The 144,179-nt window shown below is 43.6% G+C and overlaps 1 protein-coding gene across 1 annotated transcript; it reads left to right on the top strand.

The window, feature by feature from the left end:
- Positions 1-40,458: 40,458 nt before the first annotated feature.
- On the top strand, positions 40,459-134,837 carry LOC126273421 (basic helix-loop-helix transcription factor scleraxis-like). Its single transcript, XM_049976973.1, has 3 exons — positions 40,459-40,647; positions 115,757-116,080; positions 134,381-134,837. The coding sequence occupies exons 2-3, from the start codon at positions 115,800-115,802 to the stop codon at positions 134,835-134,837; spliced, it is 738 nt and encodes a 245-aa protein (XP_049832930.1). The 5' UTR covers positions 40,459-40,647; positions 115,757-115,799.
- Positions 134,838-144,179: the final 9,342 nt, after the last annotated feature.

Here is a 144,179-nt window from a genome sequence, read left to right as displayed (position 1 = left end):
GTTGTTGCACTTCACCGAATCTTACGCTGTACGTAATCCGGAATGGCTACAACGCGAAGATGTAGACAGCACTGAGAGGCCCTCTGTACTACTCCAGACGCGAAAGCTACGAGTACATAGATTTTTAACTCAACAACTAGGTTTCGCTTTTCAGAGTAAATCTTGTTGTTGTTGTGGTCTTCAGTCCTGAGACTGGTTTGATGCAGCTGTCCATGCTACTCTATCCTGTGGAAGCTTCTTCATCTCCCATTACGTACTGCAGCCTACATCCTTCTGAATCTGCTTAGTGTATTCATCTCTTGGTCTCCCTCTACGATTTTTACCCTCCACGCTGCCCTCCAATACTAAATTGGTGATCCCTCGATGTCTCAGAACATGTCCTACCAACCGATCCCTTCTTCTAGTCAAGTTGTGCCACTAATTCCTCTTCTCCCCAATTCTATTCGAAACCTCCTCATTAGTTATGTGATCTACCCATCTAACCTGCAGCATTCTTCTGTAGCACCACATTTCGAAAGTTTCTATTCTCTTCTTGTCGAAACTATTTATCGCCCACGTTTCACTTCCATACATGCCTGCACTCCACACAAATACTTTCAGAAACGACTTCCTGACACTTAGATCTATACTCGATGTTAACAAATTTTTCTTCTTCAGAAACGCTTTTCTTGCCATAGCCAGTGTATATTTTATATTCTCTCTACTTCGACGATCGTCAGTTATTTTGCACCCCAAATAGCAAAACTCCTTTACTACTTTAAGCGTCTCATTTCCTAATATAATTTCCTCAGCATCGCCCGACTTAATTCGACTACATTCCATTATCCCCGTTTTGCTTTTGTTGATGTTCATCTTATATCCTCCTTCCAAGACACTGTCCATTCCGTTCAACTACTCTTCCAGGTCCTTTGCTATCTCTGACAGAATTACAATGTCATCGGCGAACATCAAAGTTTTATTTTTTCTCCATGGATTTTAATACCTACTCCAAATTTTTCTTTTGTTTCCTTTATTGCTTTCTCAATATACAGACTGAATAACACCAGGGAGAGGCTACAACCCTGTCTCACCCCCTTCCCAACCACTGCTTCCCTTTCATGCCCCTCCACTATTATAACTGCCATCTGGTTTCAGTACAAGTTAATATGGGGTGTACCAACCTTTCGTCTTTATGTCGGCTTGCACTCTATTGGTGACAGTTTCAATGAATTTTTGAATGTCCGTAGAGTGGAAGCACATTATTTCTCAGGAGCCTAAAGTAGTGTCTTTGGGCAGTGGGAGTCTGGAGTATTGTCGACATTCTAACGTACCCCACTTAAGTTTCATTAACTTCAGACTGGGACTCTGGGCAGGCCAGTCCATTTCAGGAATGTTATTATCTGTTCTGGCGTAACCACAAGAGCAGGAACGAAGACGAAGAACGCAAGGCTGAGAAATGACTTCGGCCAGTGGTGCGTGGAACAGGACCATACTACAACAGGAGCGCCCTCAAGCCGAAGTGAATATAAGCGCCTCTCCTGCCAGTCTCGGCCCACAGATCAGCTCAGTATCAGGACATTAGTGGAGTATTAGCAAAGCCTAGCAGAGAGTGCTACGAGAACTGTTAACAGCGATCCGTATCAAGTGCTTGGACCATGTCCACAGGGTGGTTCGATGACAATGACCGGGCCAAATATGTCACGAAATAAGTATCAAACGAAAAAACCACAAAGAACAAAACTCGCCTAGCTTGAAGGGGAAACCAGATGGCACTATGGTTGACACGCTAGATGGCGCTGCCATGGGTCAAACAGATATCAAATGCGTTTTTTAAAGTAGGAATCCCCATTTTTATTATATATTCGTGTAGTACGTAAAGAAATATGAATGTTTTAGTTGGACCACTTTTTTTCGCTTTGTGATAGATTGCGCTGTAATAGTCACAAACGTACAAGTACGTGGTATCACGTAACATATCTCCAGTGCGGGCGGTATTTGCTTCATGATACATTATCCGTGTTAAAATGGACCGTTTACCAATTGCAGAAAAGGTCGATATCGTGTTGATGCATGGCTATTGTGATCGAAGTGCCCAACGGGCGTGTGCTATGTATGCTGCTCGGTATCCTGGAAGACATCATCCAAGTGTCCGGACCGTTCGCCGGATAGTTACGTTATTTAAGGAAACAGGAAGTGTTCAGCCACATGTGAAACCACGACCTGCAACAAATGATGATATCCAAGTAGGTGTTTTAGCTGCTGTCGCGGCTAATCCATACATCAGTAGGAGACAAATTGCGTGAGAATCAGGAATCACAAAAACGTCGGTGTTGAGAATGTTACATCAACATCGATTGCACACGCACCATATTTCTATGCACCAGGAATTGCATGGCGACGACTTTGAACGTCGTGTACAGTTCTGCCACAGGGCACAAGAGAATTTACGGGACGATGACAGATTTTTTGCACACGTTCTATTTAGCGACGAATGGTCATTCACCATCAGCGGTAACGTAAACCGGCATAATATGTACTATTGGGCAACGGAAAAGCCACGATGGTTGCTACAAGTGGAACATCGGCGACCTTGGCGGGTCAATGTATGGTGCGGCATTATGGGAGGAAGGGTAATTGGCCCCCCATTTTATCTATGGCAATGTAAATGATGCAATGTATGCTGATTTCCTACGTAATGTTCTACCAATGTTACTACAAGATGTTTCACTGCATGACAGAATGGTGGTGTACTTCCAACATGATGGATGTCCGACACCTCGCGTGCGGTTGAAGCGGTATCGAATAGCATATTTCATGACAGGTACCGTACCATGGCCCGCACGTTCACTGGATCTGACGTCCCCGGATTTCTTTCTGTGGGGAAAGTTGAAGGATATTTGCTATCGTGATCCACCGACAACGCCTGACAACATGCGTCAGCGCATTGTCAATGCATGTCCGAACATTACGGAAGGCGAACTCCCCGTTGTTGAGAGGAACGTCGTTATACGTGTTGCCAAATGCATTGAGGTTGACGGACGTCATTTTGAGCATTAATTGCATTAATGTGGTAGTTGCAGGTAATCACGCTGTAACAGCATGCGTTCTAAGGAATGATAAGTTCACGAAAGTGCATGTATAAAAATGGAACAACCGAAATAAAATATTCAAACGTACCTACGTTCTGTTTTTTAACCTACCTGTTACCAACTATTCGCCTAAAAATTGTGAGCCCTATGTTTGTAACTATTACATCGCCATCTATCACAAAGCGAAAAAAGTGGTCCACATAAGTAATTCATATTTCTTTACGTACTACACGAATATGTAGTAAAAATGGGGTTTCCTATTTAAATAAACGCAGTTGATATCCGTTTGATCTATGGCAGCGCCATCTAGCGGGCGAACCATAGCGCCATCTGGTTTCTCCCTTCAAGCTAGACAAGTTTCGTGCTTTGTAGTTTTTTCATTTGACGCTTATTTCGTGAGATTTTTGGTCCGGCCACTATGAATGAACCACCGTGTATAACGAAGATCATTTACTGTTTGCATGTCACCCATCACTTGTGACACCTTTGTAAATAAAAGATAAGTATTGTCAATCTGATTTATTGATATAAAACTACTAATGCTATCTGCTTGAATTGTTGTTAGCATTCCGAGAACGCAGCATCCCTTAGGCACACTATATGAGACGAGTGGGCAATACCCAACAACGGGCCACAGATTTTTTGTGTTTTTTTGCTGGAGGTCACTCTTGTCTTTACTTTGCAAGGGCGCTTCATTGCTTTCACAGTTTCTTATAGCTTTTGCTAATCAGTGTTTTCTGGTGGCAGTTGCAGAATTTTTCTTTGACTTTGTTGTTATTTAGATTGCCTGCCTTGTTTTTTCATTCGTGTCTTCCAACATGCCCACTCCACTTGTCCCGTCCCCTGTTCAGGAGCCGCAGCGTTAGATGCCGCTCAGCTAATGCAGTTTCAGACGCAGCAAATATCAGCACTACTCAACACGGTGCAGCAGCTATTCGCCAACACTGCGCGCCCGACGGAGCAAGCACCACCCACTACAGCTGCTATACCACCTTTTCTACAGTTTAGTGAACAAGAAGAAGAATGCCTTGAATGGTTGTCCCAGTTTGAGGCGCACATCATTGTTCATAATGTCGCAGGTACCGTGAAAGTTCCATATCTATTATCGACGGAAGGAAGTGCAGTGTTCAGACTTATCCGGAAGTTATATCCTAACGCCACTCCGAGTGAACCTGATTATGACCAAGTAATAACACCACAAACAAACTATTATGACCAGGAAGTATATGTGGTAGCGGCTAGATATCAATTCGTCGATTGCAAAAAACGGTCAAAACAAACTTATGGCAAGTGGGTTACAGATTCGCAGCGCACGATAAGGAAATGCAAATTCAAATGTGCTTACAGTGCTTCATATTCAGCTGTGAGAATCGCTCTTCCGCTACGGTCGCAGGTTCGAATCCTGCCTCGGACATTGTTGTGTGTGATGTCCTTGGGTTAGTTAGGTTTAAGTAGTTCTAAGTTCTAGGGGATTGATGACCTCAGAAGTTAAGTCCCATAATGCTCAGAGCCATTCAGCTGTTATGTTGCGTGATGCGATTGTGTACAATGTGCCTGATGTCAAATTCGGACAACAGATTTTGAAACAGCCCGATCCATGGTCTCAGCAGGTAGTGCAAATACTAGATCAGTAAAATTCCGGTGCCTTGTCGGCTCATACATTTGAGCACCCAACTACTTACCAGGTTGAGTCCCTTGCTTGCAGTCACCCTATTCCGCACTGGCAGCTCATGCTAGCGACGCCGAGTAAACAAACTTCCACCCTGCGTAAGCAGTTCGCTAAACAGGCGGCTACACAGGCGAACAGAATTAAGTCTTTCTCTCGCTGTTATTCACGGCACAAACGGCCAGACTGCCCCTCCCAACAAGCTCAGTGTTACGCTTGTGTTACGAAAGGACATGTGCAAACCATATGTTTGCAACGGAACAAACATAAGAATTCGGCCCACACACAAAAATCTAGTCACAAGTCCCATGTCATTAATGCAGTATATTCCAAGTCTGCAACTAACAAGGGTATAGTTTCGTCAGTGATACGCCAGTCAAATGGTTCAAATGGCTCTAAGCACTATGGGACTTAACATCTGAGGTCATCAGTCCCCAAGAACTTAGAACTGCTTAAACCTAACTAGCCTAAGGATATGACACACAACCATGCCCAAGGCAGGATTCGAACCTGCGTCTGTAGCATACGCGTGATTGTGGACTGAAACACTTAGAACCATTCGACCACAGCCGCGCGGCCGGCGATACGTCAGTCAAACAAACATTTTGCTCAATTACTTATTTGTGGGAAACGTGTGAAATTTCAGTTGGACACAGGTGCCTCTGTCACATCGCTAAATCGTCATACATATGAGCTGATAGGCTCCCCGCACCTGTCTGAAACTAGCATCCAACTGACGGCTTATAATAGAGAAGACATTCCCGCTCTCAGAACATGCTCCTTGCCTGCCATGTATCACTAGCATGTGCGAACAGTGACTTTTAGACGCGATTGTGAGAACAGATTTGGTCTTGATTCTTTTGATTTGTTTGGTTTCAATATTCAGGACAATGTGCTGTCAGGGTCTGCATTCAATGTGTAGCTATCTTGCTAAAACAATTCGTGGAACTCTTATCTGAAGGTTTAGGCACTATTGCGCCCATATCAGCTAGTCAATGAGCAAGTCGACTGGTTTTGCTCCCCAAACCTTGAGGTCGCATTCGCTTTGTGTTGACTTTGTCTACAGTCAACCCACAAACTGTCACTGATATTTATCCATTGACACACGCAGCGGATCTCATGGACAGATTAGGCGTGGGGCGCTATTTTTCAAAAACTGATTTGCCCGACGCGTAACTTCAAAAGCCGCTCGATGAAGAATTTAAAAAAGTGTGTGTAGTAAATACTCATTTGGGCTTGTTTAAATATATGCGTTTGCCTTTTGGCAGTGCCTCCACAGCTGTCATTTTCGAACGGTATTTGGAACAGCTGACTGCACAAGTGCCAGACTGTTCAAACTATTTGGACGACATTGTAGTAAAAGGTCGTACACCTGAAGAACATATTGCGAATTTATGTGCTTTGTATCGTGTGTTGTCTGAGGCAGGACTAAAGTGTAGACTGGACAAGTGTGATTTTTTAAAACCTGAGTTGCGGTATCTTGGTCATGTCATAAACGGTCAAGGTGTACATCCTCTTCAGTCATATTTGTTAGTTATACGAGACTTGCCAGTTCCCCGAAACATCACAGAATTGCAGTCGGTTTGAGGGAAAATGAACAATTATATTCGGTTCCGACCGAATGCTGCACAAATCGCACTTCCACTGCATCGCCTGCGTCGCTGGAATGTCCTCTATCTGTGGTCAGGTGAGTGCCAAGTAGCTTTTCAAAAACTATAAGATGCATTGCTGAGTGACAGATGCTTGATTCACTTTGATCCTGACAAACCAGTTGCATTGCAAGTTGGAAATTCCCCTTACGGCATCGGTGCAGTGCTTTCGCACAGAATTCGTGACAAAGACAGACCTATTGCTTTCGCATCAAAAGTGTTGTCCAAAGCTAAGCGTAACTATTCACAAATTGAAAAAGAGGCATTGGTTATTGTGTACGGTGTCACCAAATCCCACCACTATTTGGACGTCAGAAAATTCTACTTAAAACGGATCACAAGCCTCTATAGTCCTTGTTTCATCCGACAAATCCAGTTCCTGTACGAACTGCCCAAAAATTGCAAGGATTCGCTTTGTTGTTGTCTCAATACCAGTCGAGACTGTGTATTGTCCGACGGCTCAACATGGTAATGCAGACGCACTTTCACGTCTTCCTATTGGCCCGAATACTGCCTTTGACCCTTTTGCATTATCTTGTTGCCACATGGATGCTCAGGATTCGCAACTCTTGGCCTCGTTTATTGTATAGCATAAAGAACTCTGTAGCGCGCCTATACTTTGCACGTCGGCATAGCCTCGCTGTACAGAAAGGTGTGATTGTTGTTCAAAATGAAGTGGCCAGTCACGTGTGTTGATCCCGAAAGCTTTGCAAAAAGAAGTGTTGCAGTTACTTCATCAAGGACACTTGCGATTGTTCATGGGAAACGGTTAGCGCGTTGACACTGTATTTGGCAGGGTATGGACGCTCAAATAGAAGAGATGATGTCGCTGTGTCACACATGTGCGGAAAATCAGTGCCCGTGACAAAAATTCTTTGCTTGGGCTAAATCGCAAACGCCATGGCAATGTTGGCAGAGGGCATGGGTCACAATTCAGTGGTGCGGGTTGGGTCTATCAGTAGATGGGGTTTCACTAGGCATGGTGTGCCTCTCAATAGGTATGGTAAGGGGAGGCTGGCAAAGCTTATAGGTGACAGTGTAGTGGGTGGTGATGGGATTCCTGTAGTAGTTGGCTGCACTGTTTTTAGACTGAAGTCAGGTAATAGGTATACCTGGTGAAAGGAAGTTCCTCTAACTAAGGGCTCATCTTCCGAGGAAGTAATGTTTCCAAGTAGAGAAAGAATTAGCATATTTCATCAAAATATAAGAGGTATTAGAGATAAAGTTAGTGAACTGCTTATAGATGTTGACTCTGAAATTATTGGTATGTCGGAGCGCCACTTAAATAATCTGACAATTCAGAGGCTTCCTTTACCAGGATACAGATTATCTGGCTGTTTTTCAAGGAGTTCCTTGCGGTATGAGGGAATGGCTATGTACGTAAAAAACAGTAATCCATTCGCTTCCATAGACGTATCACGACACTGCACTGAACAGATACCTGAATGTGGCGCACGGGTAGTTGAATTTGGTGAAAATAAACTTTTAATTGTTGTTGTTTATAGATCTCCTAACTCCGACTTCAGAGCATTTCAGGTGAAGCTGGAGAGCGCTCTTGGTTCTCTTTGTAGGAAATACCAGAAATTAGTTTCATGTGGTGACTTCAATATAAATATGTATATGATGGTGCAAGAGAAACGATGTTGGTATATATTCTAAATTCATATGATCTGATGCAAACTGTTTTCTCCAACTAGGGCGCAGGGGAACGGTATCACAGCCATTGACAATATTTTTATTCATTCTTCATTACTAGATGTGCATTCTGTTAGAAAAGGAGTGAATGGCCTTTCAGACCATGATGCACAAATTTTAACAATAAAAGGCTTTTGTACTCAAACAAACGTCACATGTAATTACAAACTATGTAGGAAAGTTAATCCAACAGCAATAGAGAGTTTTTTTAAACCTTGTCAAGGAACAAGATTGGCAGGATGTTTGTAGTGCCAATAACATAGATGATAAATATAATGATTTCAGTAACACATTTCTCATGCTCTTTGAGAGTTACTTTCCACTATAAGCTCTAAATGGGGTGCTAGCAGTAATAGGCAGCTGGGCGGCTGACTAGTGGGATAATGATATCATGTAGAACAAAGCGGGAATTATATCACAATGTTAGAAGTAGTAGCCCATTACAAACAGTATTGTAAGGTGCTTAAAATGTAATTAGGAAGGCAAAGAGTATGTGGTATGCAAATAGAATAGCTAATTCACAGGATGAAATTAAAACCATATGGTCAGTTGTGAAGGAAGTGTCTGGTCAACAGCACAATGTCGACGATATAGTCAGTTCGTAGTAAAAATATTTCTGTTACTGATAAATCAGATATATGTACAGTATTTAAGAATCATTTTCTGAAATTGCTAGTGAATTAAATAAAAATTTGATTTCTACAGGGAAGCATATAACTTCGTTGGCAAATGCTTTCCCAGATTGATGTCTGAAATACTCCTCTGTGATACTACAAGGGGGAGATTGAGTCAGTAATTAAATCATTGAAGACTAAGAACTCTCATGGATACGACGGAGTGCCTAGCAGAATATTAAACTACTCTGCCCCACATGTTAGCCCTGTATTTAGTTGTATTTGTAATTTTCCTTTAGGAATGGTGAGTTTCCTGAACGATTAAAGTAGCCAGTAGTAAAGCTTCTTTATAAAAAGGAAGAAAGTGATAATGTAGACAATTTGAGACCTATTTCTATGCCAACAGTGTTTGCTAAAGAAATTGAAAAGGCTGTGTACATTAGGATAATTGATCAGTTTTTATCACACGATTTGCTATCAAATGTACTTTTAACAAATGAAAATGCTATATTCTACTTTCTCTGTAAGGCACTGGATGGATTAAATAAAAGGTGTCGAACGCTAGGCATGGTTCAAATGGCTCTGCGCACTATGTGACTTAACATCTATGGTCATCAGTCCCCTAGAACTTAGAACTACTTAAACCTAATGAACCTAAGGACATCACACAACACCTAGTCATCACGAGGCAGGGAAAATGCCTGACCCCACCGGTAATCGTACCCGGGAAGCCGAGCGCGCGAAGCGAGAACGAACGCTAGGCATATTTTTTGATTTAACTAAGGCGTTTGATTGTGTTGATAACAAAATATTGCTCCAGAAGTTGAACCATTACGGGATATGGGCATCAGCTCACTACATTAGCAGCAGGCAGCAAAAGTTCATTATCACAATGTTGAGAATGGCTGTGATGTGGGGTGTGAGTGGGTACAGTCAAGTGGGGGGTTCCTCAGGCATCATTATTGGGGCCGCTCCTGTTCCTTATTTCTACACACATCAAAAAAAGTTTTGCATCACCTCGGTTCCCAGAGTTCCGGAACCTGTACGAAAAACTGGAATAGAGATCAACATAACCATCATTTCCACCCTTTTTATTGTTCATGAAAACCACACGTTGCATGTTCTACCACCATACAGCGAGACCTTCAGAGATAGTGGTCCAGACTGCTGTATACACCGGTACCTGTAATACCCAGTAGCACGTCCTCTTGCATTGATCCATGCCTGTATTCGTTGTGGCGTAATATCCACAAGTTCATCAAAGCACTGATGATCCAGATTTTCCCACTCCTCGACGGCGATTCGACGTAGATCCCTCAGAGTGGTTGGTGGCTCACACCGTCTATAAACAGCCCTTTTAAATCTATCCCAGGCATCTTCTATAGGGTTCGTGTTTGGAGAAAATGTGGGTCATTCTAGTGCAGCAATGTCGTTACCCTGAAGGAAGTCATTCACAAGATGTACACGATGAAGGTGCGAATAGCCGTTCATGAAGACGAATACCTCGCCAATATGCTGCCGATATCGTTGCACAATCGGTCGGAGGATGGCATTCACATATCGTACAGCCGTTACGGCGCCTTCCATAACCACCAGCGGCGTACGTCGGACCCACATAATGCCACCCCAAAACAGCAGGGAACCTCCACCTTGCTTCACTCGCTGGATAGTGTATCTAAGGCGTTCGACCTGACCTGGTTGCCTCCAATCACGTCTCTGACGATTGTCTGGTTGAAGGAATATGCAACACTCATCAGTGAAGAGAACGCGATGCTAATCCTGAACAGTCCATTCGGCATGTTGTTGGGCCCCTCTGTACCGCGCTGCATGATGTCTTGGTTGCAAAGATGGACTACGCCATGGACGTCGAGAGTGAAGTTGGGCGTCATGCAGCCTATTGCGCATATTTTGAGTGGTAATACGACGTCCTGTGCCTGCACGAAAAACATTATTCAACATGGTTGTATTGCTGTTAGGGTTCCTCCGAGTCATAATCCATATGTAGCGGTCATCGACTACAGTAGTAGCTCTTGGGCGGCCTGAGCGAGGCATGTCATTGACAGTTCCTGTCTCTCTGTATCTCATCCATGTCCGAACAACATCGCTTTGATCATTGCGAGACTTCCCTTGTTGAGAGCCATTCCTAGCACAAAGTAACTATGCGGGCGCAATCGAACCGCGGTATTGACCGTCTAGGCATGGTTGAACTACAGACAACACGAGCCGTGTATCTCCTTCCTGATGGAATGACTGGAACTGCCGGCTGTCGGACCCCCTCCGTCTAATAGGCGCTACTGATGCATGGTTGTTTACATCTTCGGGCGGGTTTAGTGACATCTCTGAACAGTCAAGGGGTCTTTGTCTGTGATACAGAGTTCACAGTCACCGTCTGTTTTCAGGAGTTTCTGGTATCCGGGGTGTTGCAAAACTTTTTTTGATGTGTGTATGAATTATGTACCCTCTAGTATTAAGGGTAACTCTAAAATATTTCAGATGACACTAGCTTGGTAGTAAAGGATGTTGCATGCAACAATGGCTCGGTTTCAAATAATGCAGTTCATGACCGAAGTTCATGGCTTGTAGAAAATAAACTAATGCTAAATCACAGTAAGACTCAGTTTTTACAGTTTCTAACACACAATTCAACAAAACCCGACGTATTAATTTTACAGAATTGGCATATGATGAGTGAAACGGAACAGTTCAGATTTCTAGGTGTTCAGATAGATGGTAAACTGTTGCGGAAAGCCCACGTTCACGATCTTGTTCAAAGACTTAATGCTGCCATTTTTGTTATTCGAACGGTATCAGAAGTGAGTGATCGTTCGATATGAAAATTAGTCTACTTTGCTTCTTTTCATTCGCTTATGTCCTATGCTATTATATTTTGGGGTAACTCTTCCCACTCTAAAAGGATATTTTTGGCTCAGAAACGGGTGGTTCAGGCAATAAGTTCACGAACCTCTAGTCGACCCCCGTTTACGAATCTGGGTATTTTGACAATGGCCTCTCAATATATATATATTCCTTACTGTGATTTATTGTTAACAATATTGGCTTATTCCCAAGAATAAGCAGCTTACGCCCAGTTAATACTTGGTAGAAATCAAACCTGCACTTGGATCGGTCTTCCTTAACTCTTGTGCAGAAAAATGTGCAGTATACTGCTTCATCCGTTTTCAATAAGCTACCACCCGAATTCAAAAATCTTGGCAGTAATCCACGCGCTTTCAAATAGAAACTTTCTTCTGAAAGCGCCTCCCCAACGCAGCAATATAACCGCTCAAGAAAGGGCTGCACTACGGAACCTTCGAGAAGATCCGGAAGTAGTGGTGTTGAAGGCTGATAAAGGTAATTCTACCGTTTTGTTACCTCGTGGGTTGTATTTAGAGAAGATGTATAGTCTACTGAGTGATACCATGTACAGGGAGATTGATCACGATCCAACAGCACGTGTGCAACGGAAGACGTGTGCACTTTTAAACTCTTCGTCGTTAGCTCCAGAGACCATCAAGCGGTTAAGACCACATGGCAGCGTACCACCGAGACTGTATGGTCTTCCTAAAGTGCATAAAGAAGGTCTGCCTTTACAACCTATAGTGAGTAATATTGATGCACCCACGTATGATTTAGCCAAACATCTAGCTTCCTTGCTGAGACCATTTGTGGGCAACTGTTCACATCATATACGGAACTCTGCTGATTTTATCGATACACTGGGGTCTCTCCACTTAAGTAGTTCGGATCTTCTAGTGAGTTTTGATGTAGTTTCCCTTTTCACAAAAGTACCTCTTGGGGATTCCTTGTTTCTAATTGGTCAACAGTTTGAATCGGACATCACTGCTTTGTTTCGACATGCTCTTTCCTCAACTTATTTTATATTTGACCAGGAATTTTTTGAACAGTCTGACGGCGGTGTCGCCATGGGCAGCCCTCTGTCCCCTCTGGTGGCTAACCTTTTCATGGAGGATTTTGAAGAGAGAGCACTTGAATCAGCGGTTTGTAAACCTACTATTTTCTGGAGGTACGTCGATGATACTTGCATAGTCTGGCCTCACGGAGAAGAAAAGTTAATGGAGTTTTTTCATCATCTTAACTCCACCCATCAGAATATTCGATTTACCATGGAACTAGAGAAAGATGGTGTCCTTCCATTCCTGGATGTTCTGGTTAAACGGAAGAGTGACGGCTCGTTGGGACACTCTGTTTACCGAAAGCCGAGTCACACTGATTTGTACCTGCATTCTTCCAGTTGCCATCACCCATCCCAAACCATGAGTGTACTTAAAACCCTTGTGCACTGGGCACACACGGTGTCGGATGCAGAAAATTTGCCTAAGGAACTTGCACATTTAAGGACGGTGTTCAGAGACAATGGTTACTCGACCCGGCAAATTAACAGGGCCTTCGCAACTAGAGCGAGGAACCGGGAAGTGGATAAAGAAGAGAGTGCGCCAGCCAAGTCCCTAACTTTTCTTCCCTTCGTTGGTAATATCTCTTTTAAAATAGCATGGATTCTAATTAATTTTCATGTGAAAGTTGTTTTTCGTCCGCCTTCTAAGATTTCAGATTTGCTGGGTTCGATGAAGGATGATCTGTTGCTGCGGAAGGCGGGAATTTACAAAATACCGTGTCAGTGCGGTATGGCCTATATAGGACAGACAACACGTACTGTGGAAGAGCGTTGTACAGAACATCAACGTTGCACCCGTCTACTGCAACCCAGTAAATCTGCAGTTGCGGAACATTGTATTTCTAACGGACATTCAATGGAGTACGACAAAACTTCGATTTTGGCCACAGCAACAACTTTTTGGGACTCCATTATTAAAGAATCCGTTGAAATACGCAGTGCTGGAAGTTTAATGAACCGGGACAGTGGTTACCAATTGAATAATGCATGGAATCACGTCATCACAAAAATTTTCTCGAGACGAAGACGCCAGAAGACATCGATACCTGCGGCTAGCGACAATACCGACGGCACCTGAGTTTCGCAGTTCCACCAGCGAGGGCGCTGTTGCTGGGCGGTGTGGTTCTTCTGTCTCCGCGACTGCAACGCATGCGCGGCAGTACTATCAGCGCACTATATAAGATGGAACGGAGAACATCTTCGTCAGTCCTCGTTCGGCTCACCTGAAGATGGCTGGCAGTTGTCCAGCTGAAATATCGTGCGAAGAAGTTTACGACGACCGGCTGCAAGCCCGAAATCTATTTGAACAGAAACTGAAGAGTTTTCTCGTGGGTCACTCCTTCTATTCTGACGAGGAGTTCCTTGAGAAGTAAGCTGATTCTTGCTGTACTGTTGACTACGTTTACTTAAACTTATGGTTTGACTTTTTCGAGTTCATGAACATTTTATTTTTATCTGTTATTCCTTTTGTATCGTAATTTCTGGTACTGACACGTTCCATGACCTGGGAGATACGGTTCTCAATTTGTTCCTACGGAACTTGACGTGTAAATGAACAAAAAGAAGAAATAAAAAAACGTGTGCACATAGACTTTGCTGGATCTTTTTGTAACACTCGCTCGTTTATTGTGGTTGACTTGTATAACAGATTTACTTTTGCTGTGCCAATGAACTCGACAGCGTCACGTAACACAGTTCAGGTGTTGTCATCGATTTTTTGCCTCGTAGGTTTGCCTGACGTAATAGTGTCAGACAACAGCCCTCAGTTCATGTCACATGAATCTTAAGCATTCTGTGAACGCAATAGCATACAGCATCTAACTAGTACACAGTCCAGCGTCGGAGCGGAACGTTTTGTCAGAACCTTCAAGCAGCAGAACTTCGCTCCGCGCACAGCAGGGATCCCTGGTTTCTCGCCTCGTATCGTTCGCACCCACGAGATGGACCATCGCCGGCGGAATTGCTTCACGGCCGCCGCCATCGCACACTGCCCCACCTGCTCCACCCTCCTCAGCACCCGGCGCCGACGGAAGGCCGCAAGTATCGCTTCGCGCTGCACGGTATTGTCTTTTACAGGGCTTTTAGCGGCAGCAGACGGTGGGAGCGAGGCGAGACCGTCCGTCGACTTGGCGCTCTCATGTATCTTGTTTCAAGTCGAGATGGTTTACAGCGCCACCGTCAAAATTAACTTCACCTCTGTCACGCACGCGATGATCTTTCAGTCTCTCTTCGCACACATTCACGTGTCCGGAGGACAGCGCGGCCGCAGCAGCCGCCAGAGGGTGTCTTCACGACACTGCGGGCCGACATCATGGAGACGGAGCCTTCGCCTCTTCGGCCTTCTCTCGCTCTACCGATGGAGCTGGACCCGCCCACACCACAGCAGTCACCGCCTTCTTCATCTAGTTCATAGCAGCAGGACGTGAATGCGTACCCTCGCGGTCCTTTGCCGGGGAACATTTCCGACCGAGCGCAAACCGGATAGCGGGCTACGGCCTGAAGCCTGACGTCCCCTGCAGTCACAGCTTCCGGCTCGACGTTGCGCCCACACTCCTGCATCCCCTGGCGTAACCTCAAGCGCCGGAACGAAGACGAAGAACGCAAGACCAGAGAAGATGGTAAGGGGACGTCGGCCAATGGTGGGCGGAATAGCACCGCACTACGATAGGAGCGCCCTCAGGCCGAGGTGAATGTAAGCGCCGCTCCTGCCAGCCTTGGCCTCAGTATACTGACATTAGCGGAGTATTAGCGGGGAGGGGGGTCATCAGTCTTCTGACTGGTTTGATGCGGCCTGCCACGAATTCCTCCCCTGTGCCAACCTCTCCATCTCAGAGTAGCACTTGCAGCCTTCGTCCTCTACTATTTGCTGTATGTATTCTAATCTCTGTCTTCCTCTACAGTTTTAGCCCTCTACAGTTCCCTCTAATATCATGGAGGTCGTTCCATCATGTCTTAACTGATAGCCTATCACATTGTCCTTCTCCCTATCAGCGTTTCCCACATGTTACTATCCTCTGCGATTCCGTGCAGAGCCTCCTCATTCCTTACCTTATCAGGCCACCGTATTTTCAACATTAGTCTGTAGCGCCACATCTCAAATTCTTTGGTTCTCTTCTGTTCCGGTTTTCCTACAGTCCATGTTTCACTACCATACAATGCTGTACTCCAGACGTACGTTCTCAGAAATTTCTTCCTCAAACGACGCCTATGTTTGCCACTTGTAGATTTATTTTGGCCAGGAATACCTTTTTTATCCATTGCTAGTCTGCTTCTGATGTCCTCCTTCCTCTGTCCGTCATTGGTTATTTTTCTGCCTAGGTAGCTGAATTTTTTAAATTCATCTACTTAATGACCATCAATTCCGATGTCACGTTTCTCGCTGTTGTCATTTCTGCTACTTCCCATTACTTCTGTCTTTCTTCGATTTACTCTCAGTTCACATTCTTTACTCATTAGATTGCTCATTCCATTCAGTAGGTCATGTAATTCTTCTTCACTTTCACTCAGGATAGCTATGTCATCAGCGAATCGTATCATTGATGTACTGTATCATTGATGTACTTTCATCTTGAATTTTAATCCATCTCCTGAGCCTTTTTTTTTATTTCCATCATTCTTCTTCGATGTCCAGATTGAACAGTAGGGGTGAGAGTCCACGTACCTGTCTTACAACCTTTGTAATCCGAGCGCTTCGTTCTTGGTCGTCCACTCTTATTATTCCCTCTTGGCTCTTGTACATATTGTATATTACCCGCCTCTCCCTGTAGCTTACCCCTATTTTTCTCAGAATCTCTAACGTCTTGCACCGTTGTACATTGTCGAAGCCTTTTTCCAGGTCGACAGATCCTATGAAGGTGTCTTGTTTTTTCTTTAGTCTTGCTTCCATTATCAACCGCAAGGTCAGAATTGCCTCTCTTGTGCCTTTACCTTTTCTAAAGCCAAACTGATCGTCATTTAGCACATCGTCAATTTTCTTTTCCAATCTTCTGTATATTATTCTTGTCAGCAACTTGGATGCATGAGTTGTTAAGCTAACTGTGCGGTAATTCTCGCACATGTCAGCCCTTACAGTCTTCAGAATTGTGTAGATGACATTTTTTCGAGAGTCAGATTGTATGTAGCCAGACTCATGCATTCTACGTGTGGTATCACCGCCAGACACCACACTTGCTAGGTGGTAGCCTTTAAATCGGCCGCGGTCCGTTAGTATCTGTCGGACCCGCGTGTCGCCACTATCAGTGATTGCAGACCGAGCGCCGCCACACGGCAGGTCTAGTCTAGAGAGACTCCCTAGCACTCGCCCCAGTTGTACAGCCGACTTTGCTAGCGTTGGTTCACTGTCTACATACGCTCTCATTTGCAGAGACGACAGTTTAGCGTAGCCTTCAGTTACGTCATTTGCTACGACCTAGCAAGGCGCCCTATTCAGTACTATCTTACAGAATATATTCTGAACAGATAATATTGCGAATCATGTACCGTCAAGAGCGACGTTCATCATTAATGGATTAAAGTTAAGTAACAAAATAATTACGTCCGTTTTCTGAATTCTCATTCCTTGTCATGTTCCAGACCTTACGTCAGTATAGTTCTTCCCTCCTCACGCCAGCCTGCGTGACCTAAAACACGTGCATTTCGGCCTCCTTTCGTAACTTGGTGTTGGCTCTTCTGCCAATACAACATTGGCGACGAGTTGTAAAAACGGTGTTCGTAACTATACTGCCATGTGTTGTTGAGACTGCCCTGATTTAGTTGTGTAATGGCTTCGCCACAATCTCCAGATGTACTGTCCGAATTTTATCACTTACACAATCAGCAGACGCAGGCATTACTGGATGCCATTGGACAGCTCGTCCAGGGTCAACGTGCAATGCAAAACGATGCGGCAGCCGCCGCTCCACCACCAACGCAGCCACAACACGCAGTTGCACCGACTTTCAGACCTTTTGATGCTGCACTGGAAAGCTGGATGGAGTGGTCACGCCAATTTGGATTCCATCTCGCCGCCTACAGAATTCAAGGTAACGAGCGTTAGCCTTTTCTTGTGTCGTCCGTCGGTGTGCAAACCTACCGTGTGATAGTCAAATTATTTCCCCGACGCGACGTAGCAACCCTGTCCTACGAAGAAATTTTGTCTGCATTAGATGCATATTTCAAACAATCAGTCAATGTAGTTGCGAAACGATATACCTTCTTTCGTAAAAAACGTTCGGCAGGTCAGAGTAATGGGGAATGGGTTGCAACCTTGCAAGACCTTACTAGGGATTGTGCTGTTGAGTGCCAATGTGGACTCCCATATTCAGATACTATGGTACGTGAAGCAATTGCGTTTCCGACGTTCGTATAAGGGAACAGGTTTTGAAACTACTCAATTCCTCCCTTCAACAAGTGATGGACATATTGGATCGGGAAGACACACTTGACTTTCCTCAGGAATCATTTGAAACTTTGCCAGGCGTGTGTCAGGCTAACCGGCCCGCCGGGCGAGCTGCACGGAGCAGTAAACAGCCCTCGCGCCCGGCCGCGCCGCTACCGCCAGGCTCTCAGCCACACGTGCTATTTCTTTTCTGCATATAAAAGAATGACGTACCTAGACATGCGAGATCTGTCTTTGTCCACATTTACGAGATTATGCCGAAAGCTTCATTTTTCAACAGGAAGAGCTCGACAGTGATCACATCTACGTGTAAGAACATTTGTTGACAATCAGCTGCTTCTCGCATTGCACCACTGGCCTGTAAGGTTGCCTGGTTTCACGATGTTTGACTTTTATTGTGGGTGTTTGTTGTACATGTAGTGGGACATCATTGACCACTGTCGAAAGGCAAGTGAAAACTTTAGTTCTAAGTGTAATTGTTATAAGTACCATAAGACTGTATATGCATGCTTGTAAACGATATATCCTTTTAAAATAGGATGGCTGTATTGAAAATAAAACGCTTTTAGCTCCATGCATAAATTAGAATTCACGCCACGTTTCTATCTTGATTCATGTAAAAGATATAGCCTTGTGAAATCTAATGAATTTTTGTGATGTAGCTTGTAAGTGACGGACATAAATCTGTTGGCGGTTTTAAGTAGCCAGGAGATTTCGTGCAAGATAATTGTGCAGGCTGTACTCGGATATTGCTCATATGTGTCGACTTTCTATCAGGTCGTACTTTTTTGCAGGGTGGAGTGACCGAAAGTCCGAAAAATCTTAATTGCTTGTTATTAGAAGAGAGAAGATTAATAGCTCAAGCTATCCTACATCAAAAATTCCTTTAAATAGGTCTTAAGGTGGAGCAAGCGAATATCCATATTTGTAATGTTACTTAAAAACCGTCTTGATTGCAATCAAGACGGTTTTTAAGTAACATTATAAAATCACTGATTGCTGTTGTCCCATAAGACATTATGTCTGTTTTTGCAAAATCCATATTTGTATCGCAGAGATTGGGAAGCTAACATTATGCACGTGACTGTTCGCACAAGGGCATATAAGCAACCATTCTATCCACTTTCAAACCTGTCAGCAGAGTGTGATGAAACAGTAACATATGTGTCCATGAAACCTTGTCATAGTGGTTTACGTAGCATGAATTACGAAATTATTCACGCCCGTTATATCATATTTCTAAAAACGAATTTAGTTTCTTGACAGGTTTACATTTTTACATTGCTGGTTTCACTCATACCAAACAGCTACATTCAGAACAGCGTGCTGCCTGGCAGTTGGAAGGCTGGCGCTTTGTAGCTGACTCCCTTCATACATCGCGTAACTGTGCTCGGCAAGTCACTTGTTTATTCACAGGTATTCACTCACTAGTGGTCCCTGTTCCCGAGAGCGACTGATCCTTGCCAAAACAAGGAAGCGCAGACATCTCTTACTGCAAAGTTAAAGCTTTGAACGGCGCTGCCCGACCAGAGCGTCTTGGCGCCCAGTGTTTCCATGGGTACCTCATTCTGTTCAAAACGTAATATCTTTCCCGTCTCGTCTTTCCATCTGGTTGTCATGCCAGAGCAAAAGTATTAGATATGGGCGCATCTGATCAATAACCTTCAACGTTAAAATGAGGTTACAGCAAGCAGCGAGGACTCCAGCTGAATTCGCGTCATTATAAACCGTGATAACATTGAAGTTAGGTAAAAGAGAGTTATCTTTTGCATGTGGACTTACAGTGCGTAATACTGGGTCTTTGTTCTCGTTTTCATTTGCTTAAGAACACGAGGCGATTTTTAACCAATTGAAAATTCAAGTGACTTATAGCGAGATTCTCTCACCCGCAAGCGTATGTCTAAGCAGAGTGTGAAGCTATTTTACACAGTTTTGTATTTAACTGATCTGATCGAATTACATTTTCCTGGAGACATATTCAGCCTCAACATTTTCTTCGATAATTTTCAGGAAGAATGTTAAATATTCTCTCTTGATGTTTGTTTGTAGTCACGACGGTTCATTTGCATGTTACGTCTGTTCATGATTATATGAGGTTTATCATACATTCGGGTTCGGGCATTAATTATGTCACATCTTTATCTCTGTTCACAAGTTGTATCACGTGTTTATGGCTTCCATGTCTGAGTAATGTCTGTTTTGTACAAAATGTGCTCTTTTGACGTAAATTGCATTTTGGCCAGGCGCTAAGTTACACATGGTCACACAGACTGCATTTATTTTCGGCAATAAATTTCAGCAATGCAGTACTGTTAACGCAGAGCTTCAAGTTATACAGCATCATTATAAATTGTTCCTTACACCATACACACGTATGTTTTCAGGTTATTGGATAGTGTAGGCCACAGACGAAAAAACATTTCCGTGCACAAATCGAGTCTATAAGGCACGATTTTAAAACACTTGAAGTCATGTGATTTGAGGTTTGTAGTTAATGTTCTAGTTCAGTGTTCAGTTGTGTTACTGACGAATGACCCTTTCCTCTCATATCTTGCGCAAGGAACGGGAGGTAAGCGTTACTCGTCGGTAATGCAAATGCACATTGAACTGGAACATTAACTACGGCCTTAACGGAAACATCTCGTAGACGTAAATGTTGCCGCTGATAAATTAAATCATGAACTGTCACATTTTGGACATGTGTGGGTAATTTGTTTTAGTGTCGTCAATAGGCACTGTTGCTACACATGTGGGCAAAAACAGGCAGTGTTTAGCGATCCTTGCTATTCACGATAGAATGAAAGCTTTCATGATCGGATGACATTGCTGCAGGTAAACCTTGCGCGGCATGTGGTCATGGTCCACCAAACTCTTCTGTTCTTAGCGTTTCGTCCACAGCTGCCTTGGACATCTTTGAAAGCCAGATTGAAATTTCCACTCTGCAGCGGTGTGTGCGCTGATATGAAGCTTTCTGGCAGAGTAAAACTGCGTGCCGGACGAAGACTCGAACTCGGGACCTATGCCTTTCGCGGGCAAGTGCTCTTCCATCTGAGATACCCAAGCACGACTCACGACTCGTCCTCAAGTTTCAATGTGTCCTTGTGTCGCTAAGTTTCGGGCTCTCTTCTTTCCTATTAAAATTATCCCTATGTTTATATATTTCAATGGCTTCTCTGCATCGCATTGAATAATAGTTTGTCGTCGTTGATAAAATTTTTGTTTCAGAAAACTTCACTTCGTGACTGCTTATTGGAGAATTTGCTCTGCTACTGTCCATTTGTCTATTTTCCCTGCTCGGCAAAGACTTTAGTGTACATTTAGCAGTTTATATAAGCTTCTCTTGGGTGTTCCATTATAAACATTGCAACACGTACACGGAATTTTATATACGCCACATGCTCACAGAGGAGAGCGTTTACACTTCACAGATCGGAGTGCTTGATCGATTTTCTTTGTTGGTCTAAAAACGGTCTTATGTCATGTTTCTGTAAAATCTTTCCGATCTGATCTGTTACCTTTTTAATAAAAGGGAGAGACACTGTATTCTCCCGTTGTTGTTTTTCATTCTTGTCCTTCGGTGTTCCGTTATTTGGTCATAGAATACTGTTTGCTTCTTTCTCCGGGTAGTCTTTTTCCTCGAAAACCTGCTTTACATGTTTTCATTCGGCGTCCAAGTATTTCGGCGTACAAATCCTTTTGGGTCCACCGGCAAGACTTTAGAGATGCCTGTCTTTTGTTATGGGTGATGATTACACTTCTTATGTAAATATCCATCATCGTGCGATACTTTCCGAAAAACCTTATGTTCTATACTTGGCCGGCCAGAGTGGCCGAGTGGCTCTAGGCGCTACAGACCGGAACCGTGCGACTGCTACGGTCGCAGGTTCGAATTCTGCCTCGGGCATGGATGTGTGTGATGTCCTTAGGTTAGTTAGGTTTAAGTAGTTCTAAGTTCTAGGGGACTGATGGTCTCAGATGTTAAGTCCCATAGTGCTCAGAGCCATTTGAACCATTTGTTCTATACTTCCTTCGGTCTTCCTCATAACTAAAACATCCAAGAAAGCTATTTATTTCCATTCTGAACTGGATTTTTGGATTTTTACTATTCAGAAAACCAAAGAAATCTTTCAAAGCTTTTTTACCATGCTACTAGACCGCAAATGTGTCACCCACAAACCGATAACAACGAGATGGTTTCTTATTTGCTGTTTCTAATGCTGAGTGTTCGAATTTCTCCATACAGATATTAGCTATAACAGAACCTAATGGGTTACCCATTGCTACACCATGAAATTATTCGTAAACTTCATCAACCCATTGGAACTGATAAAAAGTAAGGCGATGTCTGAAAACAGTAGACAAACTTCCAAGGAAAATATTCGTTATAAATGTCAAAATATTGTTGACTGCGACCATAGTGAATAAAGACAGTATGTCGAATCTGACAAGGACATCTCCAGAAGCGAGAATTAGTCCTTCAATTTTCTCTGTAAAATGACACGAGTTTTCTATATGTAAGTCAGTTTTTCTAGTATATGGCAGTAAATGAATTGCCAGGTATCTTCCTACTTCATATTTTCCAGAACTCAGAGAAAGACAAGCTTTACGAATTTTGCGTTTGCCATAAAGTCTAGGACACAAGGCTTCAGATTTTATGAATTTATCCACTGACTTTGCAGCGGTCCTCTTAGTCGACTGCTGCAAAATCGGTTCGAAACGTTGGCGTTTTAGTTGCTTTAATGTTTCATTATGACACACCCTAATACACACAATAGTTTTATTCAAATTACCCCTACAGCATCACATTTATTGAACTATATGACATGAAATCATCGTAACTTCCGAAGGGTTTGCGTTAGGACGTTCAGACTGCACGGTTGGCCGCGGGTGATTATGGGAATTAGTACGAGCATGCATAGTTTGGTTTAGCGACGAAGCCCACTTTCAGTTGGATGGTTTTGTCAAGAAGCAAAATTGGAGCATTTGGGGGGACTGAGAATCAGCATTTCGAGATCGAGAAGTCTCTTCACCCCCATCGGGTGACTGTGTGGTGTGCAATGACCAGTCACGGAATAGTCGGTGCGATATTCACCGATGACACGGTGATTACCGAATGCTATGTGAAGGTTTTGGAAAATGATTTCATCCTCATTATCCAAAGCGACCCTGATTTCGACAGAATGTAGTTCATGCGAGACGGAGCTGGACACCATCGAAGCTGGAGAGTGTTTGATGTCCTGGAGGAGCACCTTGGGGACCACAACGTGGCTCTGTGGTACAAAGAGGCCACTAACTTGGGCATCGACTGGACGCCATATTCTCCGGATCTGAACACATGCGACTCCTTCTTGTGGGACAAGTTGTACAGCAATAACCCCAAAACCACTGCTGAGCTGAAAACAGCCATTCAGGAGATCATCGACAGCATCGATTTTCCAACACTTCAGCGTGTCATGTACAATTCCGCTCTTCGTCTGCTCCACTTCATCGCCAGTGATGGCAGGTATATCGAACATGTCATAACCTAAATTCGTATATCTGTAATTTTCATGAAACTTCCTGCCAGATTAAAACTGTGTGCCCGACCGAGACTCGAACTCGGGACCTTTGCCTTTCGCGGGCAAGTGCTCTACCAGTTGAGCTACCGAAGCACGACTCACGCCCGGTTTAATCTGCCAGGAAGTTTCATATCAGCGCACACTCCGCTGCAGAGTGAAAATCTCATTCTGGAAACATCCCCCAGGCTGTGGCTAAGCCATGTCTCCGCAATATCCTTACTTTCAGGAGTGCCAGTTCTGCATGTCTCGCAGGAGAGCTTCTGTAAAGTTTGGAAGGTAGGAGACGAGGTACTGGCAGAAGTAAAGCTGTGAGTACCGGGCGTGAGTCGTGCTTCGGTAGCTCAATTGGTAGAGCACTTGCCCGCGATAGGCAAAGGTCCCGAGTTCGAGTCTCGGTCGGGCACACAGTTTTAATCTGCCAGGAAGTTTCATATCAGCGCACACTCCGCTGCAGAGTGAAAATTTCATTCTGTAATTTTCGTGTTGAATAAAGTTTGTGCACGCCGTAGGTTGTAACTAATTTCCCTTTTTTCCACCACATAGTTCAATAATTGTCATCCTGTATATGTTTAAAACTCACTAGTCACTAGCGTCCCGTCACTCACATCCTATACGACCACACAGAAATTTATTATCGTGTCTCTGTTTAAAACAGTGTATGGGCGTGGGTATAGCTTCATGTCCATCCTCGATGTGAGTCATTCTTCGTATCGATTGTAGATGCTTCATTCTCTTCTATTATGTGAGATCTAGTGTGTGCTGCTGAATTGTTAGTTCCTAGACTGATCCAGATGACACTCGTTGTCCATCAAAATATTACTTTCGATCTTATCCGACATTTTCGTCTCGGATTTCCTTCAATTCAACCTCGTTTCACTTTCGGAGCAAGCGGTCTGTCCCTGAAGATGGGATGCAACGTCAGAGGCGCGAAACAAGAAACATATTAATGCGTAGTTTTTTAAGAAAAATCTCAGTTACGCAATCCCTAGGGCTGTATAGCATTTTCTAATGCAGTCACGTCATGAGATAGGTATCATTCCCCGAAAGAAGCAGCGATTGATGCACGGCTTCGAGGAAATCAGGGGCCACAATGCGTGTTTTCTGCAGCTGCATACAAAGCAGTGTGTGGCCGCGGGTGCCTTATTAGAGACGGAGAACCATCATCGCCTGGACGAGAGGAGCATTCGTTCCGGTCGGTGGAGGCGAACCCACCTGCTGGAGGGAGCGAGGCGATACGGCATCTGGCTGGTGCCTTCACGCGGAGGATTCCAGCTACGCTGCCTGTGCCACAAATATTCCGAGATCTTTTCTTTCACTTCTGTACTGCATTTCGAAACGATTTCCACGTACGTGTCCGGCAAAAAACAGTAGGGTTGTGATAACTTACATGGTGCGGAGTACATTCAAATTTCTTAAGATAAGTTATTCTGTTGGACGAACATCTTTGAGACGCAGTATATTCCTGCAGGCCGTTCTTGAAAGATATGACGCTTATTTTTATTCCCACACACGAAACAGTTGTACGGATATGCAGCAATTTAGAATCTGTTTTTCAACACAATTAGTAAGTTTCTTAAGAAAAGGAAAAAAAAGAAAAAGCCCTTCCGTACTCTGGCAGTGAGTGTCTCAGATCACACCATTTTCGTAGCGGAGGTAATTTCTAACCGCTTTCTCCACGATATAACGAATTAAATGCGTACATCTAGTGTGAATGATTGTGAAGTATCCCTGAACATTGCGGTGTTGTTGTGAATGAGTGCGGAAATTAAAGAAAGGGTGACGGTGGAACCTGGTACCGGATGGCGACTACCCAGGAGGGTGTCGTCATCAGCAAAAACAAAACTGGCATTCTATGGGACGGAAGATAATTTAAAAATGGAAAGGGATAGGTTAGAGCGAGGTGTATTGGGAATTAGTGACGATTACATTACATTTCATTAGATTGCATAAGGTGTACTTTTCGTTCCAATAGCCAAGTTATCCTCCAGGATGCAGAACTTGTCAGAAAAGCAAAAACACACAATAACTGTCTACAAAGGAAAATAAATGTGTTAATGTAGCTTCCACAGATCCCAAGTGAAATGGTCCTTATACACTAGACAGCCAAAGAATGTGGGAATTAGTGACGATTACATTACATTTCATTAGATTGCTTTAGGTGTACTTTTCGTTCCAATAGTCAAGTGATCCTCCAGGATGCAGAACTTGTCAGAAAAGCAAAAACACACAATAACTGTCTACAAAGGAAAATGAATGTGTTAATGTAGCTTCCACAGATCCCAAGTGAAATGGTCCTTATACACTAGACAGCCAAAGAATGTGGTACACCTGTCAACATACTGTAGGGCCCCCGCGAGCACACAGAAGTGCCGCAACACGACGTAGCATGGACTTAACTAACGTCTGAAGTAGTGCTGGAGGGAAATGGTACCATGAACCCAGCAGGTCTGTCCATATATCCGTAAGAGTACGAGGGGGTGGAGATCTCTTCTGAACAACACGTTGCAAGGCATCCCAGATATGCTCAATAACGTTCATGTCTGGGGAGTGTGGTGGCCAGCGGCAGTGTTTAAACTCAGAAGAGTGCTCCTGGAGCCACTCTGAAGCAATTCTGGACCTGTGGTGTGTCGCATTGTCCTGCTGGAATTGTCCAAGACCGTCGGAATCCACAACGGACATGAATGGATGCAGGTGACCAGGCAGACTGCTACGTACGTGGCACCTGTCGTATCTAGACATATCAGGGGTCCCATATCACTCCAACTCCATGCGCCCCACACCATTACAAAGCCTCCACCAGATTGAACAGTCCCCTGCTGTCATGCAGGGTCCATGGATTCATGAGGTTGTCTCCATACCCGTACACGGTCATAGGCTCGATACAATTTGATACGAGACTCGTCCGACCAGGCAACATGTTTCCAATCATCAACAGTCGCTATTGACGGGCCCAGGCGAGGTGTAAAGCTATGTGTCGTGCAGCTATCAAGGGTGCACGAATGGGTTTTCGGCTGCGAAAGCGAATGTCTATGTTTCGTTGAATGGTTCGCTTGCTAACACTTGTTGACCGCCCAGGGTTGAAATCTGCATCAATTTGAGGAAGGGTTGCATTTCTGTCACGCTGAACGATTCTCTTCAGTCGTCGTTGGTCCCGTTCTTGTAGGATCTTTTTCCGGTCGCAGTGATGTCAGAGATTTGATGTTTTACCGGAACACTCGTGGAATGGTCGTACGGCAAAATCCCCACTTCATCGCTGCCTCGGAGATGCTGTGTCCCATCGCTCGTGTGCCGACTATATCACCAAGTTCAAGCTCGCTTAAATCTTGAAAACCTGACATTGTAGCAGCAGTAACCTATCTAACAACTGCGCCAGACACTTGTTGTCTTTCCGTATACAGGCGTTGCGACTGCAGTGCCGTATTTTGCCTTGTCACGTATCTCCGTGCTTGAATTCGCATGCTTCTGCCAGTTTCTTTGACGTTTCAGTGTATATGTGGAATAATTCGAAAGAATCTCAAACATATTATCATTTAAAAACTAATCAAAAACATGCCAGTTTTCGTGACTGTAGGTATTCTCGGCGTATTCCCGTCATTAAAGCGAAGATGATGGGTACGAAAGTCATCGAGACGTTGCGACATGGCAACGCTACCACTCGGCTGACCACCCGGAAATATTTCGCCATGTCAGTTTTCGTTACACTGTGTAAGGTGTCAGGCAAATCCAACACCTTCCATGAAAACCCTGACATTATAGGCAAATCCAGTAGTATGTCACATAGCTCCGAATAAATCGTGACATTAAATTAACCAAAGTAATACGAGTAACGAGTGAGCAAATGGAATACCACAGACTAACACAAAAATGCCTAAATGCATGTCATACCTTCCCACCGTGAGACAGACGCAGGTCCGAGGGGAGAAACGAGAACAGAAGCCAAGAGCAGAACCGTGTTAAGCTGGAAGGCCCTACGATAAGGGACGGACACCCACGTAGCCAGCTAACCGCTACATCTACATCTACATCTACATCCATACTCCGCAAGCCACCTGACAGTGTGTGGCGGAGGACCAACACCCCAGCCGCAAGTTTTAGCGTAAGACTTTTTTGCGTCTCTGTTACGTCAGGACTACCCCCCAGCCCATGTCAAAAGATAGAGCCCTCCAGAAGAACAGTGTAGATCTTACGATAACACAAAAAGGGCCACCCCCCAGCCACAAGTTTTAAGGTGGACTTTTTCGCGTCTCTGTTACATCAGGACCACCCCCCAGCCTCTGTTAAAAGATAGAGCCCTCCAGAAGAACAGTATAGATCTTACTATAACACAAAAAGGGCCACCCCCAGCTGCAAGTCTTAGCGTGTGACTTTTTCGCGTCCCTGTTACGTTGCAAACTTTAAAAACATTGCCCCACCACGAAAAGTATAACGTTTCTCATTGGATAGACAGAATTTTTGTAGGCGGAGCTTAAGGTTAACATTGAGACCGTGATTGGTCAGATGAAAACGCAGTCTGATCGTTTTTTAAACCAACTTCGGTAAATTGTAGTAAGGAGAAGTTAGGTGGAAGTTGCTTCCGAGACGGCGAAGTGAACCCTAGCTGTGCTGCCCGCTGCCCCCTGACGAACACCGACAAGGTAATGAACGCAAGCGATGCCGCATAACAGCGCATAAAGCTTCACTGAGAAGTGCAGAAGTCTCATCTGTTACACCCCCTTTTTGCGTAATACTAGTGTCGATCGTCAATTAAAGCACATGGTGTTCACATTTGCCACTTGAAGTAAAAATCTGAAACGCGACGATTTTTCTGTTATTTAGTTATTGAGAAGCCACATCAGCCACTGTAATTTACGACAAGTTAGATAAGTAATTAAAGATAATTGAGGGTCACTGTAGACCATTTTGATAGTTTTCTCTGTTGTGAAACTTAATTTAAACCTACATTATAGATGTAATATGGCACAGGTCATCCTTTGATGCATTGTAGAACTTGGAAACCCATTCAGGGAATATTCGTTCACATTTTTGTTGAACGTAGTTGGTTTTTACCATCCGGTATTAAAACATTTCCTTTTATCAATAGTGCAATTTATAAAAAATGTTTTGTGAGTAGAATAAAATTTCCAATGGTAAACGTAACTGTTTTTTCGACGTTATTTTACCAGCTAACTAAAAATAGGAAAGCCTTGAACCCCTTCCACTAAATTTTGCTAGTATTAAGATTCTTTACAGGGAGTGCAGTGGAACTGACGCTGAAATCATTAAGTATTTGGTTATATCATCGCTAGTTTCACTGAACTCTTCTGAATTCTACATGTCATGTGAGGTCTGACGTCTCCTAACCAGCAACAGGTCCCAGGTTCAAACTAGTCAATTCCCTAAAAAACACGCTCAGAGCGTAGTTGCGCGAAAGTGGTAAGGAGATACGATATAGAACAACAGAAACTACGCAGAATGTTAGAAATGAGGTGCATATGGTAGTCGTTACGCTATTGGAGCTATGCATCATCATACAGGAAAATCACTTTACGACACATATTTACAATGATAGCATTACTGGGTTGGTTGATTGGTTTAAAAGAGATGGTAAGTGATTAGCATTACTGCAATGAATTTGTACAGAAGTCCGATTATACTAATACTGGCAATATTTGATATTTTTACTAACACATACATATATCAGTTGATTCTGATTCATAAATGGAGACGAAGGACCTGGTGACTAATAAATCCTTTACGCTTCTCTGAAACTGAACTTCATTAGTAGTTAAACTTTTTATTGCTGCTGGCAAGTTATTGAAAATACGAGTTCCTGGACAGACACCTTTCTGGACCAGAATGAGTGACTTGAAATCTTCGTGAAGATTATTCTTATTTCTAGTATTAATTCCATGAACTGAGCTGTTGGTTCGAAAAAGAGATATATTTTTAACGACAGATTTCGTTAAGGATTAAATATATTGGGAAGCAGCATTTAGTACTCCTGCTTTCCTAATTAGCCTTCTGTAGCACGATCTTGAGTTCACGTCACAAATGACTCTTATTACACGATTATGGATCTCAAAAACTTAGCTTGGTTTGAAGAGTTATCCCTAAAAATTATCCCTTATGACATTATAGAATTAAAGTCATTATATGTGCTAGCTTTTTTATTATTATATCACCCTTTGCCTGACAACATTCGCATTGCACATACAGATCTATTTAGGCACTTTAGCAGTTGTGTGGTATGGTCCCCCCAACTGAATTTATTATCAAGCTGCAATCCCAAGAAGAATTTAACACTATCAACTTCTTCTTGTCATATTTTAGACATATATCGAAGGGAAACCTCTTACAAGTTATAAAATGTGTATAGTGTGCTTTTTCAAAGCTTAGTAACAAATTATTAGCTAGGAACTATCTATTAGTAACATGAAAATTTCATTAATCGATCTTTCTAAGACTATACTTTCTTTGCTAATTATTGCAATATTTGTATCATCTTGAAACAAAACAAACTTGACATCTGGTAATGTCAAAGGCGAAAGGTCATAGACACACAAAAGAAAATGTAAGGGCCCCACGATGGAACTTTGGGGACACCATATGTGATTAGATCCCAGTTGGATGACGCCTCATGACACAGTGACAGGAAGAACAGGGCTTATAGCCAATTCAGTACGGGCTCATAAACATAAAATCAAGTAGGGGTAATGCAGGAGTAAGTCTGATATCAAATCACAAAACAGTAACGCAGATAAGGTTCGATGATCAGCATAGAGAACACATTTCCGTAGGCGAGGTAGAAACAAAGCCAACAAACGCCACAGTAGCACAAGTTTATATGCCAACTAACTCTGCATGATGTAAACATTGAAAGAATGTGTTATGAGACCATCTTCTTCTTCTTTCAAAAGCTAAGTCTTGTCTCCGCAGCCACAGCTTCCCCGCTTTAGCAGTTCTCTTCATCTCCATTTATGAAGAACGTTTCATCTCACTGCTCATATGTTTTAAACAAGATGTTCTCTTTCGTTCTCTCGTTTTCTTCACTAAGATCTTGTTTTCGAAAATATTTTGTAACTGAATGTCACGTCTAATTAAGTATTCGGCGAGTTTTACTTTGTGTTCAGTAGTTCTTTCTTCTACCCTATTTCTTGCAGAACCATCTCATTCGTTCTGTGAGTCCAGCTAGTTCCTCTAATTCTCTTCCACAACCACATTTCTCCAGCCTCGAGACGAGTTTTCTCCTGCTTTGCTAACGTCGAGGTTTCACATCCGTATGGCAGGACGATTTACACAAAGGTCTTTACAATTCTTTTCTTAATGTGGAAGCTGATGTGCTCGTTCAACAGAAAGTTCTTATTTTGGAAGGCACTCATGGCCAACGCTATCCTTTTCTGGAGGAATCTATTGTTTTCCCCCACAATGCTAACGAGATAATAAAATTTGGTTACTTCCTCGAGTTCTAACTACTTGTTATTATGCCAGTGTTACCACCACTTCACGTCTTGTCTGTAACCATGAATTTTATCCTCTTGGCATTTATTTTTAGTTTTATTATCTCTTGATTTAAGACCTTACGTATTTCATTTACTTCTTTTTCAGTGTCTGCCACTGTTACATGTCATAGGCAAATGTTCAAAAAATGGCTCTGAGCACTATGGGAATCAACTGCTGAGGTCATAAGTCCCCTAGAACTTAGAACTACTTAAATCTAACTAACCTAAGGACAACACACACATCCATGCCCGAGGCAGGATTCGAACCTGCGACCGTAGCGGTCGCGCGGTTCCAGACTGTAGTGCCAGAACCGCTCGGCCACCAGCGGCCGGCTCGGCAAATGTGATACAGTGAATATGAATACTACTGACTTTGTTTCCAGATGTCTTTCCTTCATTGCTGTTAATGCCACCTCTTTGAACATCTTCAGTCAGTAAAATTAAGACTGAAAAAGTATAAATGATTATGCGGGAAAGGCTAGGGGGCAAATGCAAGGCTGTAGAAGCATACGTAACTAGGGGACAGAAAAGAGAAGCAGGTGTATGCATACCATGAGCGCAGGTACCACATGTGGAGCTCACCCATGCACCGTGAGAGCTAGCGCGCTAGTGCTGTGTTACTCCAGTGTTAAATACACATGTCAAGCATGGTACAAATCCAGCCACGCCAGAACATGTATGTGACATTTAATGAGACCTGTCACTTTATCACGGGTTGCTGAAGATCTACACCCGCTGATAAACTCCATTGTCTTCCTGGCATAGCCTACTGTCTATATGGTCGTGAGCTGGCACAGTCTCGGGTAAAATCAAGAAAGACTTTCTTGGCAACCAGTAATGCACTTACACGAACACCACATCAAGAAAAGATCTCAAAGTGGTGGGGGGAATATCAACATTTGGAGAAATGGATCATAGTGAAGGAGGAGCTCTCTCCTGAACATTCAGACAAGCGGACAATATGTAAGACTCTCAACAGACTATGCTGTTGTATCAGGACATTCTAGAACGACCCGCAGAAATGGGACTTCCCTTGGAGACAGTTTTTTTGCAAGTTTGGTACTGTGGAGACTAATAGCCATCTCCTACAATGTTATTCATTTCTAGCCACAAACACCATGAAAAGCCTGACGAGGGCGACACCAAATGCAATCGACGTGGTCGATTTCTGATCATTCAATATTCAAGCTGATGTTAACGATTGATTTTCAACTGTTGACTGTATACTTTCTGTATACTTTGTACTTCTGCCACGACAATGATATCAGAGCTCAAATGACAAGCGGGTACTAAGCAAAGAAGGGGAAGCGCAGAGATGAAAGGAATATGTAGACAGTCTATATAAGGGAAACAAACTTGATGACAATACTACACATAGGTTATTCGGAAACCAAGGTCCAATCAGGCTCGAAATGGAAGCCTCAGTGAAATTCCAATGAATCTGTCCACAGACGTGTTGGGCATTGTCTCCTGTATGCCCATCGATCGCGTCACGTCGCTCTTTTCATTTCTGAGAGGACAGTGAGCACGTAAAGATGCCTAGAACAATAGTATCTACCGCCAAGTATGGGTGCCCATTGCAAGGTTTCGCCTGTTGTCATGCAGCCCACATAACATAACTCTCAAGTGATTCCTTCACCATGACAATTCTCGGCCGCATTCTGCAGGCGCAATGAAGATTCTTTTGAAGAATTTTCGCTGGGAACTTTTTGATCACCTACAATATAGCCCCTAACTCGCTCCCCTGAGTGTCATCTCTGCTCATATGAACCTTTGGCTATGAAGACAACTAGCTGTAGATCAGCATACAGAATCGGTGAAAAGCACAGGTGGCCGCCTTCTAGTCTAAGTCGGTGTAGCGACTATGAACTGAAGTAGCTGGAAGATGTAGCTAACGGGATCAACTTTTCCTACGAGCCCTCGTAGAAACAGGAAGTAGGTGAAAATGATATGATACTGCCAGCAAATATTACAGATCACTGAAAGAACCAGGTGGAAATAAGACCTTGAGAGTAGAGTTACTGAAACCCTCGAGAGAGCCAGCCACGACAAAACTACTTTACTTGGTGTGCAAGATATATGACACAGACTAAATAACCTCAGACTTCAGGAAGATTGCAATAATTCCAGTTTCAAAAAAGACAAGAGCTGACAGGTGTGAATCCTACAGAACCATTGGTTTAATAAGTCATGGTTGCAAAGTATTGACACGAACTACACTCCTGGAAATTGAAATAAGAACACCGTGAATTCATTGTCCCAGGAAGGGGAAACTTTATTGACACATTCCTGGGGTCAGATACATCACATGATCACACTGACAGAACCACAGGCACATAGACACAGGCAACAGAGCATGCACAATGTCGGCACTAGTACAGTGTATATCCACCTTTCGCAGCAATGCAGGCAGCTGTTCTCCCATGGAGACGATCGTAGAGATGCTGGATGTAGTCCTGTAGAACGGCTTGCCATGCCATTTCCACCTGGCGCCTCAGTTGGACCAGCTTTCGTGCTGGACGTGCAGACCGCGTGAGACGACGCTTCATCCAGTCCCAAACATGCTCAAGGGGGGACAGATCCGGATATCTTGCTGGCCAGGGTAGTTGACTTACACCTTCCAGAGCACGTTGGGTGACACGGGATACATGCGGACGTGCATTGTCCTGTTGGAACAGAAAGTTCCCTTGCCGGTCTAGGAATGGTAGAACGATGGGTTCGTTGACGGTTTGGATGTACCGTGCACTATTCACTGTCCCCTCGACGATCACCAGAGGTGTACGGCCAGTGTAGGAGATCGCTCCCCACACCATGATGCCGGGTGTTGGCCCTGTGTGCCTCGGTCGTATGCAGTCCTGATTGTGGCGCTCACCTGCACGGTGCCAAACACGCATACGACCATCATTGGCACCAAGGCAGAAGCGACTCTCATCGCTGAAGACGACGCGTCTCCATTCGTCCCTCCATTCACGCCTGTCGCGACACCACTGGAGGCGGGCTGCACGATGTTGGGGCGTGAGCGGAAGACGGCCTAACGGTGTGCGGGACCGTAGCCCAGCTTCATGGAGACGGTTGCGAATGGTCCTCGCCGATACCCCAGGAGCAACAGTGTCCCTAATTAGCTGGGAAGTGGCGGTGCGGTCCCCTACGGCACTGCGTAGGATCCTACGGTCTTGGCGTGCATCCGTGCGTCGCTGCGGTCCGGTCCCAGGTCGACGGGCACGTGCACCTTCCGCCGACCACTGGCGACAACATCGATGTACTGTGGAGACCTCACGCCCCACGTGTTGAGCAATTCGGCGGTACGTCCACCCGGCCTCCCGCATGCCCACTATACGCCCTCGCTCAAAGTCCGTCAACTACACATACGGTTCACGTCCACGCTGTCGCGGCATGCTACCAGTGTTAAAGACTGCGATGGAGCTCCGTATGCCACGGCAAACTGGCTGACACTGACGGCGGCGGTGCACAAATGCTGCGCAGCTAGCGCCATTCGACGGCCAACACCGCGGTTCCTGGTGTGTCCGCTGTGCCGTGCGTGTGATCATTGCTTGTACAGCCCTCTCGCAGTGTTCGGAGCAAGTATGGTGGGTCTGACACACCGATGTCAATGTGTTCTTTTTTTCATTTCCAGGAGTGTATTTACAGAAGGGAAAAACGTAGAAAGCGACGTCGGGAAGGATCAGTTTGGGTGTCACACAAATGTAGAAACACACGAGGCAATATTTACTCAGCAACTTACCTTGGAAGACAGATTAAAGAAAGAAAAGAATACGTTTATAGCATTTGTAGATTTAGAGAAAGCTTTTGAAATTGTTGACTGGAGTACATTCTTTGAAACTTTGAAGGTAGGAGGTACAAAAATACAGAAAACAGATTGTGGTTCTGAGGGCCGAATGCCATGAAAGGGAAGCTGTAGTTGAAAATAGAATGAGATGTACATTGAGCAAACTGTGATGGAAACCAAGGATGAAATTGAAAATGGAATTAAATTCAAGGAGAAGAAATAAAAACTTTAAGGTGAGTCAGTGATATTGTAATTCTGTCAGAGACGGAAAGAACTTGGAAGATCAGCTAAACGGAATGGCTAGTGTCGTGAAAAGAGATTATAAAGTGAACAACAGAAGCAACACAAAGGCCATGGAGCATAGTCGAATTAAATCAGGCGACTCTGAGGGAATTAGATTGGGAAATGAGAGACTAAAAGTAGTTGATATTTGGGAAACAGGAAACAACGGCCGAAGTAGAGGCAATATGAGATGCAGACAGGCAATAGCAAGAAAAGCGCTTCAGGAATAGAGGAATTCGTTAACATCCAATTTCGTTTTAAGTGATAGGAAGTCTTTCTGAAGGCGATTGTTGGTGTAGCGTTATATGGAAGTGAAAAGTGGGCTATTAACTGTTCAGACGGACGAGATTAGAAGCTTTTGAAATGATGTGCTAATGCTGAAGATTAGCTGGATAGATTGAGTACCAAATGAAGAGTTACTGAATCAATAGGGGAAATATAAGTTTATAGCACAACTGACTAGAAGAAGGGATCGCTCAATGAGGAATACCCTCAGCCACAAGGCAATTGTCATTTTGGTAACGGAAGAAAGCGTGGAGGGTATAAATTGTAAGGGGAGACCTGAGCTTGAATACAATAAAAGTTTCCGTTGGATGTAGAACGCAGCAGTTAAGGAGAGGTGAAGATACTTGGCCTGCCGGTGAAGCCGAACGGTTCTAGACGCTTCAGTCTGGAACCGCGTGACCGCTACGGGCCCAGCTTCGAATCCTGCCTCACGCATGGATCTGCGTGATGTCCTTAGGTTAGTTAGGTTTAAGTAATTCTGAGTTCTAGGAGACTGATGACCCCAGATGTTAAGTCCCATAGTGCTCAGAGCCATAGCCATTTGCAGATACTTGCACAGGATAGACTAGCATGGAGGGCTGCATAAAACCAGTCTGTGGACTAAAGAACAACAACATTTTACACAATCTCATGTTTCGCAGGCTAAATGACCGTCTAAGACAACCAATATGAACTTCGCAAAATTCAGTTGGTGCGACTTATTCCGTTTCATGAGACAGGTATTGGAACATAATCCTAACACCACACATGATCCGGAGCCCAGGTAATAAATCCTAAAACGGCATAGAGTGTGACGTCTTCCGACAGGCCCAGCTGTATTGATATCTATATGTACTTAATGAATGAGGTGACAAAAGTCATGGGATACCCTCTAACATCGTGGCGGGCCTACTTTTTCTCGGCTTACTGCAGCTACTCAAAGTGGCGGGGACTTAAGTCGTTGGAAGTCCCCTTCAGAAATATTCAGCAATGTTGTCTCTATAGGGGCCCATAATTGTGAAAGTGTTGCCGCTGTAAGATTTTATGCACGAATTGACCTCTCGATTCTGTGTCATGAATGTTAGATGGAATTTACGTCGGGCGATCTGGGTGGGCAACAATTCAGAACGTTCTTGAAACCAATCGCGAACAATATTATACCCCGGTGACATGACGCATAGTCTTCCATAAAAATTCCAAAGTAGTTTGGGGACACGAAGTCCATGAATGGCTGTGTATGGTCTCCAAGTAGCCGATCATAACTGTTACCCGTCAATCATCAGTTCAGTTGGATCAGAGGACCCAGTCCATTTAACGTAAACACAGACCACACAGTTATGGAGGCACCACCAGCTTGCACAGTGCCTCGTGACAGCTTGAGTCCGTGGCTTCGTGGGACCTGTGTCACACTCGAACACTAGCATCAGCTCTTACCAACAGTAAATGGGACCGATCTGAACAGACCACGGCTTTGCAGTCGCCAAGGGTCCAACCAATATCGTCACGAGCCCAGGAGAGGCGCTGTAGGCGATATCGTGCTGTTAGCAAAAGCACTCGCGTCGGTCGTCTGCTGCCATAACACATTCACACCAGATTTTGCCGCACTGGCCTAACGGATACGTTGGTCGTAGGTCCCACATTGATTTCTGGGGTTGTTTCACACAGTGCTGCTTGTCTGTCAGCATTGAAACCTCTACGAAAACGCCGCAACTGTCGTTTGTTAAGTGAAGCTCGTCGGACGCTGCGTTGTCCATGGTGAGAGGTACTGCCTGAAATGTGGTGTCCTCGGCACACACTTGACACTGTGAATCTCGGAATACAGAATTTTCTAACGTTTTTCGAATTGGGATGTCCCATGCGTCTAGCTCCATTATCATTTAGCTTTCAAAATCTGTTAATTGTCGCCGTGCGGCCACAATCGCGTCGGAAACCATTTCACACGAATCAGCTGAGTACAAATGACAACTCCGCCAATGCACTGTCCTTTTACACCTTGCGCACCTGATACTACTGCCCTCTGTATACGTGCATGTGACTGTCACCTCACTGCACTCCGCAAGCCCCAAACAGCGCTCACTACCTCCATGCCTACGCTTCACAGCACATTGTAGGGCCTATGGTGAAGGACACTTCGTACAGACGTATTTATCCCACTTCGTGTTCCATTTGTGACTGCCACTGGATGCAAATCTCTAGTACATTCTCGCGCTTGACGTACGAAATGTGCTGATGATTCAAATGGCAAAGAGCACTATGGGACTTAACATCCGAGGTCATCAGTCCCCTATAACTTAGAACTACTTAAACCTAACTAACCTAAGGACATCACACACATTCATGCCCGATGCAGGATTCGAACCTGCGACCGTAGCGGTCGCGCGGTTCCAGACTGAGGCGCCTAGAACCGCTCGGCCACCAACGGCTGGCAAATGTGATGATGTTTTTGGTTTCGTTCTGCAATAGCCCTAACACGTAACGGTCACAGACTCACGAGCGACTTGATCACTGAACTGATCATTTGATAGTTTTGTAAGCTACATCTTTCGTGGGTGAAATACATATCCCTAATATTCTTCCAAGGAACTGCACCGTGGCATCTGCCTGATCTAGAAATATTGCGACCGTTCCAGTTTAGGTCGCTCTGTATGCTTCCTACCCGATATTTTATGGTTATGGCTGTTTGAAGCCAATTGCATAATCGAATAACAAAGGCTGTATTTGCTTTTTGCGGGCCAACTATTTATCACTGTGCGAAACTTTGCTTCGCTGCAGTCTTTTATTGTTTTTGCAACTTCCCTATATACAACCTTATCATCCCTAAACACAAACGTATCAATCGCGAACAACTTCTATTGATATCTACTAGATTATTTATATATATCACGAACAGTAACGATCCTATAACGCTTCCTTCTGGTACGCTCCACGCTACATTCACATCTGTTTCTCTCCGTTGAGTCCGCTTCGCTAAGACTCGCTACACATATCAGAAAGCGGAGCTTACATTCCTTAACCTCGCATTTTGTTCATTAGCTGACAGTGACGTGCTATATCGAACTCACTGTCGAATTTAAGGAAAACGAGTATGAACCTAGAAGTCTCTATTTACGGTTTCTGATCTCATGTTCTAACAAAGCGAGTTGGCAATGGATGAATTCCTTCACGAGAAATACTAAAATTGTGTGTTTGAAAAGAAAACTTTTTTCTGTCACTCTAACACTTGCATGTGGTATAAGGGACATACAATTCAGTGACCATTTTCAGATATGGGTAGACACAAACCGCGAGCTGAGGCTTACAAGATAGCTATATGTGGTATCTGTTACCGAAACTAGATGGTCGTATGTTAATGATCGAGCGGAGTTGCGCAGTGCTGAGATGCTGGTCTCGCTTTCGGGAGAATGGCGGTTCAAAATATCGTCTGAGCATTCCGATTTAAGTTTTCCGTGGTTTCCCTAAGTCCCTCAAAGCAAATACAGGGATGTTTACACGGACACGGGTGATATCCTACCCGAATCCCAACATGTGCCCCATCCCTTAATGAACTTGTTGTGGTCGAGACGGTAAACGCCAGTTTTGCTTCCAGTTTTCGCTTGCGAATTTATTTTGCCTAATATCATCTCCAAACCCTGGAACAATATTGTAGAACAGGTCGTTTCGTTAAAGACAGATACTGAGTTCCAATAATCTGCCCAAGTGATCTAAGCCTTCCACACTCTATCGCTGATATGGACTTTGCGTGTGCGTTCCACGTCATGTCGCACTGTAGTATTAAATTTAGATATTTAAACGTTTCACAGGTTCCAGAAATACCACTTATTCTGTTTTCATATATCATATATATTTCACATATTATCGCATACTTTCTCTTATTTATTGGTGTCATCTTTCATTTATCTACATTTTTGCAGAGCTCAGTACTACCTAAGAGATTCAGTCACAGCTACGATATTTTATGAGGCAATATCACCGAACAGTCTGTGGGTTCTACTTATCGTACGTGACGAATGAAATATACTGCGAATATTACCTGGTCATTACTTTTCCCCGGGAAAAGGTGTTAATTTTTCTTCTGTTGAAAATTCGCCTTCCGGTTTCATTGTGTTGGGTTTTAGCAATCAAAATTCTCCCATGCATATATTTGAGGTGGTATTCTGTATGATTGTAATGCCAATGTGCCACAGTATCGATCATGTTCTGAAAAGACCAGACGACAGAAGCTACGTGTTCGCCTGTGTCTGTTATTTGCCAGGTACTGAATATGAGGAAAAGTAACTGTGTTCTATACGAGTGTTGTTACATGAATTCCTACCACGTGAAGGAAGTTTTGGTGCCTTCGAGGAGAAAAAATATGCTGTAGGACTGTGAAATAAGCACACGCTAAGGATTTTGGTCTGTATCGATGGATTACCTGATAGATTATGCAGGAATGTCATTCGGTGTGTTGTTATCTATGGCTCAGTTGTGGAAGTGCGGGTTAGCTGCTGCAGAGTCCACGCTGTTACCCCCACCACTGAGGAACACCCGTGACTGTAGGTATGGAGGGGCTGGTGTAGAGCGCGTGTGGTAACGCTGCGCTGGAGCAGGCAGTGCCGCTTCGGCAGCCGCCACGGATGCGTCCCACGTGGGGTAACCCGCAAGCGGGCACCTGCTCCCGGAGACTTCGACGCACGAGTAGAAGACGAACTGACGTCTGAACGTTTCACTCCAAGTCGTTAGATACGAGGTATTACAACTCGGTACTAGTGGACTCCCACATAAATGTTAGTTGTTTGGTAACTTTTTTCATTAACAAATCTCTTAACATGACAACAAATTTTTCGCTAAATGACAGACGATAGTGATTCCTTACATAATTCGAGCAGAGTGGAATGGATAGCACGATTTGCCTTTAAAGTCTGTATAGTGCAGGCTACATGTTTGTTTAGATAAATGACTTCTCGCTTTACTCTACTTTTTTCTTCCTTTTTTGGTTTCAGGACTTTTCTTTCAATTATATCGATTCTAACGTTGGAGGAGTCCTAATTTCTATACATATACAACACTAAAATATTTTTCTTAGAGCTCATGGTGCTTCCCATTTGTAAAACACCATAATAAACAGAGCTCGCCAGAGTTTTCGTTATCTGAATACTGATCGAAAAAGTCGCGATTCGAATGGTTCAGGTGAATGAGTTTCGTCAATTTACTCTTACAGAACATGTTAGATTGTGAACTGGAAGACTTTAAAACTGAAGCTGCAAATCATGTACGGCCAAGAACGTGTTCCATGCGCACATTGTAACTACTTTGCAAGGTAATCGCATCTTTTGGACTTTACCACTAATTTTTGGTGATATCCTCTAGTCATTAATAATATGGTAGGTTTATGTCGCGTGCACAACTACTCTAGCGCTGTGCTAAAGAGTTTCAGGGGATTAATTCAGTTTATTACGCAGGTAACTCATATTCCTTAGATGAATTGACTGGTTGGTTAATTAATGGCTCACTCGTTCTATATATACCAATGATATGCGTTAGCCATTATTGTGAATCCTCCGCAGAATGATGTTCTGCTTGGCACTTTTTTTGTTTTGCATCATACTGTGCAGTGTGTTCCTTTATTGTTGGTCTCCACGTCGTCTGTACCTTCAAGCTAGCAGTGCATTTCGCTTCAAGTATGTTTGCAGGCAATCTCCTACAATTTCGACTAGTGATCGTGAAAAAAAATTTGCTGAAGAGCCAATACTCGTTCCGCATGGGGAAAGGGGGGAGGGTAATGTGGCCGCTCAAAGGGAAATTGAGTTTTCTCCAATCCGTGGTCATTGACAGATGTCATACCAAATATTTTTAAGTGAAAAATAAAATAACGTATTGGAACTATATGCATATTTCTGAAGGCTTACATAATGACCAGTTTTCCGTACCCACACGGGTACTGTGTTCATTGCCATCGCAACAGGATCCCATATTTGTTTTCTGATTTCAGAGCACGTTTTCAAGGCTTTTTCGAGCTCTAGTATCTGTAAGAACACGTCCGCAGCAAACGGTTTTCGTTACGACTTTGTGTATTAGGCCAAATATAACAGAACAGAGGTGGTTGTGAATAATATAACGTAATTAATTCTAAATCGTCACAAAGGGTATGTAAAGGGGTTTATAAGGAAATGTCACCTCTTGTATTGTGGGTGTTTTTTGGAAGTAACCAATTTTTAATGGTGCGAAACGTTGGCACTTTTCTCTTCCCGATCGAACGTTCATACGAATGAGGTAACAAGAATAGTAATAATGACTTATCTTATGTACGACGACTCTAAAACGCGAACTTTTTACTACATGATAACGGGTCAAGCTTCCTCTGTCAATCTCACTGACAACCATGGCTATGTATATCAGAACTAGTCGGACCGCTTCTCGTCAGGCAGCAGCCCTGTTAGGGAAAGAAATATGCGATGACCACTTTTTCCCTCTTCTCCTACCAACCAATACTACTACTAATAGGTACCATGCAGAAAATAGTATGTTATAAGTGGTAACACTGTTTGCTATATAAGACACGTTCACAGATGTGTACTAAACGTTTTTCTTTCACTCTTTGCACTGTATGACAACCTTAATTTTATTTCATGTTACGTGCTACAAACATGAATCACATTTGAAGATGACAGTCACTATAATGGGCATTCAAGAATCCACTTCACTTCCGTTTGACATTTACACCACATCAGCTGATCGGTGCTGGTTGCACACACTCGTGAGTTGTCAGCATTGGAAGACAAACAGTAAATATTCCCCCTCTCACACCTGTCAACACCCCAGTGGCTACGTTACGAACCAATCTGCCCCTGACGTAAACGGCAAACTTTATTTAGCCCAAGGCCGAATTCAGCAGTGCCAATTAAAATATTTTTGGTACCGAGCAAGAAAATTACTCTTAAGCTCTTAACGTTAGTTGGCGTTTCTGGATTCACATTTTAGTTGCTAGAAGAATATTATTATAAAATATGGCTGAGGACCACGTGCCTCACGATCCGCGAGCCGCAGTTTGACGGCCGCTGATTCAGATCGCGTGACGTGCTGCAGTAATTAAGACATCGCCCTAATTTTTTCCCACATTTCCCGTAAATCGCATCAGGCGATTGCCGAGGTGGTTCCTTCAAACAAGCTGCTGCCAATTTTTTGGCCATTTTCTTTCCAGTCCGAACTTTTGAGATGTCTCTAATGATCTCAATATGGACGGAATTTCTAATCTGCGTAAAGTCAGTTTGTCACTAGCAAGAATCCCCGGCTTCACACGGCTAGCACGAGTACCTACGGACGGACCGCTTGTGTGGTGAAGCGGTAATACATTATACAAAGAAACCAGCCTTCCTTGTGAATCTATCTATCAGTTAAAAGCCTATCGAAATTACTGCAGTAGTGTCTGACATTAGGCTTCACCGACAGCGAAACCCGACAAATCCGATATATATAATCTGTAATATTAAATGGCTTGGAGGGACTGTTCGCAGCAGTCTTCACGTCACTGTTGGATTGATCTAAATAAATTTGAAGATTATTGTTGCAGAATTTTTGTTTTTAAGTACATCTACTGTCTCACATTTTAGTATCTCATACAGTCTTTTGATTTTTCACATTAACAAAGCCGAATTTACATTGTTCGCACAAAATATAAAAATACGTCCGATCACATCAGAGGCATGATTATGAGTCTCACAATCTGCGGAAATAACAATATTCCAAAGGGTTTACAATGTTTCTTAACAAATGAATTTCCGCTAGATTCTGTTACATTATTACTTTCATAAATGAATCCAGAAATAAACGTAGTAACCAGTAAACTACTGAGTAATTAATAATAGAAATTTTAAGTGTGCCAATAATTCGTAATTTCAAATGTTGCTAAAAAAATAATTTTAACTGCACATTCAGAACTAGTACTTATCGATTATAACAGCGGGACCAAAACATTTTATAAAGTAATTAATAAATTTCAGCTTGAAATATAACATACTATGTATAAAATTATATGAACGTTTTCAGAGGAGCAACTGAGATAATATTCCCCTACCAAAATTCGGAAAATATACTGTTATCTACAACTACTGTTGAGGAAAAGTAATGCTAGAGGATGATGCCCCGTTACAATCTGCTCACGTCCTTTTGGTTAAATGTTTAACAGATACGTAAGCTAACCTAGAAATATTTTCTCTCATCGTTTCGAAAAACCATTCGAGGTTTTTAGGCGTCATGTGCTAAACATTATCTTTTGAATTCTCGAACGAATGCGACTTTCAAATGTATAGCTGTTCTTATTTAGAAAACACCAGATGTGTTGTTTTCCTTCTCTTGCTCAATACAACAAGCAGCATAGTTGTGTTCGTCAAGCATAAGGAATCGTTCAACTGAACGAACACGAATAAAATCTGTCAATAGAGTCGGGAAGTCACAGAAATTAGCGTTATGTTCTGTAGTAACCACAGCTCGCAGCAGCGATGAAAGTCGATGATAGCCTATTACACCAAATAAGGAAACTGCCTGGATGAAGATTCCACTTGGCAGTAGTTTCTCTTCTGTTACGAAACTCAGCAACTGAGGAAAACAGAGCATTTAAAATGGACTGCCTTTTGCAGGTAATGAAATTACCTTTCTCAAAACTGAAGCCATGATGCCTCTGGGAAGCGTGACCACTGTAACAACGAGAAAAGGCTCTGTACGGGTCACTCGCTACGTCTCATCTTGATCATTGATTTTTCTGTGTAATGCAGGACACGTTCAGATTAACGTAACTGATAAAAAATAAATGCAAACCTGATACTAATGTGACATCCAAAAGATACAAATAGTGACAGTAAAAGAAACAATATAAATCAGCAGGGCGTATATTCACAGAGAATTGCAGAAATTGTACAGATGAAAGTGTAAGGAATGTTATGTCAGCTACATGACAATATGTGAACACAGAAGGGCCCGTTTATCCTCGTATATAAAACCCACCTTCATGATCAATTAAAATTTTAAAACAATAGCATAAGTAAAATGAAAATTATAAGCATACATCTTTAAAAATCTAAAGGTGGCAGGAGTAAAATACAGGGAGCGAAAGGCTATTTAAATTTGTACAGAAACCAGATGGCAGTTATAAGAGTCGAGGGACATGAAAGGGAAGCAGTGGTTGGGAAGGGAGTGAGACAGGGTTGTAGCCTCTCCCCCCCATGTTATTCAATCTGTATATTGAGCAAGCAGTAAAGGAACAGTCGGAATTATAGTTGTAAATTGTTGTAGTTGCGCTGGAAAAGTCCCTGAGCTTCAAGCGCTAATAGAAAGCACAGAAGCTGATATCGTTATAGGTACAGAAAGCTGGCTAAAGCCTGAAATAAGTTCTGCAGAAATTTTTACGAAGTCTCAGAAGGTGTTCAGGAAAGATAGATTAGGCAGAATTGGTGGTGGAGTGTTTGTGTCTGTCAGTAGTGGTTTATCTTGTAGTGAAGTCGAAGTAGATACTCCGTGCGAATTGGTATGGGTGGAGGTTATACTTAACAGCCGAATTAAGTTAATAATTGGCTCCTTCTACCGACCCCCAAACTCCGATGTTACAGTTGCGGAACAGTTCAGAGAAAGTTTGAGTCTCGTAACAAATAAATACCCCACTCATACGGTTATAGTTGGTGGGGACTTCAACCTACCCTCGGTATGTTGGCAAAAATACTTGTTCAAAACCGGTGGTAGGCAGAAAACGTCTTCCGAGATTGTCCTAAATGCTTTCTCTGAAAATTATTTCGAACAGTTAGTCCACGAACCCACGCGAACTGTAAATGGTTACGAAAACACACTTGACCTCTTAGCCACAAACAATCCAGAGCTGATAGAGAGCATCATGACTGATACAGGGATTAGTGATCACAAGGTCGTTGTAGCTAGGCTCAATACCATTTCTTCCAAATCCATCAGAAACAAACGCAAAATAATTTTATTTAAAAAAGCGGATAAAGTGTCACTAGAAGCCTTCCTAAAAAACGATTTCCATTCCTTCCGAACTGACTATGCGAATGTAGACGAGATGTGGCTCAAATTCAAAGATATAGTAGCAACAGCAATTGAGATATTCATACCTCATAAATTGGTAACAGATGGAACGGATCCCCCGTGGTACACAAAAAAGGTCCGAACGCTGTTGCAGAGGCAACGGGAAAAGCATGCGAAGTTCAGAGGAACGCGAAATCCCGAAGATGGGCTAAAATTTACAGACGCGCGAAATTTGGCACGTACTTCGATGCGAGATACCTTTAATAGGTTCCGCAACGAATCATTCTCTCGAAATTTGGTAGAAAATCCGAAGAAATTCTGGTCGTATGTAAAGTACACAAGCGGCAAGACGCAGTCAATACCTTCGCTGCGCAGTGACGATGGTACTGTTATCGACGACTGTGCCGCTAAAGCGGAGTTATTGAACGCAGTTTTCCGAAATTCCTTCACCAGGGAAGACGAATGGAATATTCCAGAATTTGAAACACGAACATCTGCTAGCATGAGTTTCTTAGAAGTAGATACCTTAGGGGTTGCGAAGCAACTCAAATCGCTTGATACAGGCAAGTCTTCAGGTCCAGATTGTATACCGATTAGGTTCCTTTCAGATTACGCTGATACTATAGCTCCCTACTTAACACTCATATACAACCGCTCGCTCACCGATAGATCTGTACCTACAGATTGGAAAATTGCGCAGGTCGCACCAGTGTTCAAGAAGGGTAGTAGGAGTAATCCATTTAACTACAGACCTATATCATTGACGTCGGTTTGCAGTAGGGTTTTGGAGCATATACTGTATTCAAACATTATGAATCACCTCGAAGGGAACGATCTATTGACACGTAATCAGCATGGCTTCAGAAAACATCGCTCTTGTGCAACGCAGCTAGCTCTTTATTCGCATGAAATAATGGCCGCTATCGACAGGGATCTCAAGTTGATTCCGTATTTCTAGATTTCCGGAAAGCTTTTGACACCGTTCCTTACAAGCGACTTCTAATCAAGCTGCGGAGCTATGGGATATCGTCTCAGTTGTGCGACTGGATTCGTGATTTCCTGTCAGGAAGGTCGCAGTTCGTAGTAATAGACGGCAAATCATCGAGTAAAACTGAAGTGATATCAGGTGTTCCCCAGGGAAGCGTCCTGGGACCTCTGCTGTTCCTGATCTATATAAATGACCTGGGTGACAATCTAAGCAGTTCTCTTAGATTGTTCGCAGATGATACTGTAATTTACTGTCTAGTAAGGTCATCCGAAGACCAGCATCAGTTGCAAAGCTATTTAGAAAAGATTGCTGTATGGTGTGTCAGGTGGCTGTTGACGCTATATAACGAAAAGTGTAAGATGATCCACATGAGTTCCAAAAGAAATCCGTTGGAATTCGATTACTCGATAAATAGTACAATTCTCAAGATTGTCAATTCAACTAAGAACCTGGGTGTTAAAATTACGAACAACTTCAGTTGGAAGGACCACATAGATAATATTGTCGGGAAGGCGAGCCAAAGGTTGCGTTTCATTGGCAGGACACTTAGAAGATGCAACAAGTCCACTAAAGAGACAGCTTACACTACAATCGTTCGTCCTCTGTTAGAATATTGCTGCGCGGTGTGGGATCCTTACCAGGTGGGATTGACGGGACATCGAAAGGGTGCAAAAAAGGACAGCTCGTTTTGTATTATCACGTTATAGGGGAGAGAGTGTGGCAGATATGATACACGAGTTGGGATGGAAGTCATTACAGCATAGACGTTTTCCGTCGCGGCGAGACATTTTTACGAAATTTCAGTCACCAACTTTCTCTTCCGAATGCGAAAATATTTTGTTGAGCCCAACCTACATAGGTAGGAATGATCATCAAAATAAAATAAGAGAAATCAGAGCTCGAACAGAAAGGTTAGGTGTTAGTTTTTCCCAGTCGCAGTTCGGGAGTGGAATAGTAGAGAGATAGTATGATTGTGATTCGATGAACCCTCTGCCAAGCACTTAAATGTGAATTGCAGAGTGCAGAGTAGTCATGTAGATGTAGATGTAGAAACGAAAGAAAAATTCGGAGCAGATATTAAAATCCAGGGAGAAGAAATAAAAACTATGAGGTTCGCCGATGACATTGTAATTCTGTCAGAGACAGCAAAGGACTTGGAAGAGCAGTTGAACGGAATGGACAGTGTCTTGAAAGGAGGATATAAGATGAACATCAACAAAAGCAAAACGAGGATAATGGAATGTAGTCGAATTAAGTCGGGTGATGCTAAGGGAATTAGATTAGGAAATCAGACACTTAAAGTAGTAAATGAGTTTTGCTATTTGGGGAGCAAAATAACTGATGATGGTCGAAATAGAGAGGATATAAAATGTAGACTGGCAATGGAAAGGAAAGCGTTTCTGAAGAAGAGAAATTTGTTAACATCGAGCATAGATTTAAGTGTCAGGAAGTCGTTTCTGAAAGTATTTGTATGGAATGTAACCATGTATGGAAGTGAAACATGGACAATAAATAGTTTGGACAAGAAGAGAATAGAAGCTTCAGAAATGTGGTGCTACAGAAGAATGTTGAAAATTAGGTGGGTAGATCACGTAACTAATGAGGAGGTACTGAATAGGATTGGGGAGAAGAGAAGTTTGTGGAACAACTTGACTAGAAGAAGGGATCGGCTGGTAGGAAATGTCCTGAGGCATCAAGGGATCACCAATTTAACATTGGAGGGCACCGTGGAGGGTAAAAATCGTAGAGGGAGACCAAGAGATGAATACACTAAGCAAATTCAGAAGTATGTAGGTTTCAGTAAGTACTGGGAGATGGAGCTTGCACAGGATAGAGTAGCATGGAGAGCTGCATCAAACCAGTCTCAGGACTGAAGACCAAAAAAACAAGCATACACACTTAGAACGTGACAGTACGTACATATGAATTATTACACATTAAGAATGAAAAGGCACAAATTTACAGAAGTCGAAATTTATTCACAAGAAGGCACTACCTGCAGCATGTTGAGCGTGGACAGGGGACTTTGTTTATGCACGCTGCAGCCAGACGCCGAGCAGACGTCCAACTAGTTACTCCGTCGACCTACATGACACACTACAGTTGCAGAATTAGATAGGCATCAGACCTTAGAATTTATTTAGGATCTGGATCAGAAAGTGATCTGTATTAGGGGCCAAAACCAGCAATCCAAATAAAACATTATCATAAACGATGGTGTCTTTTTTCCGTTAATGATCTTACTAACTGAAATAGCCCTGCACGTGCTCTAACAACGTCACATGTTCAACCACTAGTACCTCTCCGCTAAGACAAGGGTGTCGTTTGAGTACCAGCCAGATCTGTTTTAATCGACAAGGAAGTTTAACAACGGTGAATGTTACGTAGATAAGATTAATATTTACTCGTCTTTTTCAACTGAATTTTGCAAACGACGTGTAAATGTTATTCCCTTCTACAAGAAAATGGCACTGAAGTAGCAGCTAGTTAAAAATGGCTGTAAATTTTAACAGCCTGAAATTTTATATCTTCCCATTGACCTTGAATTAATACTTCAAATTCCTCCTTCATTAGCTTTACTGCTGCTCTACCTGCAGACTGATAAAACGAGAGAATGCTGCCTCACTCTTTTCTCACACACTGCTTGCCTTTTAAGTTCTAAAACACATTTAATACCGCAAGAAAGAAAAACGATTGATAGGCAGTTAAGTGTCATTGTCATTATTTTTATGTGCATAAGGCTGCAAATGAAAGAGTTTTACATTTCTGGAAATTTTAGAAGTAGGTTTTACTTTCAAGCAAAGACCGGTTTGTTACGAACGTCGTATCGTATGATTTTATTCGTGACTGATCTAAAATAAACCGTTTAAACGAGCAATGGTCATACATCCCGTCTTAAATTTACAGGATCCCTACCAGCGTTTGCCTTAATTCAGTTAGTGAAACGACTGAAACTGTGTGGACTGATACAGATGTGAATCCAGCGGTTTAACACTGCACTACCACTCACGGCTCACCCAAGAAACCAAACGGATTATCTCCGAACATCTTTCTGAAGTATTTGTCAGCTTTGTCGTATGAACAAGATTTTACGGATAATGAAGCGCCCTGGACAGTAGTAACTTCATTCGGTCTCGGAGTTACTTTCCATTTCACGTACGAACTGCTATGAGAACTCTTGTATAACGTTACTGGTCCACGCTGTTCTACGAAGGTAACTGAGACGTCTACTTCTGTCCTCCAAAAACCACCTTACGGTGTGTGGTGGAGGGTACCTATTGCACGATTGTCACTTTCACCGTTACTATTCCAGGCTCGAATGAGTTCGCGATAAGAACGATTGCTAGTAAACCTCCATCTGAGCTCGAACCTCTCTAACTTTACCTTCAGGTTGCATTCGCGAGATAGTCGTAGGAGGACGCATTGTATTGACTGAGTCTTCTAGGAACGTACGCCCTTAGCACTTTAACAGTAAACCACAACGCGATGCTGCATCTGCCACTGGAGTTAGCTGAACATTTCCGTCACGCATTCTTACTTACTACACGAAACTGTAACTAAAGTTGCAAATCTTGTTTGTATCTTTTCTATTTCCTGTTTCAAACCCACATGATACTGATTCCATCCTGACGAGCAACATTCAAGTATAGTTCGGATGAGGATTTTATAAACTACCTTCTTCGTTAATGAACTACATTTCCCATGGATTTTTCCAATGAATCTCGGTCTGGCATATTTCATTTTGTACGTCTATTCCACTTAAAATCGTCCCGTACGCATACTAATACACGTTTTATGGAAGCAGCTGTTTCCACTGATTGTTTTGCAATCGTGTAATCATACAATAATGGATCTTTCGCAATACGTTACATTTATTTACGTTGAATGTCAATTGCCGCTCCCTGCACAAAACATCGATCATTTCTACACCTACTTACATGCCCCACAATCCATACGGGGCATGGCAGAGGGTAGCCTGTACCAACTACTTGCTGTTTCCTTTCCTGTACCACTCACAAAGAGAGCAGTGGAAAATCAACTATCTCTGTGCCTCCGTATGAGTCCTCATTTCTCGTCATTTTCTCTGAAATGGAAATGAGCGTATGACATTCGAGGAAGTTCGGCCGCCAAGTGCAAGAACTTATTTCATTCGACGCCACATTGGGCGACTTACGCGCCGGTGATGAGAATGAAATGATGATAACACAACAGCCATTCCCTGAGCGGAGAAAATCTCCAACCCTGCCGGGAATCGAACACGGGCCCGTTTGCATGGGAGGCGACCATGTTACCACTCAGTTAAACAAATAGTGGTCCTTACTCGAAATGTATGTTGGCGGCAGTAAAATCGTTGGGCAGTCAGCTTCAAATGCCGGTTCTCTAAATTTTCTCAGTAGTGTTTCTCGAAAAGAACTTCGCCTTCACTCCAGGGCATCCCATTTGAGTTCCTGAAGCGTCTACGTAGTTCTTGTGTGTTGTTCGAACCTACTGGTAATAAATGTAGCAACGCACCTCTGAATTTCTTTGATGTCTTCTTTTAATCCGACCTGGTATGGATGTCAAACACTCGAGCAGTACTCAAAAGTAGGCGGTACTGGGATTAAGGAAGTGTCCGATTCCACCTGTCTGCTTTGACCCATGAGGTCATCAATATGGCGGAAATGGCTATTCTAAGAGTATCCAGTATGGCGCCTATGATGTCACTTCATACACTCGGGAACAAACGCGAAAATACGTCTAAACGAGACAATATTATCACCCTTCAAAAATACAATCAAACTAAAGGGGCAGCCGCGGGAAATTGGGGATTTTAGGTAGGGGACAAGCTAAATATAACAATAAAAAAAAGATACACCACGATCCCAAAATATACTAAATCACGAACAAAAAGAAATTCCAAAAATCTACAGGAATCGGAAACTTACTTTTACTCAGGGCGCCATCAAACACAACGACATCTACAAACACAACCAACTCAAAGTCCGTGCTGTAATGACATCACACACCACAACACCCTTACGTCATTGGTCAAAGCAGACTAATGGGATACCAATTCGATTCCACACAGAGTACGCGAAAGAACTTGCCCCCTTCTAACAGCCGTGTACCGCAAGTCTCTTGAGGAACGGAAGGTTCCAAATGATTGGAAAAGAGCACAGGTAGTCCCAGTCTTCAAGAAGGGTCGTCGAGCAGATGCTCAAAACTGTAGACCTATATCTCTGACGTCGATCTGTTGTAGAGTTTTAGAACATGTTTTTTGCTCGCGTATCATGTCGTTTCTGGAAACCCAGAATCTACTATGTAGGAATCAACGTGGATTCCGGAAACAGCGATCGTGTGAGACCCAACTCGCTTTATTTATTCATGAGACCCAGAAAATATTAGATACAGGCTCCCAGGTAGATGCCATTTTCCTTGACTTCCGGAAGGCATTCAATACAGTTCCGCACTGTCGCCTGATAAACAAAGAAAGCGCCTACAGAATATCAGACCAGCTGTGTGGCTGGATTGAAGAGTTTTTAGCAAACAGAACACAGCATGTTGTTCTCAATGGAGAGACGTCTACAGACGTTAAAGTAACCTCTGGCGTGCCACAGGTGAGTGTTCTGGGACCATTGATTTTCACAGTATATATAAATGACCTAGTAAATAGTGTCGGAAGTTCCATGCGGCTTTTCGCGAATGATGCTGTAGTATACAGAGAAGTTGCAGCATTAGAACATCGTAGCGAAATGCAGGAAGATCTGCAGCGGATAGGCACTTGGTGCAGGGAGTGGCATCTGACCCTTAACATAGACAAATGTAATGTATTGCGAGTACATAGAAAGAAGCATCCTTTACTGTATGGTTATGTGATGGCGGAACAAACACTGGTAGCAGTTACTTCTGTAAAATATCTGGGAGTATGCGTGCGGAACGATTTGAAGTGGAATTGTCATATAAAATTTTTGTAAGGCGGGTACCAGGTTGAGATTCATTGGGATAGTCCTTAGAAAATGTAGTCCATCAACAAAGGAGGTGGCTTCTCGTTCGGCCTGTACTTGAGTATTGCTCATTAATGTGGGATCCATACCAGGTCGGGTTGACAGAGGAGATAGAGAAGATCCAAAGAAGAGCGGCGCGTTTGGTCATAGGGTTATTTGGTAAGCGTGATAGCGTTACGGAGATGTTTAGCAAACTCAAGTGGCAGACTCTGCAAGAGAGGCGCTCTGCATCGCGGTGTAGCTTGGTGTCCAGGTTTCGAGAGGGTGCGTTTCTGGATGAGGTATCGAAGATATTGCTTCTCCCTACTTATACCTCCGGAGGAGATCACGAATGTAAAATTAGAGAGATTCGAGCGCGCACGGAGGCTTGCTGGCAGTCGTTCTTCCCGCGAACAGGAAAGGAAGGTAGTGACAGTGGCACGTAAAGTGGCCTCCACCACACACCGTTGGGTGGTTTGCGGAGTATAAATGCAGATGTAGATGGAATCGGACGCTTCCGTTGACCCGGCGGCACTTGTATCCTATGTGTGGTCTCCTTTCTCCTTTATAGATGAACCTCACTTTTTCAAAATTGTTCTAATAAACCTAATTCGACCATTAGCCTTCACTGCCACAGGTGTTTCTTTACAATTTTCAAGTTTTGTAACGTTTCTATATATCGACAGCATCATCCGCAAAAATCCTCATCTTTCAAGATTATCCTCCAGTTCATTTTTATATAGGTATTATGAAAAATAATGGTTCTGTAACACTGTCTTGGAGAAAGCCCGAAGCTGTTTGTACTTATGAAGGTATCTCTCCGTTGAGAATGAATGCAGTGTTCTCTCGGCAATAAATTCTTCAGTTCTGTCACACAACTGATATTTCGTAGAGTCGTATTTTGTTCATTTGGCGGTAGTGCAGATGCCGCAGCGAACTCCCTCAGGAAGTCGAGGAAATTTAGCTCTGGCCAGGCACCCGAAGTGAAACTTTGGCTCACGTTTAGAAGAATAATTGGCCAAGCACTGGAAACCCGTACAACAGTTCGTGATGGGAGGGACGCCCAGTGGTATACAATCTCTGTAAAGAAACTTTGGAGATGATGCAACTATCTATAATGAAGTACTATCCAAAACACGCTACATAAAATTCAGACACTGACAACATTCCAAAGTCGTGCAAAGTTTGGCGACTTGTCTTAGTTGTTCAAAAAAGGAAAATTGTACACTTTCCAAAATCGAAAAAAAACTAATATCCTATGACTAGAATATCAGTGGAATCAAAATGAATCAGCCAACTAATGCAAATACCTGCGTGTAACGGTTCGTTAAGGTATGAAGTTTCAGCTAAAGGATATGTAAGACTTTCATTCATTGCTTGGAAATGCGTCTGGAGAGGAGATTGCTTACAAAACACTTGTGCAGTCCATTCTTGACTTGCTCTCAAGCGCCTATGGCATACACCAAATATCTTGATCGTATTCAGAGAAAGACAGCACGAAGCGTTACAGATTTATTTTGGCCCACAGGAGAGTGGGGTGAAGACGGTGAGAAACATAAACTGGCAGTCGCTTCAATACAAGTGCCTGCTATCCCGCAAAAGCCTATTTACGAAGTTTCTAGAACCAGCCTTAAGTGAGGAGTACAGGAAAATACCACCGCTCTGTACATGTAGACTCTGAAGGGGGGCGCGTAATCAATATTCGGCTAAATACAGTGCCACAGTGGCGTTTAGGCAGCTTTCCTTCCCGGGCTCCGTATTCGAATGGAACAGGAAGAACCCCTAATAACAAGTGCAATGTACTCCTCGGTGATTTGCAATAGCGTGGACATAAACGTAAATGTTAACGGAACTCGCTCCGTCGCGCCCCAAATGGCCTGCATTTTCTCTCTCTCTCTGTGTTCCACTTTTGGTCAGAGACATGGTGTCTGTGGTACAATTGTACTCAGAAGAAGTCTGTCTGCAGAACGTAACATGTTTAGGGTTACTCCAATTGTACAGGGTGACCCAAAAGTTCGTTCACATTTGAAAATTCGATACTACACGTACATCAGCCGATACAATTTGAAACGAGACTCGTCCGACCAGGCAACATTTTTCTAGTCATCAACAGTCCGATGTAGGTGTTTACGGGCCCGGGCGAGGCGTAAACTTTTACGTCGTGCAGTTATCAAGGGTACACGAGTGGGCCTTCGGCTCCGAAAGCTCATCTCATATGTATGATGTTTCGTTAAATCCGTTCGCACGCTGACACTTGATGGCCAAGCATTGAAATCGGCAGAAATTTGCAGAAGGATTGCACTTCCGTCACGTTGTACGATTCTCTTCGGTCGTTGTTGTCTCGTTCTTGCAGGATGTTTTTCCGGCCGTAGCGATGTCGGAGATTTGACATTCTACGGGATTCCTCATATACACGGTACACTCGTGAAATAGTAATATGGGAAAATCTCCATTTCATCGCTATCAAGGAGATGGTGTGTACCACCGCTCGTGCCCGAATAAAACACCACACTCAAACTCACTTAAGTCTTGGTCACCTGCCATTGTAGCAGTAACCGATCTAACAACTGCACCAGACACTTGTCTTACATATGCGTTGTCGACTTCAGCGCCGTATTCTGTTTCCATATCTCTGTATTTGAATACAATGCCTGCACCATTTTCTTTGGCGCTTCAGTGTAGTGTTGTCACTCGGTAACAATATCTGTAGTGGAGGGGCAATGTCGTAACACCGCTGTTAAGTATGTCTGTAGGTACAGTGCGAAACTGCCGTCGGATGTTGTCTTTTAGCATCCCTAATGAGGTCGGACGATGGCGTTAAGACTTGCGACTTCAGGTAACTCCACAACCAATAATTACACGTATTGAGGTCTGGGTGCCTGGAGGTGAGGCATGACGGCAATGGCGCTCAGCACGCGATCCTCACCAAACGATGAGGTCAAGAGATCTTTCATACCTTTGGCGACATGGGGTGGGGCGCCATGGTGGCATAAAAGTTGAAACATCCTCTTAGAAAAATTAATGAATTACTGTGCTGATAAACTTCATACATTATTTGCTTTTCAAACAGCTGAGCAAAACTGAACGTACTCAGACGTTACTCTCTTATTCCGATCAACACTAAAATGGCACACAATATTTTTAGCGCAACTCAATCTGACTTTCAATAATCCCTACAAAAGAATGGCCCTGATTAACAATAACCTGTACCTTTCATGAATCACTTACCTCACAAAAATCTTCGTTACTCAAACTACTGCAATACAGCAAGCGCCAATACTGCCAGCTAAATAAAGGATTCTAACTGCTGAAGTCACTAACTACTGATAGGCATAGTTAGCAAATGAAAGATTTTGATAGAAAACAAACAATGTATTTACCTTAATAGTGCTCAAAAGTCATAATATATATACATATCAATTCATGACATCCAGTCTTGCAAATTTACTGTCTCTGGTGGACATACGTCCAGATCATCCGCTCTCAAAACTCCATCTCTCTCCCCACATCCACCACTGCTGGCGGCTCACCTCCAACTGCACAACGCTACGCGCTGTTAACGTCTAACTGCTCAACACTACAATAGCAATACTGCGACAATGCAGACTAGCCACAAACTGCACATAGCACAGTCAGTGATTTTCATACATAGCATTACGTGGCGTTACCAACATAAAAACCTAAACAGCCTACTTACAAAGACATACCTTCCAGCAGGTGTTTATTAGGCAGACTTGGGATGATACGATTCTGTAACATATCGATGTATTTCGCACCGGTTTACGCTGATGAACTGAAACGCAGCACTCGGCATTTGCTCGAATAAATAGTCCGATCACGATTGTTATCGCAAATCCACACCACGACGTGACTTTTTCATGTAATGGGGTTTCCACAAACTTTCTCCAATTTTCGGTAGCCGAAAATCTACAGTCGTGGCTGTTGACGGACCCTCGGAGTGTGAAATGTGCTTCGTTGTTTCACAACACGTTGGACAACGAATTGCCATCTCTTGTCATTTTTTTAAGTGTCCACACCGCAAATACTCTCCGCCTCACAAAATCGGTAGCTTATAGTTCACGATGACACTAGATTTTGTACGGACGGCATTGGAGGATACGCCTTAGTGCTCTCCAAACATTAGTGCGTGGAATGCTAGTCCGACTTCACAACTGATTTCACGATGCAGAGATGAACCAGCTGAAGTCTGCATTTCTTCCTGAACTCTCTGAGCAACAGTGGCACCTGTGTCTGGTCGCCAACTACGGAGCCGATCGTCTAAACTACCCGTGGCTTGGAACTTCGTCAACATTTTCTTCACAGCGACGCTTCTCACAGGACCTTTATCCGTTCGAATACCGTTATTATGGAGATAGGATCGTTAGGCTGCAGTAGCGGACTCTCCATTCTGATAGGAGAACTTCACTAACAGTGTCTTTTCTGCTAAAGTCAACATGTCTTTATTGGATTTCGATTTCCGGGGGGGGGGGGGGGGGGGGGGGGCGGGGTGGCTGGCAGAGCGTAAAAGGTAAAAAACATAATTAGGAGAAATAACAATGAAAACAGGTCAGAAAAAGGTGACTGCTTAAAAAAGGGACATGGTGAATATTTGCGAAGAAACAGGCACAATTAAAAAACACGGCGACAGTCTGGTTTCTGTTCGAAACACTTAAAAAGAGGGGCGCGCAACACTGAACACTCACTGAAAACTGCACTATAGAGTACAAATGCTTATGGGCGAGAGAACCCGGACAGACTGCAGCTCGTTTTATACATGATTCTCATAAGGCGTCGCTGATGTACTGCTATCCAGAGACATCTGTTGGACTGTTTTTGCACTGTTTTTGGTTTCACTAAAACCCCATGTCATTTCAGGCGTGCGTGCCACGTTTTACGTCTCTACCTACGTTGTTCCGTGAAACAGTGCATATTCAAATGCTAACGGACTTTTGGGTCACGGTGTACTCTGCCGCTTAACTGTCGACAGCTTGTGAAATGCTGTTTAACCTATTATACCACGTCGCAACTAAAAAGCGTATAAGCTCACAAGTGAATAAATTATAAACTACAGAACGGTTTAAAATAACTGTTCACTCTAAGATCGGTCAGTTAGATTACTAATCACAACAATGTAAGTGGATGTGTGGTAATGCAAAATCTTCTTCGTCGTCGCAGCCTTTATGACGGAGCCGTGACATCATAGGAAGCCAAATATTTAAGCTCTTACGTTTTATCCTTTTTCCAAACTTTTATGCTTCATATTTTTATACATTTTGAGTTGTATAACACTTAAATTGATTAGAAAAAAATTTCGGATTGTTCAACGTGGGTGATCCTAGTATGGCAAGGGAAAGAAAGAAATACGAAGTAAAGAAAATTATAAAATAAATCACGTACTCGCTACCGAAGGGCAAACTATCAAGGAATCCTAAATCAAAATTGAACGACGTAAGGATGAAGTGCAGTTATGAGGTATTTAAGTGAAGTGGCTTTGTAAAGGACTGTTGGAGCGTATAGGTTGAGACTTGTAAAACCAGCTCATAGCAACATAGTAGAGTACAACGCGATATTGTGGTAAGGCATTACGGAACCAAAAACTACACGCCTAATATCTGCCACAACTGCCTACTGTAGCCAACTGACACTGTGCACACATACTGCAACCATTCCACGTTCCACTTTGTACCTTAACGTGATCGTGTTAATATTTACAGCAGTTAGTTCCAGTCTCGAAGAAGGCATTTAAACTCACATATCTTCCCTGTTTAGTACTGAGCCAAGAATTCGTGGACACTCGGTATATACCTGAAAAAATGAGGTTAGTGCATAAGTTCGTAGCGTTTTTGTTTAGGACGTTGGTATTCTGATTGCTATGGGTTTATATATCGATTGCCATTTTTCATTTGTAGTTCACTCTTGGTATTTTAGTTTACATACTGTCACTTTTTTTCATTTGGAGATAGAGTGTGCAGCTGTGGACGCTAGAAAATGGAGTGCCGAGTCGAGAAATCGGATTATTTCCGACATGTTCTTATGTTTGAATTCAGTAGAGGGGTGACAGCAGCGAAGGGAGCCACAAATATTTGCGCCGTATATGGGGTAGTGCCAGGAAATCGTTTTCTCGTTTTTTATGGAGGATAGTTTCGACAGTCACACACCACGTTCGGGAAGATCTTCAGGGTTTGATGAGGATCATTTAGACACATTAATCCATAATGATACACGTCTGCGTACTCGAGAACTGGAAAATGTGATGAACTGTGATCATTCCCCCATCGCACGACGTTTGCAAGCATTGGGGAAGGTTCAAAAATCGTGTGTATCGTTATCGCATGCTGTAAGCCAAAATCACAAAAATTAGCGGATGGCCATATGTGCGTCTCTGCTTGCTTTTCATCAATTGGCTGGTGAATAACACCAACCAGTCCTAAGGTGTGTTGTTACCTTTTTTTTTTGTCATCAGTTTACTGACTGGTTTGATGCGGCCCGCCAAGAATTCCTTTCCTGTGCTAACCTCTTCATCTCAGAGTAGCACTTGCAACCTACGTTCTCAATTATTTGCTTGACGTATTCCAATCTCTGTCTTCCTCTACAGTTTTTGCCCTCTACTGCTCCCTCTAGTACCATGGAAGTCATTCCCTCATGTCTTAGCAGATGTCCTATCATCCTGTCCCTCCTCCTTATCAGTGTTTTCCACATATTCCTTTCCTCTCCGATTCTGCGTAAAACCTCCTCATTCCTTACCTTATCAGTCCACCTAATTTTCAACATTCGCCTATAGCACCACATCTCAAATGCTTAGATTCTCTTCTGTTCCGGTTTTCCCACAATCCATGTTTCACTACCATACAATCCTGTACTCCAGACGTACATCCTCAGAAATTTCTTCCTCAAATTAAGGCCGGTATTTGATATTAGTAGACTTCTCGTGCCCAGAAATGCCTTTTTTGCCATGGTGAGTCTGCTTTTGATGTCCTCCTTGCTCCGTCCGTCATTGGTTATTTTACTGCCTAGGTAGCAGAATTCCTTACTTCATTGACTTCGTGACCATCAATCCTGATGTTAAGTTTCTCGCTGTTCTCATTTCTACTACTTCTCATTACCTTCGTCTTTCTCCGATTTACTCTCGAACCATACTGTGTACTCATTAGACTGTTCATTCCGTTCAGCAGATCATTTAATTCATCTTCACTTTCACTCAGGATAGCAATGTCATCAGCGAATCGTATCATTGATATCCTTTCACCTTGTATTTTAACTCCACTCCTGAACCTTTCTTTTATTTCCATCATTGCTTCCTCGATGTACAGATTGAAGAGTAGGGGCGAAAGGCTACAGCCTTGTCTTACTCCCTTCTTAATACGAGCACTTCGTTCTTGGTCGTCCACTCTTATTATTCCCTCTTGGTTGTTGTACATATTGTATATTACCCGTCTCTCCCTATAGCTTACCCCTACTTTTTTCAGCATCTCGAACAGCTTGCACCATTTTATATTGTCGAACGCTTTTTCCAGGTCGACAAATCCTATGAACGTATCTTGATTTTTCTTTAGCCTTGCTTCCATTATTAGCCGTAACGTCAAAATTGCCTCTCTCGTGCCTTTACTTTTCGTAAAGCCAAACTGATCGTCACCCAGAGCATTCTCAATTTTCTTTTCCATTCTTCTGTATATTATTCTTGTAAGCAGCTTCGATGCATGAGCTGTTAAGCTGATTGTGCGATAATTCTCGCACTTGTCAGCTCTTGCCGTCTTCGGAATTGTGTGGATGATGCTTTTCCGAAAGTCAGATGGTATGTCCCCAGACTCGTATATTCTACACACCAACGTGAATAGTCGTTTTGTTGCCACTTCCCTTAATGATTTTAGAAATTATGATGGAATGTTATCTATCCCTTCTGCCTTATTTGACCGTAAGTCCTCCAAAGCTCTTTTAAATTCCGATTCTAATACTGGATCCCCTATCTCTTCTAAATAGACTCCTGTTTCTTCTTCTATCACATCAGACAAATCTTCACCATCATAGAGGCTTTCAATGTATTCTTTCCACCTATCTGCTCTCTCCTCTGCATATAACAGTGGAATTCCCGTTGCACTCTTAATGTTTCCACAGTTGCTTTTTTTAATGTCACCAAAGGTTGTTTTGACTTTCCTGTATGCTGAGTCTGTCCTTCCGACAATCATATCTTTTTCGATGTCTTCACATTTTTCCTGCAGCCATTTCGTCTTAGCTTCCCTGCACTTCCTATTTCATTCCTCAGCGACTTGTATTTCTGTATTCCTGATTTTCCCGGAACATGTTTGTACTTCCTCCTTTCATCAACCAACTGAAGTATTTCTTCTGTTACCCATGGTTTCTTCGCAGCTACCTTCTTTGTACCTACGTTTTCCTTCCCAACTTCTGTGTTGTTGCTAGTGATGAGAAATCGTGTCTGTATCCTAACATCAGGAAAAGAAAGCAATGATTGAGCCCTAACAAAGCAGCAACTCCCTGTACAAAGACCTCCGTACATCCACAAAAGACAATGCTGTGCTTATGGCGAAACGGCGACGGTGTGGTGAACTGCGAATTGCTTATCCGAGGTGTAACCAACACTGGCGACATTGTCAACAACTGAGACGCAGTACAGGAAGAAGTGGTGCTACTCCACGGTAATGCCCGCCCGCATTCTGCTAGACCGACCAAACCACTGTACAGGAGCTGGGATGGGAAGTCATTTGGCACCTACGTTATTCACCTGATCTTCCGCCCTCAGATTTTTACATTTACTGCTCTCTATAGAACAATCTTGAAGGAACTTCCTTCCGAGATGAGAATGGGCTCCGAACATGGCTAGACTAGTTCGTCATGTCAAAACCACATGTTTCCTCCAATCGCGGAATCGAAAACTTACCCCAGTGTTGGCAAACTTTTGTAACTAGTAAAGAAGACTATGTTGTTGATAACTAAAGTCTCTTTTATTTGTATCTGTTGTGTTAATTAAAGTTATGGAAAAACGTTACAAATTTATGCACCAAGCCAATAGTTGACGTGTCAGTATTGTCGTCAAATGTCATCGGTGAATAAATATATGACGTGAAGATTGATGGTACCACGTTCAGAGGAGTGTTCTTAAAATTAATTTATTCCGTGCGGCCGGTTTCGGTGCTACACTACACCGCAGTCAGGCCCTCAATAGGCAGTAATTGGATCAGTTGTTGTTTGACGTGCATAGCAAAGCCCTTCATACATGAATAAATCTGAAGACGCCGTTTAATTTTATCCCTTGTAATGGCATGATGAATACTTCGTGAAGATCCAATTATTGCCTCTAGACGCCCTCATGACGGTGCAGTGTAGCACCGAAACCGGTCACACTGAATAAAGAAATTTTAAAAACATTTGGCTGAAAGTGGTACCACAAATCCTCACATACTGACCGGGCGTCGTCCCGTTTGTCATAGAAGATAGATGAACGGAAGTTAAATATATTAAGAAGCTCCCCAGTTCGTAAACAGTTTCTTGCAAAATGTACTTAAGTCATATGTAGTAATATTATTTACTAGTTTAGTGCAACTTATATCTTTGTAGTAGTGAAGAATTACGTCATCATTCAATAGTCAACGAATCGAATTTTTCAAAATTCAGTTAGTTTTGTGGTAAAAATAACAAAATCAAATCACATTAGCGGATTCAGAAATATTTTCTTCAGCTCAATTTCTCATTGATACATACCTACAAAAATATACTTCTTTATGTCCTTTGTACTATTTCTTGTTGTATTCTACATTTTCTAATGATTTTATACACTGAAGAGCCAAAGAAACTGGTACGCCTGCCTAATACCGTGTAGAGTCCGCGCGAGCACGCAGAAGTGCCGCAACACGACGTGCCATGGACTCGACTAATGTCTGAAGTAGTGCTGGAGCGAACTCACACCATGAATCCTGCAGGGCTGTCTATAAATCCGTAAGAGTACGAAGGAGTTGAGATCTCTTCTGAACAGCACGCTGTAAGGCATCCCAAATACGTTGAATAATGTTCATGTGTGGGGAGTTTGGTGGCCAGCGGAAGTGTTTAAACTCAGAAGAGTATTCCTGCAGACACACTGTGGCAATTCTGGATGTATGGGGTGTCGCATTGTCCTGCATGAATGTTCCAAGTTCATCAGAATGCACAATGGACATGAGTGGAGGCAGGTGATCAGACAGGATGCTTACGTACGTGTCACCTGTCACTTGTATCTAGACATATCAGGGGTCCCATAGCACTCCAACTGCACGCGCCCCACATCATTTGCAAGGCCTCCACCAGCGTCAACACTTCCCTACTGGCATACAGGGTCCATGATTTCACGAGGTTGTCTCCATACCCGTACATGCTCATCAGCTCGATACAGTTTGAAACGAGACTCGTCCGACCACGCAACGTGTTTACAGTCATCAAGAGTCCAACATCGGTGTTGACGGGTCCAGGTGAGGCATAAAGCTTTGTGTCGTGCAGGCATCAAGGGTACACGAGTGGGCCTTCGGATCCGAAAGCCCATATCGATGACGTTTCGTTGAATGGTTCGCACGCTGACTCTTGTTGATGGCCCAGCATTGAAATCTGCAGCAATTTGCGGAAGGTTTGCACTTTTGTCTCGTTGAACGATTCTCTTCAGTCATCGTTGATCCCGTTCTTGCAGGAGCTTTTACCGGACGCAAGGATGTCGGGGATTTGATGTTTTACCGTATTCATGGTATTGACAGTACACTCGTGAAATGGTCGTACGGGAAAATGCCCATTTCATCGGAGAAACTGTGTCCCATCGCTCGTGCGCAGACTATAACACCATGTTCAAACTCATTTACATCTTAATAACGTGCCAGTGTAGCAGCAGTAACAGATCTAACAAATGCGACAGACACTTGTTGTCTTATATAGGCGTTACCGACAGCAGCGTCGTATTCTGCCTTTTTATACACCACTGTGTTTGATTACCCGTGCCTATATCTTCTATGGCGCTTCAGTGTATATTGCAAACTGTAACTGTAAGATTACAACAAACAGACATGAGAATTTAGGTAGGCTCTTGTTCAAGAAGATTTGTTCCAACACAAAGAAGAAAGAGAGCCGCGACAGTTTCGGAATAGAGGCTTAATACATGTTGTTGTTGTTGTGGTCTTCAGTCCTGTGACTGGTTTGATGCAGCTGTCCATGCTACTATATACTGTGCAAGCTTCATCATCTCCCAGTACCTACTGCAACCTACATCCTTCTGAATCTGCTTAGTGTATTCATCTCTTGGTCTCCCTCTACGATTTTTACCCTCCACGCTGCCCTCCAATACCAAATTTGTGATCCCTTGATGCCTCAGAACATGTCCTACCAACCTATCCCTTCTTCTGGTCAAGTTGTGCCACATACTTCTCTTCTCCCCAATCCTATTCAACACTTACTCATTAGTTATGTGATCTACCCATCTAATCTTGTGCATTCTTCTGAAGCACCACATATCGAAAGCTTCTATTCTCTTCTTGTTCAAACTATTTATCGTCCACGTTTCACTTCCATACATGGCTACACTCCATACAAATACTTTCAGAAACGACTTCCTGACACTTAAATCTGTACTCGATGTTAACAAATTTCACTTCTTCAGAAACGCTTTCCTTGCCATTGCGAGTCTACATTTTATATCCTTTCTACTTCGACCATCATCAGTTATTTTGCTCCCCAAATAGCAAAACTCCTTTACTACTTTAAGTGTCTCATTTCCTAATCTAATTCCCTCAGCAACACCCGACTTAATTCGACTACATTCCATTATCCTCGTTTTGCTTTTGTTGATGGTCATCTTATATCCTCCTTTCAAGACCCTATCCATTCCGTTTAACTGCTCTTCCAAGTCCTTTGCTGTCTCTGACAGAATTACAATGTCATCGGCAAACCTCATAGTTTTCATTTCTTCTCCCTGGATTTTAATACCTAGTCCGAATTTTTCTTTTGTTTCCTTCACTGCTTGCTCAATATACAGATTGAACATCATCAGGGATAGGCTACAACCCTGTCTCAATCCCTTCTCAACCACTGCTTCCCTTTCATGCCCCTCGACTCTTATAACTGCAATCTGGTTTCTGTACAAATTGTAAATAGCTTTTCGCTCCCTGTATTTTACCCCTGCCACCTTCAGAATTTGTAAGAGAGTATTCCAGTCAACATTATCAAAAGCTTTCTCTAAGTCTACAAATGCTAGAAACGTAGGTTTGCCCATCCTTAATCTAGTTTCTAAGATAAGTCGAAGGGTACGTATTGCCTCACGTGTTCCCATATTTCTACGGAATCCAAACTGATCTTCCCCGAGGTCGGCTTCTACTAGTTTTTCCATTCGTCTGTAACTGATAGTTAGGTAATTTTCACATCTGTCAACATCTGCTTTCTTTGGGATTGGAATTACTATATTCTTCTTGAAGTCTGAGGGTATTTCGCCAGTTTCATACATCTTTCTCACCAGATGGTAGAGTTTTGTCAGGACTGGCTCTCCCAAGGCCGTCAGTAGTTCCAATGGAATGTTGTCTACTCCGGGATCCTTGTTTCGACTCAGGTCTTTCAGTGCTCTGTCAAACTCTTCACGCAGTATCGTATCTCCCATTTCATCTTCATCTACATCCTCTTCTATTTCCATAATATTGTCCTCAAGTACATCGCCCTTGTATAGACCCTCTATATACTCCTTCCACCTTTCTGCTTTCCCTTCTCTGCTTAGAACTGGGTTTCCATCTGAGTTCTTGATGTTCATACAAGTGGTTCTCTTATCTCCAAAGGTCTCTTTAATTTTCCTGTAGGCAGTATCTATCTTACCCCTAGTGAGATAAGCCTCTACATCCTTACATTTGTCCTCTAGCCATCCCTGCTTAGCCATTTTGCATTTCTTGTCGATCTCATTTTTGAGACGTTTGTATTCCTTTTGCCTGCTTCATTTACTGCATTTTTATATTTTCTCCTATCATCAATTAAATTCAATATTTCTTATGTTACCCAAGGATTTCTACTAGCCCTCGTCTTTTTACCTACTTCATCCTCTGCTGCCTTCACTACTTCATCCCTCAAAGCTACCCGTTCTTCTTCTACTGTATTTCTTTCTCCAATTCGTGTCAATTGTTCCCTTATACTCTTCCTGAAACTCTGTGCAACCTGTGGTTCTTTCAGTTTATCCAGGTCCCATCTCCTTAAATTCCGAATTTTAGCAGTTTCTTCAGTTTTAATCTACAGGTCATAACCAATAGATTTTGGTCAGAGTCCACATCTGCCCCTAGAAATGTTTTACAATTTAAAACCTGGTTCCTAAATCTCTGTCTTACCATTATATAATCTATCTGATAACTTTTAGTATCTCCAGGCTTCTTCCATGCATACAGCCTTCTTTTATGATTCTTGAACCAAGTGTTAGCTATGATTATGTTGTGCTCTGTGCAAAATTCTACCAGGCGGCTTCCTCTTTCATTTCTTAGCCCCAATCCATATTCACCTACTACGTTTCCTTCTCTCCTTTTTCCTATTACCGAATTCCAGTCACCCATGACTATTAAATTTTCATCTCCCTTCACTATCTGAATAATTTCTTTTATTTTATCATACATTTATTCAATTTCTTCGTCGTCTGCAGAGCTAGTTGGCATATAAACTTGTACTACTGTAGTAGGTGTGGGCCTCGTATCTATCTTGGCCACAATAATGCGTTCACTCTGCTGTTTGTAGTAGCTTACCCGCATTTGTATTTTCCTATTCGTTATTAAACCTAATCCTTCATTACCCCTACTTGATTTTGTATTTATAACCCTGTATTCACTTGACCAAAAGTCTTGTTCCTCCTGCCACCGAACTTAACTGATTCCCACTATATCTAACTTTAACCTATCCATTTCCCTTTTAAAATTTTCTAACCTACCTGCCCGATTAAAGGATCTGACATTCCACGCTCCGATTCGTAGAACACCAGTTTTCTTTCTCCTGATAACGACATGCTCTTGAGTAGTCCCCGCCCGGAGATCCGAATGGGGGACTATTTTACCTCCGGATTTTACTCGAGAGGACATCATCATTTAATCATACAGTAAAGCTGCATGCCCTCGGGAAAAATTACGGCCGTAGTTTCCTCTTGCTTTCAGCCGTTAGCAGTACCAGCACAGCCAGGCCGTTTTGGTTAGTGTTACAGGGCCAGATCAGTCAATCATCCAGACTGTTGCCCTTGCAACTACTGAAAAGTCTGCTGCCCCTCTTCAGGAACCACATGTTTGTCTGGCCTCTCAACAGATACCCCTCCGTTGTGGTTGCACCTACGGTACGGCTATCTGTATCGCTGAGGCACGCAAGCCTCCCCACCAACGGCAAGGTCCATGGTTCATGGGGGGGAATACATGGAGGTTGGATGGATATAAGGATGTGGAGACCGAAAGAATACGCATAAGGGGCAGTAAAAAAAAAAGACAGACGTGAAAAAATACGTTAATAGTTTTTTTCAAAAGTAATCACCATAATTATTAACTGATGTTCCATACTCTGGCACAAGACGGTCAGCACCTTCCGAATCATGACTGTACTGACGTGTGCACCTCTCTGTCCGAGACAAACCGACGACCACGAATTTCTTTCTTCAAGGCTTTAAAAATACAGAAATAACATGTGGAGAGATCGGGACTGTATGGCAGACGTTGAATGGCTTCCCAGTGTAACTTCCTCAGCGTAGTCGAATCAACCTTCTCTGCATGATGGCAGGAAGATGACTACGCTGCAGAAGTTATGCTGGGAAGTAATTAAACACCTTCCATACAGTCCCGACCTTTCCGCATGTGATTACTATATTTTTAAAGCCTTGAAGATAGAAATTTAGAAATTAGTGGTCGTCGGTTTGTTTCAGACAAAGAGGTGCACGCGTGAGTACAATCGTGGTTTACGTAGTGTAAAGAAACTGGCTCTCTACTTCTAAAATAAAAACAAAAACCCCTTTAAATAATTAAACATGACCTATACAAGGAGTCTGATTACCATTGTTAGTCAAGGACAAAAAAATTTGGCATAGTCTTTCTCAGAACGTGCAGAATCTTATGTGAGGCCAATAAGACGTCAATTTTAAACTAAATATGGTATGATAATGTTTATGTAATAAAAAAATAGGTAATTTAGTACAATCATTATATAGATGCGAGAAATAACTTAATAGGGGCCAAATGAACAATTAAAGTCAATATAATTTCAGTAAACCTGCAGAAGTAAAAACAAATTTTTGTAGGGGTCTACATAGACATTGCGCATCTGCTAGATGGCCACGAAATACATAATTTTGTTTTGAAGCTGACAGCAAATGAGAAAATAGCAGTTTTCAAGCAGTAATGGCGGACAGCATCAGCTGGTAATGTACGTAATTTTATGGTAGCTAATTTTATTACAAAAATTAAAATATATACTCCCTCTAAAATAAATTACAAACATTAAAATTAAATTATGGCGAGCAGCAAAATGCCTGAGAAGAATTTTGAAAGAAAACTATTAATTGAATTTTAATTTGGGGGCAACACTGTCAACAAGACGAAATAATGGAAAGAATATTTATTGGAACTAAACAAAACTCAAACTTGATATTGTGACAGTATTTTTAAAATAGATAATTTAACTGCAATTGTCTTTGACTTTGAAATGAGAGAGAGCGCAATAATTTTCTTTTAATGTCTTAACTGTTGCTACAGGCAGTGCGATGACGTCAGCGGTGGTCCGCGCGCACGCTGTATGAAGTTAATCCTGGTTCATGGCGTGAAGATAATGATGGATCCTCCTGTTTCATTAATATTCCAGTTACGGCGGTGGTCCACGTCTCCGTTGTAGGTGAATCAGCTGGCAGCACTGGCGCGATAATAATAGTTCCAGTGTGTGCGTTGTCGTTACGCGTGCGACATTTTGTTATTAAACGTTTATTAATCACGCGGTGCGGGTAGGTCGGAATTATGTAATGTCTTTAGATTTACGATATACAGCCGGTTAATGCGAATACTTGGCACAGTTCTTTCAGTGTGTTGCCACAGGGAAACAGTCTCATGTGTTTATCACTATAACAGTCCGTTAAACATCAGTTCTATTTACGTCGTCGTCTTTAAGACAGTTTGGGTGATAAGATACATGTTTCTTGATCAATTGACAGCACTATTCTTTTACTTAACATTTTTGTTTGTTCCACTTTCACGCAATTCTAACAGTTAGTGTCTGCACACGACAATGGTGTCTGGTTCATGGCTAATTGTCACAAGTTCACATAGTTTGTAAAATCCTCATCGCAAACCCTCGAAATACTTTTCAGGTTTTATTGTTCACTTATAATGGACAATCTCCTATTAACACAGCGGACGCACTGTAATTAATTGTTCCTCCGCGTATCACCGTCTTTCACGTCGAAATTTGCATCGTTTTTCACCCGCGAACCGACCACTATACCATAACTCGCACGCTCTGTATGGATAGGCCTTCGCTCTCTCTCTGACACAATACTTCTTCTAGCCTAACCAAAGATTTACAAAGCATATAGAACCAGAATATTCATATTCGTACAATATAAAATATAAAACAGTAGCAAAATGGATGAAGGAACAATGTGATGTATTAACAAATAAAGAATAGGTGAAATAAATGACACATACGTACTATGACAAGGTAATGCACAAAAGAAAAAAATATTATCGACTTTCGGGGAAAGCAATGTCTTTGCAGCAGGCAATCGCAGATATTTTTCCATGAAAGCGTTGACCGTCTTGTCTCATATTGGGGTAAATGTGTGAGCAGTTATTGCTATTACTTTTGAAATAATAAAAATATTACTTCGTTCTTCCATCTGTCTTTTTCATTCGACTTTCTCTTATATAAAGTACAATATCGTGTAAACTGTGTCTCTGAAAAGTTTAAAGGAAGTCCATTTGTACGAAATCAGTTAATTTCTCCCATGTAAATATCATTTGGCGTTTTCTACAGTGAAGATTTTTACCTAGGTTTACAAATACTGGTAGCATCTGTGAAAAGAACTAATTTGCCATACTCTGAAAAACAAATTGTTGTTCATGAAGAACGTAACTGTTGGTGTAGCTTACGATGAGTCCATAGTGAGCTGGTCTTAGCTTCCTGCACCAGAAAATTAAGTGTTTCAACTTGATAACGGATCCTCTCTGGCGACTCAAGCTTCCATTTTAGTTGTCACTGAAGACTCCACGTTTCTCGCGAAGCACAAGTATTTGCGGGTCCAATAGGCGTGCCTTGAGGCTCAGATCACCAGCAATTAGCCCGTAATCGCTGAAGAAGTACTTTTTGTACAATAAAATACGAAAGGTCTGTCCCAACTGACCAACAGTTGATGCAGCTCGACCGGTGAAAGACAGCTGTCAGGAGGTACATGGGATGTACGAAGTTTTGGAAACAACGAAAACAAACTACCGTGCCTAAAACGGTGTAGGAAACCCATTGACATCCGAAACAGAATCCAGTATTTTGAGAATGCATTGTTGTTGTTGTGGTCTTCACTCCTGAGACTGTGAATGCATAAACACGCGTTTTGTTCGGGCTTCAAGAGAATCTCATACCATTCTTTCTGTAAAATAGTGACAAGTTTAGACAATGATGTTGTACGTGGTTGGCGATCAAATACCCTTCCCTGCAAAGTCTACCACAAAAACTCAATAATATTTAGATATGAAGAGTTTGGTGCCCAGGGGAGATGAGACAATTCATCGTCGTGCTCGCAATAGCAGTCCTAGACTATGCGAGCTGTGCTATCAGGGGCATGCGAGCTGTGCTATCAGGGGCCCTGTTAACAGTGAGGAACAAGCATTGTACCATGAGGTGAAGCTGATCGGTAAAAATGGTCAAAATATTTTTCAAATGGCTCTGAGCGCTATGGGACTTACCATCTTAGGTCATCAGTCCCTTAGAACTTAGAACTACTTAAACCTAACTAACCTAAGGACATCACACACATCCATGCCCGAGGCAGGATTCGAATCTGCGACCGTAGCAGCCCCGCGGTTGCGGACTGAAGCGCCTAGAACCGCACGGCCACCGCGGCCGGCCTAAAAATGGTCTCACATTCCTTGGCCGTAATGCGACCCTGCAGAGTAACCTCGGGGCCCATGGAATGCCACGATATGGATGCATAAATCATCAACGAGCCGCCTCCATGCTTCACTCATGGGACGTAAACTCTGTCAGAAATTGGAAATAGTGTTAACGAAGACTCATCCGACCAAATGACTTTCTTCCATTGCACCACAATCCAGAATATGGCTTAAGCGCCACGGTTTCCTGTTCTGGACGTTTGAATCACTGATGAGTAGCTTTCCAGTTCCAAATCGCCCTGCAGTTCCCTGTTCATGGAGCTCCCTCCGTGTTTTTTGGTGGTGACAGGGTTCGCGAGTGCGAATTCAGTTCTGCAGTGACATTTGCAGCTACCGTCTTACTTTTCGTCACAATGCTTTTAAGTGAGCGCCTGTCACGATCACTCAACACACACTTCCGTCCGCATTGCAACTTAGGGAAAAGTGTTTTTCTGCTTTCCCTGTGTGTGGTACAAATTTATGATACGCTGCTTCTTGAAACTCCAAATACTTCGTCTACGGCTTCAGAAGCACCCGCCATACGACCACCAACAATATTCTCACCTTCGAATTCACTTACCTCCGACATAATACGCTGACAACTGCACAGAACATTGTTCTGACCAAAACTGCCCCTTGCAATGTTTTTGTTTAGTCAGTTATTTATTTGGCCTCCAGAGCGTGTATTGTATTTAGCCATGTAAAACACATGGTTGCAATGAACACTGGAATGTGTAAAAAAGTACATAAGTTCATAGTTACAGACGGAAGAGCTCAAGCTGTCTCGATTTTGTCCACCGTAAATTGATAACAAATCGGGAAGTAGATGAGATAGCTGTGATGTATCAGTTCACATCATAACGGAAATTATTTAACAAGCAACACATAAAATTGAAAAGCACAGTGAAACCCTACAGGTTCTTCCAGGGAAATTAAAAATGACTTTATAAAGCCAAATATCGTTGATAAACAAAGGAAATAAGCTGATTGAGGGAGAATTTTTATCCAAAACTCAGTAATGTCTTCAAAACTTTGAACTTTTCACATTCAACTGTATGACATAAAAACAAGACTTAGTTTATGTCAGCACCGATTCAGAACCACACTGAAATGCAGAAGAATTATAAACTGTTTATTAGCTGTAGGTGGGGAGGAAAGGAGGCGCGGTTGAAGCTGGGCTGTAAGATAGGGTGGATATCGTTGATCGGTCCAAATCTGTCCGCATAAACAATTGTTTCAGGAATTCCAAATTGTAGTACTGCATAATAATCGTCTTTCGTTTGCTAGGACAAGTTCCATACCTCTTGAGCTCAGGTAAGTAATCGCTGTAACCGGTATACGGTAAATGGTAATTTCAGATCTAACGCGCAAGTGTGACATAATTTGGTATGATGTCGCTCAAGAGGACATCCAACAACTCTATCAATGGCTAGCCGATTAACTGGCCGGAAGTGGACCAACGCGTTGCTGAGTTCCCCAGTTTGTGAAGATCTTTCATTTGAATAAATCATCAAATTTCTCCGGGATTGTTATCTTACGTTTGTTTGTACATGTATGTCACGCCTACCGATTTTTGTCCCATTCGGATAATTCCTTCGCGATGCGCGCCTTTTTGTCTTAGAGAGTACGACTATATTTTTAATCCACATACGCTGTTTCTGTCGGACATGGTTCGTGTTTCTTCTTTTTAACACAAATTTCATGCCGACGGCCAATCAGTGTTGTTGTTGCCGTCTTCAGTCCTGAGGCTGGTTTGATGCAGCTCTCTATGCTACTCTATCCTGTGCAAGCTTCTTCATCTCCCAGTACCTACTGCAAGCTACATCCTTCTGAATCTGCTTAGTGTATTCATCTCTTGGCCTCCCTCTACGATTTTTACCTTCCACACTGCCCTCCAGTAATAAATTGGTGATCCCTTGATGCCTCAGAACATGTCCTACCAACCGATCCCCTCTTCTGGTCAAGTTGTCCCACAAACTCCTCCCCAATTCTATTGAATACCTCCTCATTGGTTATATGGTCTACCCATCCAATCTTCAGCATTCTTCTGTAGGACCACATTTCGATAGCTTCTATTCTCTTCTTGTCCAAACTATTTATCGTCCAAGTTTCACTTCCATACAAGGCTGCACTACATACGAATACTTTCAGAAATGACTTCCTGATACTTAAATCTATGCTCAATATTAACAAATTTCTCTTCTTCAGAAACGCTTTCCTTGCTATTTCCAGTCTACATTTTATATCGTCCCTACTTCGACCATCATCAGTTATTTTACTCCCCAAATAGCAAAACTCATCTACTGCTTTAAGTGTCTCATTTTCTAATCTAATTCACTCAGCATCACCCGACTTAATTCGGCTACATTTCGTTATCCTCGTTTTCCTTTTGTTAATGTTCATTTTATATTCTCCTTTCAAGACACTATCCATTCCATTCAACTGCTCTTCCAAGTCCTTTGCTGTCTCTGACATAATTACAATGTCATCGGCGAACCTCAAAGTTTTTATTTCTTCTCCATGGATTTTAATTCCTACTAAGATTTCTTCTTTTGTTTCCTTAACTGCTTCCTAAATATATAGATTGAACATCATCAATATATAGATTGAACATCATCAGGGATAGGCTACAACCCTGTCTCACTCCCTTCTCAACCACTGCTTCCCTTTCATGCCCCTGGACTCTTATATCTGCAATATGGTTTCTGTACAAATTGTAAAAAGTCTTTCGCTCCCTGTATTTTACGCCTGCCATCTTCTGAATTTGAGAGAGAGTGTTCCAGTCAACATTGTCAAAAGCTTTCTCTAAGTCTACAAATGCTAGAAACGTAGGTTTACCTTTCCTGAATCTGTCTTCTAAGATAAATCGTAGGGTCAGTATTGCCTCAGGTGTTTCAGCATTTCTGCGGAATCCAAACTGATCTTCCCCGAGGTCGGATTCTACCAGTTTTTCCATTTGTCTGAAAAGAATTCGCGTTATTATTTTACAGCCGTGACATACTAAACTGATAGTTCGGTAATTTTCACATCTGTCCATGCCTGCTTTCTTTGGGATTGGAATTATCGGCCAATCAAATGTTCTTAATAATTGAGAACATTCAAACCGTAATGTACATGCGAACAGGGGAGGTCCAATATGAATGTAAAAATGATTATAAATTTTATAACATTTTGCCACTGGCCCAGTGCAGCAGTACACCAATAGCCTCTCTCGATGGCGCTGGCGAAGATTTTCACAAATATGTTGAGGAAAAGGATTTGACGTCAACGGGCATGACTGAGTAAACTTAGTACCTCTACCAGAAATTCAGATTAAGAATATAATGATATTTAGTGGTAGCTTTATTAAGTCTTATAGGAGAAGGTTACCTGGCAACATATTCCAAACTTCACGTTCTGTAAAGCAGGAGACGAGGTATTGGCGGAAGTAAAGCTGTGAGGACGGGGCATGAGTCGTGCTTGGGTAGCTCAGAAGGTGGAGTACTTGCCCGCGATAGGCAAAGGTCCCGAGTTCGAGTCTCGGTCCTGCCCACAGTTTTAATGTGCCAGGAAGTTTAATATCAGCGCACACTCCGTTGCAGAGTGAAAATCTCATTCTGGAAACATCCCCCCAGGCCGTTGCTAAGCCATGTCTCCGCAATAGGAGACGAATTACTGGCGGAGGTAAAGCTGTGAGGATGGGCCGTGAGTCGTGCTTGGGTAGCTCAGGCGGTAGAGAACTTGCCCACGAAAGGCGAAGGTCCCGAGTTCGAGTCAGGGCCGGCACACAGTTTTGATCTACCAGGAAGTTTCTTATTAATATACTGCTTGACATTTTTCACTCTAAGAATCTTCACAACGGTTACATGCCCTGACTCAGTTGCGACCAGAAGGACATTTAAGATTATTTCCTACAGCACTAAGAACATACACTGCAGGACTGTGAGCATACCCTTACTTATCGGTACCAGTGTCAGACATGGCACAGTGGAACGACATAACACTGCCGCACAGTTGATTTTTTGCAGAAATACAAGTAGAGAGTCTTTGTAGATTTCGATTCGCTGATTACGAAAATCACGATTAATATTCTCTCGCAGCTTAGGCTGTCGGGTGGCAGGTATTTAATCAATATTATCGTTACTTTTGTTATGTCGTCGTGAAAAGCCACTTAAACTGTGAGTGCATGCTTACACCTATCTTTGCCGTTTATAAGAGCCCGAAGACTATTTTTGCGGTCAGCCAGAAGGCGGTGGACAAAATACCGGTCATAATTTCCAATCTGCATGTCTACATTACTCCTTGTGCTCACTGAAAGAAATGCTTCTACTTGCTATTTACTCAGCAGGGTAAGGAACTAAGACTATAAATAACACTTTGGAGTTTTAACTGATTTCTGTATTTGGTAAAAGTTCACACAGACAATATCGTTAGTGATAATAATACTAATAACATCCCTATATGGAACAGCACTATTAAAACAGTTCAGAGAGGACAACTGCGGAAACTACCAAGTAAAATGGTGTATCGCCCTGACTCCTAATAACCAAGAGTTGACTATTCGCCTTAAGTGATAAATGATCTCGCCACGCAGTTTTGTCAACATTACGGACGGCACATAAACAGTTACTTCCGTCAGATCTAAGCGATTCAGGTCGGTGTACAGTCCTCGTGAGTTCACTTTCTACTTTTACCGACACAGCAGACCAGTTCTGACGTCATCCAGGGCATAATGCATACAGGATTTCGACTGACTCGCACAGATTTATATCTCGGTGTGAAGTGTCTCTTTCACTGCCTCTCCGGCCGTATTTATATATGGGTGAAGTGGATCACTAAACGGAAAACGGAACATGTGCCGTCAACCTCCATAGGCTCAAGTAGCAGAATGTAAATGGCCTCTTCCTTGGAAACGTATACTACTGGCCATTAAAATTGCTACACCACGAAGATGACGTGCTACAGACGCGAAATTTAACCGACAGGAAGAAGATGCTGTGATATGCAAATGATTAGCTTTTCAGAGCATTCACACAAGGTTGGCGACACCTAGAACGTGCTGACATGAGGAAAGTTTCCAACTGATTTCTCGTACACAAACATCAGCTGACCGGCGTTGCCTGGTGAAACGTTATTGTGATGCCTCGTGTAAGGAGGAGAAATGCGTACCATCTCGTTTCCGACTTTGATAAAGGTCGGATTGTAGCCTATCGCGATTGCGGTTTATCGTATCGTGACATTCCTACTCGCTTTGGTCGAGATCCAATGACTGTTAGCAGAATATGGAATCGGTGGCTTCAGGAGGGTCATACGGAACGCCGTGCTGGATCCCAACGGCCTCGTATCACTAGCAGTCGAGATGACAGGCATCTTATCCGCATGGCTGCTACGGATTGTGCAGCCACGTCTCGATCCCTGAGTCAACAGCCATCTGCACGAACAGTTTGACGACGTTTGCAGCAGCATGGACTATCAGCTTGGAGACCATGGCTGCGGTTACCCTTGACGCTGCATCACAGGCTGGAGCGCCTACGATGGTGTACTCAACGACGAACCTGGGTGCACGAATGGCAAAACGTCATTTTTTCGGATGAATCCGGGTTCTGTTTAGGGATCATGATGGTTGCATCCGTGTGTGGCGACATCACGGTGAACTCACATTGGAAGCGTGTATTCGTCATTGCCATACTGGCGTATCACCCGGCGTGATAGTGTGGGTTGCCATTGGTTACACGTCTCGGTCACCTCTTGTTCGCACTGACGGCACTTCGAACAGTGGACGTTGCAGTGCAGATGTGTTACGACCCGTAGCTCTACCCTTCATTCGATACCTCTGAAACCCTACATTTCAGCAGAATAATGCACGACCGCATGTTGCAGGTCCTATACGGGCGTTTCTGGATACAGAAAATGTTAGACTGTTGCTCTGGCCAGCTCATTCTCCAGATCTGTCACCAATTGAAAACGTCTGGTCAATGGTAGCCGAGCAACTGGGTCGTCAAAATACGCCAGTCACTACTCTTGATTAACTGTGGAACCGTGTTGAAGCTGCATGGGCAGCTGTACCTGTACACGCCATCCAAGCTCTGTTTGACTCAATGCCCAGGCGTATCAAGGCCCTTATTACGGCCAGAAGTGGTTATTCTGGGTACTGATTTCTCAGGATCTAAGCACCCAAATTGCGTAAAATGTAATCACATGCCAATTGTAGTATAATACATTTGTCCAATGATTACCCGTTTATCAGCTGCATTTCTTCCTGGAGTAGCAATTTTAATGGCCAGTAGTGTATTGACATAAATAGAGTTAAGTATGCTTTAGTTACTGAACAAGTTTTAGGTCTACTGCATTTAAACCCTGCCTTCAACAATTTTTAGATATCCTGTGAATTGCTTCTTTAAGATTGCATATAATAATAATAATAATAATAATAATAATAATAATAATAATAATAATAATAATAATTACTCACAATACAGTTTTTAAACCTCGTACGTTAACGTAATAAAGTGCTGTAAGTACAACTTACTATTACGAATACAAATGATACTTGATATATTATGAGTAGATACGTTTTTGTTCCAAATTTGGTACATAGTAAATAATTTGAAAACAATAGAGGTAGCTTATGGGTGTCACATAAAATTTTTTTTCATGTGACTTCCTACTATTTAGTGTCTTCAATTTTTAGTAAAAACGCCGATTTTGCCCAAAATATTGCCCTGATCAACTTGAGACTTGTAAGTTTTAAATGTGACATACGTTTGCATATGCTGACCAGATTTTAGCTGTGTAGTTTTAGTATTTAGCACCACTTATTTTTCTTAAGATTGTAGACTTTTGCCTGCTATGTTCATTTGATCAGTGTGAGGCTTTACAACGTTGGAAATGGAAATGATCGTTTGGTATTGTTGGCCGGGAGGCCCCATGAGGGGGAGTTCGGCCGCCGTATTGCAAGTCCTTTTTAGGTGACACCACATCGGCGACTTTCGAGTCAGTGATGACGAAAATGATGATGAAAGATACACAACACCCAATCCCCTACCGGGAAGCGAACCGGGCCCCCTGCGTGGTGAGTGAGTTTGAAAAAGTTATTCTAATTTTTAATTCCACTCTTAGATGAAGGTGCAGTCCTTTGGATGTTTTGCACAGGCACCTTATGATTACGTGACGCTGGTAGCAGTGAACTGGGGTAAGCCCCGGCTCACTCGCCCATCCGTGCATCTCTCACCATTATACAGCTCTTGTTCCGCCTCAGTGCTCACAAGTAATTGTGAATTTACATTTCATGTGTATTACTATAGTAATCGATGGGTATATGCATTAACTGAACTTAACTAGTTTATTCGCGGCGTTATTTTGCCTTCGTCTAGTGGACGGTGTGTCTATAATTTTCGGCTATCTTGTTTCTCAAGCAGAATGTAGCCACGTAAAGAAAAGAATTCCACGCATCCAGCTGATCAGGGCCTAGAGCTGACATGCCTGCTGACCAATGAACGGCATCTTTGTGATCTTCTCTGTGATGAGTCGTGGAAACACCTTACAGAAATACTGAAATGCTGATCGATTCCTGTGCACATTCTTAACAAATGCAGTCATGAGTCCCGAATTAATGTGCAATGATCGGAGAACAATTTTGTTCCGATTCTCTAGAGGTTGTTCGGTAATATCTTTTTACCCAGGTAGCGCCGTCCGTGGTGGCCGAGCGGTTGTAGGCGCTGCAGTCTGGAACTGAGCGACCGCTACGGTCGCAGGCTCGAATCCTGCCTCGGGCATGGATGTGTGTGATGTACTTAGGTTTGTTAGGTTTAAGTAGTTCTAAGTTCTAGGGGACTGATGACCACAGAAGTCAAGTCCCATAGTGTTCAGAGCCAGTTGAACCATTTTTGAACCCAGGCTCCAGAACTATTCGTGGAGGCCATTCCCCCTGTGTGTAGTGTTTTTCTCTTGCGCAACTGTCTCACACAGATAGCAGCAATACTTCGTGTAACCCCCTTACAAACCCAATAGCACCGCAATGTCTCTGAGATCTCCACATACCAGCTATTCGTGTTTATTGAATTTCACAAGTCTGATTTGTTATGTAGTGTTAAGGTCTTCCAACAAACCGCCAGTGTGACTGCAGAATTTAGTATCACCTTCAGTATTGAAATGACACTCTAATTTCTTCTCACACACGCGGAACGCAGCCACACGTACTGTGTAAGTCGTGAAGCCAAGAATTCGATTTTACAGTCTGGAAGATCTAAATCTCTGTCAGATATCTGAGTTCACACAGTGCGATTTTGTGTGGTTCTCCAGATAACTATGATAGTGTAAATGTAGGTTCAGTGTCGCTGGCAGATGACTGTTTCCATATGTATATGACAGTTGAACAGCATCATCTCTTACCAATGCTTGATGGTGGTACATTAGGGGGAAAAGGATCTGGAAAATCTTCGCCATGAGCGACAGGGCAATTGACAGATAGGATGACAAGGTAATGAATATTCCTCGTCCTCTTGTTGTTGACTCCTTTCCTCAAGGGAGGTGCCATACAAAAATAAGTCTGATGTATGATTTGCGGGTTCACGCCAAACAGCACACCAAACTTCAAGGAGGCGTTTTTACTATACATCTGAACATACAGTGTAGATGAACATGAGGTGCAACGCACGTATTGATATCAGAACTTGTCTTGGTCTCCGACTCGACAACTGAAATACAAGGCATATATTTGTTTGACGCCATTGGTTAATAGTCACTTTCTTGAACCACAAATAGCATCTGCATAAATGTAACAAAAGTTGTCTGTTATTGCAGGTGTGGGGCACTTAAGTGAAAGCGTCCACGCTCACAATACGTAAACATGGACAATAACAGAATACTTCAATTTCAACACCATACGATCACTGCCAACCGCTACGACAGCCGTTCCAGTAACAAGTGGACTAACATAGCGCAAGAGCTCTCAACCATGACAAACGACAATTAAAATTGGCTACGCTGGATTAGCCGAGCGGTCTAGGGGCGCTGCAGTCATGGACTGCGCAGCTGATCCCAGCGGAGGGTCGAGCCCTCCTTCGGGCATGTGTGTGTATGTTTGTCCTTAGGATAATGTGGACTAAGTAGTGTGTAAGCTTCGGGACAGATGACCTTAGCAGTCGAGTCCCGTAAGATTTCACACACATCTGAACATTTTTTGAATTAAAATTGCGTCTGGTTTCTACATTCGACTATGCTCAAGTGACTGGATGCTGTGTACATGAGCCATGACGTGAAGCGATATTGCCGGATTGCACTGGAAGCGTCTACCTCACTCAAATACGGCAAGAGAACGCATTTCACAATCCTTTTCTGCATATATATCTTCTAATTTCCCATAAGTGTGACTGTGAAACGTAAACATCTTATTTACACGTAACCCTGAGATAGGAGATAATTTTAACCTTGGTATTCGTGTTCAGTGCATCTAAATCTATGAGGCATTTCCAGACAGTAAGTTTCTCTATTTTTTAGACAAAGACAACATAGTTAAATGAAAAACTTTATTGGCAACGGGTACAGAAACGTTTGAGTTATTTTCCGACATAGTCACCAAAAGAGTTAAGATGCTTGTCATATTGTGGGATCACCATTTGTATTCCTGTGTCACAGAAGTCTGTCAACTGTGAATGAAACCAGTGTGTGACAGTCGTCTTCAGCTGTTTGTCGTTATAAAAACGCTGGCCGAAAGACAGGAGTTTCTTGAGGTGCAGGAAAAGATGGAAATGGCTGGGAGCAAGATCGGGAGTGCGTGCTGGGCGATGAAACCCCTCCCAAGCGAACTTGTGCTGCACAAAACTTGCTGTACGGCGAGCAGTATGTGGACGAGCTTTGTCATGGAGCAGCACAACACTTGCAGCAAGCATTCCACGCCTCTACTTCTGAAAGGCACTTTCAGCAGAGATCCACTGTGATGTCAATGCATTAAGTGCTGCTCGGTTGCGGGGGTCGAGTGAGAAATCCACGTGTCGTTGCCCGTGACGAGCCTCTCGAGGAACTCATTGCCGTTGCCGTGATAACCCTCCAGAAATGTCAGTGCTGCTCCGAAGCGTTTCGTTTAGTGCTCAGGTGTCAGGTGTTTTACCACGCACCTGGCACACAATTTCTTGAACAGCAGGTGCTTAGTGACAGTTTCATCCAACAAGGATCGCGATATCTGCGGAATATGGCTGCTGAGCTCCGTAATCGTGAAGCGACGGTTTTCCATGATGCGGTGCCGCACTAGCTCAACCAAGTGGTCACCCACTGAACTCTTCATCACGGACACTTGGAAGATCTTAGGAAAAAAGCGAACACCAGGGGGGCGCGAACTCCTTGCTCATGATGTTCCGCCTGTAGACCTGACAGAGCGGACGCTGAAATTCGATGGGAGCTACGATTTGTGCACTATGGAGCCTTAACAGTGCTGAACCTCGCCGGTGCCGGTAGAACGTATAGAGAGCCACCACGTCGGGGCATTGCTTCTGCGGTACTTAGCACCAGGCGGTACCTGTCCGTCCGGGATTTGAATGTCACGTCATAGATCTGTTGCGCATGCGCAGTTTTCGTGGTTAAATACGTCTGCTTTAAAGGAAACAAGATGGGGAAACTTACTTTCTGGATGCGCCTCATATGAAGCATGGCTACTTTCCTTTCTACACAAAAAAGTGAAAATTTGTGTGCCTTGTTCATCTGATCTGATCTAATCATGTCCGCAGTTATTGTCACCATTCGCAACGGAACTTTTGAGCACCAATCAAAGTCACTTCATGCACGATTGTACGTGGTTTTACTTTCCAACATTACATGATCTAGCAATAAAACTTACTGCTCCACTGATGTCGGTCCATCTCCAGCTGCTTGGTCTGCTCCCAGCCAATTCCCGGCACGGTATGTCTCGAACAATGGGACACTACCCCATTTCGTATACTATACCTGTGTCGTCAGATATGCCAGTGTTCATAATATTCGTAATTAAAACACTTAGATCAGTACCAACGGTGACCTACGATCTGTACGCCCTCGGAGCACCTTTTGTGATAGTATTAGAACTGATATGTCTCATTCAAACGGTATTTTTACGGACGGATTATTTCTTTGCCCCTACTCTACAGGGCCACGGGCGAGCCCATTCTGCTGCCTCCAAGGGTTTTCTCTCCTCTTGCACTGCTGCTCACTCTTCAGTTCCAACGGATGTATTCCAACGACAGCTGTCTAGAACATTCGAGATGCCTCTCTTATTCTCTTCTCTGGGAACCGATTTCCGCTCACTTTAGTAACGTTACGTCTCTCGCTGCTGTCCCACTTCACCTTCAGTAACAATGTTCAAATGTGGCTACCGCGCACTACCCTGAATTCTGCTGCTCTGCTCGATTAAAAAATTACGTAACATGCAAGCGAAACGTTTGGTTTTTCTGTTGGTGACATCAATAAAGTACAAAATTCCAGTCACATATTTACAGTCTGTTCCACAATAAGTTAGGTTTTCCTTCAATGCAAGCCACTGCGTAAGATTATTTTCGGAAATGAGCGTGGACAGGAAAATAACATGTCACTGTCACGTCTCAAGCGTCAGTTACAGTAAAACCTATGCCGAAACAAGGCCTGAACTGCCTATTCGGTTCGTAAATTTCCCGAAAGAAAACTGCCATCCGAGAGCTGACACTACTGCAGAATACGCAACCTTCGTTTTACTCATCATGTACATCGAAAATGATTGAGATCGTTTAAAAATGCAAATACTGTGTGGTTTAGGGCTTTCAGAGAGACGTTCGACGTATTTCTTTCATTATATCGGATGATCTAACTGACTCTTTACAGCTTGCTTCAGGGCAAGTGCAAACATTTTGTTCACAATGTTTGGTTGACGACGATGATAGATTTATTATTTGGAACCTGACGCCATTGTCTACAGCACAAGTGTTTCTTGACCGTTTACATCCTTAAAAAGTTAGCAAAAAATTACATGAAATGAAATAATGGGTACTGCTGGACAATAAACCAAAGCACAAAAAAGTTTCTGATGCCATATTCCAGCATTTTTTATGAATGAATGAAATGAAATGAAATATGTAACAAAGTAGAATTATTTCGAATGAAATTGTATTCCTAATGATATTTTTCCAGTTGATTTCAGCTCTGCTACGAATAATTTTCTGCCAACCGAAACGAATGAGAACCAACATAAAAATAACAAACCTCAAATTTTGTTCGGACAACACGAGATTTAGAAAGTCGTCATTCGTTGACTTCTAGAAATAAATACTGACATAATGTATGTGTTGTAATCTCCTTCACTCGCTGAGAGGCACCACCTGACGGTTATTGGACACTGGTACACTGAACCTCCCTCGACTCTGAAAACTTTATAAGTTTACTTAGCTCCGTTGTCGCTGGGTCATCGATCGATGTAAATTTATTGAAAGAGCTCATTATTCCACACTGGTTCTTCTAAAAATGGTTCAAATGGCTTTGAGCACTATGGGATTTAACTTCTGAGGTCATCAGTCACCTAGAACTTAGAACTTCTTCAAGCTAACTAGCCTACGGACACCACACACATCAACGCCCGAGGCAGGATTCGAACCTGCGATTATAGCGGTCGCGCGGTTCCAGACTGTAGCGTCTCGAACCGCTCGGCCACCCCGGCCGGCGTTTCTTCTAAAAAATTAATTCTTAATTGTGGCTGTCGGATGTGGCATTTATTCAATTTTCAAGCACTTTGGGTGTGAGCCCAATCATAAACCTGATTAAAACTCATGTCTCCAGTACCTCTCCTCTTGTGAACGCTGCATACGCCAAGTTAACATAAAACAAGTATTGATCTGAACTGAGATTGTACACTCACTTTAAACTCGCCAGTGAATCTCGTGACGTCTTCTCCGATCTGGCCTCTCCGTACATTCCGAGGCTCAACTTGCGAGTCCCAGCCGACGACTGTTTAACTGAAAACTCGTCAGTTGAGTCTGTTGTAGGATAGTAGTGGACTGAACCATAGAGCAGTGGTTCCCAACTTTTCTGATACTGTTACCACTAAGTGCAATAAGATTTTGGCTAGCACCCACCCCCGTCCCCATACCATCAACAACATTAGCACCTAACTGATCTTTAGATTGAAAAAGAATTTTCTTTGAGCGGTTTTATTTTTTAAATGATGGAAGGTAAATGATGTTTAGTTTTCGAAGATGTCTTATTAAACTCCGAATTAATGAGTCAATGAGGCAACTGGTACCGCTTAATTCTAACAACATTCTATTGATTATAGACAGTTGAAGTAATTCTCAGTGCATCCTGAGTGTTGGCTACAACTCCTCAGAAAGTAAAGCTAGTTACCCACATTGATGGTAAAAACACTCCGTCTTCAGGCCACAAGTGACCCATCGGGACCATCCGACCGCCGTGTCATTCATAACTGAGGCTGCGGAAAGGACTCCTCAATTGGCATCAAGAGGGTGAGTGCACCCCGAAAAATGGCAACAGGCCATTGCGGCCAAGATGGTCACCCATCCAATTCCCGGCCACGCCCGGCAGCGCTTAACTTCGGTGATCTGACGGGAACCTGTGTATCCACTGCGACAAGGCCGTTGCCTCGTTGATGGTAGGCACTTGTTAAAAAACGTGCATTCTCTGCATCACTCCTCTCCCTAATCACACTTGCTTGACCCACATCCTGCAACCCCATTTTAAAGTCAACCAAGTCAAAGCGAGTACAGATACGTAATGCTTGTGTACCACTAGATTCCTGGTTTCCGGTTAAGGCGCTCAGTCCGGAACCGCGCGACTGCTACGGTCGCAGGTTCGAATCCTGCCTCGGGCATGGATGTGTGTGATGTCCTTAGGTTAGTTAGGTTTAAGTAGTTCTAAGTTCTAGGGGACTGATGACCATAGATGTTAAGTCCCATAGGGCTCAGAGCCATTTGAACCATTTTTGTTTCCTTATCGCTGAAGGGGCAGAAGTTGGAAGAATTTAAGCTGTCAGTGCTTTTCGTCTGACCACTGCCGCTCGGCAATATAGCAGCCATTACTTAATTACTGCTGTGTTTTGATTTCAATTAGATCGTCCGTTGTAGCAAAGTGAATAATGAAGCAGTTTCTGGTCCACTGTGGGAGCTGAGTACAACTCAGAGAAGGCCTTTTCATGAGATATTGAAGCATACATGTCAATTTTACTGTCACAGATCTATAATACAAATTTTACTTGCAGTAGGTGAACTATGTGAAGAACAAGGAAGATTTTGTTCATAGAGTCGTTTCACAAGCTTTAACCTCCACTGCATCGTCTTAAGCGTTAATGCTAATGCTCGAAATGAAAAATCTAATTATAGGTAACTTACGTAGTCAGTATTACAGTTTTACGAAACAGTGATGATAATAGTAATGGTCTTTTGAAAATATTTCAGTTCGAGACCCAATCACTAGTCAACCCTTATCTTTTACCTCTTAGAATGTTTCTTTTGAGTCCTCAGGGAGCAATTACCCCAGGTCGGGAACCACTGCTATAGAGAGGGTGTGCGAGTTCTCAACTACAGGCGAGGAAGCGCGTCATTGCCACTACATACAGGACTGTTGTGATGACGATTACCGTACCAAATACGGTGATGGATTAGTTAGCAGTGAATATTGTCTGCGTACGTGTGTGTATGTATATGTCAAGATGTATGTAAGTGTAAGTATGTGTACATTTAGGTCTATACAGGGTGTTTCACTAAATGTGTTTGCCTCTGTAAGTTACGGAGTGATAGGCGACGGAAATATTTATTGCGGTAGGTCACCGTAAGAAACGTTAAACTGTATGCGGAGCTATGAACATAGTTTATTGTGTTATTATCCAAAGAGTTATAGCAAAAAGATACAAATTATTAAACTTAACAATAGTTGTTTCTATCATGCACTGGAATCAGTAACACCAGCTGTGTATACATCAATTTAAATTACATTCCTATCACTTTTAGTTTGGGAGCTATAACCCTTAAAAGTTTCGGGGGCAGATACCACACACGCCGCGCATAACGCAATGCGCCTTCCAAATGTGGTGCGGCCGAGTTGTAGCGTCGTCGGTGTCATGGAGCGAGAAGCTTCCTTGTTAGACTGCCGACTGTCGCCGCACACGGCCGTATACCAGACAGTTCAAGCCACACAAACAAATGGGGCTCAATATACCGCAGTTAATGACATCGGATGAAGATGGCATACACGAACAACGAGTACGTTGACATGCTGCTGATACTCGGAGAGCGCCGACACGATGCCACTGAAGCAGCCGTGGAGTACGCCGTGAGATATCCTAGGCGAAGAGCTCCGGCAGTCATTACGTTCTTACGTGCCCAACAACGAGTTCGGGAAACACGCAGATTGGTAATGCGCCGCAGTAACAGACGAAGAACTGCAAGAAGTGAGGAGACAGAGGTGTTTGTTTTAGCTGCAGTACACCACGATCCTCACGTCAGCTTACGAGCCGTTGCTGCAGTCGCTGGTCTCAGTCTCACATCTGTGTGGTGTATAGTACACGGCCACAGGTTTCACCCGTACCGCCTGATACTGACCCAGGAGCTGCATGTGAACGATTTCCGCGCGGGAGTTGGATTCTGTGAAAGGGCCATGCGTAATTTCACGCTGGAGTCCTTACAAGGTGTTATGTTCTCCGATGAGTCCACGTTCGCAAATTATGGTGCAGTGTATCGTCATACCGTGGACTACTGGGCCGTAGACAATCGTCGACGATACTATCTCAGTGCAGCACAGTAATGGCCACCGTTTACTTAAAACAGTTTGACGAACTGCGCACGGTCTCCCTTCTCGATAGCCATACTGTTCTTACACGTTACAGCTTGTCAAATGACAGCGTGGATGTCATACCGTCATAAAGTGTACAGCGCCAGATTTTCACCTTATGGATAACACTAGAACTAATTTCTTTCACTATCTTACATCGGTTCTGCATTAAAGAATTAGCGTATCTATCAAGTTTTGCTGCCATAAGATAATTCCTGCCCATACTGGGTTTCCGTGAGTAGCTGCACTTTACACTACTGGCCATGAAAATTGATACACCAAGAAGAAATGCAGATGATAAACGGGTATTCATTGGACAAATATATTATACTAGAACTGACATGTGATTACATTTTCACGCAATTCGGGTGCTTAGATCCTGAGAAATCAGTACCCAGAACAACCACCTCTGGCCGTAATAACGACCTTGATACGCCAGGGCATTAAGTCAAACAGAGCTAGGATGACGTGTACAGGTACAGCTGCCCATGCAACTTCAACACGATACCACAGTTAATCAAGAGTATTAACTGGCGTATTGTGACGAGTCAGTTGCTCGGCCACCATTCACAAGACGTTTTCAGTTGGTGAGAGATCTGGAGAATGAGCTGGCCAGGGCAGTAGTCGAACATTATCTGTATCCGGAAAGGACCGTACAGGACCTGAAACATGCGGTCGGGCATTATCCTGCTGAAACGTAGGGTTTCGCAGGGATCGAATGAAGGGTAGAGCTACGGGTCGTAACATATCTGCATTGTAACGTCCACGGTTCGAAGTGGCGTCAATGCGAACAAGAGGTGACAGACGTGTAACCAATGGCACCCCACACCATCACGCGGGGTGATACGCTAGTATGTTGATGACGAATACACGCTTCCAATGTGCGTTCACCGCGACGTCACCAAACACGGATGCGACCATCATGATGCTGTAAACAGAACCTCGATTCATCCGAAAAAATGACGTTTCGCCCTTCGTGCACCGAGGTTTGTCGTTGAGTACACCATCACAGGCGCTCCTGTCTGTGATGCAGCGTCAAGAGTAGCCGCAGCCATGGTCTCCGAGCTGATAGGACATGCTGCTGCAAACGTCATCGAACTGTTCGTGCAGATAGTTGTTGTCTTGCTAACGTCCCCATCTCTTGACTCAGGGATCGAGACGTGGGTGCACGATCCGTTACAGCCATTCGGATAAGATGCCTGTCATCTCGACTGCTAGTGATAAGAGGCCATTGGGATCCAGCACGGCGTTCCGTATTACCCTCCTGAACCCACCGATTCCATATTCCGCTAACAGTCATTGGATCTCTACCTACCCGAGCAGCAATGTCGCGATATGATAAACCGCAATCACGATAGGCTACAATCCGACCTTTATCAAAGTCGGAAACGAGATGGTACGCGTTTCTCCTCCTTACACGAGGCATCACAACAACGTTTCACCGGGCAACGCCGGTCAACTGCTGTTTCATCATCATCATCATCATCATTTAAGACTGATAATGCCTTTCAGCGTTCAGTCTGAAGCATAGCCCCCTTATAAAATTCCTCAATGTTCCCCTATTCAGTGCTAACATTGGGGCCTCTTCAGATGTTAAACCTATTACTTCAAAATCTTTCTTAACCGAATCCAGGTACCTTCTCCTTGGTCTGCCCCGACTCCTCCTACCCTCTACTGCTGAGCCCATGAGTCTCTTGGGTAACCTTGCTTCTCCCATGCGTGTAACATGACCCCACCATTTAAGCCTGTTCGCCCTGACTGCTACATCTATAGAGTTGATTCCCAGTTTTTCTTTGATTTCCTCATTGTGGACACCCTCCTGCCATTGTTCCGATCTACTAGTACCTGCAATCATCCTAGCTACTTTCATATCCGTAACCTCAACCTTGTTGATAAGGTAACCCGAATCCACCCAGCTTTCACTCCCATACAAGAAAGTTGGTCGAAAGATTGAACGGTGCACAGATAATTTAGTCTTGGTACTGACTTCCTTCTTGCAGAAGAGAGTAGATCGTAGCTGAGCGCTCACTGAATTGGCTTTGCTATACTTCGCTTCCAGTTCTTTCACTATGTTGTCATCCTGTGAGAATATGCATCCTAAGTACATGAAACCGTCCACCTGTTCTAACTTAGTTCCTCCTATTTGGCACTCAATCCGTTTATATTTATTTCCCACTGACATTACTTTCGTTTTGGAGATGCTAATCTTCATACCATAGTCCTTAAATTTATGATCTAGCTCTGAAATATTACTTTGCAAACTTTCAATAGAATCTGCCATCAAAACTAAGTCATCTGCATATTCAAGACTGCTTATTTTGTGTTCACATATCTTAATCTCACCCAGCCAGTCTATTGTTTTCAACATATGATCAATAAATAATATGAACAATAGTGGAGACAGGTTGCAGCCTTGTCTTACCCCTGAAACTACTCTGAACCATGAACTAAATTTACCGTCAACTCTAACTGCTGCCTGACTATCCATGTAAAGACCTTTAATTGCTTGAAAAAGTTTGCCTCCTATTCCATAATCTCGTAGAACACACTATAACTTCCTCCTAGGAACCCGGTCATATGCCTTTTCTAGATCTATAAAGCATAGATACAATTCTCTGTTCCACTCATAACACTTCTCCATTATTTGCTGTAAGCTAAGGATCTGGTCCTGACAGCTTCTAAGAGGCCTAAACCCACACTGATTTTCATCCAATTGGTCCTCAACTAATACTCGCACTTTCCTTTCTACAAGACCTGCGAAGATTGTACCCTCGATGCTGATTAAAGAGATACCTCTGTAGTTGTTACAATCTTTTCTGTTTCCATGTTTAATGATTGGTGTGATTACTGCTTTTGTCCAGTCTGATGGAACCTGTCCCGACTCCCAGGCCATTTCAGTTATCCTGTGTAGCCATTTAAGACCTGCCATTCCACTGTATTTGATGAGTTCTGACTTAATTTCATCCACCCAGCTGCTTAATTGCACTGCAATCTATTGACCATTTTCTCCACTTCCTCAAATGGGATCCTATTTCCATCATCATTCCTATCCCACTCTACCTCGAAATTACTGATCGTATTTTCACCTACATTGAGCAACTCTTCAAAATATTTCCTCCATCTGCCCAAGGCATCCACAGGATTCACCAGCAGTTTGCCTGACTTGTCCAAAATACTTGTCACTTCCTTACCTCCCTTTCGAAGACTGCTAATTACACTCCAGAATGGTTTTCCAGCAGCTTGACCCATAGTCTCCAACCTGTTTCCAAAGTCTTCCCAAGATTCTTCTTGGATGCTGCAATTATCTGTTCGGCTCTGTTTCTTTCTTCAAGATAACTTTCTCTGTCTACCTGAGCTCTAGTATGTAGCCATTTTTGATACGCCTTCTTTTTCCTTTTACAGGCTTCCTTGACTGTGTCATTCCACCAATCTGCTTGCTTCATCCTACTTTTACACACTACTGTTCCAAGACATTCTTTAGCCACTTCTAGTACTGTGTCCCTGTACCTTGTCCATTCCTTTTCCAGTGACTGTAATTGACTACATTCAACTAACTGGTACCTTTCTGAGATCGCTGTCACGTACTTGTGCGTAATTTCTTTATCCTGAAGTTTCTCCACTCTTATCCTCCTACATATGGACCTGACCTCCTGCACTTTCGGCCTCACAATCCCAATTTCACTGCAGATTAAATAAGGGTCAGTGTCATCAAAGAATCCCCTGAATACACGTGTGTCCGTCACAGCCTTCCTGAATTCCTGATCTTTTATTATATAGTCCATGACAGATTTGGTTCCCCTGCCTTCCCAAGTATACCTGTGAATGTTCTTATGTTTAAAAAAGGAGTTTGTGATGACTAAGCCCATACTGGCACAGAAATCCAGGAGTTGTTTCCCGTTCCTGTTGGCCTCCATATCCTCTCCAAATTTACCCATAACCTTTTCATACCCTTCTGTTCGATTTACAATCCTGGCGTTAAAATCCCCCATGAGCAGAACACTGTCCTTGTCCTTTACTCTAACAACTACATCACTGAGTGCCTCATAAAAGCTATCCATCTTATCTTGATCTGTCCCTTCACAATGCGAATATACTGACACAATCCTAATTTTCTTGCTAGACACTGTCAAATCTATCCACATCAGTCGTTCGTTTACATACCTTATTGCAGCTACGCTTGGTTCCATTTCTTTCCTGATGTAAAGCCCTACACCCCATTGTGCTATTCTTGATTTGACTCCTGACAGGTAGACCTTGTATTCTCCCATTTCCTCTTCTTTCTCGCCCCTTAACCGAATGTCACTAACAGCTAAAACGTCCAGCCCCATCTTACTTGCAGCCTCTGCCAGCTCTACCTTCTTCCCTGAGTAGCCCCCATTGATATTAATAGCTCCCAATCTCATTACCATTTGTTTGCCAAGTCGTATCGTAGGAGCCCCTGGTTTGTCAGTTAGAGGTGGGACTCCGTCACCTCCAAAGGTCCGAGGCATTTTGCTCTGATTGTTGCCAGCATCATATTTAAAGTATCGGGGAAGCAGGTTGCTAGCCTTACTTTCCCCGAGTGCCATTGGGTTTTACCCCTAACGATTGAGGGACTTACCGGTGGATTTGGTAGTCTTTGCCGTATGAGCACAAAGGTGACCATGACTCAGAATATGTCCGAGATGCCCAGCCTTCTTCCAAAGTAACTGGTATCCCGACTGTCAGGACCACTTACTTGGCCACTCATACGTTGCCCGTGGTTCATGAACTAGGACATGGCTACAGGAACCCACACCATGAACTGCTGTTTGTGTATGAGAAATCGGTCGGAAACTTTCCTCATGTTAGCACGTTGTAGGCATCGCCACCGGCGCCAACCTTCTGTGAATGCTATGAAAAGGTAATCATATGCATGTCAGAGGCTCTTCTTCCTGTCGGTTAAATTTCGCGTTTTTAGCACGTCATCTTCGTGGTGTGGCAATTTTAATGGCCAGTAGTGTATAACTTCCAAAACAGTAAAGTGAACGTTGTGCTCCGTTGTCAAGAAACAGGAAAAGGACTTGAGTCTGAGTGCTACGTTGTTAAGTGGGAGGTGCCACAGGATTCTGATCGGTCACAAAACAGACTCCCACTCGTACGTAGTGACCGCATATACAGTACAGTGACTGGGGGACCACATACATACGAAGATGTGGAGCATTCACACTGGCACAAACTCAAGCTGCATACGAAAAGAACAGAAGTTGCGCTAATGCCGAGGGCTAAAACCGTTGACGATATATAGTGCGGGCTCCCGTCGAGACGGAAGCGCCCGAGCACGCCTCTAGAACTGCATTTTACGGTACCTGAAGATGAAAAACGCTTGCCGCTGGGGGTGTGCGCTGCGGCAGACCTTTACAGTTTCTTTTGTTCCTGGCCGCGCGGGAGAGATTTCACGAACATGTGCGTGGCGCGCAGCCGTTAAACGCTTCCGCCGTGCGTCGCGTCGCCGCCCCCGGGGTTACTGCTGGCCGTGAGCGGCCGGGGGCCGTGGGGGCGGGCACGCAGCGTGTTTCGAAACACGCCACAGCACTGAGGCCGATCCGGATTTACGCCGGTGGCCGGTTGCGCGCTGTATGCGTTCGTGCGGTGGCGTACTTAATCCTACACGGATTCCTTTCCGCCTGCCGTCGCAATATGCATATCTCTCCATCTGAATGCTGCAAACCGACCAATTATCTTCGAACAGTCTTCTGCTGTTAAGTGATTTACTTTGTAGTCTTCAGGAATTAAGCGTCGGTAACCCGTTTTGACTCCTCGAATTGGTCATTATTGGTATTCGTGATTTACGATGCTCCGAACTCGTTTTCTCGTTATACAAATTGGCGCTCGTAGCTAATAATTCTTCCGTTTTGCTCGTGCAGTGTACGAGCTCAACGCGACGGTTTTTCAATCCAGCACAGAAATGGCGCTGTTACCAACGTGACTTTGTTTTCATTATGTTAGTGCCAAACTGATACTCGGAAAAGTTTTGTTTACACGGCTTTCAGATGTATAGTTTTATGTTTCGTGCAACTGAATAAACTAAAAAAAAAAAGGTTCAAATAGCTCTGAGCACTATGGGACTCAACTGCTGTGGTCATCAGTCCCCTAGAACTTAGAACTACTTAAACCTAACTAACCTAAGAACATCACACACATCCATGCCCGAGGCAGGATTCGAACATGCGACCGTAGCAGTCGCACGGTTCCGGACTGCGCGCCTAGAACCGCGAGATCACCGCGGCCGGCGAATCAACTCAGATACACCACTAAGACAAGATATATGAAGATAGTAACTGTCCTCGAAAAAACAGATACCACTGATGACCGTGCAGCTTGTCTAGAATAAATGAATTAATCGAAACCCTCAGGTGCCGATAGGTGTTGTTGATATACCTCAATGGGGACAGCTGAAAATGGGTGCCCCGATCGGGACTCGAACCCGGAATCTCGTGCGTACATGGTAGACGCTCTATCCATCTTTTTTTTTATTAACCTCATTTGGTTCGTTGTATCTCATCGAGGCGGACGTCGCAAGACACCCGTTTCAGTTCGTCATTGATCCATTAACTCTGTTTTTTTTTTATTACAGAGGGCAGCTAACTCTCTGACCGAACACGCTGAGCTAACGTGCCGGCATCTGAGTCACCGCGGACACAGATGTATGTGGGTCTCACGGGAAGCATGCAAGGGATAAGTCCCTGCAGTCGCACTCTTCATCTGTGTCCTCGGTGGCTCAGATGAATAGAGCGTCTGCCATGTACGCAGAAGGTCCCGGTCGGGGCAAACATTTTCAGCTGTCCCCATTGAGGTATATCAACAACATCTGTCGGTAGCTAAGGGTTTCGATTAATTATCACCCATTACAAGAGTTTTAAGACTGCTTTCGTCAATGCACGAAGATTCAAAATTTCAAAGGTAAGGTGTGTGTGACTGAAAACAAACGTGGTGGTGCAGCTTCACGTTAAGGACATCCCGAATCGCGGGGCATGTGACACTGACCGCCTAGGTTAATACGTAATATGTTTCTAAGCACGTCTCACCCCTCCCAGTGAACCACGGACCTTACACGGGCGGGGTGACTTGCTTTCCTCAACGATGTACACTGCCTGACAGTTGCTAAGGATCATAGACTTAAAACGCAGTACATATGTAAAAGAGGTGGAGTGGTATGCTTATATTTGTAGGTCAGAAATCAAACCCACATATACTTCGAGACATTTATTTGGTTACCTTAGTCGGGAGTAACAGCTTTAAAGAAAAACAGAGAATAAACATAAAAATCTCAAAATCAGTTACTCTTCCAAGGAATAAACAATGCACTTCACTGGTCTCTCTTGTTCCTCCATACGTATAGAGGCTGCGCGGGGTAGCCGCACGGTCTCAGGCGCCTTGCCACGGTTCACGCCGCTCCCCCTGTCGGAGGTCCTCCCTCGGGTATGGCTGTGTGCGTTGTCCTTAGGGTAAGTTAGTTTAAGTTAGATTAAATAGTGTGTAAGCCTAGGGACCGATGGCCTACAAAGTTTGGTCCCATATGAACTTACCACCACCATAAATATAGAGAAAAATGGAACATATTTCGCCATATGGGAAAGCAGAATAACAGACACAAATAATGTTCATGTTTGACACAGGTCGGCCTCCCAACATAAACGTTTATATTGGACTCTCACCAAAAAATATTCCCTCCTACAGCACTAACGCCCATTTTGCACCTGTTATTCTTGGTGGCTATCAAACTGTTAAGGAGTTCTTGGGGGATACTGTCCCTCTTTTACAGTTCTTGCACGGTTCGGGAAGAGGGGGGGGGGGGGGGGTCATTGAGAAACACGTCTGCCGAGAGCACCCCAGACATGCTCTATAGGTTATACGTCCGGGCACTATGCACGCCATTCTGTACGTTCAATAACTTCACTTCCCAGTGATTCCGACACCACAACAGTCTAGTGGGTCCACACACAGAATGTCGGGACCTAGCGCACCCCTAAACAGATGGACACGATCCACAATAATGTCCTTTCAATACTGCTCTGGTGTAAAGCTGTTACGCAAAGATACGCGGCGTTTTCGACAACTGTGCATAATGCTTGACAACAGCATAGCACCTAGCCCGTACTGATGACGTTCTTGAACATTTTGTGGCGTGTAAAGCTTTCCCTTCTCTCTCCACGCTAACTTTTGGCCAGAATCACCTGCCTCAGTGAAGTGGGATTCGTCAGAGAATATATAGACAACTGTTGCTAATTCCATCCAATATGTCCCCTTCATAAACGACCTCTTTCTCGACTATGGTGCGGTTGGAGCGGAATGCATTTAAACAAACCAGCCTGATTTAAAAGCCACGAAATAGTTCTGGCTACACAGGTGTAGTGCTAGGGGTTGCAAGGTCTGTAGCGATCTGCCTAGGATTGAAATGTCTGTTCCTTCTCACCACTGTGACTACTTACCGACCCTCTTGCGATGTGGTGGTACATACACGACCAACGGCATGTTTTCACACAGTATTTCCACTTTAAGCGGCCTTTTAAAATTGCGGGATGACACTTTTGGAAGCACCCGCAGTAGTAACCCTTTAACTGGCTTCGAGTCGCCTAGTTTCTCGTCCACTAACGAAAGCACTGAAATGATTTCCTACTGATATTTTGCACCACACAGACTGTCGTATTAATCGGGTCCACAGCAACCTTCGTCAAAACCTGTACACGTGCATGAACTGTCGAATTCATACAGTGTGTTCGTCCTCGGGCTTCGCTGCAGTTAACATTTCCTTTTGCTATCATTGGTTGGGTATTCCCTACCAGGTGGCAGCTGCCTCTTAGGAAGTGTTTACCAGTGTAGATGTAGAAGCGGACAAACCTGTCGTTCCAACAAACGGGCAGTAGTAGTTGTAGTTACAAAACTTTTGATAGTTAACTGACCTGGGCTTGTAACATTAGCCAGCACAGCGTTGTTCTACATCTGCATCTCCATACAGTTGATGGACAAATATATGGAAACACCAAAATCAAAACATTATCAGGTCTAATTCTGTGTAGGGTTCAAATGGCTCTAAGAACTGTGGGACTTAACATCTGAGGTCATCAGTCCCCTCGACTTAGAACTACCTAAACCTAACTAACCTAAGGATATCACACACATCCATACCCAAGGCAGGATTCGAACCTGCGACCGTAGCAGCAGCGCGGTTCTGGACTGAAGCGCCTATAACCGCTCGGCCACAGTGGCCGTCGCTGTGTAGAGAAACCGTTGGCATTCAAAACAGCTTCCAGCCGCCTGGGAATCGATAAATAAAGGTCCTGTACGGTTTCAAAGAAATCTTACACGATTCTTCCATCCAAACAGTCGCAAGTTCACGTATCTATATCGAGGTGGATTGTGACCACGCACCTTTCTCTCAAAGGACACTACAAAGGTTTAATAATATTGAGATTTTGCGAGTGTGGTGGACAGGGGAGATTCGACAAATCATCCCCAAGCTCACAAAACCAGTCCAGAACGATGTGCGAGTTGTGTGAACAGGGGCTCTGATACTTTGGAAGATAGTATCACCACTGGGAAATAAAACACTGTACCACGGGATGGACCTGATTAACTGAAATTGTCACATCACCTTTGGCAGTAATGCAACGTCGCAGAGTAACCATAGGGATATTCCGTCTCCCTTACTCCACCTCTCACTTTTTTTATTACTGGAGTTAATTTTATTCGGCTTGTGGTTTTATTTATTTAGATATGATTATATATGTGTAGCAGCAAGTACGTTGGTACATGGTAACCAGTACCTTTGCTTTACGATATTGAAGTTTGGATTTGCAATGTTCAGACTGATATAAAACTGAAACTGAGAGCTGGTGGCAGTACACAAAATTATTTGTAACAAGTTGCTATAGTTTTGATTCAATGTTATTACACTGTCTTTACTTGGTAATTCTTTCTTCATAAAAGCAAGTAATGTTGAGTAATTTTTCACTTTGGCTGTATGAGTCACACCAGCACACATATGTTAAGTTCCGACATGGAGTGGGAGAGGGAAGAAGCATTTTTATCATAAATGTGGCACACCTTGGATCAAATAATTGCTTTTCCATATCTGCTCGGGATAATCATGTAGGGAACATTCACTTGCTACTGTAACGTAATCAATAAAGACAGAAAACTGCATCTGTACTCATTATCTTGCATCGTATTCAGAAAAGTCAGTAACGAAATTCAAATGATCGTTACAGCACTGAATGTTTGTTACGTTATGCATTGGATTTTTGAAAACTGTTAATTGGAAGAGGCGCGCGGCTAGCCCGCGTTCTCTTAATCTCAGGAAAAAATGTAAAATATTGCTTTAGTTTCACAAGCAGACCTTGCCACAAAATGTGAAAATAATAGTCATAACACAGTTATTCGATATTTTTTTGTGCCCGCACAGAACATGTCGCACAGTACCTTGCAAATCAAACTGAGAAATGCACTGAATAATATAATATAGTCTGCCGGCACTGCTGTAAGCTGTAAGAAAATTTATGTTACCTCTCTTTACCGGCGAGGCGACTGCGATGCCTGGAATAAATATTTTTTAAATGCGCCGCGTCTGCGCCCGTTGCCCTCGAAGATTGGTACAGCGGCTTCCGCTAAATTAAATGCTGAAAACGTCTAAATAATTATTTACGGGCCGAATGGCTGGCAACTTTACAAATTATTTTAAAAACATATTTTCTCGAACTCTATATATTGAAACAAAAATGCTAATTTCACACACCTTTTTACAACAAATCGCCTAATGGCGGATCTCAAGATTTATGAACAAAAGACTCTCTTTCGCCGTGTGCGTGGCACTATATCGATACATGTTAACTGGTCTTACACACACGGGAAAAATTCTGTCACACGCTTTTTATGACGACTTGCTAGGAGACGCTACAGGGACCATGAAATACAACGATATGGCTGACGAAATCAACATCGAACCTCCACCATATTTCACTCTTGGAATTAAAATCGACCAAAAGCTGGAAAAAGTGTGAAACAAGACTCATCCGACTAAATTACTTTACTCTGCTCCATACTTCAGATTTTATGATTCCGGCACCACGTGTTCTGTTAAGGGATTTCCATCACTGACGTGTGGTTTTTCATTTCCAGATAGCCCACCAAATCGAGCTAGTGGAGCTACCTTTGTGTCGTTTTGTGCAGACAGGCTTCACGATTGAAGCATTTAGTTCTGCAATGACTTTTGTAGCTGCCTCCTCTAACTTTTCGCCATAATCATCTTCAGTGACCGTCTGTCACACTTACGCCGGAGTTAGGATTTAACGGATTATGTTTTTCCGCTTTCCCTGTATACGGTATACACTGAAGAGCCAAAGAAACTGGTACACCTGCCTGATATCGTGTAGGGCCCCGGCGAACAAGCAGAAGCGCCGCAACGCGACTAATGTCTGAAGTAGTGCAGCAGGAAACGTACACCATGAATCTTGCAGGGCTGTCCATAAATCCGTAGAGTACGAGGGGGTGGAGATCTCTTCTGAACAGCACGTTGCAAGGCATCCCAGATTTGCTGAATAATGTTCATGTCTGGCGAGTCTGGTGGCCAGCGAAAGTGTTTAAACTCAGAAGAGTGTTCCTGGAGCCACTCTGTAGGAATTCTGGACTTGTAGAGTGTCGGATTCTCCTGCTGGAATTGCCCAAGTCCGTCGGAATGCACAATGGACATGAATGGATGGAGGTGATCAGACAGGATGTGTACGTACGTGTCACCTGTCGGAATAGTATCCAGGCGTATCGGGAGTCCCGTATCACTGCAACTGCACACGCCCCACAGCATTGCAGAGCCTCCACAAGCTCGAAAAGTCCCCTGCTGACATGCAGTGCCCATGGATTGATGAGCTTGTCTACATACCCGTACACGTCCATCCTCTTGATGCAATTTGAAACGAGACTCGTCCCACCAGGCAACGTGTTTCCAGTCATCAACAGTCCAATGCTGGTGTTGACGGTCCCAGGCGAGGCGTAAAGCTTTGTGTCGTGCAGTCATCAAGAGTACACGAGTGGCCTTCGGCTCCGAAACCCATATCGATTATGTTTCTTTGAATGGTTCGCACGCTGGCACTTGTTGATGGTCCAGCATTCAAATCTGCAGAAATTTGCGGAAGGATTCCATTTCTGTCACGCAGAACAATTCTCTTCAGTCGTCGTTGGTCCCGTTCTTGTAGAGTCTTCTTCCAGCCATAGTGATGTCGGAGATTTGATGTTTGCCAGGTTCCTGATAGTCACGGTACACTCGTGAATTGGTCGTACGGGAAAATCCGCACTTCATTGCTGTCTCGGAGATGCTATGTCCCATCGCTGGTGCGCCGACTATAACATCGCGTTCAGACTCACTTAAATATTGATAACCTGTCATTGTAGCAGCAGTAAACGATCTAATGACTGCGATTGACAGTTATTGTCTTAAATAGACGTTGTCGACCGCAGTGGCGTATTCTGCCTGTTCACATATTTCTGTATTTGAATACGCATGTCTATACCAGCTTCTTTGGCGCTTTAGTGTACATCTTCGAAACACCAAACACTTCGGCTACCTCGTTTACGGAAGCACATCATACAATCGCCAACAGCTGACAACGTTCGAATTTACTTAGCTTCGACGTACTACAGTCACAGTTACACAGAACATTGTTTTAACCACGACTCACACTTGGAACGTACTGAAGACGTTGCCGTCGAAGATCAAATACAAAAGCGCAACCTGCCGGCTTGTCTAGCACCTGCATTTACTGCCAAACATGCCTGTCTTGCGCTGTTCCCATATTTTTGCTGTGGCGTCTGTGAACACAGTTTTTATGCAATTATTTTACACACATTATGATAATTTCCAAGAATGATTGCCTATCGAAAACGCAAGTTCGAAACGATACATATCGAACGTGCGATCGTAAATCGATCATGCGACTCTGGTGGTGGGCGTTGTGATCAATTATTTGTGATCGTCATTTTTATGTTTACCGTCGTTCCCTTAGTTGCTCTAAATTACATACCTCCGCGAATTATTTGTGAGTTGCTAGGGAATTACAGACGATTTATGTGGGTAGTGAGTGGAATTACTGGTGCTGTTGACCTTTATTTGGCGGATTCTCTCGCATGGAAAAATCTAATTCCATATTTATCCAGCGTAGAAAATTGTTTCTTTTATCTCAATATGGAGTACCACCCGACGAGGAAAGATGGGGTTATGTTTTGTGGTGGTACGAAGTGTGTAAAACTTCGTAAGAACAGTTTCGATGCTGAAATTCCGTTCACAATTTCATTGCGGACAGTGCGGAAAACGAACGAGTATCAGGAATAATGCATGGTTCGACTCTTCCAAATTATCCATCTAGAACCAACGTAATAGAGGTTCACATGATGCCAACACGTGTTAGGTAAGTCGTCTCCTTTGCAATTACAAGTATTTTGTAAGACTCTTCTTTTGTCGTTGCTGCAGCAACCACTGTAAACATACTCATAACGCCCGCCACGAGAATCGCATGATCGATTTACAATCGCACGTTCGAAATGTATCGTTTCCAAGCCGCGACTTCAATAGGCAATCATTCTGGGAAATTACCCGTTATTGATATTATTCATCTTAATAATTTTTCATGTTATACATCCTTTCGTCTATTGTACCAAAAGAAATTATTCAGAGTTAACTTTTGAACAACACAAAAGCGAAGCAGACGTTCTGTCATTCATGCTTTTTACTGTTTGGTGGCGAATAGTACTTAAGTAAAACGTTTTGCCTTCCACTGGAATCAAATTCGCGGACACTTGTTATCACCTTCAAACATTCGAACTCCATCTTACACACCCATGAGTTGAAAATTAATAATAGGGTGGAATTAGTTTGCTAAGTGCAAATAAGATTTCGTAAAAAGATTTACCTTTTTTATGTATTTTTCTCTATCTGCGTGATCAGTATGATATAACAGTGTCTGTGCTCAAAATGTTCGAATGTGTCCAGAATGAAATTCTGGAGGTATGCAGGAGACCTTCTGCGAAGTTTGGAGGGTAGGAGACGAGGTACTGGCGGAACTGAAGCTGTGAGGACGGGTCGTGAGTCGTGCTTGGGTAGCTCAGTTGGTAGAGCACTTGCCAGCCAAAGGCAAAGGTCCCGAGTTCGAGTCCCGGTCCGGCACACAGATTTAATCTGCCAGGAAGTTTCATGTTCAAATGTGTGTTAATTCCTAAGGGACGAAACTGCTTAGGTCATCGGTCCCTAGACTTACACACTACTGAAACCAACCAAAGCTAAGAGCAACACACACATACCCATGCTGGAGGGAGGACTCGAACCTCCGGCTTGACGGACCTCGGAGTCCGTGACATTACGCCTTAAACCGCGCGGCCACTCCGCAAGGGTGTCTGTGCTCCTCTCCTAGCATTTTCATACATGGCGTAACGAGCATAGCTGCAGGTATTTTTATATTTGGTACCTTAAGGTGAAAACACGTCAGTATGTTGGATAGTTTGCGTCGAACTGTCTTCCCACAAGCACGTCACAAACTTTAAGACCTGATGTTTCCTGCATTGCAGTAACTACACTAAGTGGAGCACGCCTGTCGAATCTGCATATAATGCCAGAGATCGTTCTCTTCGCTCCGATGTCCTAAAACACATCCACTTCAGAGGAAGACAGAAGGAGAATTGAAGGTTGCTTAGAAGCACGCGATGAGCGGAATTCTGTGAGAGACAATGCAGTTTAATTCTCCGGGGGTGCGACCATAAAAATATGTCTTTGTGGAGTCTTTAGCTTGAATTATTGTAAGGTCTGTAAGATTAGGGGCTGTAGGGGTTGACATTATACTGTACAAACCCTGTACATACTCTACAAGTCACTGCACGTAGCAAGGTGGAAGGTACCTTTTACCACTAGCAACCATTTCCTTTCATGCTTGAGTCTCACGTGGAGCGAAGGAAAGACGACTGACTGTATGCCTCCGGACAAGCTTAATTTCTCTTACCTTCTTAGTCGTTAAGCGAAATGTCCGTTAACCTCAAATGCGGGATTCCTAAATGTATCTCACGGAAAGAACATCGTCTTCCCTCGAGGGATTCCCATTTGAGTTCACAAAACACCACTTTAATGTTTGCGTTTTGATGGAACCACCGGTAAGTAATTTGGGACAAGCCTCTCAATTGCTTCGATGTTTTCCTTTAATCCGATCTGGCGGGGATCCCAAACATTCAAGCAGTACTCCAGAATGGGTCACACAAATGTTCTGTACGTGGTCTCCAATATAGATGAATTACGCTTTGCTAAAATTCTCGCAACAAACCGAAGTCAATCATTTGCCTTCCGCACTATCGACTTTGCATGATCCTTCCATTCTATATCGTTTTTCAACTATACACTTAGGTAATACAGTGGTACTGGGAGTAGCAAACTACATTCGTTGTATTCACGGATGACACGCAGCCTTACTCTATGGCATATTCGTAAGTAAAATATTTCGAAGGTACACAGATCCCATTTCGGAACTCCGGGTGGAGACTACGCTTGATGTTGATGTCATTAGGAGAAACAAAACTGGCGATTAATGGATCGGAGCATGGAATGTTGTATGTGTTAATTGGGTAGGTAGATCAGAAAAGTTTAAAACCGATGTGCCTAAGTTGAAGTTAGAGTTACTACAAATGAGTGCAGTGCAAGAGGAATAATAGGAGAACAGTAAATCTAACTTCAACTTATTCATGTCCGTTTCTAAATTCTCGAAGCGACGTACGCTATTACGAGTCGTAACATTACACTCTCTAACGCCTTACTATGGATAGCATAGTGAACGCACTGTCTTCGTCAAGATGGACAAGAAGCCAACACTAAGCACAACAGTACAGCTTTTTATGACTGCTAGCTCCGCGTATGAAGAAATCGAAAGGGTGTATGACGAGATAGAAGAAATTGTTCAGATAGTTCAGAGTAGCGTATATTTAGTAGTCCATTGGGTCTGAAATTCGACCGTAGGAGAACTAAGAAAAGGAAAAATAGCAAACTAATGTGAAATGGGAAAAAAGTGTTTCCTTCATCAGCCTGGGATACATACCAGGTATGATAAACGAAAGAGATAAATAAAATACAATTAACAGGAGCTTCTTTCGTCACCGGATAGTTAAGTCAGCATGAGTGTGTTACAGAGCCGGTAATAAATTCCTGCGGCAAACGCTACAGGAGAGGAGTTGTACTTCACGGAGAGGTTTTACAGTTGAAATTTCGAGATCGCGCGTTCAAAGAAAGAGGCAAGATATTACTGCCTGCCACGCAAGTCTCGCTAAATGACCGTTACTGGAAGCTCAAAAAGGTGTTGATGTGGGGAAAATTAATGTTTTGTCGCACTTCATTGAATGTAGGTTGGATGTACTCGCCTTCTGCAATCGAGCAAGTCTGAAATTGCGCAACATTGTATGTCTAACGGACTAGGAATGTAGTACGACAAAACATTAATTCTGGCACCAGGAACATCTTTCTGGGACTCCATTATAAAAGAATCCGCTGATATACGCATCGAGGAAAAACTAATGAACCGTGACAGCGGTGGTTGTAACAGCGACCGGATTGGTCGCGCAGTGGCCGTGAACGAAAGCGTGGCGCGACCGAACGGGACCGGCCCGCGAACGAACAAGATGGACGAACGGGAATGGATGGACACACACAACGACAGACGAAAGAACAGCAACACGCAAGAAGCAACGGGGTCACAAGCGAAAATCTCACGAAATCAACACCGTCCACTCGGACACGGAAACAAGTAAAGTAAACATGATGTCTGTAGCTGAGATATCGAGACACTCACTCGAATATCAGACTGCCTCGCTGAGTTTTTTTTTCTTTTCTTTTTTTCTTTATTGTGATTTCATTCCCCTGCCACATATGGGCAGGGGAGGGCTGTCACCGGCACAACCCGCCGCTCTTCAGCCGAGTGACACTAAAACTAAAAGTATAAAATGATACATTCATAAGGAGATAACAAAGGGGAACATAAAACAGAGTAAGAGAAGAAAATGGAGGTAAAACACACACTGACATGGAGACGTTCATGGGGGACAGTTAAAAAAAGTCACCAGAAAGTTAAAAAACACAATTGGCGATTCTTAAAACACAGAGAAGACACTGAATGCGCAGGCACAGGTTAAAAGTCGGACACAGTAGTAAAAACATTCCAGAACAACACACTTAAAACCCACTTGGAACACACACGACGAACAATAAAACTGCCAGGTGGGACCTGCCGAGGAAAAGGTCAGAGAGTATGGAAAAGGAGAGGAGAGCAAGGGGCAGCTGGGGAAGCGGCGGGATGGAGAGAGAAGGGGCATCAGTGGGTTTACAAAGAGGCAGGAGACACGTGCGGTGGCAGAGGAAGAGGGAAGACAGGGCAGGAGGGAGCGCAGAGACACTGGAAGGAGGCAAAAGAGATGGAGGGGGAGTAGAAGGGGGAAGCCGCTCAGAAGGAGGGAGGGGGAGGAAAGGGAGCCCAGAGGAGGAGGCAGGAAGAAGGGGTTATAGTTGGTAGGAAGGGTAGATGTTAGGGCGAAGCTCATCATGTTTGGAAAGGAGATGGAGGGTGTGGAGACGGAGAGGGTGGGACACAACGGTAAAGGCGCGGCAACTGGTTCGGGGTTGAGAGGATGGGAGAAACCAGGGGGTGAGGGGGATCAAGGCGGCGGACAATATAGAGTGTGCGGATGTGTTCAAGGAAAAGGAGAAGGAGGGGAAGGGGATAAGGTCATAGTGAATGCGCGTGGGGGATGGAAGGCGGATGCAGAAAGCGAGGCGGAGCGCATGGCGTTCGAGAAGTTGGAGGGCTTGGTAGAACTGGGGAGGGGTGGAAATCCAAGCAACGCTGGCATAACAGAGGATTCGGGCGGATCAAGGGTTTGTAGGTGTGAAGGATGGTGGAAGGATGCAGACCCCACGTCCGGCTGGACAGGAGTTTCAGGAGGCGGAGGTGGTTGTGAGCTTTGTTTTGGATGGTAAGGAGATGGGGAGTGCAGGTGAGGTGGCGGTCGAGTGTGAGGCCAAGGTATTGGAGGGTAGGCGTGAGGTGGATAGGATGGCCATAAATGGTGAGGTAGAAATCATGGAGGCGGAAGGAGTGTGTGGTGCGGCCTATGATGATCGCCTGGGTCTTGGAGGGATTAACACGGAGGAACCACTGGTTGCACCAAGCGGTGAATTGGTCAAGGTGGGTTTGGAGGGTACGTTGGGGCCATTGAAGGGTAGGATAAAGGGCTAGGAAGGCGGTGTCATCAGCGAACTGGAGAAGATGAACAGGAGGGGGAGGTTTACGCATATCAGCAGTGTACAGGAGATAGAGGAGAGGGGAAAGGACAGAACCTTGGGGCACGCCGGCAGAAGGGTAGAAAGTACGGGAGTTGGAATTGTGGATAGTCACATAGGAGGGACGATGGGAGAGGAAGGAAGCAACGAGACGGACGAAGTTTATGGGGAGAGCATAGGTCTGAAGTTTGAAGAGGAGCCCGGGATGCCAGACACGGTCATAGGCGTTCTGGAGATCAACGGAAACAAAGATAGCGGAGCGATGGGAGTTAAGCTGGAGGGAAAGAAGATTGTTAAGGTTAAGGAGCTGGTCGTCGGTGGAGAAGGAAGGCCGGAAGCCACATTGGGTAAGAGGAAGGAGGCGGTGCTGGTTAAGGTGGCGGTGAATACGGCGAGAGAGTATGGCTTCGAAGACCTTACTGAACACGGAGGTGAGGCAGATTGGACGATAGGAAGAGGTATCAGAGGGGGGTTTGTTAGGTTTAGGGAACAGCAGGACAAGGGAAGTCTTCCACAGGTCAGGGTAAAATCCAGTGGAGAGGACATTGTGCATGGTAGCAAGGACAGACAGGAAGGATGGAGGGGATTCCTTGAGGTGACGGTAGGTGATATCATCATGACCAGGACCGGTGTTGCGTTTGGAGCGGAGGAAAAGTGTGATGTGATGTGCAGTGAAGGGAGTGTTGATGTCTGAGGGGGCAACCGATCCAAGTACTGGAAGCTAGGGGCGAGCAGGGGGACAGTGGTGTCAGTGCAGTCAAGGACGGTGGGGAAGATGGAGTAATCAAAATGGGGATCATCAGGAATGGAGAAGACCTCGGATAGGTGGGAGGCAAAATGGTTAGCCTTACTGAGGTTGTCAGGAAAGGGTCGATCGGCATGGAGGATGGGGTAATCCGGGGTGGGATGGCTACCAGTAAGGCGGTGGAAGGCTGACCAGTACTTGGAGGAGTTGACAGGGAGGGTGGAGTTGAGGCATGTGCATGTCTGGCGCCAGTCCTGGCGTTTCTTTGCTGTAAGGAGGTTCCGGATATGTCGCTCTAATTACCGGTGGTGGGTGAGGGTATCCCGGTCACGAGTGCGGAGGAAGGAGCGGTAGAGCCTGTGGGATTCCCACAGAAGGACGGCCTGTGGAGGAAGTGTAGGGCGATGAGGGTGGATGAGTTTGGTAGGGACATGAGCCTCCACAGCGTCAGTGATGGTCTTCTGAAGGAAGGAAGAGGCATGGGTGATGTCATCAAGTTGGTGAACGGAGAGGGTGGGTGGCTTTCGACCTGTAAGGCAATGGATTCTCAGTAGGCATCCCAATTGGACAGACTTTGGAGGGGCAGGTGGGCGGGTGGCTGCAGTGGCAGGATGGGTAGAGGAGATGGTGAGAAGGACAGGAAGATGGTCATTACCGACAGGATCGAGGACATCAATGGCGATGCAACCAAGGAGGTTGGGGGAAGCAAGGATAACATCGGGGGTGGAGTTACTTTCAGGACAGGTGTGCTGTGGGAGAGGAACAAGGTCACCATGGAGGCAAGGAACTGATGCCACTGCCGAAGGGTGGCAGGGTCACGGCTGTGGATGTTGAGGTCAGCGGCGATCACATAGGTGTAGAAGGTACGGTCAATATGGGAAATGAAGTCAAAGGGGAGAGGAGCTGCAGGGCGGATATAGATAGTGGCACAGGTGACTGTGAGGGAGGGGAAAAATAGGCTGAGGAGAAGATGTTCAGCCGGGTCATTGAGGAGGGGTTGTAGCCGGACAGGGAGATGCCGTAGGTGGCCTATAGCGACCCCGCCTCGGGCTAGGGGAAGGGGATTATCAGTGCGGTGAAGGAGATAAGGGGAGGTGCGGACAACATGGTGGGGTTGGAGGAAGGTTTCATTAAGGATGAAGGAGTCAACCTGGTGCTGGGTGAAGGTATGCATGAAGAGGTATTTGTTTGCAGGGAGGGAGCGAATGTTGAGGTAGAGGGGATGATACTGTTGACGCGCCTGGAGGTTGGACTCGCTGAGTGAGAGGCACGCGCTTAAATACATGATAGGCTACGTCGCTATTGGCCGCTGGGACCACGTGCTCCACAGTGGCGCCCTCATGTTATACGTGGGCCAGAAGCGCGCGCAGCCACGACTTACGGCACAACGGCTGCAGAGACCTCTAGTGGCAATCGAGGTCCAAGCTGTCTGGCGCGGATTCGAAAACCTTGGCACTCAGTACCAGAGCGACTGCCAGCTGGATAATGTGTGGAATCCCGTCATTTCCGAGATTTGTTCCAGAGGAAGACGAAAGAATACTCTGATGACTGCAGCAACCGGAAACGCTGAAGACAGTTGATTCTAGCAGTTCCATCTGCGAAGGCGCTTCCCCGTCGGGCGATGTGGTGCTTCTGTCACCGTGACTCTGGCTCATGTTCGGCATTACTATCCGCGAGCTTTATAGGGCGGAGCGGAGAACATCTTCGTCAGTCTTCGATGGCTCACCTGAAGATGACTGGCAGGTGTCCAGCTGAAGTATCGTGGAGTGAGGATTTACGACGACTGGCTGGAATCCTCGAAATCTCTTCGAACTGCTGGATGGTCGCTGGTGCATGTGGACGTGATGCAGTATGTCTGCCCAATGCGTCCCACAGGTGCTCCATACGATTTAACTCGAGCATCGACGACCGTCCAGCAGCAGATGGAAGAATGGAGAGTCCTGTCACAGAACTCCGTGTCAACCTCGTGGCCAGAATGAGAGCACGTTGCAGACCATACACTACCGTCCGTAGTGATCACGCACGCTGTTAAGAACGATGTCCCGCGTTTTGTAATGTCTAGAGGACCATCATCAATCGCGGTGACTTGAGGGTAAGTATTGTCTTTGAATAAAAGTCATTTCTGATCGTCTCATTGCGTTTTTGTTCCACCTATTTTCCAAGTCCCATCGAGCTACATTGTTTGTCAGTGACACATCATACGACAGTTACTTTCATCCTTCAGTTTCGCACACCACTGTATAACGCTCGGAAAGAGTTTTTCGGAACAAGAATTTTGAAATGCAGAATTTTCAGAGAGCTGATGTGCACTATGACAATTTCTTATTGGTTAGAAAATGCAGAATAAAATATATAATATTGCAGAAAAGAAATAAATTAAGGAGACAGGGCTTGAATAAATTGAAAGAACTAGAGTTGTTGAGAGTTTCCAAGAATGTCTTAGGCAAAGAGTAACTAACGCAGGGGAGAAAATGTAGGAGAAGACGAATGGATAGCTTCGAGAGATGAAATAGCGAAGACAACGGAGGCAAAAATAAGCGAGAAATGAAAATATAGTAGAAATGCTTGGGTATCACATGAGATATTGAATTTAATTGGCGAAAGAATTTAAAAATGTAGCAAATGGAGCAGGCCAAATAAAATACCGACGTCCAAAAATAAGGCTCACAGAAAGTGCAAAATTATAAGGAAAATGTAATGTTGTAGAACGGCGCATGACTTGGAGATACGTTCTGCCTATATGAAAATTGAAGAGACCTTTGACGAAAAAGGAAGCACCTATATTGTCGGAATTTAAGGAGACAAGAGCCAACAGCGAGAAAACTATGGTACTTCATCTACTGTGTAACATATACGAGTGAAGCGAAACACATGCAGAATTCAAGAAGAATATAATAATTCCCGTTTCAAAAAAGGCACGTGCTGACAAATGTAAGCACTATCCAATTATGTTTCATAAGTCATGGTTGACATAGATTATTTACAAAAGAAAGGAAAGCTGGTAAAATTCTACCTCAGGGATGATCATTTCCGGTTCTGGAGAATTACTAGCTCTGACTTCTTTTAGAAGACAAATTCAGTACTGGCAAACGTATGTTAATAGCACTTGTATACTTAAGGAAAGCTTTTGGCAATGTTGATTCGAATAATGTTTGAAATTCTGAAGACAGCAAGGGTAAAATACAAGGAACGACAGATTATTCACAGACTGTAAGGATTGTAGCCAATACCCGATTTTATTCAATCGTACATTGATCAAGCAGTAAGGGAAACCAAGGATAAATTTGGGAACGGAATTAAAGCTCATAGACAGGAAATAAAAACTTTAACGTTTGACGATGACATTCCACTTCTCTGTTGACACTGTACTTCTGTCAGAGACGGTGGAGGACTTTGTACAGCGCACGATCAGTGTGGAGAGTTTTCAAAACCTTAAAGCCCCCTACTTCTTTTATAAAACTGTGCTGAATACGTAAGATATATTACTTCAGCAAAATGCCCTGAAAATATTTTCCTTTCACACAAAATTTTGAGCCAAGAATAATTATTAACGCTATTGGAAGAGCTTTCATTGCACAACGAAAAAAAGGGGGAGCTTAAACGAACATTTGAATGAATCGAAGATCACGATTACACCTTCTAACTTCCTAGTATAAGCAGAATTTTGCGACCTCGCTTACAGGAAGAAGACCTGCAACAATAATACACAACTTCACTTTGAAATCGTAACGCCTTTCAACAAAAAGAACATCAATTATTAAAGCCACGTTGAAAATAGTCTGATCAGCAAGGAGTCCCAACAACACTAACTTACCGTACTGGATGTAAAGGTATGCAAGGCCTTCAAATTACTTCTGCTGATTGCAGATCATTTTGTTACTCATAATTCTACTGACGACAGAATGCACGTCACAACTTGTTCTCAGGTCAAATGCTATCTCGTATAAAAATGTGAGAGCATATGTGGACAAAATCCTACAAGTTTCATAAATGACTGTATGATGTAGCCTAAATAAATCGTAAATGCTTTAGTGAAATTCCAAATTATTAAGTAACTCAATAAACAGTGGCAATAACAGAATTACATTTGCTCTACAACGGATCACCCGTTGTACGTTTCCACGATACATTACAATCAGAACAAACGAAAAGTTAATACACTGTGCAATACGTAGAGCAATACAGGGTGTTTCAAAATGAATATACCGGTTTAAAGGCTTTGTAGCACTTATTGCATTCATGTCACATTATTATAAAAATACATTAAATGGAAGTACAACTCACAGTCCTCCTTACAACTATTCGATGTGGGCATTTCAGGCTGTACGTAAAGTCCGGGAACACTTTCGATTATTTTGCAAGAACCAATCATTGTACAGATATCATACATATGTCATTTTGAAGAGAAACCCTGAAAGTTTTATTTTCATGTATACCGCCTCAACATAGTTTGGTAATTTTCCGATAGTCAGCGCTAGTCGCAAACATGCCGAGTTCAGGTGCGGAGTGAGCTTTTGTGTGTTGGAGTTTGACAAAAACAAGTGAGCTACAGCTGTTCAACAGATGTTTAGCACCAAGTACGGTATGAACCGACCAACAAGGAAGGCCATTTACCACTTTGCACAAAAATTCGTTACGGCGGGTTGCTTGTGCCCGGCAAAGAGAAGCGGACGTCGCAGTGTCAGTAATGTGAATGTGGAGCCCGTACGAGAGACCTTCATAAGAAGTCCAAAGAAATCGGTGCGTCGTCCATCCTATGAACTCGAAATGGCTCCAATGACAGTGTGGAAATTCCTGCGACAGAAGCTGTCTATGAAACCATTCAAACTGGAGCCAGTGCAGAAGCTCAATGAAGACAGCAAAGACAAGCATTTTCAGTTTTGTTCGCAGTTGCAACAGTTGAATGAGGATTGGGATGGCATTGTTGATCGCTTAGTTTTTGGCGAAGAAGCAACTTTGCACAGTAATGGGAAAGTGAACAGGCATAATTAACGAATCTGGGGTACAAAGCATCCACACGAATGCACTGAAACTGAGAGTGATTCCCCAAAGGTAAAAGTTTTTTGTGCATTGTCACTTCGAAAACTTTATGGGACATTCTTCTTCGCCTAAAGCACTGTCGCTGGATATTCGTACTTGGACACGTTGCAGCAGTGGCTGATGCCTCAAATGCAATTGGACTCTCCGTTCATCTTTCATCAGGATGGGGCTCCACCCCATTTTCATCATGAAGTTCGTGGGTACCTGAACACACAACTGCCGCATTGATGGATCGCCCGTGCTACAGAAGGGGAAAGCTATTTCATGAAATGGTCTCCCCGATCACCAGACCTCACCCTGTGTGACTTTTTCCTGTGGGGACACATTAAAGATGTGGTGTATTTACCGCCTCTACCACGTGATGTAGCTGAGCTCCGGGAGAGAGTACGGGAAGCGACTGCCACAGTGCCGATGTCGAGCTCGGATGGTGTGGCAAGAAGTCGATTACCGTATTGACGTCTGCGGGACACTCAGGGTTCGCATTTCGAATGTTTCTAAAAAAGACTTTCAGAGTTTCTCTTCAAAATGCAATATGTATGACGTCTGTACAATGTTTAGTTGATGTTCAATAAATAATTGAGTGTTCCCGGACTATATGTACATCTTGCATTTGTCACACAGCACGCATCGAGCTGATAGTTGAGTTGTTCTCAAATCTTGATCGGTGTGTCTGAGATGATTGCTGCAGCAACTGTTTCAGTACTGTTTCTGATGTCAGGTAGTCCAGCCTGTAGCGCAGGTAGATACTCATGATCCTTTATGAATCACAAACGTAAAAATCGCTTGGCACCAGATCAAGCGACGGGGGAGGCCGTGCGTAACAACCTCTGTCATCGCGCCCCTTGCAACCAGAGCCGCTCAACCAGTCGTGTAGCGTGTTACGCCAGTGAGACGTCACACCATCCTGCTGCCAAATAAAGTTCTGTGGTTCAGCTTCTTCCAGTATAAAGAAAGAGCCATAGTTTTAACGCATCAAGATTCGAAGCACTAGCTACAGTTTTGCACAGAAAAAGAAAGGCTCTTAAACATTCCATTGGAATATGACACAAGGAACCTTTAATTTAGGGCAGTATAATTTCAACTGTACCATCTCGTGGGATTTGGTGATCCCCAGACACACACATTATGTGTGTTCACATTTCCACTTACATGAAATGTCGAATCATCACTGAAGCCACGATCCAGAAAAGCTTCATGGTCATTCACCAACACTTTGTTTGTAAAGTTAGCAAATAGACCGTAGTCTGTAGGCTTTAGAGTTTGTAACAGGTTTACAAATGAAAATATTTGAGCTACTCTTTCATTTGATGTACTATTTGTAATTGTAAGTTGAATGTAAAAAAAAAAAGGTTTGCATCACCCCGGTTCCCAGAACTCCTGAGATAGTCGTTGGCTCTGGATATTGTATCATAGACACAGTCCCTTTGAGTGTTCAGAGATGTCACTAAACCCGTCCAATTATGTAAACAACCGTGCATATGAGCAGCGCCTATTAGACGGAGGTCTTCCGACGACCGATCAGGTCCAGTCATTCTACCAGGAAGGAGGTACAAGGCTAGTGTTGTCTGTAGTTCAACCATGCCTAGAGGGTCAATACCGCTGTTCGATCGCGTCCGCATGCCAGGAAGGCCTCTCAACAAGGGAAGTGCCCAGGCGTCTCGGAGTGAACCAAAGCGATGTTGTTTGGACATGGAGGAGACACAGAGACAGGAACTGTCGGTGACATGCCTCGCTCAGGCTGCCCAAGCACTACTACTGCAGTGGATGACCGCTTCCTACGGATTATGGCTAGGAGGAAACCTGACACCAACGCCACCATTTTGAATAATGCCTTTCGTGCAGCCACAGGACGTCGTGTTATGACTCAAACTGTGCGCAATAGGCTGCATGATGCGCAAATTCATTCCTGACGTCCATGGCGATGCCCGTCTTTGCAACCAAGGCACCATGCAGCGCGGTACATATGGGCCCAACAACATGCCGGATGGGCATCACGTTCTCTTCACCGACGAGTGTCGCATATGATTCCAACCAGACACTCGTCGGAGACGTGTTTGTAGGCAACCCGGTCAGGCTGAACCACGTAGACCCACTGTCCAGCGAGTGCAGCTAGGTGGAGGTTCCCTGCTGTTTAGGGGTGGCATTATGTGAAGCTGACATACATCGCTGGTGGTCATGGAAGGCACCGCAACGGGTGTACAGTACGTGAATGCCATCCTCCGACCGATAGTGGAACCATATCGGCAGCATATTGGTGAGGCATTCGTCTTCATGGACGACAATTCGTGCCCCCTTCGTGCACATCTTGTGAATGACTTCCTTCAGGATAAAGACATCGCTCTATTAGAGTGGCCGGCATGTTCGGCACACATGAATCCTATCGAACATGCGTGGGATAGATTGAAAAAGGCTGTTTATGGACGACGTGACCCACCAACCACTCTGAGGAATCCACCCGGAATCGCCGTTGAGGAATGGGACAATCTGGACCGACAGTGGCTTGATGAAGTTGTGGATAGTATGCCACGACAAATATAGGCATGCATCAATGAAAGATGACGTGCTACTGAGTATTAGAGGTACCAGTGTGTACATCGATCTGGATCACCACCTCTGAAGGTCTCGCTGTTGGTGGTCCAACATGCAGTGTGTGGTTTTCATGAACAGTAAAAAGGGCATAAATGATATTTATGTTGATCTATATTCCACTTTTCTGTACAGGTTCCGGAACTCTCGGAACCGAGGTGATACAAAACTTTTTTTGATGTTTGCAAATGCTACAACTATTAAAACAAGTACATTCATTTTGAAACACCCTGTATTAAGAAAGCCGTACGTTGATTTCACAGATGGACAACTGAAGTACTAATAGAGTTCCGTGTGCTAGTAACAAGATGTCTCCAATTGAAATTTGGAAGTTCAGTATGGACATAACGAACAGATAATCTATAGCCATCAGAGCACTGGGAACAAAATGTTGCGCCAAGCTGCATTTGCACTGCCACGGCCTCACCATAATCCTTTTGATTTACGGCATACGAATAGCCAGGATGTAACCTCAACCCAGTACGCACAAGGTCCACAAGTCAACCTTGACATGCGTGATGATCCAGAGCGACCACGAACAGGCATGGGGAGAACAGAGAATGCGGAATGCAGGAAACAAAATGCCTTCTTCGAGAGTTAAACAATGCGTGATTCGACCAAACAGTGCGATGCCGGCATCAGACTGGATAACCGCATCTCGTGGTCGTGCGTTAGCGTTCTCGCTTCCCGCGCCCGGGTTCCCCGGTTCGATTCCCGGCCTGGGTTAGGGATTTTCTCTGCCTAGTGATGGCTGGGTGTTGTGTGTTGTCCTTAGGTTAGTTAGGTTTAAGTAGTTCTAAGTTCTAGGGGACTGATGACCATAGATGTTAAGTCCCATAGTGTTCAGAGTCATTTGAACCATTTGATAACCAACGATATTTCCAAAGTATCGACTGCAGATATATCTTCACTCTAGCAGAGTATAGATTATCTTTGCAATAATTTAGAAATTCACAACTCGCTTGAAAATGGATAAAACGAAAGGCGACTTTGAATGAAATTCTTTGATGGTTGTAAGATGAACATTAAAAAAGTAAGAGAAGGATAATGGAACGTAGTCGAGAAAAATCAGGTTTTTCTGAGAGATTAGGAACTGAGACAATCAAATTAATAGACCAGATTTGTAGTTGGTGCAGAAAAGTAAGTGATGGTGGCCAAAGTGGAGTGGATATAAAATGCAAACTGGAAATAGTAAGAAAAGACTTCAATGAGGAGAGAAAAATATTTACTTGGAATGTAATTTTAGGGACTCCTTTGTGAAGATATTCTAGCCTTGTAAGGAAGCGAAAAAGAGGACAGCAGACAGTTCAGACAAGAGGAGAAGAGAAATGTTTGAAATGTGATGCTGCAGAATAGTGCTGAAGATTCGATAGGTAGACGGAATAACTAATGAGGGAATATTGAATCAAACTGGGGAGAAAGAAATTGATGCCACAACGTAGCTAAAACAGGGGATCAGTTCAAGGGACATATCGTGAAGTATCATGACTTGTGAATTTGGTAGTAGAGGGAAGTGAAATGGGTGGGAGGATTGTAGGGAGAGACCAAACCTCGAATACAAATAGGGTATTCAAACAGATGTAGAGTGTAGTTATACAAAGATGCCTTGAACTGGATCATCAGACCAGTCTTCGGACAGAAGACTACAACATCAACATCGTTTTAAATGTATTATTTTACTTCTTCATAATACGTGTAGGTTAACATCTAATGAAGTTTATTTCATAAATTTAAGCGTAAACAGACGCTATGCACCTTGATTATCTGAGAAACGAAATCAACGTAACTCATAGCGCTAAAGCTACCCGTAGCAGTTGAGTCTCATTAGCTGAATTCGTATCGAGAACAAAAACCAGTGTATATTGGATAGTAAGTCTCTCCATTACAAAACTGGAATGAAAACTCTGGACTGCTACATTTTGGGGCCGTACTTTCACTGAAACTCTTCTAGTGACCAGAGTGCCCTGATAGTTTTTCTTCAATGAACCTTAAGAGTAGGTTAAGCACAGCAGAAGTGTTTCGCCATCGCTCGAATTACCACCTAGCAAAACTGACAGTTGCCCAGTGATGCTGGTGTAGTCTTTCGTAAACTGTCTCTAAGTCTACAAACTATTAAGGTTGCAATAATTACTCAATGATGAAGAGACTGCACAGGATTGAGTAGCTTGGAGAGCTACATCAAACCAGTCTTTGGACTGAAAACCACAACAACAATGTCTATTTCCCATCTCATTTCTTCTCCAGTCATTTTAGCAGAATCATTGATGTTGAAAAATAGTAGCATGTATCTGAGGCACTTTGAGGTGTAATACAGCGTTCAATAAAAGCTACTTGAGCCGCCATAGCCCTTCGTATGTATGAAAGATGGCGCCATAGCCATTTCAGAGTAAGTAGTATGACACATTTTAGTTTAAGAATTAACTATGAATTTCGTGCATGATGAGTGCCACATTTGTTAAGTGTTGACTAAAGGCAAAGTCGAAACTAATGTCTCAGTAAAGATTGACCTTCTGGAAGAAACTACACATAAATGTTTTAGATCGCCTCATGAATGCGCTTTTTTGTGGGAGACTTATTTGCCTGTCCATCTGTTGCATTTTAGCACATGCAGAGCAGGAACTGAATGCATAAATAGAATAAAAAACGAATGTAAGTATACTTGTAAATAGGGATAGCTGGATTTAAATAATCGGCGAAGGAATCACTCCAAATCTCTTCTGAAAACACGTATAATTATGTATTTTTGTCTCTGTTGTAGACCAGTGAAGGTACGTAGCATTTATGGACGAAACATGTTTGGTACAAACAAATAAGTTTATTTGCAAAAGAAGGAAATGTTATCTTTTTGATAAAACAAAAATGAAATTATCAACTATCGTGTTCACGCTAGCGAAACTGATAACCTCAACCGTGCGCATTTCTCGCTTTTCAGAAACGACTCCTCTGATCGAGAGTAGAGAACAGCCAGCAGAAGTATGCTACTCAGTATTGAGGCAGGCGCCCGCGGCAGTGGAGTTCCGTCGCTGCAGAGCGTGGTGGGCGACAAGGCGAACACGCCGGCTGCTCCACCTGGGCACGTCGCTCGCCCACACCTGTTGCAACTATCGATGGATCGCAACAACAACCATTCATCATCTACCAGAAGTCTTGATGGTGAATCTATTGCCGATAGTGAATCCATCCCGCCACTGGAGACACGGGATTCAGAAAGCGTCTCTACAACACGGACAGAATCGTGCGAAGCGGAAGAACGGAGGTAACACTTCTGCGTGCGTGCATGAGAGAGAGAGAGAGAGAGAGAGAGAGAGAGAGTGAGAGAGAGAGAGAGAGAGAGTGTGTGTGTGTGTGTGTGTGTGTGTGTGTGTGTGTGTATGTGTGTGTGTGTGTGTGTGAGTGTGTGTGTGTGTGTGTGTATGTGTATGTTTTCCTTTTTGCAATGTCTTGAGTGTCAGGCACAGTCTACTGAGTGAGGTTCTTTACTCTCTTAAGTACGTGATTTATGGTGGGTGGCGCACGGCATTTAGTTGCCAATTTGTGCCATTTTTGAGATTTTATTTCTTATAGCCTGAACAGTAAGTTAAAAAATTATTTAAACTGCTGCTTGTTGTTATGCTCTCTTATTTAAGGATCGGAAATTTTGAGAAAAATGTACACGCTGCACTTATATTTCTAGACATCTGCATGTCATAAAAACTAGGAACCTGGTTTCCTAATTAGTTCCAGTGGGAGTACAAAAACTACCACCCTCATAAACTGTGTCGCTGAGCTTAAAGAAATGTACTGTTCTTCTTACATCGCTATTTGTAGGCATTACAATACACCTTGTTCCCTCGTTTCCCCACCCATGTACACTGTGCATGAGTCCCATTTTCCGTTTCACACATGCAATCAATTCTCCTATTCGTTCTTATACGCACAATTCGCTACTCGATTCCTCAGTTTTCAGAACAAGTTTCTGTGGTGGCTTTTCAGCAGAGTCCCAAAAACACTTCCTTTCGACAGCTAGTATTTCATTTAACTCGTTAAGTTTTTCATACGAATATATATAAAGGGTGGTCCATTGATCGTGGCCGGGCCAAATATCTCACGCAATAAACGTCAAACGAAAAAACTATAAAGGACGAAACTTGTCTAGCTTGAAGGGGGAAACCAGGTGGCGCTATGTTTGGGCCGCTAGATGGCGCTTCCATAGGTCAAACGGATATCATCTGTATTTTTAAAAATAGGAACCCCCATTTTTTATGACATATTCGTGTAGTACGTAAAGAAATATGAATGTTTTAGTTGGACCACTTTTTTGCTTTGTGATAGATGGCGCTGTAATAGACACAGACATATGGCTCACAAATTTAGAGAACAGTTGGTAACAGGTAGGGTTTTTAAATTAAAGTACAGAACGCAGGTACGTTTGAACATTTTATTTCGGTTGTTACAATGTGATACATGTACCTTTGTGAACTTATCATTTCTGAGAACGCATGCTGTTACAGCGTGATTACCTGTAAATACCACATTAATGTCATAAATGCTCAAAATGATATCCGTCAATCTCAATGCATTTAGCAATACCTCTAACGACATTCCTCTCAATAGCGAGTAGTTCGCCTTCCGTAATTTTCGCACATGCATTGACAATGCGCTGACGCATGTTGTCAGGCGTTGTCGGTGGATCACGATAGCAAATATCCTTCAACTTTCCCCACAGAAAGAAATCCGGGGACGTCAGATCTGGTGAACGTGTGGGCCATAGTATGGTGATTCGACGACCAATCCAGCTGTCATGAAATATGCTATTGAATACCGCTTCAACCACACGGGACCTATGCGCCGAACATCCATCATGTTGGAAGTACATCGCCATTCTGTCATGCAGTGAAACATCTTGTAGTAACATCGGTTGAACATTACGTAGGAAATCAGCATACATTGCACCATTTAGAGTGGTATCGATAAAATGGGGGCCAATTATCCTTCCTGCCATAATGCCGCACCATCCATTAACCCGCCAAGGTCGCTGATGTTCCGCTTGTCGCAGCCATCGTGGATTTTCCTTTGCCAAATAGTGTATATTATGCCGGTTTGCGTTACCACTGTTGGTGAATGAGGCTTCGTTGCTAAATAGAATGCGTGCAAAAAATCTGTCATCGTCTCGTAATTTCTCTTGTGCCCAGTGGCAAAATTGTACATGGCGTTAAAAGTCGTCAACATGCAATTCCTGGTGCATAGAAATATTGTACGGGAGCAATCGATGTTAATGTAGCATTCTCAAAACCGACGTTTTTGATATTCCCGATTCTCGCGCGATTTGTCTGCTACTGATGTGCGGATTAGCCGCGACAGCAGCTAAAACACCTACTTGGATATCATCATTTGTTGCAGGTCGTGGTTGACGTTTCACATGTGGCTGAACACTTCCTGTTTCCTTAAATAAAGTAACTACCCGTCGAACGGTCCGAAGACTTGGATATTGTCGTCCAGGATACCGAGCAACATACATAGCACATGCCCGTTTGGCATTTAAATCACAGTAGCCATACAGTAGCCGATATCGACCTTATCCGCAATTGGTAAGCGATCCATTTTAACACGGGTAATGTATCACGAAGCAAGTACCGTCTGCACTGCCGGAATGGTACGTGATACCACGTACTTACACGTTTGTGACTATTACAGCGCCATGTGTCACAAAGCGAAAACGTGGTCCAATTAAACACTCATATTTCTTTACGTACTACACGAATATGTAATAAAAATGGGGGTTCCTATTTTAAAAAACGTAGTTGATATCCTTTTGACCTATCGCAGCGCCATCTAGTGGACCAACCATAGTGCCATCTGGTTTCCCCTTCACCTAGACGAGTTTAATTCTTTGTAATTTTTTCGTTTGATGCTTATTTCGTGAGATATTTGGCCCTGTCACAATCTATGGTCCACCCTATATATATACAGGGTGTTTCAAAAATGACCGGTATATTTGAAACGGCAATACAAACTAAACGAGCAGCGATAGAATACACCGTTTGTTGCAATATGCGCGGGACAACAGTACATTTTCAGGCAGACAAACTTTCGAAATTACAGTAGTTACAATTGTCAACAAAAGATGGCGCTGCGGTCTGGGAAACTCTATAGTACGATATTTTACACATATCCACCATGAGTAGCAATAATATGGCGTAGTCTCTGAATGAAATTACCCGAAACCTTTGACAACGTGTCTAGCGGAATGGCTTCACATGCGATGAGATGTACTGCTTCAGCTGTTCAATTGTTTCTGGATTCTGGCGGTACACCTGGTCTTTCAAGTGTCCCCACAGAAAGAAGTCACAGGGGTTCATGTCTGGCAAATAGGGAGGCCAATCCACGCAGCCTCCAGTATGTTTCGGATAGCCCAAAGCAATCACACGATAATCGAAATATTCATTCAGGAAATTAAAGACATCGGCCGTGCGATGTGGCCGGGCACCATCTTGCATAAACCACGAGGTGTTCGCAGTGTCGTCTAAGGCAGTTTGTACCGCCACAAATTCACGAAGAATGTCCAGATAGCGTGATGCAGTAATCGTTTCGGATCTGAAAAACGGGCCAATGATTCCTTTGGAAGAAATGGCGGCCCAGACCAGTACTTTTTGAGGATGCAGGGACGATGGGACTGCAACATGGGGCTTTTCGGTTCCCCATATGCGCCAGTTCTGTTTATTGACGAAGCCGTCCAGGTAAAAATAAGCTTCGTCAGTAAACCAAATGCTGCCCACATGCATATCGCCGTCATCAATCCTGTGCACTATATTGTTAGCGAATGTCTCTCGTGCAGCAATGGTAGCGGCGCTGAGGGGTTGCCGCGTTTGAATTTTGTATGGATAGAGGTGTAAACTCTGGTGCATGAGACGATACGTGGACGTTGGCGTCATTTGGACCGCAGCTGCAACACGGCGAACGGAAACCCGAAGTCGCTGTTGGATCACCTGCTGCACTAGCTGCGCGTTGCCCTCTGTGGTTGCCTTACGCGGTCGCCCTACCTTTCCAGCACGTTCATCCGTCACGTTCCCAGTCCATTGAAATTTTTCACACAGATCCTTTATTGTATCGCTCTTCGGTCCTTTGGTTACATTAAACCTCCGCTGAAAACTTCGTCTTGTTGCAACAACACTGTGTTCTAGGCGGTGGAATTCCAACACCAGAAAAATCCTCTGTTCTAAGGAATAAACAATGTTGTCCTCAGCACACTTGCTCGTTGTGAACAGCACACACTTACAGCAGAAAGACGACGTACAGAATGGCGCACCCACAGACTGCATTGTCTTCTATATCTTTTACATCACTTGCAGCGCCATCTGTTGTTGAAAATTGTAACTACTGTAATTTCGAAAGTTTGTCCGCCTGAAAATGTACTGTTGATCCAAGCATATTGCAACAAACGGTGTATTTCTCTCGCTGCTCGTTTAGTTTTTATTGCCGTTTCAAATATACCTGTCATTTTTGAAACACCCTCTATGTGTGGACTGACTGACAACAGAGCTGATTTCCCTGTGAAACAGAGTGCGTTAGTGCTCCTTGAGTGCAGTGTTGTGACCAGGCCTGGTGGAGTTTGTAAGGGGCGTCACAGAGTCAGATGTAGAGTAATCAAAAATGGTTCAAATGGCTCTGAGCACTATGGTACTTAACATCTGAAGTCATCAGTCCCCTAGAACTTAGAACTACTTAAACCGAACTAACCTGAGGACATCACACACATCCATGCCCGAGGCGGGATTCGAACCTGCGATTGTAGCGGTTGCGCGGTTCCAGACTGAAGCGCCTAGAACCGCTCGGCCACGGCGGCCGGCGTAGAGTTATCGCTGTGAATGACACGAAGAAACCGAGTACTCGCGTGACACTTCAGGACCCGACAGAAGTTTAAGAGGCCTCATTTTGGTTTCCATTTGGTCAGCTAGTCGAATCGAACTTTACCCTGGTTTGTGGAGCGTTCGGATGCAATAGTGTCCTGATGTTTGGAGTGCATGGGAACGTGAGGGCAGCCATAGTCGACGCCAAGGTCCTGGTCGAACATGTCTGACCACTATAATGGAGGATCGCCGTATTGTGCACCAAGCTCATCTTAATACCCTGCACCCTGCGCCTGCCATCCGAGAACAAGTGATGGACTACTACCCGCAGTGTTCTGTCATTCTGCACCATTGGTCGGTGCCTAGCAGCAGCGGGACTGGATAACTGCTGTCGAATATGTAGGCTGCCGCGACTGGGAAACATGGATCGCTGATGAATGGCAGTGCAGTGTATCCAGTGATCAATACAGTAGCAGGTCCACACTACCACGGATGAGCATAGTACACGAGTACGGTCGTGATCTCGGGACAGCACCAATTTTTTTTAGTGTGTCACACAGGCACATTGACGTCATGGTGTTTGGTACCGTAGGTTATCACTTCAGATAAACGCTGGTTGTGAATGAGGGATCTCTGTCTGTACAACGGTATGTCACAGAAATCTTGCTTCATCATATGTTACCTCAAATGTGTACAGTACGTCGGTGACATTTTTCAATAAGACAATGCTCGTCTGCAAATGCCACATGCGACTGTGAACTGTCTAAGTGATGCTGAGGTACTCTCATGGCCAGAAAGATGCCCAGATCTGCCCGCGATAGAATATGTATGGTAACAGCTCGAATATTGATTCTGACCCAGTGTCATTATCCGGTATATCAAGGACCACTTACAACAATTGTGGGTAATTTCCAAGAATGATTCCCTATCGAAGTCGCGGGGTCCAAACGATACATATCGAACGAATCAATCATGCGCATCTCGTGGCGGGCGTTATGATCAATTATATCTGATCGTCATTTCATCTGTTTTCCGTCGTTCCTTTCGTTCGTGTACACAACATTCCCGCCCTAATTATTTGTGACTTGATTGGGAATCCCAGACCGTTTCTGTCGATAGCGAGTGTAAAATCTAGTGTTCCTGACGTTTCTTCCGCGGATTCTCTGACATGGAAAACTCTAATTCCATGTTTATCCAGCATCGAGAGTTGTTTAACTTTTTCCCGCAAATATGGACTTCTGCCGGACGATGGAAGGAGGGACTGTGTTGACTGTGGTGCTGCAAAGTCTGTAAAACGTCGTAAGAGTAGTGTCGGTACTGAAATACCGTTTCAATTTAATTGAGGACAGTGCGGAAAACGAACCAGTATCAGGAAAAATATGTGGTTCGACTCTTCGAAGTTATCCATTCAGACGAGCGTAATACTTGTATCGTGCTTGATTCGAGACCACACGTTGCAAGCAGCAACATCAGAATCTGAATTATCTGCAGATACCGTGTGTGACTACTTCGGGTTTTGCCGAGAAGTCTGTTACGTGGTAGTGACAAATGACAGTCTGCTAACTGGTGGGGCGAAAAAAGTTGTGGACGTAGACGAATCTCATGTATCTAGACGAAAGAACCAGAGAGGACGTCTTTCAAAATGTGAAATGGATCACGTTTGGGTATTCGGTGGAATAGAGAGAGAGTTCTGGAAGTGTTTCGTTGTCAGAGTATTGTCCCGAGCCAAGGTCACTGTAGTGGGTCTCACAAACACTTCATACTGCCTGTTACTAAAGTTATTACTGCCGGGTTTCAGTCTTACAGGACTGTGGAAGCTGAAGAGTTCGACCACGAATTCGTGAACCATTCTGTAGAGTTGGTGTCTTCGGATGACCCCAGTGTCCACACCCAGAATATTGAGCGGCTCTGGAAATCTGTTAAGTCTTGCATAAAAAGAGAATGGCGTCCCAGGCAAAGGGACGAACTGTACTTGTTTCAGTACCTATACTTCCACAATTTGAGTTTGCAGGGGAAAGTCAATGCATGTGACACTCTACCGATATTCTTGCGTGATATTGGAAGAGTTTACCCTGGCTATGGTGAAAAGGAAATTGTCCCTGTAGCAGATACATCACATGGACTGTCACATGACGATAACACCAACGACGAGTAAGGTAAGTCGTCTCCTTTGAAATTACAATTTTTTTGTAACGCTTTTCTTTTGTCGTAGCTGTAGTGACCACCTTAAACATACTAATAACGCCCGCCATGAGAATCGGGCGATCGATTTACTATCGCACGTTCGATACGTATCGTTTGCACCCCGCGACTTCGATGGGCAATAATTCTTGGAAATTACCCAATTGTGGACCAGTTTGTCTCAGGAGAGGATAAGACGACTTTACGATAGCCTTCCCAACGGAATCAGTGCATGCATCCAAACCGTGGATAGTGCAACGTAGTGTTCTGAATCCCTAAAATTTTCTTTCGTTTCTTTCTTCCCGTCTGGGTGCTTCATTCTTTTTGTCAGACTTTCTACACTACTTATTATTCGCAACGAACGTTTCTGTATTCTGAAAATATGTCCCTGTAAGGTGCGTTTCCCCGTAAAATACTTCGATTACTCAACAGTGTGTAAATACTATATGTCAAAATTTAAGTGAAATGTTACTTGTGATGAACCCACTGTGCCCATCGAGTCATTCTAAATAGTGAGCACCTCAGGAGCTCAACATTTGTTTTCTGGACATGGCCTCGAAAACCCGGGCTCTCTGAGCTGGGGACTGATGAGCGCCACCATTCCCGTGTAACTGTAAGCTGTGGCCATGCTTCAGCGACCACTGTGCGACGCGGTGGAGGAGCGTTGTTTATCAGAGGGAGTGGGGATCTTGGTTCAGCCGCCCAGATCACGAGGATGGTGAAAACCTCCATAAAAAAAACTCCAGTCTCAAGGTGGACTACGCACCGAGAAGATGCATGGTTGTTGAGACAAATGGACATTAGCGGGCGACCTCTGTGGAGCATGCCGCATTTCAGTTGCATAAAGCTTACTCAGGCCAGTGGACATTCATCTGGGCGGACAGTTACTTCGCTAACTGCTCGTGGGTCTTTCATGAAACCTAATCACTATTTTCTACTCTAAATGCTTTGGGCGGTCCATTGGGCAGTATTCCTAAGAACTCTCATGTTTCTAGTCCCCATGAGACGTCTTCGAATGAAAGAGAAAGCAGCAATAGTAACGGACCACATATACATATACAATGAGGTATTTTTTGTTGGTAAACGTATAGGATGTCTTCTTTGAATAATTATGTCCTCCGACCATGTCTTCAGAATTGGCTTTTCCGTTGGGGGGGGGGGGGGAGGGGGGGGAGATCTATGACTCCTTACAGCGGCTCCAACGCCGTGGCAAGGATGTGATAGTTTGCTGGGTACCTGGCCACGTTGTGATATAGGTTAACGACATGGCTGATGAAGCTGCCAAGGAAGCAATTGGGATCGTGTTGTCCATCAATGTCCCATCCCATTGCACGCCATTATCTCATTTTCTGACAGATGCGTCCGCGGGAGACTGAATGGTTGCAGGTGTCAGACAACAAACTGCAGTCACTCAAACCGACCACAAAAGCATGGCGGACTTCACGTCAGCCTCGTCGCTGGGAGGAGGTTTTGCTTACCAGACTGCGCATCGGGCATAGACCTTTCACACATGGCTTCCTCCTCCGAGAGGGAGGATCCACCTTTCTGTGCAGTTTGTGGCGTGCCGTTTTCAGTTCAGCATATTGTGGCTACGTGTGTCTTGTATACTGGTTTTAGGGCAGCCCTTGGTCTCGCTGGAGATCTGCCCACCGTCCTCGCAGATACCGATACCAGTGTTAACAGAGTGGTGAAATTCTGTCAATTATCAGGCCTCATCCCTAAATTGGTGGAGAAGGGCGGAAGACTCTAGTATGTTATAAACTGCTCTGCTTGTGGGGACAATCTTTGTCCCCACCCATGAGATTTCATGTTGATTCTTCGTCAGGGCGCTGATGACCGTGATGTCGAGCGCCCCCTCAACCCAACTTATGATCATCATCATCATCACCGTGGTGGGGAGGGGAGGGGGAGTGGTGTAAATATTTTCCCCAGAGGTTCATGTGATTTTAAAGGCAGCAGAGCAGATGAAACGTCTTCATGGTAAACAGTTTCTCATCTGCCTCGATTCCCTTACTCCACTACAATCATTGCGGTACATATATCCAGCAGAGAAAATGTTCCAGCTAATACGTGACTCAATGTGCCTGCTTCAACAGTAGGGGAGGCAGGATTCATTTGGCTGGATACCGGGGACTACGGAATTTTGGGCAATGAAATAACAGACTGAGCTGCAAAGGACACCTGTAGATAATAAGACTTTCCCCTGCAGGCTGTCATTTCACTATTGTGTCGAAGGTCCATCCAGTTCTGGGAGGAGGAGTAGCCATCAGTTATGGACAATAACCTGTGATAGGTAAAGTCAAATATCCAGCAGTGGCGCCCTTCGTGCTGTATACTCCAGCAGAACCAACTGACCCTGACCCGTCTCTGCACTGGCATTGTCCACTAACTCATTGGACTTCCTCCTCTAGCAAGCGTGTTCTGTTTGAAGTAAGGGCAGAAGCAAATTTTTGTCGAGATCTGACCTCCATTTTAGCTGATGACGAGACGACTCTGGTAACGCTTTTAAAAAAATTCTGATATGTTTTAGGCTGGATACTTTACATTGTTGCAGGTTGGCTGGCTGAACCATTTGCATCCCAGGAAGCAGCCAGCTGCAGCGCTCTGCTGTATTATTTTAATGCTTTGCACTGCTTTTTCCGTTTTTACTGTAAGCTTTATATCTGACAATGCGATTTTCGTTGTTGTTGTGTGTGTGTGTGTGTGTGTGTGTGTGTTTGTTTTCCAATTTTACAATCTAATAGTACACTACTGGCCATTAAAATTGCTACACCACGAAGATGATGTGCTACAGACGTGAAATTTAACCGACAGGAAGAAGATGCTGTGATATGCAAATGATTAGCTTTTCAGAGCATTCACACAAGATTGGCGCCGGTGGCGACACCTACAACTTGCTGACATGAGGAAAGTTTCCAACTGATTTGTCATACACAAACAGCAGTTGATCGGTGTTGCCTGGTGAAACGTTGTTGTGATGCCTCGTGTAAGGAGGAGAAATGCATATTACCGCGCTTCCGACTTTGATAAAGGTCGGATTGTAGCTTATCGCGATTGCGGTTTATCGTATCGCGACATTGCTGCTCGCGCTGGTCGAGATCCAATGACTGTTGTCAGAATATGGGATCGGTGGGTACAGGAGGGTAATACGGAACGCCGTCCTGGATCCCAACGGCCTCGTATCACTAGCAGTCTAGATGATATCTTATCCGCATGGCTGTAACGGATCGTGCAGCCACGTCTCGATCCCTCAGCCAGCAGATGGAGACGTTTGAAAGACAACAACCATCTGCACGAACAGTTCGACTACATTTGCAGCAGCATGGACTATCAGCTCGGAGACTATGGCTGCGGTTACCCTTGACGCTGCATCATAGACAGGAGCGCCTGCGATGGTGTACTGAACGACTAACCCGGGTACACGAATGGCAAAACGTCATTTTTTCGGATGACTCTAGTTTCTGTTCACAGCATGATGGTCGCATCCGTGTTTCGCGACATCGTGGTGAACGCACATTCGAAGCGTGTATTCGTCATCGCCATACTAGCGTATCACCCGGCGTGATGGTATGGGGTGCCATTAGTTACACGTCTCGGTCACCTCTTGTTCGCATTGATGGCACTTTCAACAGTGGACGTTATATTTCAGATGTGCTACGACCCGTGGCTCCAGCCTTCATTCGATACCTACGAAACCCTACATTTCAGCAGGATAATGCACCACCGCGTGTTGCAGGTCCTGTACGGGCCTTTCTGGATACAGATAATGTTCGACTGCTGCCCTGGCCAGCACATTGTCCAGACCTCTCAGCAATTGAAAACATCTGGTCAATGGTGGCCGAGCAACTGACTCGTCACAATAGGCCAGTCACTACTCTTGATGAACTGTGGTATCGTGTTGAAGCTACATGGGCAGCTGTACCTGTACACGCCATTCAAACTTTGTTTGATTCAATGCCCAGGCGTATCAAAGCCGTTATTACGGCTAGAGGTGGTTGTTCTGGGTACTGATTTCTCAGGATCTATGCACCCAAATTGTGTAAAAATGTAATCACATGTCAACTCTAGTATAATATATTTGTCCAATGAATACCCGTTTATCATCTCCATTTATTCTTGGTGTAGCAATTTTAATGGCCAGTAGTGTAGTAGGAAAGGAAAACTGTCACCGAAATCAGTTTCTGTAGGCTCCCACTAACTACTGACATGCCATTTCAAGGCTTGATAACCGGAGCGGAAATTACTCTGTTATCAATTAGACATTTCAAAGCAATTTTGTCCTAAGTCTCACCATGTTTGTCAACTTAGTCGACTATTCCTTCCCCATATTACAGAGCCTACAAGCGATCTTATTTTTCCATTGATGATCATCCAATATGAACCAAATACACTAGCCACACGAACAATTACTTGGCTCACAAAAGACCGCTGCCGCGCAGGCACTGCAGTGACGTGAGAACAATGGTGGGATGCCACCTAATATCGTGTCAGGCATCCGGCGTAGTTCAGCAACTCTACTTGGCAAGCCCTCAACAAGTCTTTGAAACAGCGCTGCATTAATTTTAAGCCATGCTGCCTCTACAACCGTACATAATTGCGAAACCGTTACCGATGTACTGACTCTAGCTTATGTTCCGTAGATGTTGGATGGGATTCACGTTATCACTACCATCATTATCATATTAGTTTCTGTGGAATATTTGTCGTCCTACAGATCTTACTATCTGCACCTACATCAGCATGGCTGCTCTGCAAATCACACTTAAGTGCCTAGCAGAGGGTTCATCGAACCACCTTCACAATAATTCTTTATTACTCCACTCTCGAACAGCGAGCGGGAAAATTGAACACCTTTATCTTTCCGTTCGAGCTCTGACATGCATTGTTTTATTATGAAAATCGTTTCTCTCTATGTAGGTTGGCGTTAACAAAATATTTTCAGATTCAGAGGAGAAAGTTGATTATCAAAACTTCGTGAGACGATCCTAACGCAACGAGAAACGTCTTTGTTTTAAAGATGTCCACTCCAACTCATGTACATGTGACTCCCCCCCCCCCCCCCCCCATTTTTCGATAATACAAACGGTGCTACCCATCTCTGACTTTCTCGATGTACTCTGTTAATGCTGTATGGTAAGGATCCCACACCACCCAGGACGGACAAGCGTAGTGTAGGTACTTTCTTTAGTAGATCTGTTACATCTTCTAAATGTTCTGCAAATTAAATGCAGTCGTTGGTTCGCCTTTCGCACATCATTTTTATGTGTTCTTATCAATTTAAGTTGTTGGTAACTGTAACTACTAGCTATTTAGTTGCATTTTTGGCCTTTATATTCGATTGATTTTTCGTGTAACCGAGGTTTAACGGATTCCTTTTAGCACTCATGTGGATATTCTCACACTTTTCATTACTTATGTTCAACTGACAATTTTGCACCATACCGATATCTTGTCTAAATCATTTCGCAATTTGTTTTCATCTTCTGACGGTTTTACTAGACGATACACGGCAGCATTATCTGCTAACAACCTAACACGGCTGCTGACATTGTCTGCTATATGGTTTACATAGATAACTAACAGCAGAGGGCCTGTATCACTACCTTGGGGAATGCCACAAATCACTTACGTATTACTCGATGGCCTATCGTCAATTACTAACAACTATGCCCTTTCTGACAAGCAGCCACGTATTCTGTGACATGACTGAGACGATATTCCATAGGCGATCGATTTCACTACAAGCCGCTTGTGTGATACCGTGACAAGAGCCTTTCGGAAATGTAGAAATACGGAATCAGTTTGAAGTCTCATATCGATGTCCCTCAACATTCGTCTGAGTAAAGAGCTAGTTGTGTTTCACAAGAACGATGTTTTCTAAATCCATGCTGATTGTGTGTCAATAGATCGTTCTCTTCGAGATAGTTCATAATGTCGAACATGATATATGTTCCAAAATTGTGTTGCATGTCGGCGTTAATGATATGGGCCTGTAATTTAGTGGATTGCTTCTACTATTTTTCTTGAACCGATCTTTCCCCGAGCGAACGGTTGTATGTGGCTGTTAAGTATGGAGCTATTGTATAAGCGTACTCTAAAAGGAACCTGACTGGTATAAAGTCTGAACTGGAAGACTTGGTTTTGTTCAAATAGTTCAAATGGCTCTGAGCACTATGGGACTTAAATACTGTGGCCATCAGTCCCCTAGAACGTAGAACTACTTAAACCTAACTACCTTACGGACATCACACACATCCATGCCAGAGGCAGGATTCGAACCTACGACCGTAGCGGTCGCGCGGTTGCAGAATGAAGCACTTATAACTGCTCGGCCACAGCGGCCGGCTTGGTTTTGTTAACTGATTTAAGTTGCCTCACTATTCGGAGGATATCTATTTCTACTTTTGTCATTTTGGCAGCTGTTCTTGATTCGAATACTGGAATATTTACTTCGTCTTCTTTGGTGAATGAATTTCGGAAGGCTGTGTTCAGTAATTCTGCTTCAGCAGCACTATCTTTGATAGTATTTCAATTGCTACCACAGACAGAAGGCACTGAGTGCGTCCTGCCACTAGCATACTTCACATTCTACTCTTCAGATTTTCTGGCAGGTCTCGAGGCAAAGTTTTGTTGTGCAAACTATTATAAGCATCACACATTGAAGTCCGCACTAAATTTCGAGTTTCTGTAAGAGCCAGTATTCGAGATTTTGATTTCATTTAAATTTTGCATACTGTTTTCGGTGTCTTTGCAACATTGTTCTGACCTGTTTTGTCCGACGTTTGTAAATTTATTTGGTATAAATTTCTGTTTCTGTCGATACTATTAGATCTACAACTTTGCTTCCGCCGTTTTGCAAGAGACGGCAGTAACGGCAAGTGGGGTCCAGATGATTGGTCACAGGTGTAATACAGTAAGCTTAGGCATCTGTAAACATAATGCCATAGAAATCTTAGTCGATTTGTGATTGCATCATAAGGTTATTCTCGATTAAGTACGTCAACTTACGTATCCATGTCTCGCCATTTGGGGAAGTTTTAATTGAACTATTAGTGGAAGAACGTGCAGAGAATGTTTTCAACGCTTTAAGAATGGTGATTTTCATGTCAAAGACCGGCATGGCGGGGGAAGACAGAACGTTTTCGTAGCTACTGTAACAGACGAAGACAGTCATAGGAAATCATTATCGGAAGCAATTGATGCGTTCGAGCCCAGCACTGAAACACAAACGGCCACAATACAGCGATGGACACGTAAAGGTAATTTTTCAGCAGGTCAGTGCTCGACATCATGTCGCAAAACCCGTCAAAATGTACATGGAAACGTTGAAATGAGAAGTCCTATCCCTTCCGCCGTATTCTACATACGTTGCTCTCTGTGAATACCACCTGTTTCGATCATTGGGATACAGTCTGGCTGACCAACACTTCTGATCATATGAACAAGTGCAAAATTGAATCGATTCAGGGATCCCCACAAAAGACGCCCAGTTCTTCCGCCACGGGATTAGTATGCTATCCAGAAGATGGGAGAATGTGGTGGCCAGCGATGGGCAATATTGTGAATCATAATTTTTTTTGTAAGTTTCAAACAATAAAGCACCGAACTTCGAGAAGAAACGGGGGAAGCAAAGTTGTAGATCTAGTATTCGTTTGAATTCGAGCCACTGCACTTACACTGTCAATTGGGAAGGTGTAGAGACTGTCTCTCAGGAAGGTGTCAAGTAAATATTCATTTGCTTCTTTGAATAGGTATATTTGTCATTTATTTTTGCAGGATTTGAGAGTTACCGTACTCAGTCTCGCTACGACAACCCTGTGTTCACTAATCCCTGTATCTGTTTTGATGCACGATATTAGCTCAGGATTATTTGTTGCTAAAAGGTAAATTGTGGTATCACAGCGATTTACTATTCGTGTTGGGATGCAGTTCTCCTTGCTACTCTATCCTGTGCAAGCTTCTTCATCTCCCAGTACCTACTGCAGCCTACATCCCTCTGAATCTGCTTGGTGTATTCATCTCTTGGTCTCCCTCTACGATTTTTACCCTCCACGGTGCCCTCCAATACTAAATTGCTGATCCCTCGATGTCTCAGAACATGTCGTACCAACTGATCCCTTCTTCTTGTCAAGTTGTGCCACAAGCTCCTCTTCTCCCCAATTCTATTAAATACCTCATCATTAGTTATGTGATCTACCCATCTAATCTTCAGCATTCTTCTGTAGCACCACATTTCGAAAGCTTCTATTCTCTTCTTGTCCAAACTATTTATTGTCCATGTTTCACTTCCATACATGGCTACACTCCATACAAATACTTTCATAAATGACTTCCTGACACTTAAATCTATACTCGATGTTAAAAAATTTCTCTTCTTCAGAAACGCTTTCCTTGCCATTGCCAGTCTACATTGTACATCCCCTCTACTTCGACCATCATCAGTTATTTTGCTAACCAAATAGAAAATCTCCTTTAGTGCTTTAAGTATCTCATTTCTTAATCTAATTCCCTCAGTATCACCCGACTTAATTCTACTACATTCCATTATCCTCTTTTTGCTTTTGTTGATGTTCATCTTATATCCTCCTTTCAAGACACTGTCCATTCCGTTCAACTGCTAATCCAAACCCCTTGCTGCCTCTTACAGAATTACAATGTCATCGACGAACCTCAAAGTTTTTATTTCTTCTCCATGGATTTTAATACCTACTCCGAACTTTTCTTTTGTTTCCTTTATTGCTTGCTCAATATAGAGATTGAATAGCATGTGGGATAGGCTACAACCCTGTCTCACTCCATTCGCAACCACTGCTTCCCTTTCGTACCGCTCGACTCTTATAACTGCCATCTGGTTTCTGTACAAACTTTAAATAGCGTTTCGCTCCATGTATTTTACCCCTGCCACCTTCAGAATTTGAAAGAGAGTATTCCAATCAACATTGTCAAAAGCTTTCTCCAAGTCTACAAATGCTAGAAATGTAGGTCTGCCTTTCCTTAATCTTTCTTCTAAGATAAGTCGTAGGGTCAGTATTGCCTCACGTGTTCCAACATTTCTACGGAAACTGATTTTCCCCGAGGTCGGCTTCTTCCAGAATTTCCATTAGTCTGTACAGAATTCGCATTAGTATTTTGCAGCCGTGACTTATTAAACTAATAGTTCGGTAATTTTCACATCTGTCAACGCCTGCTTTCTTTGGGATTGGAATTATTATATTCTTCTTGAAGTCTGTGAACATTTCTCCTGTCTTATACATTTTGCTCACCAGATGGTAGATTTTTGTCATGACTGGCTCTCCCAAGGATATCAGTAGTTCTAATGGAATGTTGTCTTCTCCCCGGCGCCTTGTTTCGACTTAGATCTTTCAGTGCTCTATCAAATTCTTCACGCAGTTTCATATATAACATTTCATTTATCTGCATCCTCTTCCATTTCCATAATATTGTCCTCAAGTACATCGCTCTTGTATAGACCCTCTATATACTCCTACCTTTCTGCTTTCCCTTGTTTGCTTAGAACTGGGTTCCCATCTGAGCTCTTGATGTTCATACAAGTGGTTCTCTTTTCTCCAAAGGTCTCCAATTTTCCTGTAGGCTGTATCTATCTTATCCCTAGTGAGATGAGCCTCTACATCCTTACATTTGTTCTCTAGCCATCCCTGCGTAGCTATTTTGCACTTCCTGTCGATCTCATTTTTGAGACGTTTGTATTCCGTTTGGCCTGCTTTATTTACTCCATTTTTATATTTTCTCCTTTCATCAATTAAATTCAATACTTCTTCTGTTACCCAAGGATTTCTACTAGCCCTCGTCTTTTTACCTACTTGATCCTCTGCTGCCTTCACCACTTCATCCCTCAAAGCTATCCATTCTTCTTCTACTGTATTTCTTTCCCCCTTCCTGTCAATTGTTCCCTTATGCTCTCCCTGAAACTCTGTACAACCTCTGGTTCTTTCAGTTTATCCAGGTCCCATCTCCTTAATAGCCACCTTTTTGCAGTGTCTTCAGTTTTAATGTCCAGTTCATAACCAATAAATTGTGGTCAGAGTCCACATCTGCCCCTGGAAATGTCTTACAATTTAAAACCTGGTTCCTAAATCTCTGTCTTACCATTATATAACCTACTTGAAACCTGTCAATGTCTCCAGGCTTCTTCCATGTATACAACCTCCTTTTATGATTATTGAACCAAGTGTTAGCTATGATTAAGTTATGCTCTGTGCAAAATTCTACTAGGCGGCTTCCTATTTCATTTCTTAGCCCCAATCCATATTAACCTACTACGTTTCCTTTTCTCCCTTTTCCTACTACCGAATTCCAGTCACCCATGACTATTAAATTTTCATCTGCATTCACTATCTGAATAATTTCTTTTATTTCATCATATATTTCTTCAATTTCTTCGTCATCTGCAGAGCTAGTTGGCATATAGGCATGTACTACTGTTGTGCGCGTGGGCTTTGAGTCTATCTTGGCCACAATAATGCGTTCACTATGTTTTTGTAGTAGCTTACCCACATTCCTATTTTTTATTCATTATTAAAATGACTCCTGCATTACCCCTATTTCGTTTTGTATTTATAACCCTTTATTCATCTGACCAAAAGTCTTGTTCCTCCTGCCACCGAACTTCACTAATTCCCACTATATCTAACTTTAACCTATCCATTTCCCTTTTTAAATTTTCTAACCTACCTGCCCGATTAAGGGATCTGACATTCCACGCTCCGATCCGTAGAACGCCAGTTTTCTTTCTCCTGATAACGACGTCCTCTTGAGTAGTCCCCGCCCGGAGATCCGAATGGGGGACTATTTTACCTCCAGAATATTTTACCCAAGAGGACACCACCATCATTTATCCATACAGTAAAGCAGCATGCCCTCGGAAAAAATTACGGCCGTAGTTTCCTGTTGCTTTCAGCAACTACTAGCTATTTAGTTGCATTTTCCGCATTTATATTTGATTGATTTTTATTGTAACCGAGTTTTAACGGATTCCTTTTAGCACTCATGTGAATATTCTCACACTTTTCATTACTTATGGTCAACTGCCAATTTTTGCGCCATACCTATATCTTGTCTAAATCATTTTGCAATTTGTTTTCATCCTCTGACGGTTTTACTAGACTAGTCTCCGCACTATCTTTTGCTTGGGTAGCTCAGTCAGTAAAGCACTTGCCCGCGAAAGGCAAAGGTCCCGAGTTCGAGTCTCGGTCCGGCACATAGTTTTAATCTGCCAGGAAGTTTCATGTAGAGAGTAAATTAAAGTCACGACCAACTGTAACCGTTTGAGTCTGGTACGTGTTTGAATTTAGACTCAAGTTTTCTTTGAACCTTTCAGCAATTGGATCATTTGAATTGGGAGGTCAGTAAAAGGATCGAATTATTATTTTATTCTGGTAGCCAAGAGTGACCTCTACCCATACTAACTCACAACTCACTACCTGCTACAATTTAGCTACAAGGTAAACTGTGTTAGCCGAATGTTTGTCCGTCACATCCTATATTTCCCGGTACTGTATTGGTGGTGACGAATGATGAAACTGCGGCAGGTACGGACTGAGGCCCCGGAAGCCGCAGCGATCCTCCGCGTCTTGCGGGGACTCCGGGCCTGCGGGCGAGAAGCCCCGGCGCCGCCCCGCGCCGCCCAGCCGGTACCGGCGGCGGGCGGCGAACGCGAGGGAGCGGTCGCGCACCCGCGGCCTGGGGGCGGCGTTCGAGGCGCTGCGGCGCGCGCTGCCGCCCCCCGCGCCGCCCTCGGCGGCACCGCCCACCAAGGTGGCCGTGCTGCGGCGCGCCCTCCGCTACATCGCCGCCCTCTCCGCCGCGCTGCACGCCGCCCCCGGCCCGCCTCCACCGCCGCCGCCGCCGCCGCCGCCGCCCACGCCGCTGCAGGCGTCGGGCTGTCAGCAAGGCGCGTCACCTCCCACGTGTCTGCGGCCGACGGCGCACGCGTCGGACTGCAACCAGCCGCCTTTGTCACTGCCGTCGTTCCTGCACGGATTCTGAACACTGACATGCGTGCTACGAGTTGTTATACTACGACGCGCGGGTATAAGATAACTGGGCTATCGCTGTAAAACATTTTATTTCAAAACGTACCTGTATATTTAATATGCCCTCAATATACTCCACTCCATTCATGTAAACAGTGCTGGAAACACTCCTCTGTGAGCTACTTGATGAAGCGCGTCACTTTCTCCTTCCCTTCTTCAGCTGACTGAAATCTGGTTCTTTGTCATGCAAATTTGACCTAGGGAACAGATAAAAATCACGTTGTGCTTGGTGAGGTGATAACGTGGGTGGTCCAACATTGCGGTGCCGTACTTCGCTAGAAGCCTTTTAATAGACAATGAGGTATGAGCCAGTGCGTTGTCGTGTTGTGCAGAACCCGTGACTTGTTCTTTCACACTTCAGGTATCGTTTTATCTCTTATTTTCTCACGGAGCAGAGCAAGAACTTCAAAGTAATTATGTTGATTAATACTGCCTCCTTCAGGAACCCAGTGAAAATAAATAGCTCCACGAACATAAAAAAAACATAATCACTTTGAATGTTGATTTTTCTCATCCGAACTTCTTTCACTGTCGGTAAAGTTGAGCTCTTGCAATGGATGGGCTGACGCTTATTTTCCGGATAATAAGTGAAAAAAACAAGATTCGTCAAATTTTATCATTCTCTCCACGATATTACGGCCATGTCCGATGCTATTCGCAGTGTCAGTACACAGATTTTCAGGGCCTTCTTTCAGTTCTATCTCTAGAATTTTCTGCAACAGTTTCGCACACACTTCCCTCTTAAAATTCATTACGCCAACTTTCCCTCAGTTCGTACTGTTTCAGCAATCGATCGAATACTCAGTCGACTGTCACATCAGCTACTTTTTCGATATTTTAGTCGGTTTTTGATGCTGATGGGCGTCTCGGGCGCCAGTCATGTTCAACCTCTTCTAGACCATCTTGGAAATTCTTGAACCACTCAAAAACTTGCGTAAGTCGTAAGCATTCGCCATACACTTCTTTCAGTAAAATATACGCGTCATTAGTACTTTTTCCAAGTTCCGTGTGATACTTCATAACAATTCGTTCCTCTATTACTACACTTATAATTTTCCAGGAAAAACAAAATAATGGTTCTTACACAAACGAAGGTCATCGGCAAAGTGATTGGTCTACAGAAACCACAGATGCAGCATTCACCTCAGAGGGCGTTCAAATGTTCAAATGTATGTGAAATCTTATGGGACTTAATTGCTAAGGTCATAGGTCCCTAAGCTTACACACTACTTAACGTCAATTATCCTAAGAACAAGCACACACACCCATGCCCGAGGGAGGACTCGAACCTCAGAGGGCGTGCTCTGCCGCACGCCACTCACTCTCTGACAGCATGAGTCCCGTTATTTTATAGCCACACCTCGTATATCTGTGCTTATGTCAATAAAATTCATATGTGTGTGAGACAGTGTCATATTTGACGATACGCCACAGGTAGTCACTCTCAAGAAGGTTGCTAGCAATGGCAATCGAAACGTTGCTAGTTTATTTTATAACATATGACACTGTCACACATGCATAAGAATCATAAGAATTTTATTCAATGGACTATGGCCGCGGAGGCATATGCTCTAATATTTGTGGGCCATTTCTGTATCCTCTGAGTAATGTTCATACATTGAAAGAACACACAAGGGGCACAACATTTGTTATTTTCGATCTGATGAAAAATTCGTCTTCAGATCTAAGAACTATTGCAGAAAACTTAATGCAGTATGAATAACTAATGGAAACTACGATACATAGAATATACCATGTTAACTGATTATTTCATATACTTTTGGTAGAGCAAGGTCATCACAGACTGCAATTGAACACCATAATGGATAAAGCTAGACATCGCAGAAAATATTTTGTGTGTGTGTGTAAAAATATTTTGTGTGTTTGTGTGTTTGTGAAAATATTTCGTGTGTGTGTTTGCGTGCGTGTTTGTGTGTGTGTGTGTGTTTGAAAATATTTTGTGTGTGTCTCTGTGTGTGTGTTTGTGTTTGTGTGTCTGTGTATGTTTGTCTTCGTGTGTGTCTGTGTGTTTGTGTGTGTCTGTGTGTTTGTGTGTGTCTGTGTGTTTATGTGTGTCTGTGTGTTTGTGTGTGTCTGTGTGTTTGTGTGTGTCTGTATGTTTGTGTGTGTCTGTGTGTTTGTTTGTGTCTGTGTGTTTGTTTGTGTCTGTGTGTTTGTTTGTGTCTGTGTGTTTGTTTGTGTCTGTGTGTTTGTTTGTGTCTGTGTGTTTGTTTGTGTCTGTGTGTTTGTTTGTGTCTGTGTGTTTGTTTGTGTCTGTGTGTTTGTTTGTGTCTGTGTGTTTGTTTGTGTCTGTGTGTTTGTTTGTGTCTGTGTGTTTGTTTGTGTCTGTGTGTTTGTTTGTGTCTGTGTGTTTGTTTGTGTCTGTGTATTTGTTTGTGGCTGTGTGTTTGTTTGTGTCTGTGTGTTTGTTTGTGTCTGTGTGTTTGTTTGTGTCTGTGTGTTTGTGTGTTTGTGTCTGTGTGTTTGTGTGTTTGTGTCTGTGTGTGTGTGTGTGTGTGTGTGTTTGTGTATGTCTGCCTGTGTGTGTGTTTGTGTATGTCTGCCTGTGTGTGTGTTTGTGTATGTCTGCCTGTGTGTGTGTTTGTGTATGTCTGTCTGTGTGTGTGTTTGTGTATGTCTGTCTGTGTTTTTGTGTGTCTGTGTTTTTGTGTGTCTGTTTGTGTTTTTGTGTGTCTGTTTGTGGTTTTGTGTGTCTGTTTGTGGTTTTGTGTGTCTGTTTGTGGTTTTGTGTGTCTGTTTGTGGTTTTGTGTGTCTGTTTGTGTTTGTGTGTTTGTGTGTCTGTTTGTGTTTGTGTGTTTGTGTGTCTGTTTGTGTTTGTGTGTTTGTGTGTCTGTTTGTGTTTGTGTGTTTGTGTGTCTGTTTGTGTTTGTGTGTTTGTGTGTCTGTTTGTGTTTGTGTGTTTGTGTGTCTGTTTGTGTTTGTGTGTTTTGTATTTTTGTGTGTATTTGTATGTTTTTGTGTTCGTTCAAAAAATGGCTCTGAGCACTATGGGACTTAAATTCTGTGGTCATCAGTCCCCTAGAACTTAGAACTACTTAAACCTAACTACCCTAAGGACATCACACACATTCATGCCCGAAACAGGATTCGAACCTGTAGCAGTCGCGTGGTCCCGGACTGAGCGCCGAGAACCGCTAGACCACCGCGGCCGGCGTTTTTATGTGTGTGTGTGTGTGTGTGTGTGTGTGTGTGTGTGTGTGTGTGTGTGTGTGTGTTTGTGTGTTTGTGTGTTTGTGTGTTTGTGTGTTTGTGTGTTTGTGTGTTTGTGTGTGTGTGTGTGTGTGTTTGTGTGTGTGTTTGTGTGTTTTTGTGTTTTTGTGTTTTTGTGTGTTTGTGTGTTTGTGTGTGTGTTTGAGAGAGAGAGAGAGAGAGAGAGAGAGAGAGAGAGAGAGAGAATATGCGTGTGCACATGCATGTGGGTACACACAAGATGATAACTGGGGGAGAAGATGACTAAAGAAGAGCACATTTTCATGCGAGTAGAAAATCAGAACAGAGTTTATAACAGTTTAATTTAAATGGATAACGTCAATAAAATAATTTCAAGTGGAGAATGGCTTAAGAAAGTATCAGATGGAAATGTATTTCGAAATATAGAAACCAAATTCTATAATAGTAAGTGCGAGGAGTTACACTTGTTGCAGGAAAGATGCGTACATGATAAATCAACAGGATATAAAGCAACTTGCAATACACTGACGAGTGTAATAAAAGAAATAAATTCATCAAATTTGCCAATAATGCTGTAAAGAAAATTATGTGGTCGAGCCCATCACAACGTGACTATACACTGACCAGCCAGAACATTATGACCACCGACCTGCTATCGATATAAACCGGACCAGGCGATAGCAGCGTCACCTGGCGAGGAATGACTGCTAGTGAGACACACGCACTGTGCGTGTAGTATCAGTGGGCTTGCTGTCTGTGTGTAGCATGAGGAAGGCGTGATCTGTCTAAGTTTGACCGAGAGCAGATTGTGATGGCCCGGAGGCTCACCATGAGCATTTCGGAAACTGCACGAAGAGTGCTGTGCTGAGTGTCTTCAATACGTGGTGAAACCAAGGTGAAACTACGTCCAGACATCGTGGGTTGGGCGGCCACCCCTCATTACAGACGTCGGATGTCGTAGGCCGGGCAGACTGGTACAACAGGACATGTGGCGAACTGTGGCAGGACTAACATCCGACTCTGATGCTGGGCAGAGTGCAAGTGCGTCTGAACACACAGTGCATCAAACACTCCTAACGATGGGCCTCCACAGCTGACGACCTATGCGTGTGCGTTAACTGCACGACATCAGCAACTATGACTGAAATAAGCACATCACGATAGATACTGGACTTTGGCGCAGTGACAGAGCGTTGTATGGTCTGTTGAATATCGATACCTTCTTCATCAGGCCTATGGGAGGGCGCGAATCCGTAGTCTTCCAGGGGAACAGCTCCTTAACACGTGTACTGCGGGACGGAGAGAAGATGGCGGTGGCCCGGTTATATTCTAGGGAACATTCACGTGGACAGCCAAGGGTCCAGTGGAGCTCGTGCAAGGCACCGTGACAGACAAGGAGTATCGTACACTGATTGCATATCACATGCACCCCCTCACGACGATAATGTTTTCCGACGACATTGGCATTTTTCAGAAAGATAATGCGCCGTGTCACAAGGTCAGAAGTATGATGGAGTGGTTCGATGTAAACGGTGCCGAGTTGCAATTGATGTGCTGGCCTCTCAACGTGCTAGATCTGAACCCGATCGAAAACATCTGGGATGTGATGGAACGTGACGTCAGAGTTCATCGACCGCCTCCTCGGCATTTATGGGGATTAAGTGACTTGTGTGTGCAGATGTGGTGCAGCTCCGTCCAGCTGCCTACCAAGACCTCATTGTTTCCATGCCACGACGTGTCTCCGCTGTTATCTGTACCAAAGGTTGACAAACCGGCTATTAGGAAGGTAGTCATAATGTTCTGGCTGTTTCTTACGGAAATATTGTGTTCTGTATCTGACTTCAGCTGCCTGTAGCGGCATCTAGTGCTGCAGTTTGGAATTGGCAGTCTAACCGGTCCAGCATAATCTACACCCTGTCCGGCACTCCAACAGGGTGAAAAGTATTTACACTGATAAACTCTGGGAGGTTGTAGGGGACATCAAAAGAAATATTTTTCCCTTAGGTCATTTTCTCCTCTGAGGACTATTTAAACCGGTAGAGGAAGATTTATCTGTCGGCAAATTATTTAAACCAACAAACACTTTTCCATTTTTTATGACCAAGACATAACACGTTAACAAAACCCAATTTCAAATACAGCAGATTTTCAAAAATGCCTCCATTGACAGGTAAACAAAGGTTACACCATCGGATCATGTTCTGTCTGACACGGGCAAAACCCCCAGGAGTATCCTGAATTCTTCCTGCTGCTGCTACTATCCGGGCAAACAGATCCTCTTCTGATGCAACAGGAGTTGCTTAAACAAGCTTGCACATCTCTCACCACACAAAAATAGTCCAGAGGGAAATATCTCGGGATCGAGCAGGCCATGGTACAGGACCACCTCTGCCAATCCACGTTTCTGGGAACCGTCGGTCCAGGAATCGACGCACACGACTACTGAAATGTGCCGGCGCCCCATCATGTTGGAACCACATGCGTTGTCTTGTACAGAGCGTGACGTCTTTCAGCGATTCTGGCAATGCTCTGGCGAGAAAATTGTAATAGTGCCTACCATTTAATGGCCTAGGTAGCAGATACGGCCCAATTAAACAGTCCCCAACAACACCAATCCACACATTAACGAAGAACCGCACTTGATGAGCGCTACTAACTGTGGCATGTGGGTTATCCTCACTCCAAACAAGCGAATTGTGCATCTTGAAGACTGCATCACTCCCGAACGTTGTTTCATCGGTAAACAACAAAGAGGATTGAAATGCAGGATGCATTTCACAGTGTTCCAGGTACCACTACAAAACTGTGCTCTGGTTGGATAATCAACTGCTTCCAGGTTGTGGACAGGCTATGAGTGAAATGGACGTAACAATTGCTCTCGAAGGACTGTTCTTACATTCCTCTGATTCGTCCCCATGTTACGTGCAATTGCACGAGTGCTGATTGAGGGATCCCGCTACACATGCTGCGAGACAGCTTCCTCAAATTGCACCGTGCTTACCGTGTGACGGCGTCCCTGTCCCGGTAATAATCTAAATGACCCGGTCTCATGCAGACTTTGGTACACAGCAGCAAAAGTCGTATGATGCGGGATACGGCGATTAGGATATTGTATTTGATAAATCCGCTGTGCAGCTCGTCCGATGTGGTGCGCTACGTAGTACGCAGCAACCATACCAGTGTACTCACTCCACGTGTATCGCTCCATTAGTAAACAGAGACAATGCACTACTACACTAGTGGACAGCAGTTGCCTACGACTGAAGAGCGTAATACGCCCTCTAACAACTGAAGAGCGTAATACGGCCTCCACCGGTTTAAATAAAAATCGCAGGAAAAAATGACATTAGGGAAAAATATTTGTTTTGATTTCCCCTACAACCTCCCAGAGTTTGTCGGTTTAAATACTTTTCACCCTGTATAACTATGTTGAGTGTTGCTACCTAGAGCATCTTGCTCATTTGTTCAGGGCTGGCAGGTAGCTTGGAGATTCTGCAGCGCGTGAATGACAAGCTCTGCATTTAGTGGAACGCTTAGTATATTGCCCTCCGACGCAATAATTGTGGTTTTTTGCATCGTATACGTTGCGGTGATGGTAGGTGCAAATAAGGGAAGGGGACTGAATCCTCTTACACCACACAATCGTATGTGTATCAGCACTGGAAACAGAAGCATCTAAGTGAATTTCTGGACAGCTAATGAAAAATATATTCACACTACACAAAAGATTTTCTTTGAGCATTAAAAGAAAACTAGAATGTAAGTTAATAGATTTAACATAGATCCTTAATACATTTCAAGTACCACAAGATAACATAAAATGTAGAAATATAAAAATTAAACTTGCAACGAGTATTACGTTATCTGTAGTAGAATATGCTAAAGTAGCAAATTCTACAGATTTGCATTGTTTCAATCCTCCATCTGATGGAATAATAAGTTTACCTTCAATTGAGTAGGACTCATAACATACACTAGGACTAAAGGTGAGAAAACAACACAGAACACCCGCATCAAACTTTATTTGAAATAACATGACTATAAAAAAAGTAGATACAACTTTTTGTAGTGAACGTTGAGTATTGAAGATGGAGCTGCAAAACAGTGACAAAAGTGATCACAAGAGTACACCACATACAATACGTGGATGTTGTGTGTGCAGTAATGCAGCCTGCAGACAGCTACAAACTGTGGACCACCATCTATCCGTGATGAATATGCGCAATAAATATTTTACTCTCGTGGTCACAATGTGAGGCAGAAATAACGTATCATGCATCACCTGATATTAGGTATGCGAATTTTACTTGGAAAATAGCATCAGAAGAAGCAGCGAAGTTCGAGAAATATTTAACTTTGCTGCCCTTTCTTACTCAGATGAACGTTCTGTTTGTATAACAACTACTCATTAGGAGTCCTGCTATGGGTTTCAAGTAGCGTAGCTATTTGCCAAAGGTATCTTGGTCTGAAATCAGACTCCACGGTCTCAAACATAAATCTGGATGACATGATGGGAATTCGTATCCAATGCCTAAACAATGCGACTCATCTCTAGGTCTGTAAACACAAGGGTACGGTATGTATATGAAAGATGCCTACTTGGAAAACAGTGTGACGACAGGCTCAACTTTTAATATAGTTTTCTTACGCCATCAGTTATAATCTACTCTTCGCGAAGATGCTGCTGCTACTATAAGACTGAGATTTTTACTTTCTCAATAATCACAACCACAACAATAACACCTACTACCACTACCACTACTATGGAATGATCATATAAAGTTGATCGTCGGTAAAGCAGATGCCAGACTGAGATTCATTGGAAGAATCCTAAGGAAATGCAATCTGACAACAAAGGAAGTAGGTTACAGTACACTTGTTCGCCCACTGCTTGAATACTGCTCAGCAGTGTGGGATCCGCACCAGATAGGGTTGATAGAAGAGATAGAGAAGATCCAACGGAGAGAATCTTCGTTACAGGATCATTTAGTAATCACGAAAGCGTTACGGAGATGATAAATAAACTCCAGTGGAAGGCTCTGCAGGAGAGACGCTCAGTAGCTCGGTACGGGCTTTTGTTAAAGTTTCGAGAACATACCTTCACCGAAGAGTCAAGCAGTATATTGCTGCCTCCTACGTATATCTCGCGAAGAGACCATGAGGATAAAATCAGAGAGATTAGAGCCCACACAGAAGCATACCGGCAATCCTTCTTTCCACGTACAATACGAGACTGGAATAGAAGGGAGAATCGATAGAGGTACTCACAGTACCCTCCGCCACACACCGTCAGGTGGCTTGCGGAGTATGGATGTAGATGTAGATGTAGATGTAGATGCACTATTATTAGTACCACTACTACTATTACTACTACTACTACTGCAATAGCAGTAGAAGGATTAATGATGGATACTTCCTTTTGCTCTTATTAAGCCTGTAGACAGCTACGCTTGTTTTTCGACAGTTTCTGCTAGCGTGAGACATCACTTCTACAATTATACCCATAGCTTCTAACCAAGGAAACGTTATTTAATTATTCTGATATTATCATACGAAAATCCCCATTATTATCTTTCTTTCATTTGTTATTGACAGTAACTCTCATCAGAATATACAGAACCGTCTGGAAAAGCGGCAACAGAACCACTATACATGTGGCTGTGTAGGCTGTATACCATCTGACTTTCGGAGAAACTTCATCCACACAATTCCGAAGACAGCAAGAGATAAGTGCGAGAACTAATGCAAAGTCAGCTTATCAGCTCATGCATTCAAGTTGCCGACAAGAATGATATACAGAAGAATAGAAAAGAAAACTGAAAATCTGTTAGATCACCCTCAGTTTAGCTTTAGGAAAGGTAAAGACACAAGAGGCAGTTCTGACGTTACAGTTGATACTGGTAACAAGACTGAAGAAAAATCAAGACACGTTCATAGGATTTCTCGACTTGGAAAAAGCGTTCGACAATGTCAGATAGTGCACGATATTCGAAATCCTGAGAAAAATAGAGGTAAGCTGTAAGGAAAAAAGGATAATATACAATATGTACAAGAACAAAGAGGAACAATAAGACTGAAAGACCAAGAGCGAAGTGCTCGGAT

The sequence above is a fragment of the Schistocerca gregaria genome, chromosome 5, assembly GCF_023897955.1.
Source record: "Schistocerca gregaria isolate iqSchGreg1 chromosome 5, iqSchGreg1.2, whole genome shotgun sequence".
Lineage (NCBI taxonomy): Eukaryota > Metazoa > Arthropoda > Insecta > Orthoptera > Acrididae > Schistocerca > Schistocerca gregaria.
The sequence above is the reverse complement of the archived record's forward strand: the minus strand, read 5'-3'. Positions and strand labels throughout refer to the sequence as shown.

Bases quoted from the DNA above. Each gene is read 5' to 3' on its own strand.
- LOC126273421 (XM_049976973.1), top strand. From the start codon at position 115,800: ATGCTACTCAGTATTGAGGCAGGCGCCCGCGGCAGTGGAGTTCCGTCG. The intron at 116,081-134,380 runs GTAACACTTCTG...AAACTGCGGCAG, and splicing joins TGCGAAGCGGAAGAACGGAG to GTACGGACTGAGGCCCCGGA.